A 144179-nucleotide genomic window follows, 5' to 3' on the forward strand; every position below is an offset into this window, starting at 1 on the left:
CACAGGGCTGGCCCGAGGGGCATAGGGTAAGGACTTGTTGAGGTAGGAAATCAGAAATCACTACGCGCCACATGTGAACCGCGTGGTAGCCAAACATTGCTAGATAAGCAGTAGCTTCATGCAATGGAACTAGCAGGTCATCGTTTAAACCAATCCCCTCAACCCATCAAATCTCTAAGTAGTGAGTTAATGGAAAGCAGGCTACGTACAGTACACAGTATTACTAACACAGAATAATTTCCTGATTTAAATCTTATGAACATCTATCCATCCATGCACACTTCACCATATGTATGTATGTAAGTACATTCCAGTCAAGGTATGAGGCGAGTGGACATGTCTGAAGTGAGGTAAATGATATGTAACGCTAAGCACAAATGTCCCATTGGAGCGTTATCATCTGTCTGTCATCCATGTGGGTGGGTTTGTGGGTAGCCTCGGCAAACAGGGCAGGCCATAGGAGAACACTGTAATCTGTGGCCAAGATTAAGCAGGTCCTATGTGCTTAATCCCTGAGCAGAGCACACTCTGATGAAACCCCAGCAGGCTAAATCAGGGCCAAATAATCCCACATCCCAATGAATGCATGTTTTAATTGAAAGGATTCTTTAGCTCCTGCTACTACTATACTACAGTATCAGCGGCTTGAGGCTGATAGATATAGAGAGAATATGAGCATAACATTAGAAAAGGCTATAGAGTACCACAGTATGAGTCATAATACCCATATAACCAAGAGGTCAAACAGGGAAATGGTTCCAATCATTTTTACACCATTCATTTTTCCCATTGGGGATCTTAGAAACACTTAAAATAAGGGCTGTGTTTCATGTAGGCTTACCCAGGCTTGACGTTTTTATAACCGTGTAAATCTCTCTAGGATAAGGTGACTTTTATCAATATATTCGACTGTATTTACCCCCCCAAAAAATAAATGCTAATTAGCTGCAAGGCTATCATAAAGAACTACAAATCCCATGATGATCTGGATGAGACTGCCCAATCAATACTAAAGCAAGAATCTCTGGATTAACTATCTAATGTTAGCTAAATGTAGTAATGAATAAATAGGCTATATTTTTTTAAATAGACAATTCTGAAAACTGTCTTGTGCAAGTTTTAAGTTGACACAATACCTGTTAGCAAAGGTATCAGCTAGAGATGGCATGAAGGAGCTTGCAGGGATTCAGTCTTGCATGATGTATACTTTGATGCTAATTAACATTTTTTCGAATCTGAGAGTAAATAGAGCCAAATATACTGATAAAAGTCACCTTCTCAGAGAGAGATTTACATGGTTTTCAAAATGTCACGCTAGAGTAAGCCTACACAAAACACAGCCCTTATTTTAAGTGTTTCTAAAATCCCCTATGTGAAAAATGAATGGTGGAAAAACGATTGGAACCATTTGACACCTCCACTGTAGGACTCTATGAACAAACACTTTAAAATTATTAGTTTGGTGCTGCAATGCAACAACTGGAACCAGCACGAACATAAATGCTACAGCTTTAAGAATGGCGTAATCTAAGAAAGGGAAAATTATATTTAATCCCAACTATCATCAGGATAGGCATACCTTTGGGTTGTTTTTATTACAGAATGTTCTCTGTCTTCAGTTCCCTTGTGAAAAGCAATGATTGGGCACATCTGTGATTCTTATTGTTTCAATTTAACCCTAATGAATGAATGTGTCATCCAACTAATACACCAACAGCTGTCCTATTCTGATCTTTCTCCAAAGTAACGAAGTGTTCTGCCAGCTAGCAGACAAAGCACCTGACCACTGTGCCCTGTGTGGGGTAAGAGGCCTGGCTGTCTCATACAAGGCACCATCAGTTTAGGAGGTGATTCTCAATTGAGGGCTTTGGCGCCACACGGTGGCCAGATACTCTAGTCCTTGTACATCTCTGAAGTTGCATGTCAGGGTTATGTTCAAATTGGGCTCACAATAATGAAACATTTTGCAACTGAACCAAAAAAATGGTGTTCTTATTGGATAAGTTCAGCTAGTAGCTCCCCACCGAACACGACACAGCTGTGCATGTGGGTTCCGCCTTTAAAATCAAATATATTCTGCCTGTGCAGATGGATGGAGTGGTTTGAGCGAGACAGAAGCATGCAGTGCCCACATCTGCCAATCCAAGTTCACCGTCTGGCTTGGGTCACTCTGTGCCACACCACGAGTGGAATCATCTGTTCTCTGTTCTCATTTGACGTGATGAAAAAGAAAGATCGGAAATGACCTCAACCCCAGCCAGGCACCCATGCCTCCCAAGCCTTTCAAAACTGTGTAAACAAAGCCCTAAAATAAAGGTCTATTTTTGTGTACTTCCTTTAAGGATAGTGGCGGCACTAGTTTGAGGCTGTCAACACAACAACCATCAGTACAAAATCTACACAGAACCTGTGTGACTGCCAGATTAATGAATTATATTTCATCACCACTCTTCCACTCTTATAGCCAGTGCATTTTAAATAGAGTCACATCATACTTAGTACAATCAAACGGTTGAGGGATTCAACAGAAAACACAACTGTGTTGATGTACCCCACTACTCCTCTTTAAATGGAGGTACTCAAAAGGAAAAGTACAACTCATTGATATTCATGATCTGTGATGCATAAGAGTATGAGCTGTGTAGAATATGTGGTTTAAAGACCATAGACAACAGCAGCCTACGGTCCCCAGGAGAGTGAAGGATTGTTGTATTGTATTGTTAATGCTTTTAGGCACAGGTCCAAATACGCTGTCACTACAAAATGAGATATCAAATGATAAAGGGTTTAAAATGTGAAGTTGAGGGATTAAATCAAACTAATCTCCTGATATTTTGGAGGGGGGGGGGGGGGTGAATATCCTGAATAGTTCAAATAGCCAACTGACGTCAATTAAATTTGGTACATTTTATATCACACTTAAAAAAAAATATATATTTTTTAATGAGAGTTAATCATGTTGCACATCTGGTCTATAGTATAAAAGACAAAGGGGAATCATTTAGAACAACCATAGCATTGAGGCATATACAGTGCATTCGGAAAGTATTCAGACCCCTTTCTCCACATTTTGTTACATTACAGCCTTATTCTAAAATTGATTCAATTGTTTTTTTCACCCTCATCAGTCTACACACTATAATGACAAATCAAAAACATGATTTTATTTTATATTTGCTCATTTATAAAAAAAAATAACATTTACATAAGCATTCAGACCCTTTACTCAGTACTTTGTTGAAGCAGCTTTGGCAGCGATTACAGCATTGAATCTTCTTGGATATGATGCAACAAGCTTGGCACACCTGTATTTGGGGAGTTTCTCCCATTCTTCTCTGCAGAGCCTCTCAAGCTCTATCAGGTTTGATGGGGAGCATTGCTGCACAACTATTTTCAGGTCTCTCCAGAGATGTTCGATGGGGTTCAAGTCTGGGCTCTGGCTGGGACACTCAAGGACATTCAGAGACTTGTTTTGGCTGTGTGCTTAGGGTTATTGTCCTGTTGGGAAGGTGAACCTTCACCCTGTCTGAGGTCCTGAGCTCTCTAGAGCAGGTTTTCATCAAGGATCTCTCTGTGCTTTGCTCTGTTCATCTTTGCCTCGATCCTGACTAGTCTCCCAGTCCCTGAAGCTGAAATACATCTCCAAGGCATGATGCTGCCACCACCATGCTTCACTGTAGGGATGGTGCCAGGTTTACCACAGACGTGACTCTTGGCATTCAGGCCAAAGAGTTCAACATTAGTTTCATCAGACCAGAGAATCTTGTTTCTCATGGTCTGAATCTTTACAGTAGGTGCCTTTTGGCAAACTCCAAGTGGGCTGTCATGTGCCTTTTACTGAGGAGTGGCTTCCGTCTGGCCACTCTACCATAAAGGCCTGCTTGGTGGAATGCTGCAGAGATGGTTGTCCTTCTGGAAGATTCTCCTTTCTCCACAGAGGAACTCAAGAGCTCTGTAGGTGTGACCATCGGTTTCTTGGTCACCTCCCTGACCAAGGCCCTTCTCCCTCGATTGCTCAGTTTGGCTGGGCGGCCATCTCTAGGAAGAGTCTTGGTGGTTCCAACTTCTTCCATTTAAGAATGATGGAGGCCACTGTGTTCTTGGGGACCTTCAATGCTAAAAAAATAAGGTACCATTCCCCAGATCTGTGTCTTGACACAATCCTGTGGGACCTTATATGGACAGGTGTGTGACTTTACGAATCATGTCCAATCAATTGAATTTACCACAGGTGGACTCCATTCAAGTGGAAACCGGATGCACCTGAGCTCAACTTCAAGTCTCATAGCAAAGGGTCTAAATAATTATGTAAATAAAATGTTGTTTGTTTTTAATACATTTGAAAAAATATCTAAAAACCAGTTTTCGCTTTGTCATTATGGGGTATTGTGTGTAGATTGCTGAGGATTTTTTAAATCCATTTTAGAATAAGGCTCTAACATAACAAAATGTGTAAAAAGTCAAGGGGTCTGAATACTTTCCGAAGGCACTATAGAAACTGACTGTAGTCAGTCTGTAATTCTTTTCTGGCACAAATAACAGAGAACTTAGAGTTATTTGCCTCCCCAACAGAGATACAAAGCGTAAGAAAGAATTATGAGATTCAAGGGAAATAAAATGTCTTAATTGTGTCCATTCCTGGAATTAAATCACTTTTCACACAGAAAATGGATTAGATTGAGATTAAGGTAATGGTAAATTAATCCTCTCCGATGCAGTAAAGTACACAATTGACATGTTGACATGTTGTAAATGCTGTAATGGACAAAGAGATTGTGACGTGAGTAGAGCATCATCATTATCCTCATAATCATCATCCTTATTATCATCCTCGTCACGGTGCTCCTGTTTGGCTCAGTTAGTAGAGCATGGCTCTTGCAATGTAAGGATTGTGGGGTCAATTCCTGCTGGGGCCTCTCCATACAAAAATGTATGCATGACTTGCTTAGGATGAAAGTGTCTGTGAAATGGCATATATTATTAATATATATATATATATATGATATCATATTGTTGATTTTAGTGGGAGAGGTGAGACATCACAGAAAATACAGTCTAGTTCATTGTCCAAAGATGGATCATTAAAAAATATAAGTGATATTGACCCTCCCCCAGAGTTAATTATGATTTTGTCCCTCCCCCATATTTAAATGATATGATAGTGGCCCTCCTCCAGAATTAAATGATTTGATATTGGCCCTCCTCCAGTGTTAAATGATATGATATTGGCCCTCCTCCAGAATTAAATGTTATGATATTGGCCCCCTACAGTGTTAGATGATATTGGCCCTCCTCCAGAGTTAATTGATATGATATTGGCCCTCCACCAGTGTTAAATGATATGATATTGGCCCTCTTCCAGTGTTAAATTATATGATATTGGCCCTCCTCCAGTGTTAAATGATATGATATTGGCCCTCCTCCAGTGTTAAATTATATGATATTCGCCCCCTCCAGTGTTAAATGATATGATATTGGCCCCCTCCAGTGTTAAATGATATGATATTGGCCCTCCTCCAGAATTAAATGATATGATATTGGCCCTCCTCCAGAGTTAATTGACATGATATTGGCCCTCCTCCAGTGTTAAATGATATGATATTGGCCCCCTCCAGTGTTAAATGATATGATAGTGGCCCTCCTCCAGAGTTAAATGATATGATATTGGCCCTCCTCCAGTGTTAAATGATATGATATTGGCCCTCCTCCAGAGTTAAATGATATGATATTGGCCCTCCTCCAGAGTTAAATGATATGATATTGGCCCTCCTCCAGAGTTAAATGATATGATATTGGCCCTCCTCCAGTGTTAAATGATATGATATTGGCCCTCCTCCAGAGTTAATTGATATGATATTGGCCCTCCTCCCGGAGTTAAATGACATTATAGTGGCCCTCCTCCAGAGTTAATTGATATGATATTGGCCCTCCTCCAGAGTTAAATGACATGATATTGGCCCTCCTCCAGAGTTAAATGAGTGAGGGACTTTGAGACTCATAAAATACTAAACGTTTTTATCTGCACTGCAACAAGAAGTGAAAATAGATGAGTGCTGCTGACAACAGCACTGCCAGTCATAACATGCCGTATACCGTAATTTAGCCATTCCTGACAATTGAATGACTGATTCTACCATCAACATTAACGAGATTAGAGGACTTTACCATTTGGAGGAAAGCGGGAGTGCAACAAAATGTGTGAACATGACTGTGACAATACTAAGCCTGCATTCTAATCAAAGTTTGTTTGGGTTGCATAATGTGTAGGCCTACAACATAGTAGACTTAATGTCACATTAACAGTGTCATATTTGGCAGGGTAGCTACAGTACAGTATATGGCTTTTTCTTGCCAATAAGAAAATGGGATTTTTCAGATGTATGTACTGAAGGTAAAGTATGCCTGGGCCTGTATTCATAAAGCCTCCCAGAGTGCTGATCTAGGATCAGTTTAGCCTTTTAGATCATACTAAATAATATCACATGGACAGAGGAGGAACTTATCCTAGATCTGTTCTACAGTCAGGAACCAAGATCGTCTCTCAGAGCTGAGGATTGACCTCCTGGGGAGCCGCCACTAGTTCAACAGGAAACACCATCCTAGGCCAAGAGGAGTTCGCTGTCAGAGCCCAAACGAGAAGCTAAATTATTTGGAAGAAGGGTCACTGTGATGGACATCCCTGCCTAGAGGGGGCGCTATTTCCCCCTGGACTCCCTGGAAAGCGCTAAGCAAAGGTTGGCGTACAACGTGTTCATGTGTCCTCCAGGGGACCACACATTTTCCTGCTAGTCATGGACACACGTTCAGGGGGAAGGAGTGGATGGTGGAAGAGCAGCTAGAGTTTCCCATGGAAAGTATCTGGCGATACACCATCATGCTGTTCACTGGGGGTGACGCTCTGAGGGAGGAGGACTCGAGGATAGAGCAGCTCTTGGAGAGAGAAGTCAGCTGGAAGCAGCTGGTGGAGAAATGCAATAACAGGTACCACGTGTTTGACAATGTGAGCGGGGACGATGATGGCACACAGGTCAGAAGGATGCTGGAAAGGATAGAGGTGGTGTCGGGAAACGACGGCAGATGCTTTGAAATCAATGAGAGTCTGGGAAAATGTTGAACACGAGGAGGGAGATTGAAAAAAAGGCAGATGACAGACTGAAGATGGCCTAAAGATGGACATAGACACTCAGAGCTCTTCTTCACTCAGCTGAGAAACTGTAATTTCAACCAAATATACAGTACAGCACATATTCATATTTGATCCATAACAAACCACTGTATTTTGGTTAGTTTTGGATGAGATCCTGTGTCTCTCTGTCTAACTCATAGAAGCAATCCACAGACTGACAGAGCTAAGGATTTTGCTATGTCGGTTCCAGCGATATTAGGATGAAACAGTCTGTGGTCACCAAGCGCAACATAACTTCAGTGTGTAACTTAGCTAGAAAGATATGTTGGCATTGAGTAATTGTCTCTGACCCCTCCCAGTTAGGGTGAGTGATGAGCTCTACAGCAGACTTGCACAACTCAATCGCTGGTTTTCTGCCCTCCCAAAAGATAGAATTTGTAGATAACTGGCCCTGAATCTGAGACTCACCCACAAACAGGGCCACGCCTGGCCTGCTGAGGAGTGACGGACTCCATCCAAGCTGGAGGGGTGCTCTCATTTTATCTATCAACATAGACAGGGTTCCTCTAGCTCCACAATGAGATAGGGTGCAGGCCAGGCAGCAGGCTGTTAGCCAGCCTGCCAGCTTAGTGGAGTCTGCCGCTAGCAGTCAGTGTAGTCAGCTCAGCTTTCCCGATTGAGACTCGATCTAGGTCGGGAAAAACAAAACATGGCGGTGTTCTCTTTAGCAATCTCACTGGAATAAAGACCTCCTCCATTCCTGTCATTATTGAAAGAGATTGTGATAATATCCCACATCTCAAAACAGGACTACTTAATGTTAGATCCCTCACTTCCATCGCAGTCGTAGTCAATGAACTAATCACTGATACAGTGCCTTGCGAAAGTATTCGGCCCCCTTGAACTTTGCGACCTTTTGCCACATTTCAGGCTTCAAACATAAAGATATAAAACTGTATTTTTTTGTGAAGAATCAACAACAAGTGGGACACAATCATGAAGTGGAACGACATTTATTGGATATTTCAAACTTTTTTAACATATCAAAAACTGAAATATTGGGCGTGCAAAATTATTCAGCCCCCTTAAGTTAATATTTTGTAGCGCCACCTTTTGCTGCGATTACAGCTGTAAGTCGCTTGGGGTATGTCTCTATCAGTTTTGCACATCGAGAGACTGAAATTTTTTCCCATTCCTCCTTGCAAAACAGCTCGAGCTCAGTGAGGTTGGATGGAGAGCATTTGTGAACAGCAGTTTTCAGTTCTTTCCACAGATTCTCGATTGGATTCAGGTCTGGACTTTGACTTGGCCATTCTAACACCTGGATATGTTTATTATTGAACCATTCCATTGTAGATTTTGCTTTATGTTTTGGATCATTGTCTTGTTGGAAGACAAATCTCCGTCCCAGTCTCAGGTCTTTTGCAGACTCAGGTTTTCTTCCAGAATGGTCTTGTATTTGGCTCCATCCATCTTCCCATCAATTTTAACCATCTTCCCTGTCCCTGCTGAAGAAAAGCAGGCCCAAACCATGATGCTGCCACCACCATGTTTGACAGTGGGTATGGTGTGTTCAGGGTGATGAGCTGTGTTGCTTTTACGCCAAACATAACGTTTTGCATTGTTGCCAAAAAGTTAAATTTTGGTTTCATCTGACCAGAGCACCTTCTTCCACATGTTTGGTGTGTCTCCCAGGTGGCTTGTGGCAAACTTTAAACGACACTTTTTATGGATATCTTTAAGAAATGTCTTTCTTCTTGCCACTCTTCCATAAAGGCCAGATTTGTGCAATATACGAATGATTGTTGTCCTATGGACAGAGTCTCCCACCTCAGCTGTAGATCTCTGCAGTTCATCCAGAGTGATCATGGGCCTCTTGGCTGCATCTCTGACCAGTCTTCTCCTTGTATGAGCTGAAAGTTTAGAGGGACGGCCAGGTCTTGGTAGATTTGGTCTGATACTCCTTCCATTTCAATATTATCGCTTGCACAGTGCTCCTTGGGATGTTTAAAGCTTGGGAAATATTTTTGTATCCAAATCCAGCTTTAAACTTCTTCACAACAGTATCTCGGACCTGCCTGGTGTGTTCCTTGTTCTTCATGATGCTCTCTGCGCTTTTAACAGACCTCTGAGACTATCACAGTGCAGGTGCATTTATACGGAGACTTGATTACACACAGGTGGATTGTATTTATCATCATTAGTCATTTAGGTCAACATTGGATCATTCAGAGATCATTCCTCACTGAACTTCTGGAGAGAGTTTGCTGCACTGAAAGTAAAGGGGCTGAATAATTTTGCACGCCCAATTTTTCAGTTTTTGATTTGTTAAAAAAGTTTGAAATATACAATAAATGTCGTTCCACTTCATGATTGTGTCCCACTTGTTGTTGATTCTTCACAAAAAAATACAGTTTTATATCTTTATGTTTGAAGCCTGAAATGTGGCAAAAGGTCGCAAAGTTCAAGGGGGCCGAATACTTTTGCAAGGCACTGTAATAACTCATAACCTTAATGTGATTGGCCTGACTGAAACATGGCTCAAGCCTGATGAATTTACTGTGTTAAATGAGGCCTCTTCTTCTGGTTACACTAGTGACCATATCCACCATACATCTCACAAAGGCGGAGGTGTTGCTAACATTTACGAAAGCAAATATCGATTCACAAAAGAAAAAAAAGACTGTTTTCATCGTTTGAGCTTCTAGTCATGAAATCTATGCAGCCTACTCAATCACTTTTTAAAGCTACTATTTACAGGCCTCCTGGGCCGTATATGGCGTTCCTCACTGAGTTCCCTGAATTCTTATCGGACCTCGTAGTCATGGCAGATAATATTCACATTTTTGGTGACTTCAATATTCACGTGGATAAATCCACAGAGTCAGTCCAAAAAGCTTTCAGAGCCATCATCAACTCAGTGGGTTTTGTCCAACATGTCTCCGGACCTACGCAGTCATACCACAGTCATACCCTGGTTCTAGTTTTGTCCCGTGGAATAAATATTGTGGATCTAAATGTTTTTCCTCATAATTCTGGACTATCGGACCACCATTTTAGTACATTTGAAATTACAACAAATAATCTGCTGAGACTCCAACCAAGGATCATCAAAAGATGCGCTATAAATTCTCAGACAACCCAAAGATTCCTAGATGCCCTTCCAGACTTCCTCCACCTACCAAAGGACATAGGAGTTGAAAAATCAGTTAACCACCTAAACGAGGATCTAAATTTAACCTTGCATAATACCCTAGACCCTCTAAAAACAAAAAAACATTTATCTCAAGAAAGTAGCTCCCTGGTATACCTGAGCCCTGAAGCAAGCTTCCAGAAAATTGAATGGAAATGGTGCTCCACCAAACTGGAAGTCTTCCAACTAGTTTGGAAAGACAGTACCGTGCAATATCAAAGAGCCCTCACTGCTGCTCGATCAGCCTACTTTTCCAACCTGATTGAGTAGAATAAAAAATAATCCAACATTTATTTTTTATATTGTCAAAAAAGAGGCGTTCCCCAAATGAGGATGAACAAATACATGAACTTCTTTGACAAAAAGATAATGATTATTAGAAAACAAATTACAGTCTCCTCTTGAGTCTGCACAGAACTGCAAGGACACTAACGTTTTTTTATCCTGTATCCCTCGACACATTCACGAAAATGGTCATCATGGCCTCTAAACCTTCCACCTGCCTACTGGACCCTATTCCAACTAAACGGCTAAAAGAGCAACTTCCTGTGTTTGGCCCTCTTATGTTGAACATAATAAACGGCTCCCTATCCTCTGAATGTGTTCTAATCTCCCTACAAGTGGCAGTAATAAAGCCTCTACTGAAAAAGCCAAACATTGACCCAGAAAATGTAAAAAAAAACTATTGGCCTATATCAAATCTCCCATTCCTCTCAACAAAATGTTTTTAAAAGCTTCTGAAGGTGGTACCTTTTAATGGCATCAGACCTTAGTGCCGCTTTTGACACCATCGATCACTATATGCTTTGGGAGAGATTGGAAACCCTAATTTGGTCTACACAGAAAAGTTTTTGCCTGGTTTAGATCTTATCTGTCGGAAAGTTATCAATGGATGGTTTTTCCTCTGACAAATTAAGGGTAAGTTTCAGTGTTCCTCAAGGTTCAGTTTTAGGACCACTATTGTTTTCTCTACTGTATATATTCTACCTCTTGGTGATGTCAGCCTCGAGTTTCTATGCTGCAATAGTCTATATGCCGGGGGGGCTAGGGCCAGTCTGTCCTATCTGGTGAAATTCTCATGTCTTATCTGGTGTCAAATCAAATCAAATGTTATTAGTTACATGCGCCGAATACAACAGGTTCACCTTACAGTGAAATGCTTACTTACAAGCCCCTAACCAACAGTGCAGTTTCAAAAAATACAGATAAGAATAAGAGATAAAAGTAACAAGTAATTAAAGAGCAGCAGTAAAAAATAACAATATATACAGGGGGGTGCTGGTACAGAGTCAATGTGCGGGGGCACAGGTTAGTTGAGGTAGTATGTACATGTAGGTAGAGTTAATTAAAGTGACTATGCATAGATGACAACAGAGAGTGGCAGTGGTGTGGAGAGGGGAGGGGCAATGCAAATAGTCTGGGTAGCCATTTGACAAGATGTTCAGGAGTCTTATGGCTTGGGGGTAGAATGTGTTTAGAAGCCTCTTGGACCTAGACTTGGCGCTCTGGTATCGCTTGCCGTGTGGTAGCAGAGAGAACAGTCTATGACTAGAGTGGCTGGAGCCTTTGACAATTTTTAGGGCCTTCCTCTGACACCGCCTTGTATAGAGGTCTTGGATGGCAGGAAGCTTGGCTCCAGTGATGTACTCTCTGTAAGCACCTTACAAGTCAGATGCCAAGCAGTTGCCATAATAAGCGGTGATGCAGCCAGTCAAGATACTCTCAATGGTGCAGCTGTAGAACTTTTTGCCAAATCTTTTCAGCCTCCTGAGGGGGAAGGGGAGTTGTCGTGCCCTCTTCACGACTGTGTTGGTGTGTTTGGACTATGTGATGTGTGAACACCAAGGAACTTGAATCGCTCGACCCGCTCCACTACAGCCCCGTCGATGTGAATAGGGGCGTGCTCAGCCCTCCATTTCCTGTAGTCCATTATCAGCTCCTTTGTCTTGCTGACGTTGAAGGAGAGGTTGTGGTCCTGGCACCACACTGCCAGGTCTCTGGTCTCTCTCGCAACATCGTCAGTGATCAGGCCTACCACGATCCTTTGTGTCATCGGCTAACTTAATGAAGATGTTTGAGTCGTGCGTGGCCACGCAGTTATGGGTGAACAGGGAGTGCAGCAGGAGACTAAGCAGGCACGCCTGAGGGGCACGTGTTGAGGTTCAGCATGGCTTTTGTGTTTTTGCCTACCCTCACCACCTGGGGGCGGCCCTTCGGAAAGTCCAGGGTCCAATTGCAGAGGGAGGAGTTTAATCCCAGGATCCTTAGCTTAATGATGAGCTGGGAGTGCACTATGGTGATGAACACTGAGCTGTAGTCAATGAATAGCATTCTCACATAGGTGTTCCTTTTGGCCAGGTGAGAAAGAGCAGTGTGGAGTGCAATAGAGATTGCTTTAACTGTGGATCCGTGACATACAGGTATTCATTTGGAATCATTCCTTTATCAATTATTTTATTTGCCAGAAAGGCCTGTCATTAATTAAATAAAACAAGAAGCCAAACTTTAAAGTACATAAAGACTGTTTTAAATGAAAATGTCCTTGGATGAATTGGTCAGTGTCAATGCAAGACAATGGGCACAGCATCAGTGGTGTGGTAACTATACAATAGCACTTAGCAGCTACAGTAATGATATATTTTACAGTGAAATGTATTATATGAAATATATCAGTCAATGTATGTTGGTACTGTAATCTGACATTTCCTGCATCAACCTTAGTGCCTCATAACAAATATAGCACTATTTATTCTCTGGTGTAGAGGGTGAATTAGCCTTTCCCACAATATTCAGGTGGTTGAGTCGCGCCATCACCTTGGCACCAAGTCTATTGGTCTGAGACTTCAGAAACATCTCCAGCTGCTGCTCTCTTGATTCCCTGTGGAAGTTATGAGTAAAAGTTTTACAAATATGAATAATCATACCTATTGTTCTTGGTTTTGAAATCTTCCATTACATAAAAAAGAGATATGTCTTAGATTAGAAAGAGAGTGAGAGAGAGAGAGAGAGGGGAAGAAATGTGTGTGTGTTTGTGCGTGCGTGAGTCTGTGTTAGTAGTTGATGTTGACACCAGATGCTGAGTGGAAGGGATAGGTGTTGTGTTGTTTTCACCTGGAGATGTTTGCTGTACTGAGAGGCATCATCTGGGGAGTTTTACAGGGACTCAGGGAACTAGTGGAGAAGAAGCACAATGAGCTGTTGTTATCTCCACCTTTATCTTACCTTCATCTAACATCCTCTTTTACAATCCCAACCTGGCCACAAGGGGACAGTAGTACAGCAACAGTGTTCTAATTCTGTGTCTCTTGACTATCTCTGCGTCATGCTGATGTAACGTCATTATTTTAGCCAAATTAGAAGAGATCATTTGATTATAATATGATTTTTGACAAATCGAATTACAAACAATTAGCATGCCACACCGTCAGTAGATGTACAGAGATAATGACAAAGCAAACATGAAGGAAGAAACAGAAAATGGAGTGCGTGACAAAAATGCTAATTCAAGTTATTGATTGATGACAATTGGCAAGGACTCAAGGGAAGACACAATGATTGAGTTGTAGGCTAAATTAAATGCCAGTATTCCTCATAGGGATTAGAGGTTAATTTAGTGGAAACACAGATGCATGATGCTCCTAGTCGTGCAGTGTGTGTGTGTGTGTGTGTGTGTGTGTGTGTGTGTGTGTGTGTGTGTGTGTGTGAACAGTATACCTGCTGTCATCTTTAAAGCTGTCGTCTTTCAGCTGTCTGGGAGTGGAAGGTACATTCTCTGGCAGGGGAAACTCAGCTCGGATCATCTCAGGCGTGAGAGATACTCCCGTGCTTTCAGATCTGGTAAAACACATCAGTCACACTAACCCTCTGAAATGGATTCCTGTTACTTTCAGTCCATCTGTCTGTCAGCGTGTGTTAGTGCTTACTGTCCATCCAGTAGCTCCTCTGTCATATCTTCTGGAAGGACATTCAGAGCTGTGGGCGCCAGGGTGGGCAGAACGTCACTGTTGAAGGGGTCAGACCTGGTGGAACACACGGTCAGGTGAGAGACTCGTAGATCATTAAAGGACTGGTACACAGAGTTGAGTCAGTCAATTATCTCAACTTTATACAGGAAACACAATTTCAGCCCATCTTGTACAGCTGAGTATAAACATACAGAATCACATTCTATTTATGTTTCCAATATCTTCACGTCAGGCAGCCCTATGGTTTGGTGTAGAGGCCTACCTTAACTGTATAGGCAACATTTCACTTGGACTTGTTTGGACACTACTTCAACAAAGCAGAGGATATAGCGCTGGCTCTTAGTAACCCTGGCATTGGAATGGATTCCAGAAAGGAGTCTGCACCATGGCCATAGATCTTACACAAGGGAACAGAGTACCGGTCCCCCCTCACCCTGTAAATATTAAGTAAATCACTGTGTTTCCATTCATCAGTCTGTCTGTGAGACTTGCACTGGTCTAGATCTGTAGTTAATGTGCTACAGTTTAGGATTAGCCATTCAAATGATCTGGAGGCAGAGATGAAGCCAGCAAGAACATCCTTGGAAGATGTTCCTATGCCGCTCTGTACCATCACTCATTCATATATCTTTATGTACATATTCTTTATCCCTTTACACTTGTGTGTATAAGGTAGTAGTTTTGGAATTGTTAGTTAGATTACTCGTTGGTTATTACTGCATTGTCGGAACTAGAAGCACAAGCATTTCGCTACACTCGCATTAACATCTGCTAACCATGTGTATGTGACAAATAAATGTGATTTGATTTGAAGAAGTGGACACACACAAACACACTGAGCCAGCTGGAGGAAGTTTGTGGATGGCCTAAACTCAGCAAAAAAAGAAATGTCCCCTTTTCAGGACCCTGTCTTTCAAAGATAATTCGTAAAAATGAAAATAACTTTACAGATCTTCATTGTAAAGGGTTTAAACACTGTTTCCCATGCTTGTTCAATGACCCATAAACAATTCAGGAACATGCACCTGTGGAACGGTCGTTAAGACACTAACAGCTTACAGACGGTAGGCAATTAAGGTCACAGTTATGAAAACTTAGGACGCTAAAGAGGCCTTTCTACTGACTGAAAAAAGAAAGATGCCCAGGGTCCCTGCTCATCTGTGTGAGCGTGCCTTAGGCATGCTGCAAGGAGGCATGAGGACTGTAGATATGGCCAGGGCAATAAATTGCCATGTCTGTACTGTGAGACGCCTAAGACAGCACTACAGGGAGAGGACGGACAGCTAATCGTCCTCGCAGTGGCAGACCACGATCGGTACATCCGAACATCACACCTGTGGGACAGGTACAGGATGGCAACAACAACCGCCCGAGTTACACTAGGAATGCACAATCCCTCCATCAGTGCTCAGACTGTCTGCAATAGGCTGAGAGAGGCTGGACTGAGGGCTTGTAAGCCTGCTGTAAGGCAGGTCTTCACCAGACATCACTGGCAACAACATTCCTATGGGCACAAACCCACAGTCGCTGACCAGACAGAACTGGCAAAAAGTGCTCTTCACTGACGAGTCGCGGTTTTGTCTCACCAGGGGTGATGGTTGGATTTGCATTTATTGTCAAAGGAATGAGTGTTACACTGAGGCCAGTACTCTGGAGCGGGATCGATTTGGAGGTGGAGGGTCTGTCATGGTCTGGGGCAGTGTTTCACAGCATCATCGGACTGAGCTTGTTGTCATTGCAGGCAATCTCAACACTGTGCATTACAGGGAAGACATCCTCCTCCCTCATGTGGTACCCTTCCTGAAGGCTCATCCTGACATGACCCTCCAGCATGACAATGTCACCAGCCATACTGCTCGTTCTGTGCGTGATTTCCTGCAAGACAGGAATGTCAGTGTTCTGCCATGACCAGCGAAGAGCCCGGATCTCAATCACATTGAACATGTCTGGGACCTGTTGGATCGGAGGGTGAGGGCTAGGGCCATTCCCCCCCAGAAATGTCCGGGAACTTACAGGTGCCTTGGTGGAAGAGTGGGGTAGCAAGAACTGGCAAATCTGGTGCAGTCCATGAGGAAATGCACTGCAGTACTTAATGCAGCTGGTGGCCACACCAGATACTGACTCCTACTTTTGATTTTGACCCCCCCTTTGTTCAGGGACACATTATTCAATTTCTGTTAGTCACATGTCTGTGGAACTTGTTCAGTTTATGTCTCAGTTGTTGAATCTTGTTATTTTCATACAAATATTTACACATGTTAAGTTTGCTGAAAATAAACGCAGTTGACAGTGAGAGGACATTTCTTTTTTTGCTGAGTTTATAACTTACAGTGTACTTCCCAAGGAGCAAAAGGGTTTTCCACGTTCGTCAAGTCAAATGCTCTGAGGAAGGGTAGGAGGTTTTTTAAGTGCTGTGTTGGTACAAGAACTTACTGGTTGCGTGCGGTGCCTTCATTGAAGTTATCTGTAATCAATGGACAATCTGAATATAATAGCAAACCACCCTAACTAACTATCTCCCCCAGGAGGCTGCTGAGGGGAGAACGGCTCATAATAATGGCCAGAACAGAGCAAATGGAATGGCATCAAACACCTGGAAACCATGGAAACCATGTGTTTGATGTTTTTGATACCATTCCACTGATTCTACTCCTGGAATTCCCACGAGCCCATTCTCCCCAATTAAGGTGCCACCAACCTCCTGTGCTATCTACCTAACCATAGCATCCCAGTACCATGACACCTTGGCTGGTCAAACAAGATGATCAAACAAGATAAGCTAATAAGAAAAGTGTTCAGTTGTGTGTGAAGAACAACAGCCTATACTTTGTACTGTTTGCTCAAGAACACATAGTATAGATGAGTTAGTACATCATGATTTGTTAAGTCACTTTAGCGGTCTCTCTGCGCAGCTGTATGTGTGGTGTGAATGGTAGACAGCCCTATAAAGCTGTGTAACTGGAGCCTTACACGCGCGGTGCCCAGCTACTGGTGAGTGTGGGAGTGTTGGACAGAGCGGCCAGGGCAGCCGATGGGAACTTCTTCCAGGTCATCACACCTCGGATCACATCCTGCAATTTGATCAGGATAAAGAACACAGTGTAATTGTTGTAAAAACGGCTTTGGCTTTAGTTTCAATTAGTACAAATGTCCATATTGTGGGAACATTCAAGGTATTCTATTCTATCATTTTTTTATTATATTTTAATTATATAGAAATGCAATGCTAGTACACAAAAATGTAAGATTTTTTAAAATGAATAACTCCTGTTGACATGAAAGAGACTTACTGTTCGGTCCAAAAATTTCTTCTGAGTGCTGGGGGTGTGCATTCCAAACATAGAGGGCTTTGGGATGGTGTACCGGGGCAGTGGACACAGGTGGAACTCCAGATCACACTCTAGGTAGAGGGGGTCTGCTTTGAAGGCATGGAGACCGGGGGCTGGGTTCTACAGAGCAGAACAAAGTCCAGCATGGAACATGAACAGTGTACAATTATTCACAATTATCGATATTCTCAGGCCCAGTCAATGATTCCACTATTGAGAAAAGGAACAGCTGTTGTGGGAATCATCAGGACAGAGATTCAAACAAAACATTTCCAACGGTGTGCATGATAGTAACACCAATCATTATTACTAGAGATATGACATAGATGTGGTCCATACTGTAGATATGTAAAATAGAACACAATTATATATATACAGCAGTGGCGCCTCCCACCAGCCTCCATTGATATACTGTAAATAAATAAATACATGTGTTCTATCATATTCTGTGATATTGCCTTACAAAGATTCTGAGGGGGTGGGCGTAGGGAGGCTTCAGCAGGGCGGTGGGGGCCGTGAAGCTCAGACTGGGACACTCGTCCTCTTGCTCCACATCCTCCTCGCCCTCTGGCTTGGCCACTGCACACCCCGAGGGAGAACGGATCACTCTGGGCAACAATTCATCCTGAAAGACAGGGACACAACCACACAAGCAACCAGTGCATTAGGAAACCGAAGGAAAGACTGAAACAGGAGAGACGACCTGAACATGTTCAATACCAAACATACATTTTTGTTTTCCGTTACAAAATGTTTTCCTACAGTGTTTCCTAATGAATATGATCCAGCAGAGAAAAAAAATGTAAAAGATGTATCAGTCTTGTATAACAGCCATGCTGTCAAGAGCAGAGATATACTATCAAAATCATATCAATGAGATGGGGCCAATCAGTTAGAAGCTCTAGTTCTGCAATTGCAAAAATCCTACTTGACGTTGTCCTAAAGTAAGATCAGATCTGACAGTTGTAAGATGTTTCTATAATAAGTCATGTTGTGGTAAAGAGTTTGCTATGGAGAGCTGTCCATAAATGAGTAAGTGCTTGTATGATGAGAGCTAAGTGGGGACCATGAGCTATGGAGAAGGGTGGTCAATGGTCGTCTTGTCATGGTCTTGTCAACCATGGGAAACTATAGGAACATTTTTTTTTTTTTTTTTTTAATGGTTGGATTCCATAAACAATGAGGTTATTGCTGTATCAGTTTGAGCGAATACAAACACGCTATTGGATGTCAGAGGAGCAGAGCAGATCCTAGTCTCTGACAGTGACACCATTAAGTAATCAATCGAACCATTCTCCGTTCTCAGGGTTATTGCTGTTCTATTACATTGTTTATGTTATATCACTTGTTTATCATCTCATAAAAGGCTTAAAAGATTGACTTTGATTTATTTGCTTTTGTATAAATGGATCTGTGTATTACACACCACCAATGTAAGTGTCCCATAGTGTTGCTGGTGAGTTGTCTCTTGGCTCACCTGTGCCCCAGTGCATAGCGTCCTGGGCTGGGTTGGGGGAATGTAGCTAGCGGCAGCCTCAAAGGCCGAAACAGGCTGGTACCCCATTAACTTGTAGTGCTGGGGAACCTTGAAAAACAACACACGTAATGGGACACAAGTGAGCATGTTACTGTACAATTTCCAAGCAAAATCCCTGTCGTCATCATCAGCTGTGACAGAAAGGCAAAAATGGCTAGTTGTTAGTGCTACAATGTAGAAGCAATATCAATGATTCTTTATTCAGGCAAAGACCTCTCACGTAAACGTACCTTCAGATTGAAGAATGGAGTGTGTCGTTTGACCAGGACCTCAATAGGCCTAACAGGGACGGCACCCAATGCATTGGGAGCCTGGGCATAAAGTACAAGGCCAACACTACGTTATGGTCATTTTCACTAAATCATTTCAATGAATACAAACTACTGGGCAAATCAAATCAGTGTCCCTCCTTTGCAAGTAGTCCACGCAAGAACAAGATGTCTTTTTATCAAAGCGCACTGCACTTACCAGTTCATCAGACTGGTTAGGAAGAGAGAAGATAGGGAATGTGAACGGAATCACGCTGTCTGGTGAGATCTTCGGGAGATGAAAGGTCTCCTCCTCAACTGAAACAGAAAAATGCATGCATCTTGCTCGCTTCCAACATCACAATGACTTGGGGGTAAAATAACTTTAAGATAGATTTTTATTTTGGCACAACAAATGCGTGTGCTGCATCGTTCAGATATGTATTTCGATCATATGCCTGTGTCAAATAGAGAACACGTTTGCCCTTTGGGGTCTCAACAGCGCAATACCTCTTACTCCTGTGGAAAGGCGCTTCAAGCTTCGAGTCAGCCTCCTCAACGAGACCAGTCTGTTGTTCGCACGACATTGAATCACCACCTGAAACACATGGTGCACTCACTTAGAAGTTGTGTTGTTTCGAAAGGTTATGCATGTTTATAAGTAAACCCTCTTCGTGCTGTATGACATCTGTTGCAGCACATCTTTCTTGCTCAAATAGAGAATGATATAAATACTAAAAAAAACAAAATATTTTTCAAGTATGTTTTGGGAGAAATATGATATTAAAGAGAACCAGGACTTGGACATTGTCAGCTTTCCCACTGCCTATGAGGTATTGTATAACATACTGGTTTTACAGTTTGGCATTTGGTTGAATTTATTCAAATGTAGGCCACATCATTAAATATAACTGACCTTAGGAATTCCCATCCCAGACATACTACAGGGAATGTCTATTCTTAGCTTCTTACTACTTTCATTAGACTGGACTGTGCCCCACTACAAAACTGCTACTACACCATCTTATGGCATGGCTTAAGATCGTTATCATAGAGAGTATACACACCGTCACACAGGGTTTTGGCTTGTGGTTTGTGAGTGAAAAACCATTGTGTTGAGTGGGCTGGAATGAGGCACTCTATGCCTACAGGGCCTAACCTAAGGCCAATAGAGTGAAAGAGAAAGGGTTAAGTACTGTACCTTGCGGGCTGCCTGCTGGAAGAGCCTCAGAGCTCTCTGCCTGATCTCCAGATGACTGCTGGAGTACATGCGAAAGGAAGGCGTGCCCACCGGTGCCTGGAAGGTACAAACAGAACAGACGTTTTGATTGTGAAAAAGAAAATGGAAACAAGCAGCTCTCATCCTCGGAGGGGGGGGAAAAGCTATATCCATTCCATTTGATGGCATTTTAAAGGCAAACAGGTCCGTTTTGACTTCAACATGCTTACCTGGCCTGTGTTACGCAGGACCCGTCTGGTAGAGAGCTTAGGTTGGCCTCTAGCAAAGTCCCTCTCCTTCCTCACCTCTCCTTTTCTAACCTGGAATTAAGACGGACGTTCAATTAAGACAGGGGTTCGTCATGTTTAGAATACGAGCAAGTGTGACTAACAGGGATCAGTCCCGGGAGAATGCATTAGCCCATTAAGCCAAACGCCTAGACATTTGCTCTTGGAGCCAATGCAACTCTTCAAGTCTCATCTAAGGTTACTGATCATCACACTAGAAAGGTCACTAAACGACCTCTGTTAATCAAATGTATGAAACACAGATCAGCAGAAGGCATAGGGAAGAGGTGTTAAAGGCTGTTTCGGTTTCTGGCCTAAGCTCCAGATTCCAGAGAAAACACTTGAAAGGAGTTTATCCAATCCCCAAGTGGAGTGGTTGGCCTCTCTAAAAAACAATGGTGGCCTGTAAAGAACACAGTAAATACAGCCAATAAACAGAGAGAGGGGAGAGGAAGTGCTGTTAAGTGTCCTTAGAGAGATCTGTCATCTGTTCCCCTTTAGAAGAAACAGCAATAGCAGCAGCTCCCTCTGACATTACAGCCTCATGTTGTATATCTAAGGAAAAGTTACTACTTATACATTTACTGGCTGTTCTCAATAAAACTCTAAATATAGTTGGTGTCCACATACTTTTGGTAATGTGTATCTAAAACATAGTAACAATATGGTATGCAAACCGGAGAAAAACTGGTTGCCCAAGTGATGAGAAAACAAAGCCAGAGCAGAGGAAAACATGAAACATGTCGGATATACAACATACAGCAACAGTGTATTATGATTATTATGACTATCATGATAAGTTACAAATCTTACCATATATTCATAATCTGCAACATCTCTCTCCTCCAAAACCTGCATTTTGGTCTGTGTCGAGACAGGGTCCTTCCCAAGGTGAACTTGCCTTAATCAAAAATAGATGTATCTACAGTACAGTTTGAGTGACCTATGACATTTAGTACATAATCATAGATACGGTAATCTACAGTCATGGCCAAAAGTTTTGAGAATGACACAAATAGTAATTTTCACAAAGTCTGCTGCCTCACTGTCTGTAGATATTTTTGTCAGACGTTACTATGGAATACTGAAGTATAATTACAAGCATTTCATAAGTGTCAAAGGCTTTTATTGACAATTACATGAAGTTGATGCAGAGTCGATATTTGCAGTGTTGACCCTTCTTTTTCAAGACCTCTGCAATCCGCCCTGGCATGCTGTCAATTAACTTCTGGGCCACATCCTGACTGATGGCAGCCCATTCTTGCATAATCAATGCTTGGAGTTTGTCAGAATTTGTGGGGTTTTGTTTGTCCACACGCCTCTTGAGGATTGACCACAAGTTCTCAATGGGATTAAGGTCTGGGGAGTTTCCAGGCCATGGACCCAAAATACCGATGTTTTGTTCCTCGGGCCACTTAGTTATCACTTTTGCCTTATGGCAAGGTGCTCCTTTGGTGTTCGTCACCAAACTGTTCCTGGATGGTTGGGAGAAGTTGCTCTTTGAGGATGTGTTGGTACCATTCTTTATTCATGGCTGTGTTCTTAGGCAAAATTGTGAGTGAGCCCACTCCCTTGGCTGAGAAGCAACCCCACGCATGAATGGTCTCAGGATGCTTTACTGTTGGCATGACACAGGACTGATGGTAGCACTCACCTTGTCTTCTCCGGACAAGCTTTTTTCTGGATGCCCCAAACAATCGGAAAGGGGATTCATCACAGAAAATGACTTTACCCTAGTCCTCAGCAGTCCAATCCCTGTACCTTTTGCAGAATATCAGTCTGTCCCTGATGTTTTTCCTGGAGAGAAGTGGCTTCTTTGCTGCCCTTCTTGACACCAGGCCATCCTCCACTGTGCGTGCAGATGCACTCACATCTACCTGCTGCCATTCCTGAGCAAGCTCTGTACATGTGGTGCACCGATCCCGCAGCTGAATCAACTTTAGGAGACGGTCCTGGCGCTTGCTGGAATTACTTGGGCGCCCTGAAGCCTTCTTCACAACAATTGAATCCCTCTCCTTGAAGTTCTTGATGATCCGATAAATGGTTGATTTAGGTGCAATCTTACTGGCAGCAATATCCTTGCCTGTGAAGCCCTTTTTGCGCAAAGCAATGATGACGGCACGTGTTTCGTTGCGGGTAACCATGGTTGACAGATGAAGAACAATGATTCCAAGCACCACCCTCCTTTTGAAGCTTCCAGTCTGTTATTTGAGCTCAATCAGCATGACAGAGTGATCTCCAGCCTTGTCCTCGTCAACACTCACACCTGTGTTAACGAGAGAATCACTGACATGATGTCAGCTGGTCCTTTTGTGGCAGGGCTGAAATGCAGTGGAAATGTTTTTGGGGGATTCAGTTCATTTGCATGGCAAAGAGGGACTTTGCAAATAATTGCAATTCATCTGACCACTCTTCATAACATTCTGGAGTATATGCAAATTGCCATCATACAAACTGAGAAAGCAGACTTTGTGAAAATTAATATTTGTGTCATTCTCAAAACCTTTGGCCATGACTGTACAGTGCATTCGGAAATTATTCAGACCCCTTGACTTTTGCACATTTTGTTATGTTACAACCTTATTCTAAAATTGAATAATGCATTTTTCCCTCATCAATCTACACACAATACCTAATAATGACAAATCGAAAAAAGGTTTGTAGAAAATGTAGCAAATTTATTAAAACATTTTTTTTTAAATACCTTATTTACATAAGTATTCAGACCCTTTGCTATGAGACTTGAAATTGAGCTCAGGTGCATCCTGTTTCCATTGATCATCCTTGAGATGTTTCTACAACTTGACTGGAGTCCCCCTGTGGCAAATTCAATTGATTGGACATGATTTCAAAAGGCACACACCTGTCTATATAAGGTCCCACAGTTGACAGTGCAAAAACCAAGCTATGAGGTCAAAGGAATTGTCCATAAAGCTCAGAGACAGGATTGTGTCAAGCCACAGATATGTGGAAGTGTACCAAAAAATGTCTGCAGCATTGAAGGTCCCCAAGAACACAGTGGCCTCCATCATTCTTAAATTGAAGAAGTTTGGAACCACCAAGACCCTTCCTAGAGCTGGCTTCCCGGACAAACTGAGCAATCGTGGAAGAAGGGCCTTGGTCAGGTAGATGACCAAGAACCTGATTGTCACTCTGAAAGATCTCAAGAATTCCTCTGTGGAGATGGGAGAACCTTCCAGAAGGACAACCATCTCTGCAGCACTCCACCAATCAGGCCTTCATGGTATAGTGGCCAGATTGAAGCCACTGCTCAGTAAAAGGCACATGACAGCCCACTTGGAGTTTGCCAAAAGGAACCTAAAGGACTTAGACCAAGAGAAACAAGATTCTCTGGTCTGATTAAACTAAGATTGAACTCTTCGGCCTGAATACCAAGTGTCACGTCTGGAAGAAATCTGGCACTGTCCCTACGGTGAGGCATAGTGGTAGCAGCATCAAGCTGTGGGGATGTTTTTCAGCAGCAGGGACTGGGAGACTAGTCAGGATCGAGTGAAATATGAACGGAGCAAAGTACAGACAGATCCTTGATGAAAACCTGCTCCAGAGCGCTCAGGACCTCAGACATTGGCGAAGGTTCACCTTCCAACAGGGCAACGACCCTAAGCACACAGCCAAGACAGTGCAGGAGTGGCTTCAGGACACGTCTCTGAATGTCCTTGAGTGGCCCAGCCAGAGTCCGGATTTGAACCTGATCTAATATCTCTGGAGAGACCTGAAAACAGCTGTGCTGCGACGCTCCCCATTCAACCTGACAGAGCTTGAGAGGATCTGCAGAGAAGAATGGGAGAAACTGTGAGGACAGACGCTTGGAGACGGGAAGCAAGTACAGGGAGTGAACATCTAATTAATAAACAGACATGAAACAAGGCAGGACAGCGTCTGGACATCAAAAACATAACATTAATGCTGACACGGGGAACAAACTGAGAAACAGACAAATATAGAGAGGGCAATAAACAAAGTGATGGAGTCCAGGTGAGTCCAATATTGCGTTGATACATGCAATGATAGTGACAGGTGTGCGTAATGATAGGCCACTTGGCGTCCTCGAGCGCCAGAAAGGGGGAGCGAAAGCAGGTTTGACAGTACTCTCCCCCCCCCCCCCCATAGTGGCGCCACCCGACTTCCCACCTGGGCGAACCTGACGAGTCCGCTGAAGAGTGGAAGTCTGAAGAGTCGGCTGGGGTGTGGGAGCCCGACGAGCCGGGTGAGACATGATGTGGGATAGAAGCCCGATGAGCCAACCAAGACAAGGGAACCTCTTGAGCCAGCTAAGGCGTGGAAGCCCAACAAGCCAACTGAGGCACCCCAGGCTCCTCCGGCAGCGGCACCCGGACCCGACATCACCAACAAAAACAAAAAACAAAAACTCCCTGATGCTTCAAATTTTGGTGTCAGCATTCTGTGAGGTCAGACGCTTGGAGATGAGAAGCAAGTACAGAGAGTGAACATTTAATTAATAAACAGACATGAAACAAGACAAGACAGTGTCTGGACATGAAAGTTATAACGACATTAATGCTGACAAGGGAACAAACTGAGGAACAGACAGATATAGAGGGGGCAATCAACAAAGTGAAGGAGTCCAGGTGAGTCCCATATTGCGCTGATGCACGTAATGATGACGTAACGTAATGATGTGTGTAATGATGGGCGCCTGACGCCCTCGAACACCAGACAGGGGGAGCACGCGTGACAGAAACTCTCCAAATACAGGTGTGCCAAGCTTGTAACATCATACCCGAGAAAAATTGAGACTGTAATCGCTGCCAAAGGTTCTTCAACAAAGTACTGAGTAAAGGGTCTGAATACTTATGTAAATGTGATATTTTTCAAACCTGTTTTTCAAACCTGTTTTTGCTTTGTCATTATGGGATATTGTGTGTAGATTGATGAAGAAAAAAAAAATTTCATCAATTTTAGAATAAGGCTGTAATGTAACAAAATGTGGAAAAAGTCAAGGGGTCTGAATACTTTCCGAATGCACTGTTTATGATTATTAACGTGTGTAAATTATGGTTCCTCACCATCTGAGATGATTGGCTCTCTCCTCCTGGATGTCCTGTTGAACCCTGGTCTCAAAGAACGCCTCCTTCATCTGTCTTGTCTGGAGGCCCAGCTTAGGTTGGGACATCATGGCTGAATTGTAAAAAAAAAATATATATATATATATATATATATATATATATATCTGTAACTTAGTAACAGCAAATACAGTCTGCAGCAGACCCAAATGGCAATGAATGAAGCATTCCAGAATTGAATCATCTGAGAGCTTTCAGTCACACTAGCAAACAAGCCATCTCCCCTCTATACATTAAGTGATTTTTGAATGACACTCTCTTATCTCTTAGAGAAAATCTAATGTATGTTGATTACTGGTGTGAAAGTTGATTACTGGTGTGAAAGTTGATTACTGGTGTAAAACTTGTCCAGGTACCTTCCCTCAGTTCTTTAGAGCTCAGTTTATCAGTCTGTTGTATCAGTATCTTGACCACTCCAGCAGGGGTGGACACATCAACTGCAGTCTTCAGGCTCAGCTTCACATCACTCTCTCTTCTCTCCCTTACGGTCTATTGAAATCATACAAAACCAATCACACACAAGATATGTTCATATTCATATTATTACCTCATTATCGACATCGTAGCATAGTCTGCTAAATGAACTGGAGTGAGTTTCTGGAAAGCCCTGTCGCTACCATTGTCCTTTATTTCTAGCATGACTTTTCATCTCTGTGCAGCTGGGTTGTCAAGATAAACAAGGTGTGATGTCAGCTAGAAGGTTTTCTGGGAAGGCACCCTTGGTACAGCTGGAGTTAAATGCTTTGCGGTACCTTTGACTTTTCAGGTGTCCGCATTGACCTCTGCTTGGTTTTGGTCAGAGGCTGTATCAAGGAGACAGGTGGAGGCCCTCGACTGTCAATAAACAAAACTTCTCTTGCGTGTCCCATGTCTTTCTCCTGTTGACTGAGTCAGAAACAACACCAATAAATGCATGTAGCACGTTTCCTGCAGTATAATGACCAAATTGCCCTCTAGTGGCCTCTTCTGTGGAATGTTACTAATATATGTTTTAATACTTTCATAATTAATAAACATTATTTAAAAACACCTGTTGAAAATCCGGTGTTTCTATGGCAAATGGTTTTGTTATATTTCAGTCTTCTGTGATGTTTATAAACTGTAATATTGGGATGCAAAGTCAAAATGTAATACACTTCAACTTTATAACATGGTACAGGTGTCTTCTTTTATTAAGCCCATAACCACTTGTGTGAGGTGTAAACTTCTGATTCACAGTAGATTTGTTTAAGACTACCAAGAAACACCCTGCGTGATTTAGCCCACTGCAGTAAAATGTCAATAATAGTTTGTTTCCATCACTCTAGGCCTAGGGTCCAAACCTAATGCTAACTGAGTAAAAGAGAGAGGGCTAAGTACTGTACCTTGGGGACTGCCTGCTGGAAAACCTCCAGAGCTCAACATAGCCATAGTTGACTAATAACTTACCAGGCTTTATCTGCCATTAATAACTTAATTGTGTACTTAGCTAATAATTGGACTTTGATACTGTACATGAGGCTGTTGGCATTATAAGAGTAGATAAATCCTATCAATATTTGCTGAACAAAATAAACAATAATCTTCCCATGGTATCAGTGTAAATGAAGGGGAGGGGACAGGTTAAGGAAGGATTTTGAAGCCTTGAGAGAATATAGACATGAATTGTACATGTGTGCCATTCGGAGAATGAATGGGCAAGACAAAAGATGGAAGTGCCTTTGAACGGTTATGGTAGTAGGTGTCACGCGCACCGGTTTGAGGGTGTCAAGAACTACAACAATGCTGGGTTTTCCAAGCGCAACAGTTTCCCGTGTGTATCAAGAATGGTCCACCACCCAAAGGACATCCTGCCAACTTCAAATCAAATCAAATTGACACAGCTGTGGGAAGCATTGGAGTCAACATGGGCCAGCATCCCTGTGGAACGCTTTCGACACCTTGTAGTCCATGCCACAACGAACTTATGCTTTCTGAGGATAAAAAAGGGGGTGCAACTCAATATTAGGAAGGTGCTCCTTCTAAATCTACAATCTGCCGATTCTTCCATTAACTCATTCAAATCTTATCTTCATAACTTTTCTTGCGGGTCCAGGGAGAAGTAAACATGGGAATATTTGATCTAAAGCACACACATTGAATGGATTGGATACCAATGCATTTTGATATGACTGCAGTTCCCTTGCTTGATAAATCATTAACTTCCCTTAGTCATAACACAGGGGAGTAAAACTCGTCCACTGTCAGTGATGGAGTGCACTCATTTTCTCATGGGAACTGAATCAAAAATGATATTTTATATACAGACACGAGAACAAGAACAACCTGTTTATCAGTATAAGTGACGGTGCGTGGTTTTGCGTCTGTAGCCCAGGACTAAACAAAGAATTTAGTCATGAACAGAAATCAATGGAAAAAAAGGATATCATCATGATTAGAATCGTGCAGAAGAACCATATACCTGTACGTGCATTTTCAATAAATGTAGATAAACATGATACATCATTATACCTTTTTGGGGGGGGAATTATTCAAGTATCTATCAACTGTAAAATTCCTAATGTGGTATATACACACTTAGAAATAGAGAAACATTTGAATGTCTGAAAATGGAACAGTATGCACTTGTATGGTTCTTCTCTGCAAGGGTTACGTTTTATCCCTCTAAATGTTTGTACAATTTCTAATTTCAAAGCTTGCAGACAGAGAGCTTCAATACAGTACACGTGCAGCACTTGGTCTCTCTCACAATAGCACTCGCTCTATGAAACGTATGTAAGCATTGTTTACAGAAGGATATTGTAACCACTTAACAATCACATGTTTTCCATTCATTATCAGTAAAGAAATATGTTTGGCTCAGTGCATCAATTGATGGAACTCACAATGACAGAAAATAATAAGCAATAACGTGATACAAACCAAGAAAACAGGAACTTTGCTGACCATATATCAAATATGTATATAATTGTAACTGTGACCTGGTAAAAATTGCATAATTCAATATAGTGTTTGATGAATTAACCTTTAACATTTAAGAATAGTTCTGGGATACCTGAGTGCCAGGCGGGGCGAGGAGGACCCGCTGAGGGTGCAGACGTAGGGTTTGGAGTTGAACTGGGAGATGACCACCTGTAGAGTGACCTGGGACGTGTCATACTGGAACGGCCTGAATGTGACGGTCACCTCCACCTTCCCATTGGCTGGAATCACTCCTAGAATCAAACACAAACAAAGGACTAGGTCTTGACAAACTCAGAATTTTACATGTGACCAATAATGCATTTCTGAAAGGAAAACAATACGTAGGCCTACCTAAACTCAACACTTCAATACCCTCAAACCATGGGAAACATAGAGAGACACTTTTTCAGATCTCTCTACCCAGTCTGAGTACTAGGCTATTTGCATAACCCCGGAGATCCAGCATCACTCATTGTCTGGAAAGCATCACCATCAATGCCAGAGACAAAACAGCACAGTTCCCTGTCCTGACTGCTTTGTGTCAAGGTGGCTCTGTTGCAGACTATCAGCATCTTTCCACAGTAATTCAAACACAAGACATGATGGTGGTGTTAAGGAATCACAGGTCGGCTGGGTAATGAGCTAATCATATTACGTGAGTTCATAGAGAGTCTAGGTGTCTGGGAGCCAGCAAAATTGTTTTTATGTGGTTCAAATTTTAAACTAATCACCTCAAGGAACTAACACAAAAACATAGCTGGAACCTTATTATTAAACCAGAAATTATCCTACCGTCAAATACTAAAAAATAAATTGATACATATCTGGCAAGGAGACTCATGGGCTTAATACATTAATCCCAGAATATATTCCAACTGTAGATAGAATAATACAGGGGTTATCCTCACTGTCTGTCTGACTGAGATGTTGTTTCTATCTTGTTCTATCATCTGTCATCAAGACTCTAACATAATGGTGTAATTAGGACTTTATTCAGTGGCCTAAGTGCTACCAAGTCTGTTGATTGGAGTTACCTGACAGGGGCTGGACAGAGAAGGCCTTGTGTGGCTGGATGATGTGCACCTGGAACTCAAAGTCAATGGGACAGCTGCAGCTCAGAGGGATCACATGGCTGACACTGGAAGGTCAAAGACGGGTCAAAGGTCAAAGATAACAAGCACAGATATCGCACAGTCCCAGAAAGAAAGGGACAACAGCCTACATGTTCATTGAGGCCTACAATGTAAAGCTAAATCAAATTCAGCCTGCCACTCAGTTCAAAAGACAATCATTTTCAACAAGAGATAAAAATGCCCTCCTAAAAATAATAATGGAAAGTACATTGCGTCACAATCGGTAAAATGTAAACAATTAATATATCTCTATGGCCCTACAAATATTTATATTTTGATATTTATGAAGTATTCTCTTTCCAAGCGTATTGTTTTCACTGAAGATTGTTGAATATGCAAGACAAATACTACTGACCCTAGCAAATATCCCAGCATGCGGCTTAGAGAACTACGATTAGCCATCTACCTGTGCAAATGGACTCTAATATATTGACTGCTCACCGCATCATTAGTGTCAACAGAGATTATTAAAAACAAACTTTTGTGATGCGTTACATGACCATAATAACACAATAAGTTGATTCCACAAACAGGCCTTTGTTGCCACTCATCATGTTTATCTGGCAGGCTAATTCAGAAACTGGTGCACTTAGCAAACACTTAGCAGACTAGGCTGTAGTTGTTGCCTATCCCTTACAGAAAAAAATACATTAATTTCACGTGAAGTGTTCCAATAACACATGTTATCATGTGATCTTATGCTAAATTAATGTGATAACATGTAACAACATTTAAAGCAACATGTGATAACATGAAACTGCACATGTGGAAACGTGATCATATGTGAAGTGTTCTAAAAACACATGATTTCACAGGTGATGTGTTTTTTCTGTAAGGGATATAAGTGGCCATGCAACTCACATAGAAAGTTTCATTGATGGGTTGAACGACTATTCAAAAGGCAAGGATGCACAGAGAGACACGAATGTCCACCTCACCTCACCTTTGGCCCAGTGGGACAGCTGGTATGGTGATGTGTGTTGGGATGTGCAAGTCATCGATGATGGGATAGGCATGGACTGGAACCTGTAAGTTCTCTTCCCCCTGGAGAGAGATTGAGAGAGAATAGCAATGCACAAACAGATCTGGGACCAGGCTTACCTTGCAGCAACTATGGAGAGAAATGTTGACAACAAACAACATGTGATGCATAAACACAGCAAATCCCTATTTTGAGTGACAGTTGAATAGATTAGAAGTAGAAGTTGAAGAGATCACTGTCAGACATGACAGCAAGCAAACTTGATTAGAAACTAACATAGCACTGGATTCCAACCTTGCAATGAATCCGAATACAGTCGTAGAAGTAGCGCCATTCGTCAGGACAGAAGTGTACCTTCACTGTGTAGGACAGTCCAGGGACAAGACGATGCTGCACAGATTATCAAAATGGAGGAATTAAGCATCAACACTGACACGCATACGAATCAAAGATTATAGACGGAATGCATAACTTGACATCAAATAGTAAGAAACAAATACCTTTTTTAAATATTTTGTTTTGAAATGCTTTGTTTGGGTGGGGATAATGTGAACGTTGATCACTTCAGATGATATGTTGATCAATTTCTGAGGAAGATTAAAACAAAGACTAATTACATGACGCCTAGGTATAATGTACTGGTAAATGAAGTACATATAACTGCACAATGGATCTAAAAGTCAGTGCTTTGTCTTTTGTTCTCTTGGAACAGTCAACACATTGCTGGAGCTCATTGCTTCACTCACCAGGCTCCTGTGATAGTCCTTCCCCAGTTTAAACCCACTGAAGTGAAGTGCTGAGGGTTCTGCTTCGATTGCACTGTTGCTCTTGAGTTTGGTATAGGTTTCTGGAAGGTATAAGTATAATATAAAAGAGATATATGTATTCACCATCTGCTTAGTCCCAGGTGGCTCAAATTGGTAGAGCATGGTGCTTGCAATGCCAGGGTTGTGGGTCTGATTCCCATGGGGGACCAGTACAAAGAAAATGTATGCACTCACTACTGTAAGTCGCTCTGGAAAAGAACATCTGCTAAATTACTCAAATGTAAAATATAAGAAGCCAAAACGCCTGAGGAGTCACACATTGTATAATGTAGTCAATGGTAACTCAGATAGCATCATGAGCATGCATATTATAGGACTAGCCCTAGTACTCTACTACCCTAAACATTTTCTTCTTGACTGAATATAGCCCGTTAAATATATGACTGAGCTGTATCAAATCGTTAAAGTGTGAGGGTCCTACGGGTCTCTAGTAGGTGATGAGGGACATTAGAGGGACTTCTTTTTCTGTCCTCCACCAGTCGGCACAGTGGAAGAGGGGTCTTCTTCCTTTGACTGTCTGTGAATGTCTCTGATGCAGTGTGTGCCACTTCCATCACTTCTCCATTAAAAACAGGGCTGAAGAAGATAGCAAACAATATCACAATTCATATCACATCAGATATGTAAATGCTTGCATTTCAAAGATGCAATGTTGTCCATGGGATAATGAGAAGAACCAAATGACACAAAGCTAGCAAGCCAACTTTGTGCATGTGCAGCTACAGTTGACACTGGAAAATAAGCAAACTACCTAGGGACGGGTTAGCAAGAGAAAGTGGAAGCTAGCACAGCAGAGAGGAGCAGCTAGCAAAGAGGAACAGCTAGCTAGCTTGTTATCAAACTTTATGACAACCGTGCGACTTTCAGGAGATATTAGTGTGTAAGCAAAAAAATATAGGTTCGATTTGGTAGCTCATAAACAACACACGTTTTTATTCGTTGCACGATGTCGGTGCTTTTCGAGGTTGAAAACGGCACGTACCTGTTGTTTCACCTACAGAACATCCACCAAACACTCTCGTCGCCATGGTAATGCCTCGGTGGGACGCGGTTAGGACTTGCAAAGAGTTTCTAAACCCAGAGGCGCAACATCACCAGACTTCTGGGAACGCTTGCAACAGTCCAAGCAGACAAGACCGGGGTTTGAGAAGTCGATGACAGAAGTGAAAAATTATTATTTAGTAATTAATTTATCTAATGGCACAACCTAGTGTAAGCCAATGTATTAAGTAGTTGAACATTGTATTACTACAATCTCGTGAAAGTGAAAACAAGCGCCTTTGATATGACGGCATGCACATGCGCAGTTCAGCGTGATACGCCCATTAGACCCAATGGTATTTCTGCGCATGAGTTTAGCGAGCCAATATCGCCATGACTTCGCCTACAAGCGTTCTCGGGGATTTCTATTGGAGAAGCAGTTTCTGCTTATCTTCATATAATATTGTCTTTGTTACTAGTCTATTATAAAAAGGTCCGTTGTAAGAACTGCACAAACAAAACATGCAGTTGGTTTGGACAAAGCCAGTGGATGCTGATTGATGGCTTGCTGCTTTGAATCGGACGATTATTTCAGAATTTTAAGTACCGAAAGTCAGCTTACAGTTCATTCAAGTCTATAATTAGGTTACAGTTTACTGGTAAATAATGCTTGTGACTGACAAAATGCATATTGTAATTATTGGAATCCTACTGGGCATGTACATGAAGGTAAGAATACAGGCGTGTGTTTGAAACAGCTGGGCATGTTTGGAAGAGGTACATACTTATACACTGACTGTACGAAATATTAGGAACACCTTCCTAATACTGAGTTGCAACCCATTTTGCCCTCAGAACAGCCTCAGTTCGTCAGGACATGGACTCTACAAGGTGTCGAAAGCGTTCCACAGGGATGCTGGCCCATGTTGAATCCAATGCTTCCCACAGCTGTGCCAAGATACCTGGATGTCTGGTCTGGACCATTCTTAATACACACGGGAAACTGTTGCGCGTGGAAACTCCCAGCAGTGCAGCAGTTCTTGACACACTCAAACTGGTGCACCTGGCACCTACTACCATACCCTGGTCAAAGGCACTTAAATATTTTGTCTTGCCCATTCACATTTGAATTGACACACACAATCCATGTCTCAAGGCTTCACATTCCTTCTTTAACCTGTTTCCTTACCTTTATATACTGATTTGAAGTGGATTTAACAAGTTACATCAATAATGGATCATAGCTTGGCCCTCTCCATATGTGTTGTGTTGAATTTCCCCCAAACATAACACCTTTTATTCAGGACAAAAAGTACATTGTTTTGCTAAATTCTTTGCTGTATTACTTTAGTGCCTTGTTGCAAACAGGATGCATATTTTGGAATATTTTTGTTCTGTACAGGCTTCCTTTTTTCACTCTGTCAATTAAGTTAGTATTGTGGAGTAACTACAATGTTGATCCATCCTCAGTTTCCTCCTACCACAGCTATTAACTGTTTTAAAGTCATCATTTGCCCCATGGCAAAATCCCTGAGTGGTTTCCTTCCACTCCAGCAACTGAGTTAGGAAGAACGCCTGTATCTTTGTAATCACTGGGTGTATTGATACACAATCCAAAGTGTAATTAATAACTTCACCATGCTCAAATGGATATTCAATATCTGCTTTTTAACATTTTTACCCATCTACCAATAGGCGCCCTTCTTTGCGAGGCATTGGAAAACCTCCATGGTTTTCTGGTTGAATCTGTGTTTGAAATCGACTGCTCGACTGAGGGACCTTACAGATAATTGTTTGTGTGGGGTACAGAGATGAGGTAGTCATAAAAAAACATTTAAAAAAAACATGCAACTTGTTAACATATGTTTACTCCTGAACTTATTTAGGCTTGCCATAACAATACTTATTGACTCAAGACATTTCAGCTTGTTATTAACTTGTAAACATAAAAAATAAAAATAAAAAACATAATTCCACTTAATTCCAGTGACAAAAAAAAAACTAAATTTAATCCATTCTAAATTCAGTCTAACAACAAAATGTGGAAAAAAGTCAAGGGGTGTGAATACCTTCTGAAGGCACTGTAGGCTATGGGGAGATGACACATGCACACATTCTTTTTCTTTTTAACTATGAAAGGTTCAAGCAGACCGTGAGCCGTACATCATTCTTATTAGAGAGGAGGAGAGGTGCCTTCATGAGTTGCGACTGCATAATGTGTCCAAAACTCCCCAACCAGGTGAGATGAGACCGTTTGTATTTTTTTCCCCTTAGAAATTCATACCCAGCATGGTTTGTCATGTTTTCCTAAGCTAAACAAATATAGGTTAACATGTTCCTTCTCTATTCCATAATAGTCAATGTTCTTAGATTAGTTTTTTTAATGGCATTACATGATATGCATACCACATTAGAGTAAAATCATTTCCAGTCCCACAGGTATCAAAATCTGAAACAGCACCACACATCAGCACATCACTGGGAACCAGGCCAGTTAGACAGTGGACTAGGTTTCCCTCTAGTGGCAGTAGAGTAGGTTACATCTCAACATACCGCATTATCATTGTGGTTACTTGCCCCCTTTGAGTCCAACGTTACTGTCATGATGGTGAGAACAGCTCATTATCAGAGATGTTTGTCTTGCTCCTCTTGTTATTACTGTACTATGGTCGGCAGGTAGCCTAAGAGTGTTGAGCAAGTAACTGAAAAGTCACTGGTTCGAATCCCCGAACCGACTAGGTGAAAAATCTGTCGACGTGTCCTTGAGCAAGGCACTTAACCCCAATTGCTCCTGTAAATCACTCTGGATATGAGCGTCTGCTAAATGACTAAAATGTAAATTATTCACAACGATCAAACAAGGACTGCCGCTGTACTGTTTGCCTTATAATGCATGACAACAACCCCCCCCCCCCCCCCAAAAAAAAACCAACAACATTTGACACACTTTGATGATTAAAATTTGAGAGAAAAAAGAAGACTGTACCTGATTTGTTTTTCTTATTCAGACTGCAAGGGTATGTGGGACCACTTGAATTGCTGGTCTCCTGCTTTTGTAGGGGAAACTGCATCACACAACTGTCCCGATTTCTTCAAATCAGAAGGTGAGAGACCCCCACCCCAACCCTGGCTGTTATGATGTGTTAGACCCCACCCCTGGCTGTTATGATGTGTTAGACCCCCACCCCACCCCTGGCTGTTATGATGTGTTAGACCCAAAACCCACCCCTGGCTGTTATGATGTGTTAGACCCCCACCCACCCCTGGCTGTTTTGATGTGTTAGACCCCCACCCTACCCCTGGCTGTTATGATGTGTTAGACCCCCACCCCACGCCCTGGCTGTTATGTGTTAGACCCCCACCCCTGTCTGTTATGATGTGTTAGACCCCCACCCCACCCCTGGCTGTTATGTTGTGTTAGACCCCCACCCCTGGCTGTTATGTGTTAGACCCCCACCCCACCCCTGGCTGTTATGATGTGTTAGACCCCCACCCCACCCCTGGCTGTTATGATGTGTTAGAGCCCCACCCCACGCCCTGGCTGTTATGATGTGTTAGACCCCCACCCCTGGCTGTTATGATGTGTTAGACCCCCACCCCAACCCTGGCTGTTATGATGTGTTAGACCCCCACCCCACGCCCTGGCTGTTATGATGTGTTAGACCCCCACCCCTGGCTGTTATGATGTGTTAGACCCCCACCCCACCCCTGGCTGTTATGTTGTGTTAGACCCCCACCCCACCCCTGGCTGTTATGTTGTGTTAGACCCCCACCCCTGGCTGTTATGTGTTAGACCCCCACCCCTGGCTGTTATGTGTTAGACCCCCACCCCTGGCTGTTATGTGTTAGACCCCCACCCCTGGCTGTTATGTGTTAGACCCCCACCCCAGGCTGTTATGTGTGTGTTCGTTAATGATCCATCAACAAGATAATTTGTTTCCATTCAATACAAAAATGTTTGTCCTTCTACCATAAATTGTTGATGGATGCTCATACAGGCGATAGACTAAAAGGACAGAGGAGTGGTATAGAGTTCATAAAAGGTCTGCTTGTGGAAACAGAGGCATCAAGAAGTGATTTTATGACAACCTTACGTAACACAAATGAAGCCTGCAATAACTACTGCCTGCACTAAAATACCTGAGAGATTGAACCTGCGTACTACGTAGGTCTTAGAAAATCTTAGGTATGTTCTATGGTCAATGTTTTTTACTCTGATGCCGACTATTTTCCTGGCCATAATTAGTTTATTTGAACAGTATAGTAAGTATTGATGAGGCTGTATGATTTTCCAGGTAAAGTGGACCGGAACTGCACAGACACGGGCTGGACGGACCCATTCCCTCCTTACGAGCATGCATGTTTCAACGAAACCTTCCACTTACTTGGAGAGGTGGGTGGGTACATGTGTACTTTTAGTATGTGCTAAATCAATGTTTCTTTAACTTGATGCAGGACAAGTACTTAAAAATAAGGGAAAGCCATTTAAGTGTTGAGCATTGATTTAAACAATACGGACAATTTATGTAAAACAATTCTTACCCCAGGTCTCTTTTTCCTCCCAGTCACATGACTCCCACATGTACTTCCCCTACGTGAAGACCATGTACACTGCAGGCTACGCTCTCTCTCTACTCTCTCTCACCATTGCCATCACCATCCTCTGTCTCTTTAGGTGAGAAACAGAGAATCAAGTCTAAGAACTGTTATGATGAAAATGTGATCATCCATTTGGGTACCCAGTAAACTACGCTGTAACCAACATGCGTATCTTAATATTGGGTCTCAGTGGGGGATTAAACATATTACAAAAACATGTTGGTCAAGGAGGACATTTCAAACTGCTTTTACACTTTTCCTGTTGTCTAGGAAACTGCACTGCACCAGAAACTACATCCACATCCAACTCTTTGTTTCCTTCATCCTGCGTGCTACCGTCATCTTCATCAAAGACTCTGTGCTCTTCACCGATGAAGACTTCTACCACTGTGATGACTACCCAGTACGTATCTACTGTACTTTGTAGTGACTGTCAATGCATGTGTGAATGGATGAACACATTGATAGAGAAATTAGTCATTTAGTGTGTGAAAGTGGAATAACTTACTTTTGTAACTCTTGAAAAAAAATCCTTGTTTTGATAAAAGTTATTCATCTTTCAACATGATATGAACATACTAAAATACCGCTCCTATATACACACAAAAGTATGTGGACAACCCTTCAAATGAGTGGATTCGGCTATTTCAGCCACACCCGTTGCTTATAGGTGTATAAAATCGAGCACACAGCCATGGAATCTCCATAGATAAACATTGACAGTAGAATAGTCTTACTGAAGAGCTCTGTGACTTTCAACGAGGCACCGTCCATCATAGGATACCACCTTTCCAACAAGTCAGTTCGTCAAATTTCCGCCCTGCTAGAGCTGTCCTCGGTTGCAACACTCACTACTTAGTTCCATACTGCCTCTGGAAGCAGCATCAGCACAATAACTGCTTGTCGGGAGCTTCATGAAATGGGTTTGCCATGTGCAATTGCAATGCGCAATGCCAAGCGTTGACTGGAGTGGTGTAAAGACCACCGCCATTAGACTCTGGAGCAGTGGAAATGCGTTCCTTGGGATGATGAAACACGCTTTACAATCTGGCAGTCCGAAGGATTAATCTGGGTTTGGCGGATGCCAGGAGAACGCTACCTGCCCCAATGCATAGTGCCAACTGTAAAGTTTGGTAGAGGACGAATAGTGGTCTGTTTTTCATGGTTCGGGCTAGGCCCCTTAGTTCCAGTGAAGGGAAATCTTAACGCTACAGCATACAATGACATTCTAGACAGTTCTGTACTTCCAACTTTGTGGAAACAGTTTGGGGAAGGCCCTTTCTTGTTTCAGCATGGCAATGCCCTCATGCACAAGCAAGGTCCATACAGAAATGGTTTGTCGAGATCGGTGTGGAAGAACTTGACTGGCCTGCACAGATCTCTGACCTCAACCCCATCGAACACCTTTGGGATGAATTGGAACGCCAACTGTGAGCCTGGCCTAATCGCTCAACATCAGTGCCCCACCTCACTAATGCTCTTGTGGCTGAATGAAAGCAAGTCCCCGCAGCAATGTTTCAACATCTAGTGGAAAGCCTTCCCAGAAGAGTGGAGACTGTTTTTGCAGCAATTGGGGGGGACCAACTCCACATGAATACCTATGATTTTGGAATGAGATGTTTGACTAACAGTTGTCCACATACTTTTGGTCATGTAGTGTATATATATTTTCTCATCATATCCTGTAGGTGGTGTGTAAGTTAGTGGTGATGTTCTCCAACTACTGCATCATGGCTAACTACAGCTGGCTGCTGGTGGAGGGACACTACCTCCACACCCTGGTCAGCGTCTCCTTCTTCTCCAAGAAGAAACACCTTTGGTGGTACATCATCCTGGGCTGGGGTACGGACACCTGTCCCCTCTACATTACAACAACACTACTGATACCATGTCATTGTCATCTAGCAATGTCATGTCATTTTGATCTGTTAAAAGACAGACTTGATAGTGAACTATTAACTGAAATGAGAGGGTTGGATTTAACTAAACCGTTTTTGTTTTGTTTTCCTACATAGGTTTGCCAATGATTGTCATTGTATCCTGGGGCTTGGCAAAATACTTCTATGAGGATGAAGGGTGAGATACAGATGAATGGGATGTCATATGTTTAAAATAGTCTATGACAATTGCATCATCATAGTTCACATACATGCATATGTTTCCCTTTCTCCTCAAGCTGCTGGGAGACAAGGGTACACGACTGGGTTTGGTGGATTCTCCGATTACCAGTCATACTCTTCATAATTGTAAGTGCATCAATCACTGGTGATAACTAATGATTAGGCCTATGCATTGTTCGAGATGGAATACCAGGGCACGTTCTCAGAGCATGCGCAGACCAGCTGGCAAGTGTCTTCACGGACCTCTCCTTGTCCTGGATTGTAATCCTAACATGTTTCAAGCTGACCACCATTGTACCTGTTCCCAGGAACTCCAAGGTAAACTGCCTAAATGACTATCACCCTGTAGCACATCACATCTGTAATTATGAAGTGCGTTGGAAGGCTGGTCATGTCACACATCAACACCATCATCCCAGACACCCTGGAACCACTCCAATTAGCGTACTGCCCCTACAGATCCACAGATGATGCCATCTCAATTGCATTTCACACTGTCCTTTCCCACCTGGACAAGAGAAGAAATAACTATGTGAGATTGCTGTTCATAAACTACAGCTCAGCATTCAACACCATATTCCCCTCCAAGATCGGGACCCTGGGACTGAACCTCTGCAACTGGATCCTGGACTTCCTGACAGGCCGGCCCCAGATGCTGAGGGTAGGCAACAACACCTCTGCCACGCTGACCCTCAACACGGAGGCCCCACAGGGGTGTGTGCTTAGTCCCCTCCTGTACTCCCTGTTCACCCACAATTCCAACACCAAGTTTGCTGACGACAACGGTGGTAGGCCTGAACACCGATGGTGATGAGACAGCCTACAAGGAGGAGGTAATAGACTTGGCAGTGTGGTGCCAGGACAACAGCCTCTCCCTCAATGTCAGTAAGACCAAGGAGCTGAGCGTGGACTGCAGGAGAGAGGGGAGAGAATATCCCAATCCACATTGACGGGGCGGTAGTGGAGCAGGTCGGGTGCCTCAAGTTCCTTGGCGTCCACATCACTAAGGTCTTAACATGGTGTAAACACACACCCACACAGTCATGAAGAGGGCACAACAATGTCTCTTCCCCCTTGGGCCAAAAAGATTTGGCATGGGCCCTCGAATTGGCAAAAAAGTTATACAGCTGCACCAGAGAGCATTTTGACTGGGTGCATGACCGCTTGGTATGGAAAATGCAATGCTCTCGACCGCAAAGCGCTACAGCGGGTGGTGTGGAAGGCTCAGTATAATACTGGGACCGAGCTCCCTGCCATTCAGGGGCCAGATTCACAAAACCTTCTTAATAACCTCTTTGGGATAGGGGGCAGTATTTTCACATCCGGATGAAAAGCGTGCCCAAAGTAAACTGCCTGCTACTCAGGCCCAGAAGCTAGGATATGCATGTCCCATTTGGATAGAGAACACTCTAAAGTTTCTAAAACTGTTCAAATAATGTCTGTGAGTATAACATAACTTATTTGGCAGGCGAAACCCCGAGGACAAACCATCCAGAAATGTTGTTTTGTTGAGTTCACTGTGGTTTCTATGGGTAACTAGATTTATGAGCCACCTGGTTGCAGTTCCTATGGCTTCCACTAGATGTCAACAGTCTTTAGAAATTGGTTGATGTTTTTCCTTTGAGAAATGAAGTACGGCTATTCAGAATGAGTGTCAAGCCAACCCTTTTATTTGGGGCACGCGACCTGGAGCTCGCTCCACTTTGATTTTATGCGCTATTGAAGACAGTATATTCCGTCTGAAATTTTATTGATTATTTACGTTTTAGGAATGTTGTTTGAAATGTTTGGACCAAGTTTACAGGTAACTTATTAGATAATTTGTAGTCATGGTGGGTGAGTTGGAACCGTTTTTTTTTTCTAAATCAAATGCCAAACAAATTGACATTTTGGGGATATAAAAAAGGAGTGTATCAAACAAAAGGACTATTTGTGATGTTTCTGGGACAAATTGGAGTGCCAACAGAAGAAGATCTTCAAAGGTAAAGCATGAGTTATATCGTTATTTCTGACTTTCGTGTCGCACCTGCTTGGTTGAAATATGATTTTTATGTGTTTGTATGGTGAGGTGCTAGTTTTCTTAATTTGGTTTGGGTTTTAACCTTATGGTCCACTTAGGCAGCACCCGCTGCTCATTGAGAAGAGTAAGAACGACACGTGCTTTCACGTCAGAGTCTCCAAGTCTCCAATAACACCAGAAAAGTCGCTAGTCAATTTTTTGAAAATGTGTCCTAGAGGGATCTGAATACTCGCTAAATATAGCGACAACGTTGCTAAGTTGGCAACACTGCTATCATGGACAACACCTTCTTCTTAGCAGCCGACTAGATGTCAGACCACTATTTCTTATGTTAGCGTGACTGACCCTTGCCATACCCTCGACGTCAGAGACAGACTCAGCCACTCTCACCCATCCTCTCTTTTTGGTCTCTGCAGTGACACCGCCGTTTGAGTGTACCCAACAGCAACCTTTTCTTGGCTGCTAATTCCTCCATCACTTCAAGCTCTTGTTTGATGAAGTTTTTATAGAGCTTTTTATTGAACAACCAAACCTTATTGAGGTTATCCATTTTTGTTTTTGATATAGCTTGTCTGATGGCTATAATGTGTGAAAATACATTTTTGTTTTTGTGCATATAGGGATCGCGAGCCAACAACAAAAAATAGACATAGCACAGATAAATAAATGTAATAAAATGTAAATATCAAAACTATTATAGTGCCCAAATCCTATCATCCATGTCACGTGCTTGAAACCAGTAAATAAGCCTGTCACTAATGTCAATGGACTAACCAAAAAAGTGTTAAACAAATCAAAATGTGAGATTCTTCAAGGTAAGCCACCCTTTGCCTTGATGACAGCTTTGCACACTCTTGGCATTCTCTCAACCAGCTTCATGAGTTAGTCACCTGGAATGCATTTCAATTAAGAGGTGTGCCTTGTTAAAAGTTAATTTGTGGAATTTCTTCACTTCTTAATGCGTTTGAACCAATCAGTTGTGTTGTGACATGGTAGGGGTGGTATACAGAAGATAGCCCTATTTGGTAAAAGACCAAGTCCATGTTATGACAAGAACAGCTCAAATAAACAAAGGCAAACGACATTCCATCATTACTTTAAGACATGAAGGTCAGTCAATGCAGAACATTTCAAGAACTTGCAGTCACGAAAACCATCAAGCTCTATGATGAAACTGGCTCTCATGAGGACCGCCACAGGAAAGGAAGACCCAGAGTTACCTCTGCTGCAGAGGATAAGTTCAGCAGAGTTAACGTCAACTCAGATTGCAGCCCAATAATGATTCCATGTGTTATTTCATAGTTTTGATGTCTTCACTATTATTCTACAATGTAGAAAACAGTAAAAAATAAAATAAAAACCCTTGAATGAGTAGGTGTCCAAACGTTTGACTGGTACTGTATATACACATACCAAGTGCACAAAACATTAGGAACACTTTCCTAATATTGAGTTGCACCCCCTTTTTTGCCCTTAGAACAGCCTCAATTTGTTGGGGCATGGACTACAAGGTATCAAAAGCGTTCCACAGAGATGCTGGCCCACGTTGACTCCAATGATTCCCACAGTTGTGTCAAGTTGTCTGGATGTCATAGCTTTCACCTGGTCAGTCTATGTCATGGAAAGGGCAGGTGTTCTTAATGTTTGGTACACAAGAAAAACCACACACACTGACAACACACACTCATATGCTGCCACTCTAATGCTTTATTTGACTTCTATTATGATCTATCCTGATGCCTAATCCAGCCTTCGTGTGTATATCTACCTCAAATACTGTACCTCATACCCCTGCACATTGATCTGGTACTCCCTGCTGCAGTGCATTCGGAAATTCAGACACCTTGACTTTTTCCACATTGTTATGTTACAGCCGTATTCTAAAATAGCTTGATGAGAATTTTTTTAAATTCAAATTTACACAAAATACTCCATAATGACAAAGCGAAAACAGGAATTTTTCAAAATCATTCAAAGTGAAACTAAAATACCTTATTTACTTAAGTATTCAGACCCTTTGCTATGAGACTCGAAATTGAGTCCTGTTGATCATTCTTGAGATGTTTTTAAAACTTGGAGTCCACCTGTGGTAAATTCAATTGATTGGACATTATTTGGAAAGGCACACACCTGTCTATATAAGGTCCCAAAATTGACAGTGCACATCAGAGCAAAAACCAAGCTATGAGGTCGAAGGAATTGTCCGTAATGCTCCGAGACAGGATTGTGTTGAGCCACAGATCTGGGGAAGGGTACCAAAACATGTCTGCAGCATTGAAGGTCCCCAAGAACACAGTGGCCTCCATCATTCTTAAATTGAAGATGTTTGGAACAACCAAGACTCTTCCTAGAGCTGGCTTCCCGGCCAAACTGAGCAATTGTGGAAGAAGGGCCTTGGTCAGGGAGGTGACCAAGAACCTGATTGTCACTGATAGAGCTCCACAGTTCCTCTGTGGAGATGGGAGAAACTTCCAGAAGGACAACCATCTCTGCAACACTCCACCAATCAGGCCTTAATGGTATAGTGGCCATAAGTAAAAAGCACATGACAACCCGCTTGGAGTTTGCCAAAAGGCACCTAAAGGACTCAAACCATGAGAAACAAGATTCTGATGAAACCAAGATTGTCCTCCTTGGCCTGAATGCCAATCGTCACATCTGAAGGAAACCTGGCAACATCTCTACAGTGAAGCATGGTGGTGGCAGCATCATGCTGTGGGGATGTTTTTCAGCGGCAGCGACTACGAGACAGTCAGGAACGAAGCAAAGCACAGAGAGATCCTTGATGACAACCTGCTCCAGAGCACTCAGGACTTCAAACATTGTCCTGTTGGAAGGTGAACCTTCGCCAACGACCCTAAGCACACAGCCAAGACAACGCAGGAGTATCTGCAGAGAAGAATGGGAGAAACTCCCCAAATATAGATGTGCCAAGCTTGTAGTGTCATACCCTAGAAGACTTGTGGCTGTAATTTCTGCCAAAAGGTGCTTCAACACAGTACTGAGTAACGGGTCTGAATAATTATGTAAATGTGATATGTATTTTTTTTTAAATACACTTTCTAAAAACCTGTTTTTGCTTTGTCATTATGGGGTGTAGATTAATGGGGGGGGGGGGGGGGGAAATACATCTATTTGAGTAAGGTATTTGTAATCTATTTGAGTAAGGCTGTAACAAACAAAATGTGGAAAAAGTCAAGGGTTCTGAATACTTTCCGAATGCATTTTAGCTTCATTCTTGTATTTTTTTTTACTGCATTGTTTGAAAGGGCTCGTAAGCAAGCATTGTCACTGTTAGTCTCCACCATTGTATCCGGCATATGTGACATACCATTTTTTTTTTTTTTTACTGATTATGTAAATATTACTTTTACTCCCTACGGTAATAATTTGTTGCCATTCCATTGCAGATTCATTTGGTATTTTTTCTGAGCATCTTAAGAATTCTGGTGGGAAAACTACAGATGCCAGACATGCATGGAAATTAATTCAGCCAATACAAGTGAGTTGTCAACATGACCATACTGTACCATTACCAAAGCATTAAGGATGTTTATTATGTAGGCTAAAATAATGACTTAATTGCTAACAGTGTTACAGAACCTGTGTTAACCTTCTGTAAGCGTTGCCCAGTCAAACCTGAATGACCAGCACAATGGAAAACTAATGGAATCTCTCAAAACATGTGTACAGTATTGATTTGTGTCTTGTATATTGTAAAATTGAATTTTTTCCTTGGATATTTTCAGGAGACTTACCAAATCAACTTTTCTTTTGGTGACCCTCTTTGGTGTGTACTACATCCTTTTTGCCTTCTTACCCATAAAAGTCAGTGGTTTAACATACAAAATATGGACCATTGTTGAGCTGGCTCTTGCATCAACACAGGTAATTTTCACTGACTTTTCTTTTTTTACTTTGCGGGAATACTAATTGAAGTCTAAATTCCCCTTGCTTCCTTTTCAGGGCTTTGGAGTTGCTGTTCTATACTGTTTTCTAAATGGGGAGGTAGGTTTTTTGCGCATTTCTCAAAATTATTATGTAAGTTGAAATAAGTGGTATAAATGGGCAATTGCTAATATTAGGCAGCAGCCATGATTAACTAGTGCTCGATGATACACTATCCCCATCCCCTCCAAACACAGGTACAGTACGAGGTACAGAGGAGATGGCGCAGGTGGAGGCTGAAGCAGCATCTACACGAGGAGCCCAGACAGCATGGTTCCATGAGCCAAAGTGTCTCTCCCCTTACCCAGGTCTCCTTGCTTCCATGTTCCGGACTAGCCAGCCTGGCCTTAGACAGACCCCCCCCCCCCCCCCCAGGCTTAAAGATCTAGGACATTTGGGTTCAGTGGAAATCCTAAGAAACAAGAACATATTCAAAAAGGGGAAGTAGGACTCAGCTCTTCATTATCATCATCATCATGTGAAAGAGGTCTGGTTATGACCAGCCTTTTGTCCAGAGAATTTATCGGCATGATTGAAAATTCTCACTTTTTATTATACTTGGAAGACAGATATTTTAAGAAACATAATTTACTGTTCTTTTGCACCAATGTACTCTTTTCATTTTTTTTTTTACATTTTCTGAAATAAATACCCAGATCAAGGGCTGCACATTTTCAACAGGATAAACTAATTGCTGGTGAGCGTTTGTTAGACCAGTCATCTTGGTTGTCTCTAAACACTTTACCCATCTAAAATCTCAGATTTGGTCCCTTTTCTTCTTGTTCATTGTAACCTATTATAAACTGTGTGGTTCGAGTACTGATCGGCTGACAGCCATGGTATATCAGATCTTATACCACGGATAAGACAAAGCATTTAGTTTTACTGTAATGTTTACATTGGTAACCAGTTTATAGTAGCAATAAGGCACCTCTGGGATTTGTGGTATATGACCAATATACCATGGCTAAGGGCTGTTCTTAGGCACAACGCAAAGCGGAGGCCATAATACCACACCCCCTCAGGCATTATTGCTTAATTATAAAATGGTTCTAAAAAAAAAAAAGTGCACGAATGTCCTAAAGAACCTCTACATTGGATACTTTGCTTTCATTTCTTCCACAAAGGCAATATATTCTTTTACGGCATCTTCTTTGGACTTTCCTATTGGATTGAAAATAGAAACAGGACACATTGAAGATTTGTGTCACATTCAAAACAGAGAGAGTGGAAAAGCAGAATACATTGTCCAAAAAAATACTTACCTTCCTGTGCTTTCCAACCATCCCATTTAGATTTTCCTTGGAAGTCAAATATTCCCGGACGCTCTGTGGACACAATGCATACATCTTAAAAGTTCTCTTACAACAAAAAAATATTGCTTTAACTGGCAGGTATTGGCAGTCTGATAGACACTTGCCCATCGGTCAGGAATATTTTTTGGTTACCCGAAGATTATGATCACTGAATAAAAATGTAAAAAGCAACAACTTCTCCAGTTCAGTTCATATAAAAAGGAAATCAGTCAATTGAAAATAAATGAATTAGGCCCTAATCTATAGATTTCACATGACTGGGAATACAAATCTGTTGGTTAGATACCTTTAAAAAAAAGTAGGGGCGTGGATCAGAAAACCAGTCAGTATCTGGTGTTACCATTTGCCTCATGCAGCCTGACATCTCCTTCCCATAGGGTTGATCAGGCAGTTGATTGTGGATGGTTGTCCGACTTGTCTTCAATGGCTGTGCAAAGTTCCTGTATTATGGGGGGAACTGGAACACGCTATCGCACACATCGATCCAGAGCATCCCAAACATGCTCAATGGGTGACATGTCAGGTGAGTATGCAGGCCATGGAAGAACTGGGACATTTTCAGCTTCCAGGAATTGTGTACAGATCCTTGCAACATGGGGCCGTGCATTATCATGCTGAAACAGGAGGTGATGACGGCGGACAAATGGCACGACAATGGCCCTCAGGATATCGTCTCGGTATCAGTGCATTCAAATTGCCATAGATAACATGCAATTGTGTTCGTTGTCCGTAGTTTATGCCTGCCCATAACATAATCCCACAATGTGGCACTCTACTCACAAAGTTGACGTCAGCAAACTGCTCACCAACACATGCTCTCTGCTTGGTACAGATGAAACCAGGATTCATACGTGAAGAGCACACTTCTCCAGTGTCCATCAAAGGTGAGCATTTGCCTACTGAAATCGGTTACGCGTCAAACAAGAGTTAGGTCAAGACCCTGGTGAGAACGACTGGCACACAGATGAGCTTCCCTGGGAAGGTTTCTGACAGTTTGTGCAGAAATTCTTCGGTTGTGCAAACCTACAGTTTCTTCAGCTGTCCAGGTGGCTCGTCTCAGACCATCCAGCTTGTGAAGAAGCCAGATGTGGAATACCTGGGCTGGCGTGGTTACACGTGGTCTGCGGTTGTGAGGCCAGTTGGACGTACTGCTAAATTCCCTAAAACAACGTTGGAGATGGCTTATGGTAGAGAAATGAAGATTAAATTCTCTGGCAACAGCTCTGGTGTACACTCCTGCAGTCATCATGCCAATTGCACATTCAGTAAAAACCTGGAGGAACAAAACTGCACATTTTAATGGCCCTTTGTCCCCAAGTCCAAGGTGCACCTGTGTAATGATCATGCTGTTTACTCAGCTTCTTGATATGCCACACCTGTCAGGTGGATGGATTATCTTGGCAAATGAGAAATGCTCACTAACAGGGATGGAAACACATTTGGGATAAATACACTTTGTGCATTTGGAACATTTCTCTGATCTTTTATTTCAGCCCAAAGACTGAACAGTAACTGGTGCAACTGTTCAGGTCACTTGCCACAGACAATAAGGCAACCCTTAATGTCAATCCCTAAATGGTTTGAAACTGTTTACTTACAGATAAAAGGCAGCTAAACAATTGTTAAGTCAATACATTCTGTAACTCTTGAGAAATGCATATAGAGGCAAAATTATACACCTTTTAGTAAGACACTTTAAAGGCTGATAACTGCTTAAAAGTAGGGTCAGAAGTTGGGGCACTGAGGCACTACTTTTATTGGTATTTCCTGCATCATCTAGTAGCTTTGCTGTAGGTAGGAAATCCTAGGAAATTCTGTAACTGACACAAGCTGTCTCCAATTAATCCCTATCCAGTTGTGTGTTTGGCATGGGCATGGCCTAAGTCAGAGGATTAAATCGCACAAAATCTATTATTTGGCAAGGAGTACTGTTTGTAGATCAGTGATTCTAAACCTCACTTTGCTCAAACTGATCCTCCCCAACGGACTCCAAAGTTGTCAATTAGGGGCCGTTTAATAAGGGGAGAGTCAATGAAACCAACCATGGAAGTACTATATGTTGTAGCAAACTTCGGCGGTAGCCCCAACCAAGACTTGAAGCTGTGATTGTCAAACCAACACATGAACCGTTACGCCAAGAAGTCCAAACCTCTTGGTGTACAGTTAAGGTGTTGGCTTGACAGTCGATGGATCCGGGTTCGAGTCCTGGTCAGGGCTACTCCCCGAATTCACTTCAATATACTTTCATGGTTGGTTTCATTGACTGTCCCCTTTAACTGCCCTTAAATAATACAACTTCTGAGTGCGTTGGAAAGGATCAGTTTGAGAAAAGTGAGGTGTACAAATCGTATTCCCTGCCAAATAATAGGCTGTGTGATTCAGCGCTAAGCCTCCCCTAGCTTTAGCGATCCCTGCGCTAACCAGACATGGATTGATTAAGTGGAGACCGCTTGTGTCAATTACAGAACATTTCCTACCTGCAGCAGCACTAGTGGTCAATGCTGGAAATATCAGTAAAAGCATAGTGCCTCAAAGTGCCACAAAACTCCTGGCCAAACTCACAACTTCTTATAAGTACAATGCATTCAGAAAGCATTCCGACCGCTTGACATTGTTACATTACAGCCTTATTCTATTCAGAGATGGTTGTCCTTCTGGAAGATTCTCCAATCTTCACAGAGGAACTCTGAAGCTCATTCAGTGACCATCGAGTTCTTGGTCACCTCAGTGTGCTTCGTCACTATCCTGTCTCCGAGCGCTACGGACAATTCCTACGACCTCATGGCTTTGTTTTTACTCTGACATGCACTGTCAACTGTGGGACCTTACATAGACAGGTGTGTGCCTTTCCAAACCATGTCCAATCAATTGAATTTAACACAGATGGACCCCAATCCGGTTGTAGAAACATCAAGGGTGATCAATGGAAACAGGATACAACTGAGCTCAATTTCAAGTCTCATAGCAATCAAATGTAATTATAAAGCCCTTTTTACATCAGCAGATGTCACAAAGTGCTATACAGACACCCAGCCTAAAACCTCAAACAATGCAGAAGCACAGTGGCAAGGAAAAACTCCCTAGAAAGAAGGAACCTAGGAAGGTACCTAGGCTCTGAGGGGTGGCCAGTCCTCTTCTGGCTGTGCCGGGTGGAGAGGCCATCTAAGGCCAGATTGTTCTTCAAGATGTTTAAACGTTCATAGATGAGGATTAAAGCAGGGTTAAATAATAATCACATTGGTTGTAGGCCAAGCATAGCCGAGCATTCAGAGGTCGAGACAGCAGGTGCGGTAGAGAAAGAGTCAAACAGCAGGTCCGGAACAAGGTAGCACATCTGGTGAACAGGTCAGGCTTCCCTAGCCATGGCAGAACCGTTCAAACTGGAGCAACAGCACAACCAGGTGGACTGGGGACAGCCAGGAGTCATCAGGCCAGGTAGTCCTGAGGCATGACCCTAGGGCTTAGGTCCTCCAGGGAGGGGATAGAGGGTGAGAGAGAGAGAATTAGAGGGAGCATACTTAAATTCACACAGGACACCAGATAAGACAGGAGAATTATAACAGACTGACCCTAGGCCTCTGGCACATAGACTATTGCAGCATAGATAATGGAGACAGACAGGGGTGGGTCGGAAAACACTGCGGCCCCGTCCGACGATACCCAGGGGGACAGGGTCAACAAGGCAGGATATAACCCCATTCACTTTGCCAAAGCACAGCCCACACACCACTACAGGCATATCAACAGACCACCAACTTACTACCCTGAGACAAGGGTGGGTGTAGCACACAAAGATCTCATCCACCGCACGAGCCAGAGGGGGCCCAAAACCGGACAGGAAGATCACGTCAGTGATTCAACCCACTCAAGTGACTCACCCCTCATAGGGACGGCATGGAAGAGCACTAGTAAGCCAGTGACTCAGCCCCCGTAATAGGGCCAGAGGCAGAGAATCCCAGTGGAGGGACAGCAAGGGCAGTTTGTCAATCCAGTGCCTTGCCGTTCACCTTCACACCCCTGGGGAAAGACTACACTCAATCATAGGACCTACTGAAGAGATGAGTCTTCAGTACGGACTTAAAGACAAGAGTATGCGTCTCTCACGTTGATAAGCAGATCATTCCATAACAATGGAGCTCTATAGGAGAAAGCCCTGCCTCCAGCTGTTTGCTTAGAAATTATAGGGATAATAAGGAGGCCTGCATCTTGTGACCGTGCATATGTACGGTAGGACCAAATCGGAGAGACCGGTAAGAGCAAGCCAATGTAATGCTTTGTAGGTTAGCAGTAAAACTGTGAAATAAGCCCTTGCCTTAACAGGAAGCCAATGTAGAGAGGCTAGCACTGGAGTAATATGAGCACATTTTTTGTTTCTAGTCAGAATTCTAGCAGCCGTGTTTAGCACTAACTGAAGTTTATTTAGTGCTTTATCCAGGTAGCCGGATAGTAGAGCATTGCAGTAGTCTAACCTAGAAGTGACAAAAGCATGGATTCGTTTTTCTGCATAATTTGACAAAAAGTACAATTTTTGCAATGTTACGAAGATAGAAAAAAAAGTGGTCCTTGAAATATTCTTGATATGTACGTCAAAAGAGATCCAGAGTAACACCGAGGTCCTTCAGTTTAATTTGAGACGACTGTACAACCATCAACATTAATTGTCAGATCCAACAGCAGATCTCTTCGTTTTTTGGGACCTAGGACTAGCATTTGTTTTGTCTTAGTTTAAAAGTTAAAAGAAATATCCCGCCCTCCACTTCCTTATGTCTAAACAGGCATCCAGGGTAGGCAATTTTGGGGATTCACTATGTTTCATCAAAATGGACAGCTGTGTGTCGTCCACATGGTAGTGAAAGTTGACAATGTGTTTCAGAAAGATATCACCAAGAGGTAGAATATATAGTGAAAACAATAGTGGTTCTAAAATAGAACCTTGAGGTTCACCGAAACTTACAATTGATTTGTCAGAGGACAAATCATCGACAGAGACGAACTGATATATTTCCAACAGATAAGATCCAAACCAGGCAAGAACATGTCAGTGTAGACCAATTAGCGTTTCTAATCTCTCCAAAATAATGTGGTGATCAATGGTGTCAAAAGCAGCACTAATATTTAGGAGCATGATGACCGAAGCAGAGCTTTGTTCTGATGCCATTTAAAAAAGGTAATTTAACATCTTCACAAGTGCAGTCTCAGTGCTATGATGGGGTCTAAAACCAGACTGAAGCATTTTGTATACATTATTTGTCTTCAGGAAGGCAGTGAGTTGCTGTGCAACAGCTTTTTCAAAAAAAATTTGAGGGGAATGGGAGATTCGATATAGGCCAATAGTTATTTACTTTTTCTGGGTCAAGGTTTGGCTTTTTCAGTAGAGGCTTTATTACTGCCACTTGTAGTGAGTTTGGAACACATTCAGAGGATAGGGAGCCGTTTATTATGTTTAACATAAGAGGGCCAAACACAGGAAGTTGCTCTTTTAGTCGTTTAGTTGGAATAGGGTCCAGTAGGCAGCTTGACAGTTTAGAGACCATAACTATTGTCTCCATTGATCCTAGGTCCTGGCAGTTCTGTGCAGACTCATGACAACTGAGCTTCGGAGAAATACTCTGATTCAAAGTGGAGTCCGTAATTTGCTTTGTAACGATCATTAACTTTTCATCGAAGTTCATTAATTTATCACTACTAAAATGAAAGCTATCCTCTCTTGTTGAATGCTGCTTTTTAGCTTTGCGACAGTATAACATTTGTTTGGGGGGGATTGTTCTTATTATCCTCAATTAGGTTGGAAAAATAGGATGATCGAGCAGCAGTGAGGGCTCTTTGATATTGCACGGTACTGCCTTTCCAAGCTAGTTGGAAGACTTCCAGTTTGGTGGAGCGCCATTTCCGTTCCAATTATCTGGAAGCTTGCTTCAGGGCTCAGGAATTTTCTGTATACCCAGGAGCAAATTTCTTGTGACAAATGTTTTTGGAATGAGCGGGGTATATGGTCACTAGTGTAACCAGGAGGAGAGGCCTCATTTAACACAGTAAATTAAATCAGGCTTTGAGACATGTTTCAGTCCGACCAATCACAACAAGATTATGATCAGTGATTAGTTCATTGACTATGACTGCCTTGGAAGTGAGGTGTCTAACATTAAGTAGTCCTGTTTTGAGATACTATCACAATCGCTTTCAATAATGACAGGAATGGAGGAGGTCTTTATTCCAATGAGATTGTTAAGGCGAACACCGCCATGTTTCGTTCAACCTAGATCGAGGCACAGACACGGGCTCAATGGGGATAGCTAAGCGGACTACACTGACTATGCTAGCGGCAGACTCCACTAAGTTGCCTGGCCGGCCTGCATGCACCCTGGCCTGCACGCTATCTCATTGTGGAGCTAGAGGAGTTAGAGTCCTGTCTAAGTTGAGGGATAAGATGAGAGCACCCCTCCAGCTTGGATGGAGTCTGTCACTCCTCAGCAGGCCAGGCTTGCTCCTGTTCGTGACGGAGTCCCAGAAAGAGGGCCAATTATCTACAAATTATATATTTTGGGAGGGGCAGAAAACAGTTTTCAACCAACGATTGAGTTGTGACTGTTGTAGAGCTCAACACTCCCGCTAAATGGGAAGGGGCCAGAGACAATTACTCAATGACTACAGTGACTATACTAGTGGCAGACTCCACTAAGCTGCCTGGCCGGCAGAAAAGATCAGCTCATGAAGCCATGTTGTGTTTATACTTTTTGTTCAGTATATTTACATGCAGAAGTGCCACATATTGCCTGCCTTTCACATACAGGGGAGGAATCTAAAAAACAAGTCCTGGAAATTCTTTGTATTTCGGTTGTTATCAGTAAATAAATTATCAAAGCAGGCTGACTGCCATACAGTTGTCTATCTTTCACAAAGATCAGTTTCAGGCTTACTGGAAATATTTGCAATTTGGTTCTTTTCAATTTTTAAAAATCACCTGCCCAAAGGGGCAGGACAACCGGTTGAAAGTTTCTGTTGGCCAAATTAGTGATACCAGTTGAGCATGCCGATAGCATTTCTTTCCAGAAGCCTTTAGAAAATTGTCTGGCTGCGGGGACATTTATACTACGATCTGTACTTAACAGATGCCGTTTCATCCTTTCCTACACTTAAATTGCCCTTGTTTAACGGTTGCATCTGAAGCTGTGCTTGCAACACAGTTATCCTCACCATAAGGCGATAGTTCTTCAGTATATTATGAGGACAGCGACTGCAATTAGATGACAGTGTTAATGTAACTACTTAGCTTTTTCGGCTGGTGGAGGTCCTGTAGAACCATGTAAAGATAAAGCGTCCGGGTGAAAAAGTTGAATGAAAAAAAACAAAGACATTGGTATATGTATTAAAAGAAAAAACCTTCAAGTTTGGCAGATAGTAGCAACAAACAGCACGGAGACAAGTCCGGAAGTTGAGGACAGAGCGATTGATTCGCGTGTCCCCACAGAGGATGAAAGGGTCTGAATACTTACGTCAATAAGGTATTCCTTTTTTTATGCCGGGGCGGCAGGGTAGCCTAGTGGTTGGAGCATTGGACTAGTAACCCGGAAGGTTGCAAGTTCAAATCCCCGAGCTGACAAGGTACAAATCTGTCGTTCTGCCCCTGAACAGGCAGTTAACCCACTGTTCCTAGGCCGTCATTGAAAATAAGAATTTGTTCTTAACTGACTTGCCTAGTTAAATAAAGGTCAAATAAAAATATACACACACATTTGCAAATTTAAAAAAAACTTTTTGCTTTGTCATTATGTGTTTTTGTGTGTAGATTGATAAGGAAAATGTTTGTTTTTTAAATCCATTTTAGAATAAGGCTGTCATGTAACAAAATGTGGAAAAGGTCAAGGGGTCTGAACACTTTCCGAACGCACTGTGTCATTTATATCTCGATGCTTAAAGTGGTACCAGAAAGATTAGGAAATAATCAGGGATTTGGCTTTATAAATGAGGTGCAGCCTGTAGGACAGGTTGAACAGATTGACTCACCCGTGTTGATGTTGCCAAGTGTCGCCTGCTTGTACAAACCATATATTACTGCTAGTTCAGCGTAGCTAGGTTGTACCGTCAGCCTCCTTACAGCATCGGCAGCCTTTTCAAATTCAGCCTTGGAAAAAAAATATTGATTAACTATTGTATTGCTATCCTTGTGGGGACCAAATAATTGATTCCCATCCAAAATCTCACTCCCCTAACCTTAATTAACCTATCCCTTAACCCTACAGCTAACCCCTAACATAACATTTAAAAATATATATATATATATTATTGTGGGGACCGAAAATATCTCCCCACTTGTTCATATGTTCCTTGTGGAGGACTTCTGGTACACACAAGGAGATATATATATATATATATATATATATATAAAAATAAATACATAAAACACACACACACACACACACACACACTGACAATATGTATATTATAACAATGACAACTGAGCTGATGCCAAAGAAGTCTTCCACACCACATTGTGCCATGTAATAAAAACATTTCTAACTGACTGAAAATAGGATGAATACCTTAACACCAAAAAATAATCTCACTATGACAAAGTCAATCCTATGTGCCACACACATCAGTGAAAATGCACGTCTACACTAAGCTACATGCAGTAGATTCATAACAGATCAACTGCAAAAAAATTACAAATATTTAAAAATAAATGCATAACAGATTCAGGTATTAACACCTGGAAGGTATCAGTAACATTTTGACAGATTACTTTGGGTTAGTTACTGCACATATTTATATATAAAAGTACGTTTCTGCTTACCATAGACATGTTGTTCAACAGAAAAAGCCCTAGCTACTCTTTGCATGTGGAAATGCTCACTTCCGTGATTCCGTCTTACCTTTAACCTTTGAGTAGGTTGCGACACCTCAAATCCCATTGGAATAGCGGAAGAAATGGGAGGTGACAAATGCAATAGCCCATAGCTACCACAAGAGGACAGCAGGTGTCCACAGTCAATCTCCAGGTCAGTAAGGATAGTGAGAGGCAATTAAATACATTCATGAACTTCTGCATAACAAATAATGGGTCAATTGTGGAAAATAGTATGTTTATTCTGCCGATAAGCACTATCAAAATACACGTCTTGGATTTTATTTCGTGAATAAACCTATGGAACTTATTGAATTTAGCAGAACCATACAAGTGATACAAGAAAATAATGTAAGTCAGAGAATATAAAATAGCTCTTCCAATTTTACATGTACCGTTGAGTCACCATGACAACAGGTTAGTTTGATTGTTCAATAAAATGTGTAAATTTTATACAATGACATCATATTTAAATTATACTTACATAACAGTGTAACTTCAACACAAACACAACATGAGCCATCCTCGACGGTTTGGTGCCAGCAACAATATGGGACTTGATAGTACCTTTATACAATCTTTGACAATATATTTTCACAATCTTTGGCACACATTTGATCTTTGAAAGACTCTGACCAGGTAAAGTCTAAACATTATAGTGCATTCAATGACACATAAAAACAATGCAAAAATAGTCTAAGGCAAAAAATAGAAAGGTCTATTTTCTTAACACATCTCCGAGTAGTAAGAAGTGATTACACAGCAGAAGCAGGCATGACACCCCCGAACAACCTATGACATTGCTGTGAGGTGCAACATTTTGTCTCTGACTGACCTTAGCGTCAGGGCAGGCATGTCAGACAGCTGAGCCAGATTCAACCGCGAGCAGGCCAGGCAGAGCTGAGGCATCTAACAGCACTGCAACTACAGTGTCGGATGCCCTAGGCTTCGCTCACGTTGAAGTGAAAGCCTGACAGTACAAATTTTGTATTTATTTTTTTCAACCTGATAGCCAGTCAGATACTGGGCCTCCGATGCTAAGAAACAAGTAGGAAGACAATGACAATGTCTGGCTTCCAATTTAGTTAAAAGGTAGTAGAGGCAGCCAATTTAAAGCAGCACTATAATAGTCATCTCCAAAATGCATCACTGTACATGTGCCGGAGGCTTAGTGAGCAATAGAACCATAGTTCATTTCTCTTGATAAATATAACAGGGTAAATGGTAGTGCTATAGATGACATGTCATCCAAACAAGTAGCATGTTCACTAGTAAAACAAAGGTCATTGAAATCCCTAAACTGCTTTTGATGCATAAGGCTGGTGATATTACATCCCTTAATATGACAGTCAGTACTTCTCTCCCATCTCTACTTGCCCGTGTGTGTATATGTGTGTCTTCCATGCTTCCTTCATTCAATCCTGCATGTAAGACTAAACCAAGCATCTCTCTCAAACATTACTGATGTCCTCCTGTGATGGCCCCTTACACTCGTCCTCAGGCAGTGTGAACCGGATGGCTCGGCTCTTCTCCCAACCCCTCCTGATACGACTCAGCCGGAGAGCCACGCATGGCAGGGACAGAGTCAGCCTCCCCAGCAGCACAGCCAGCGGCAGGACCAGCACCAGCAGGAAGGTGGGAGGGAGGTAGAAGCGATACTGCTCCAGGTCCAAGCCCCGGCCCCAGCCGTAGGTCAGCGTGTGGAAGGTGGCCATCAACAGGGCCATGTAGTCCAGTCTAGACTGGAGGGGAGAGAGACAGAGGACCATGATAATTAACTTATTTGAATTGAATCTGGGTGATAGCCACCTTCAGATGTACTCACTATAAGTTAATTTGGTTTGAAATCCAGCTTTATTTTATTCAAAATGTCAGGTTGTGAGATCTGGTGGTGATGGCCCATTTCACATTAAAACGTTAAAAAAATACACTTAAACTCTTGAACTTATTATAAACCCCCCAATACTCCATACATACCCAATCAAACCCCTTTATGAAAGACTACATGCAAATGAAGTTGGCCTACCCAGATGTACAGAACATCTGGGAGCGGATTGTTGACCTTTGAACCTTCTACAAAACCTTTTAATAACTCAACATCTTAGTGAGGTGAAAGGAAGTGGTGATTTGAGTGGTATATTATATGTGCTCATCGTGGAAGCACGAGTGTAGTAAAGAGGCCCAAGGGAACAGTATGACCTACAAGCTCAACATTTGTCCTTAATGAGCCCCTGTAGTCAGCGCGCGTGTGTGTGTGTCTGTGTCTGTGTGTGTGGTCCCTCTAATTATTAGCACAGAACAGGGCACTACAGAGAGCAGCTGAATTATAATTACTCTTGACAAGTGGGAAGGTTCAGTCGTGACTCACCCGTTTCATCCTCATCCCTAAATATACATGGAACAAAAATATAAAACGCAACATGTTGGTCCTGAGCTGAAATTTTAAAATCCATATACAAAAAAAGTGCATTTCTCTCAAATGTTGTGCACAAATGTGTTTACATGCCTGTTCGTGAGCATTTGTGCTTTGCCAAGATAATCCATCCACCTGACAGGTGTGGCAAATCAAGAAGCTGATTAAACAGCATGATCATCACACAGGTTCACCTTGTGCTGGGAACAATAAAAGGCCACTTTAAAACGTGCAGGTTTGTCACACAACACAGGGGGGTGCTGGGGAGTATATACAGTATATGTCCGTAATAAAGCCCTTTTGTGGAGAAAAATTAAATCTGATTGGCTGGGCCTGGCTCTCCAGTGGGTGTGCCTGGCAGCTAAGTGGGTGGGCCTATGCCCTCTAAGGCCAACACATGGCTGCACCGCTGCCCAGTCATGTGAAATCCATAGATTAGGGCCTAATGAATTTATTTCAATTGACTGATTTCCTTATAAGAACTAACTCTGTAAAATCTTTGAAATTGTTGCGTTTATATTTTTGTCCAGTATACATGTTTATTACATAAAATACTAAAATGTATTACATTTTTTTTTTTTTATTTTACCCCCTTTTTTCTCCCCAATTTCGTGGTATCCAATTGTTAGTAGCTACTATCTTGTCTCATCCGATACACAACCCAACCAAGCCGCACTGCTTCTTAACACAGTGCGCATCCAACCCGGAAGCCAGCCACACCAATGTGTCGGACGAAACACTGTGCACCTGGCAACCTTGGTTAGCGTGCACTGCACCCGGCCCGCCACAGGAGTCGCTGGTGCAGGATGAGACAAGGATATCCCTACCGGACAAACCCTCCCTCCCGGTCGCGGCCGGTTACGACAGAGCCTGGGCGTAAAATGTATAATTATTGGTAAAATGAGATACAAAGCTCGGTTAAGAGTCAGTGCAAGTTAACAGTTCCTATTACCAGCCTAACTCACTTAAAGCAATGTCCGTCTGTCGTCCGCACTACACTATGTGAGCTCGCTACACTATGTCTGGCTGGCTGCACGCTCAAGGGACTGCAGGACTGTAATCTTGATGGAGAATAATGCTCAAATGTTTTACTGCGGCTCCGGGCTGTAGGCAGACAGGCTAAGCAGAACCCAGGCCTTTTATCACACGGACTAGCAGCATGTGACTAATCTGGCGCTGACTGGATCAGCTTAGCATACATATGAAGGGAAGGTTCTAAACACTCTAAAGAAGGACAAATCCCTGGGAAATGGAACCATCCCCCTTTATGAATTCCGCGGCATGCGAGGAGAAGAGTTGACACACACAGGAGGTTGGCTTCCTACAGTAGGCTACAATGTTAATGTGTTTTGCAAGTCTTTGACTGCTTCATTGAACTACTGCTCATGCACACAGAAAAGGTGTCTGTGCAAATGGGCTGACCTGTACGAAGCTGAACTCCCTCCAGTTGAGCGAGTTGCCCACGGTGGGCAGTGAGGAGATAGCCAGCAGAGAGAGAAGGCCCAGAGCCAGGATGCCTATAGACAGATAGAGCTCCATCCTCCACACCTCCTCCTCTACCCACGAGTCCTCCTGGTCTACCTTCACCTGCACAGTAAACACACATTGTTGCTTACTGTGAGGTCAGGTGGTTACACTATGAATAAGCCACTACAAATGTTTTACCATATTGAAAACGTTCTAAATGCCAATGAGTTGTAATGTTTTTAATGCTTTAGTCCTATACATTTATAATTCAATACGAATTGATGAATAGTATGTAGGCTAAACTATTTATAAATAGTTTACTGATGCTTTTCTCACCTGTTTGAAGGCAGCTTTGAGCAGATTGTAGCGAGCAGACCTGCGCATGGGCAAACACAAGCTGTAGACTGCGTGCAGTGCCGCGCAGAGGAAGGCACAGAGGCCCAACTGCTTCCGCAGCAGCCCAACCAGTTGGGGAAACGCCTTTACTTGGTGCCCCACGACAGCTGCAGGAAGGCAGCCACGAGACCGGGCAGGTAGGAGCCAGGGTCACCGAGGCCACAGAGGGGAGAGTGTCACGTTTACCACCTCCACCGGAATTTTGTAGAATGTGCTCTTCCCCGCCGTGGCTACGGGTGGACGAGGTCACGAAGGAAGTTGTAGGCGTAGAAGAGGAGGAAGTGGCCGAGGGTGGAGAGATATGGGACGCGCCACGAGGGGAAGAGGTACAGGGGGGTGATTTGCAGTGACAGCAGTAGGGCCAAGAGCGCTGTATTCCAGATCTGCCGCAGTCTTGGCTTCATCCCTGTTGACATGGGCTGCCTCTCCTCTGCCCAGGAGATAGAGAAATCAGCACCTGGATAGTAAAGAGGCGAGTGTCAGAGAAGAGTGTCAGGGAAGGGAATCTTCACCAAGGAGAACCCAACTGAAGAGACACGATACTTTACCTATAGCCCACATCACATAGTTTAGCTACATTAACACCGTATGACCAACACCTGTGATAATATGGTTGCAACTCGAGAATGTGTGAAACATGTAACATTACATACTGTGGACATTGTCCAGTTTAGAGCAAAAAAACTATACAACAGTAGGGCTAGTAGGCAATATGGCCAAAATATTCTATCAAAGTATTTCAAAACAATTGGACGGTATTTTTAGTTTTTGAATAATAAAAAAGTCCTACATTTGCCTTATGAGTAGTGAGTGATCCTAGGGTGGCAACATATACATTCTATGTGACTTCTGATTGTTTTATACTGTTCAAGTCAACTTCAACCAAAACACATTTCAGCACTTATCATTTCTGCATTTCCTGCACTCAATAACAGTGGTGGAAAAAGTACCCAATAGTCATACTTGAGTAAAAGTAAAGATACGTTAATAGAAAATGACTCAAGTAAAAAGTGAAAGTCACCCAGTAAAATACTACTTGAGTAAAAGTATTTGGTTTTAAATATTTAAGTATAAAAAGTAAATGTAATTGATAAAATGTACTTACAGTTGAAGTCGGAAGATTACATACACTTAGGTTGGAGTCATTAAAAATAGTTTTTCAACCACTCCACAAATTTCTTGTTAATAAATTATAGTTTTGGCAAGTTGGTTAGGACATCTACTTTGTGCATGACACAAGTCATTTTTCCAACAATTGTTTAGAGACAGATTATTTCACTTATAACTCAGTGTATCACAATCCCAGTGGGTCAGAAGTTTCCATACACGAAGTTGACTGTGCCTTTAAACAGCTTGGAAAATTCCAGAAAATGATGTCATGGCTTTAGAAGCTTCTGATAGAATAATTGACATCATATGAGTCAATTGGAGGTGTACCTGTGGATGTATTTCAAGGCCTATCTTCAAACCCAGCACCTCTTTGCTTGACATCATGGGAAAATCTAAAGAAATTAGCCAAGACTTCAGAAAAAAAAATTGTAGACCTCCACAAGTCTGGTTCATCCTTGGGAGCAATTTCCAAACGCCTGAAGGTACCCCGTTCATCTGAACAAACAATAGTACTCAAGTATAAAAACCATGGGACCACGCAGCCGTCATACCGCTCAGGAAGAAGGCATGTTCTGTCTCCTAGAGATGAACGTACTTTGGTGTGAAAAGTACAACTCAATTCCAGAACAACAGCAAAGGACCTAGTGAAGATGCTGGAGGAAACGGGTACAAAAGTATCTATATCCACAGTAAAACGTGTCCTATATCGACATAACCTGAAAGGCCGCTTAGCAAGGAAGCAGCCACTGCTCCAAAACCGCCATAAAAAATCCAGACTACGGTTTGCAACTGCACATGGGTGCAAAGATCGTACTTTTTGGAGAAATGTCCTCTGGTCTGATGAAACAAAAATATAATTGGCTTGCAAGCCGAAGAACACAATCCAAACAGTGAAGCATGGGGGTGGCAGCATCATGTTGTGGGGGTGCTTTGCTGCAGGAGGGTCTGGTGCACTTCACAAAATAGATGGCATCATGAGGAGGGAAAATTAGGTGGTTATATTGAAGCAACATCTCAAGACATCAGTCAGGAAATTAAAGCTTGGTCGCAAATGCGTCTTCCAAATGTACAATGACCTCAAGCATACTTCCAAAGTTGTGGCAAAATGGCTTAAGGACAACAGCGTCAAATTATTGGAGTGGCCATCACAAAGCCCTGACCTCAATCCTATAGAACATTTCTGGGCAGAACTGAAAAAGTGTGTGCGAGCAAGGAGACCTCCAAACCTGACTCAGTTACACCAGCTCTGTCAGGAGGAATGGGACAAAATTCACCCAACTTATTGTGGGAAGCTTGTGGAAGGCTACCTGAAACATTTGACCCAAGTCAAACAATTTAAAGGCAATGATACTAAATACTAATTGAGTGAATGTAAACTTCTGACCCACTGGGAATGTGATGAAATAAATAACATCTGAAATAATTCTCTACTATTATTCTGACATTTCACATTCTTAAAATAAAAGTGGTGATCCTAACTGACCTAAGACAGGGAATTTTTACTCTGATTAAATGTCAGGAATTGTTAAACTGAGTTTCAATGTATTTGGCTAAGGTGTATGTAAACTTCCAACTTCAACTGTATGTATCAAAAGTATAAATAATTTGAAATTCCTTATATTAAGCAAACCAGATGGCACCATTTTCTTTTTTAAAATGTATTTATGGATAGCCAGGGGCACACTCCCAAGAGACCTAATTTACCAACAAAGCATTTTTATTTAGTGAGTCCTCCAGATCAGAGGCAGTAGACGACCAGGGATGTTCTCTTGACAGGTGCGTGAGTTGGCCCCTTTTCCTGTCCTGCTAAGCATTCAAAATGTAACAAGTAGTTTTAGGTGTCAGGGAAAATGTATGGAGCGAAAAGTACAGTATTTTCTTTAGGAGTGTAGTTTAGTAAAAGTTGTCAAAAATAGTAAAGTACAGATACCAACAACAAAAAACGACTTAAGAAGTATTTTTACACCACACCTCAATTGAGAATTTCCACACTGCCAAATAATCTTGGGACTTATTTTTAACCAAATGTTGCAATTGCGATTTGACTTGCGAATTAGAGCAAAACTGTTGGAATCATGGAAATGGAAGGACTATTCTAATTCTATAGTTAGAATATAATAGTGGGCACTTTGAATAGAACGTTGTTTGAGATGACAACAAATTAAAATGCCAGGGAGAAGTTATTGTGACAGGGTAGGAATGAAAGTTTTGTTAAGTATTTCCTAGGGGACCCGATAAACTTTGGCTACATTGCAAGTTCTCTCTTAGCTACTTCATGTAGCTAACATTCTTGCTTTGCATATTCCTCTTTGATTTAGAAGATACTATTGCACAAACAACATGCTGGTGTAGGTCTACACCATCACTGGTATTATCAGGCTGTATTAGCTAGCTACATTTGCTTTTACTCAGTACATGTATTAGCGGCTAACAATTAGTGTCTCACAAGATTTAGGGCAACTTCCTAAGAAAAAGACAAACTAGCTGTTTGCTGATGTAAGAAACACACACTAATAGTGTCATTATAGAACACCAGTGGATTTATATTAAGAAGCAAAGTGAAAACAGCATTGTTGTCATCAACATTGTTGCATGTGCTGAATTGACCATGCAGACTGAACGCAAGTGTCTCATGGTTGAGGAACATAAAATGCGCTTATTGCGTGGCTAGGGCTGTGTGAAAAGTGACACGGAGAGAGATGGCTCAAGTAGCATAGTAAACTATCAAAATTGGCGTATCACATTTAACAAACCAAACATTCAAATACCGGTAAAGTAAAAACCCAAACTGGTCCCTGCATCAATACCGGTGTATCAGAATGTAATTCAGAGTAGTAATGTCTGTCTTCTCTGGCACTGTTGTGTGTGCAGATCACCTAGGCTTTACCTGTCTGCTGCCGTCCCTTGGCCCCTTTTGCAAGCTCCAGGCCGAGATCACATTGAAACCCTTCACCACACTGCTCTCTGGGAAAATATTGGCCAGCTGCTCCGCATTTGACTGCTTATCACTGTTGATCTTAGTACCAGTACTAACATCCACCAGAGTCTTCCCCACTAGCGGCTCCCTCAGCCCAGCTAGGGTGGAGGAGTGCTCGGGGAAGAGGGCCATGAACACCAGGTCGGCCTGGGTGGCAGCCTGGTGCTGGGTGGTCACTTCAGCCTCCGCGGGAAAGAGGGAGGCACAGCGCTTGGGGTTGCGACTGCCCACCACTGCCCGGTACCCAGAGGCTACCAGCCTGGTGGCTAAGGACTGGAAGAAGTCACCTGTGCCCAGGATGCCAACCAAGGGGGTACCTGGATCGGACATGGAGGTTTTGAGATGTCTGGGGCTAGCACCACCAAGTAATAGAGGCCTCTCCATCTCCTCCTTGGGCATCCTGTCCTGAGCTGAAAAAAGCGAAAAGTCGCTAACATTGTAAAATGTCTATCAATAGACAATTATGTCTGTGCAGCATTCAATGTAAAGACTGTGTTATTGACACAAATTAACACTGATGTAACGTTACTACTTGATTCATCTTGCTAACTAACCTACTACTTACTACATGTTACTAAATTTACTAGTTAGACATCCTTCATTTGTGCACACCTCTTGCAGGTGTACTGGCTTTAATACTTAGACATTGAGGTATTGAAGCCATGGCTGCACATATTGATGCTCTACCTAGCTAACGCTACTCCTACTCAAAGGAGAGCTAACAGTTAACGTTAGCTAGCTGAGCAGGCTAACGTTACCTACCTGTCCTTGCTTGGTTGAACGCCTAGCTAACTTTTTGCCCAAAAATACAGGACATGGAAGTACCAACTCTTTTCGACAAAATTGGTCAACTTCTAAAAATGTATTGTGTATAATTTAACTAACTAGCTACACCAAAATAGGCCTACATAATGTAAGTAGACTAAAGGCAATTAACCAACGACGGTAGCGGTCCGTTCCATTTCATAAGATGGTTATGAAGACATTTCTGTCAGCCATCGCCATATATTGCTGCAGCATTTAAGGCCACTTTAAACTCTGACTTTAAACCCCGAGATCCGTTATGGCATCAGTGTTCGTGGTTAACTTTCATCTCAGCCGACAGCTCTATCTGGGCTCATGTTGGATGCCAGGCATGTCCGAACCATTTCCCCGCCTGACTTGCTCCCAAGCCCTGGCTGCTCTGCAGCATTACTGTAACCTTCCCGGCTCCATCGGTCAAGATGAGCGCGTAAAGCTGGGATTTCTGTGGAAAGCCTCAGCCTTGATCACAGAATCACACAAATATATGACCATCGGCAGCCTTTGACTCGTCCGACTGATTTGGAGTGTAATATCACACTAATCCATCTTGTAATCAATAAATCACAGAGCATTTAATGTGATTTATTGGAAATAAATGACTCTTTGATACAGGACCAATGTTTTTTCATGTAGATTGTATACATATTTCATATACATTAGCCTCTGTTTCAGTCTATTTTAACATGTAATATTTCCCTTCATGCCAACAACTGCAAGAATGCATTTGACTACCAGCAGCAGAGAACCATTGCCACATTCAGTTTATTTACAGTGAGGGGATAAATTATTTCTCTTCTACAACATGTTTTAAGTTTATAATGTAAAGACTTGATTTGTAACAGAACAAGGGACTACCGGTCACTCTGTGACCTTTAGGGTCAAAGGTCAACAGAGATCCAGCCAAGTCTAAAAACCTTCCTCCACGTCATCCACTGGCACCACGTCAACTATTGCCCAAATCTGTCTCCCAAACTGAGGACGTGTTGTCATTATGAGATGGGCAGTGAGCACTAATGCAGCCCAGGGGACCATGACTGTGAGTCAGTCTCACTGCATCAGATAACACAGACTGGGCTGGAGAACTGGGTCAGGCTAGAGTTGGAGCCTGGGAGCAGACATGTATAGCCAGCAGTAGCAACTTATGGTCAACGTATTGACAATGGAACACTTTGGTGCTTCAAAATTGTACACATACACAGAGAGCAGCGCAGATCAACATCAAATTCTGTGTTTAGCTGGGAGTTTGCTGATGATATTTCAATGGGCATTGCTCATTTGAATCACATGATTTCAAAAAGATCTACTGCATTGTACCCTATATCAGTCTGCATGTTCCTAACTAAGGTTGGATATACTGTACTGTGCTATGTGACATTTGATTGAGTCCTCTTCCTCCATTGGCCTCTGAAAACATAGCATCCTCCGAACAAGTTGCGTGATTAGGGAAATTGTACCCTATGACTCTACCACAGGGCAGCGGTCATTCATTGCAATGACCTCCATAGCATGGATAGTGGTGCGCCCTGTCTCCCTCTTTCCCTTGTTTTGTTATCTCCTGAAGGTGTATTGTTCAAGTCCCTGGGAAAGGTCACATCAGCAGCCATGTGAGTAATGAGGCAGTAAGCATTTATCCTTTGTTGACGGAAGCAAATGTGTTTATACTGAACTGGATGGAGCACAGAGAGAGTTCGGTTTCACTTGTGCTATACGAAACAGGTCCAACTTAATATAAAATTGATCCTCACACTCGTTTTTCTTCAAGATCTACACAATCAGATACAAGTTCATTGATTTGACTTGTATTCTTTTGTGAGTGGTGTATTTCTTTGATTGGTTGAAATGTAATGGATGCTATATATAGAAAACAGAGGGGAGTTTTGAGATCCATTATACACATTGTGGATTGTATAAGAACCAGTGTACCGGAGTTTCCTTTTCGAACACAACAGCTTGCCATTTCTTTGGCCACTCAGAAACTTAGTTGTGCAGTTACTCAGATGTGGGTAAACCATGTCCTGTTGGCCTTCTCTTTGAAGCAATGTTTCACCTTGACTTGAAATGACTTTGTGTGTATGTTCTCAGTGACCTGTTACTATATCATTTTGGATTATCGAGATTATAGAGATAATCAGACAGCTAAAGTGATAACATGAGATTGAATCTGTCTTTGAGATAGCCAGGCCTGTTGCTGATGAAATTATAGCTCAAGTCCACCCACATCCTAAGGGATATGTCTGGATCTGACAGTAGTGTGCCTGCAGCCAGCATCAGTTCATGTCCTGCACGTGTTGGTCTATTAACAATGGGACTCTGATAGTGTTGGGTTGAATCACCCTTTTCGTGTCTGATAGAGATGATTCTTTTTCACTTGCAACGGCGGGAAAGCAGGACATCAACTATGTGGGCGATGTAATCTTGATTACATCGCCCACATGTCCATCACCTTATTTGTGTTGGTTTAGCTACCAATGTCACAGCAATACATACATCTAAACTGGCTACTGTTTCACACATCCTTTTGGTATCCAATGGACTGATAGTGTGGGATTGCTAGGTTAAAATCTACTGTAGTTACAATAAATCAATAACAGGAATAATCAAACTTGGTCTCATTGGATTTTATTATAAGTTTATTTTAAGACCAAGTGGGGTATGCTTGAGTTTATTTTAAAAAGAAAAATGCTATGCTCCACTGCGTCCTTTTCTTCGGGCAAAATAGCTTATGGGAGAAAGAGAAAGTTTGTGACATCCCTTACCACAAAGATACTTTACTGTTGAAAAGGTGCACTTACAGTATATCAACCTCTGGAATTACATTTACTGAAATAGATTCTTTTGGATTGTTGTGTCAAAAAGGTGAGCTGGATTAAGTCATGTAGTACCTTAAAGGGCTTCAAAGGTCCAGTGAAAGAGTCAACCCATGTAGAAGGGAGTCCCAGGGGTGGACATGTGATCCCCAGCAGAGTCCCATCCTCCATCATCTGAACACAATTCAGGAGAGCCTTAATCAATTGTTAAACTAAACATAAATCATGTGCTACCAACATTTTTTTGATTGAAGCCTGAACCCAGTTGAGATTTAGAATAGTCAATGGTGAACATTATTTTGCTCACCAGCCCAATCAGGCTTGTTACAAGAGTAGAGAGAATATTTAGTGTTCAAAAGGGCATTTACCTTCCGGCACCAACATCGGTGAGAGAGGTCTGAGCATGTGAACCAGGGAAGCGTCTGATATTCCAGGCCCAGCTTTGGTAGTTGTACATGGATAACCTGGATATTTGCTCATTGGAGCACCTGTTACTAATGGAAATCAGCGTTATATAAGGTAAATGACAAGCTGAACTCTCTCTCTCTATCTCTCTGTGAAATGTGAGCTAGCTAAAGCATAATCACCTGCTCTCATTGAATATAGGTTAACTCCATGTTGGGCCATTTGGCAACCCTGTGGTGGAGGGAAAAAATCCGAAAGGCAGCGAGGAGGTGGAGTAAATAATAAACATGAGAATTGCTGATTGCAGATAAAATAGGACTTTGATTTACATGTAAAAAAGGGACAGTTTGGAGTGAGTAGCCTACCTCAAAACTCTGAAGAGACTCAGCTTCCACTGAACAGATGGGCTCCTCAACCACGATGGGCTCCACTGGAGGTGGAGGGAAGAAATCCTGGGACCTTTGACATCTCTGAGTTGTAGGCGGAGCGAAATAATCCAATAGGGAAGGAGGAGGAAGAGTAGTTCTGGCCTGTGGAACTGAAGTTTCCATGTCTGTCTTTCTTTTTTTATGTCGCTGTGTCAAACCCTTCAGTGGAATATGTTTCGGAGGTGGTTGGGCAAATTGGGAAAGGACATAAACAAATCAAATTGTGATCGTCACATACGCCAAACACAAGTGGAGACCTTACTGTGAAATGCATACTCACAAGCCCTTAACCAACAATGAAGTTTTAAATAAATAAGAGTCAAGAAAATACTTACTAAATAAGCAAAAGTTTTTTTTAAAGCATTTGTAAACGTGTGAATTTCTGATTGCAGTTAAAATAGGACCATTATTTACAAATTAAAAGGGACAGCTTGGAGTGAGTAGCCTACCTCAAATCTCTGAAGCGACTCAGCTTCCACTGGAGCGATCGGCAGCTCAAACATGACGTGCTTCATTGGTGGAGAGATGGGCAGCTCACCCATGATGGGTTTCACTGGTGGAGAGATGGGCAGCTCAACCACAACAGGCTTCACTGGAGGTGGAGGTAAGAAATCCAGGGACCTTTGACATCTCTGAGTTGTAGGTGGAGCGAAATAATCCAATAGGGAGGGAGGAGGAAGAGTAGTTCTGGCCTGTGGAACTGAAGTTTCCATGTCTGTCTTACTTTTTTTATGTCGCTGTGTCAGACCCTTCAGTGGCTTATTTTTCCGCAGTTGTAGGGCACCCTGGGAAAGAACATAAACTAATCAAGAGTCAAGAAAATATTTACTAATAAGCAACAAAAAAATGCATATGTAAAGGTGTTAATTTCTGATTGCAGTTAAAATAGGACCATTATTTACAAATGAAAAGGGACAGTTTGGAGTGAGTAGCCTACCTCAAAACTCTGAAGAGACTCAGCTTCCACTGAACAGATGGGCTCCTCAACCACGATGGGCTCCACTGGAGGTGGAGGGAAGAAATCCTGGGACCTTTGACATCTCTGAGTTGTAGGCGGAGCGAAATAATCCAATAGGGAAGGAGGAGGAAGAGTAGTTCTGGCCTGTGGAACTGAAGTTTCCATGTCTGTCTTACTTTTTTTATGTCGCTGTGTCAAACCCTTCAGTGGAATATGTTTCGGAGGTGGTTGGGCAAATTGGGAAAGGACATAAACAAATCAAATTGTGATCGTCACATACGCCAAACACAACAAGTGGAGACCTTACCGTGAAATGCATACTCACAAGCCCTTAAGCAACAATGAAGTTTTAAATAAATAAGAGTCAAGAAAATACTTACTAAATAAGCAAAAGTTTTTTTTAAAGCATTTGTAAACGTGTGAATTTCTGATTGCAGTTAAAATAGGACCATTATTTACAAATTAAAAGGGACAGCTTGGAGTGAGTAGCCTACCTCAAATCTCTGAAGCGACTCAGCTTCCACTGGCGCGATCGGCAGCTCAAACATGACGTGCTTCATTGGTGGAGAGATGGGCAGCTCACCCATGATGGGTTTCACTGGTGGAGAGATGGGCAGCTCAACCACAACAGGCTTCACTGGTGGAAAGATGGGCAGCTCATTCAAGATGGGATTCGCTGGTGGAGAGATGGGCTCCTCAACCACGATGGGCTCCACTGGAGGTGGAGGGAAGAAATCCTGGGACCTTTGACATCTCTGAGTTGTAGGCGGAGCGAAATAATCCAATAGGGAGGGAGGAGGAAGAGTAGTTCTGGCCTGTGGAACTGAAGTTTCCATGTCTGTCTTTCTTTTTTTATGTCGCTGTGTCAAACCCTTCAGTGGAATATGTTTCGGAGGTGGTTGGGCAAATTGGGAAAGGACATAAACAAATCAAATTGTGATCGTCACATACGCCAAACACAAGTGGAGACCTTACTGTGAAATGCATACTCACAAGCCCTTAACCAACAATGAAGTTTTAAATAAATAAGAGTCAAGAAAATACTTACTAAATAAGCAAAAGTTTTTTTTAAAGCATTTGTAAACGTGTGAATTTCTGATTGCAGTTAAAATAGGACCATTATTTACAAATTAAAAGGGACAGCTTGGAGTGAGTAGCCTACCTCAAATCTCTGAAGCGACTCAGCTTCCACTGGAGCGATCGGCAGCTCAAACATGACGTGCTTCATTGGTGGAGAGATGGGCAGCTCACCCATGATGGGTTTCACTGGTGGAGAGATGGGCAGCTCAACCACAACAGGCTTCACTGGAGGTGGAGGTAAGAAATCCAGGGACCTTTGACATCTCTGAGTTGTAGGTGGAGCGAAATAATCCAATAGGGAGGGAGGAGGAAGAGTAGTTCTGGCCTGTGGAACTGAAGTTTCCATGTCTGTCTTACTTTTTTTATGTCGCTGTGTCAGACCCTTCAGTGGCTTATTTTTCCGCAGTTGTAGGGCACCCTGGGAAAGAACATAAACTAATCAAGAGTCAAGAAAATATTTACTAATAAGCAACAAAAAAATGCATATGTAAAGGTGTTAATTTCTGATTGCAGTTAAAATAGGACCATTATTTACAAATGAAAAGGGACAGTTTGGAGTGAGTAGCCTACCTCAAAACTCTGAAGAGACTCAGCTTCCACTGAACAGATGGGCTCCTCAACCACGATGGGCTCCACTGGAGGTGGAGGGAAGAAATCCTGGGACCTTTGACATCTCTGAGTTGTAGGCGGAGCGAAATAATCCAATAGGGAAGGAGGAGGAAGAGTAGTTCTGGCCTGTGGAACTGAAGTTTCCATGTCTGTCTTACTTTTTTTATGTCGCTGTGTCAAACCCTTCAGTGGAATATGTTTCGGAGGTGGTTGGGCAAATTGGGAAAGGACATAAACAAATCAAATTGTGATCGTCACATACGCCAAACACAACAAGTGGAGACCTTACCGTGAAATGCATACTCACAAGCCCTTAAGCAACAATGAAGTTTTAAATAAATAAGAGTCAAGAAAATACTTACTAAATAAGCAAAAGTTTTTTTTAAAGCATTTGTAAACGTGTGAATTTCTGATTGCAGTTAAAATAGGACCATTATTTACAAATTAAAAGGGACAGCTTGGAGTGAGTAGCCTACCTCAAATCTCTGAAGCGACTCAGCTTCCACTGGCGCGATCGGCAGCTCAAACATGACGTGCTTCATTGGTGGAGAGATGGGCAGCTCACCCATGATGGGTTTCACTGGTGGAGAGATGGGCAGCTCAACCACAACAGGCTTCACTGGTGGAAAGATGGGCTCCTCAACCACGATGGGCTCCACTGGAGGTGGAGGGAAGAAATCCTGGGACCTTTGACATCTCTGAGTTGTAGGCGGAGCGAAATAATCCAATAGGGAGGGAGGAGGTAGAGTAGTTCTGGCCTGTGGAACTAAAGTTTCCATGTCTGTCTTACTTTTTTTATGTCGCTGTGTCAGACCCTTCAGTGGCTTATTTTTCCGCAGTTGTAGGGCACCCTGGGAAAGAACATAAACTAATCAAAATAAATCAAATTGTATTCGTCACATGCGCTGAATACACAAGTGTAGAGGTTACCGGGAAATGCATACTCACAAGCCCTTAACCAACAATGAAGTTTTAAGAAATTAAGAGTCAAGAAAATATTTACTAATAAGCAACAAAAAAATGCATATGTAAAGGTGTTAATTTCTGATTGCAGTTAAAATAGGACCATTATTTACAAATGAAAAGGGACAGCTTGGAGTGAGTAGCCTACCTCAAATCTCTGAAGCGACTCAGCTTCCACTGGCGCGATCGGCAGCTCAAACATGACGTGCTTCATTGGTGGAGAGATGGGCAGCTCACCCATGATGGGTTTCACTGGTGGAGAGATGGGCAGCTCAACCACAACAGGCTTCACTGGTGGAAAGATGGGCAGCTCATCCACGATGGGATTCGCTGGTGGAGAGATGGGCTCCTCAACCACGATGGGCTCCACTGGAGGTGGAGGGAAGAAATCCTGGGACCTTTGACATCTCTGAGTTGTAGGCGGAGCAAAATAATCCAATAGGGAGGGAGGAGGAAGAGTAGTTCTGGCCTGTGGAACTGAAGTTTCCATGTCTGTCTTTCTTTTTTTATGTCGCTGTGTCAAACCCTTCAGTGGAATATGTTTCGGAGGTGGTTGGGCAAATTGGGAAAGGACATAAACAAATCAAATTGTGATACGCCGAATACAACAAGTGGAGACCTTACCGTGAAATGCATACTGACAAGCCCTTAACCAACAATGAAGTTTTAAGAAATTAAGAGTCAAGAAAATATTTACTAATAAGCAACAAAAAAATGCATATGTAAAGGTGTTAATTTCTGATTGCAGTTAAAATAGGACCATTATTTACAAATGAAAAGGGACAGCTTGGAGTGAGTAGCCTACCTCAAATCTCTGAAGCGACTCAGCTTCCACTGGCGCGATCGGCAGCTCAAACATGACGTGCTTCATTGGTGGAGAGATGGGCAGCTCACCCATGATGGGTTTCACTGGTGGAGAGATGGGCAGCTCAACCACAACAGGCTTCACTGGTGGAAAGATGGGCAGCTCATCCAAGATGGGATTCACTGGTGGAGACATGGGCAGCTCAACCACGATGGGCTCCACTGGTGGAGCAATCGGCAGCTCAAACATGACGTGCTTCACTGGTGGAGAGATGGGCAGCTCAACCACAATGGGCTCCACTGGTGGAGAGATGGGCAGCTCAACCGCAATGGGCTTCACTGGTGGAGAGTTGGGCAGCTCCATCACGATGGGATTCACTGGTGGAGAGATGGGCAGCTCAACCACAATGGGCTTCACTGGTGGAGAGAGGGGCAGCTCAACCATGATGGGTTTCACTGGTGGAGACATGGGCAGCTCAACCATGAGGGGATTCACTGGAGGAGACATGGGCAGCTCAACCATGAGGGGTTTCACTGGTGGAGACATGGGCAGCTCAACCATGATGGGTTTCACTGGTGGAGAGATGGGCAGCTCAACCATGATGGGTTTCACTGGTGGAGACATGGGCAGCTCAACCATGATGGGTTTCACTGGTGGAAAGATGGGCAGCTCATCCAAGATGGGATTCGCTGGTGGAGAGATGGGCTCCTCAACCACGATGGGCTCCACTGGAGGTGGAGGTAAGAAATCCAGGGCCCTTTGACATCTCTGAGTTGTAGGTGGAGCAAAATAATCCAATAGGGAGGGAGGAGGAAGAGTAGTTCTGGCCTGTGGAACTGAAGTTTCCATGTCTTTCTGTATTTTTTTATGTCGCTGTGTCAGACCCTTTAGTGGCTTATTTTTCCGCTGTGGTGGGTCAAGCTGGGAATGGACATAAACAAATCAAATCAAATTGTATTTTTCACATGCGCCGAATACAGCAGTTGTAGACCTTACTGTGAAATGCTTATTCACAAGCCCTTAACCAACAATGAAGTTTCAAGAAAATAAGAGTTGAGAAAATATTTAATAAATAAGCAAAAAAAACTGTAAAGCCCACATAAACGTGTGTCACCCCCTGATCTGTTTCACTTGTACTTGTGCTTGTCTCCACCACCCTCCAGGTGTCGCCCATCTTCCCTATTATCCCCTGAGTATTTATACATGTGTTCTCTGTCTGTTTGTTGCCAGTTCGTCTTATTCGTTCAAGCTAACCAGCGGTTTCCTGTCAGCTCCTATCGTCTCCCAGATTATATTTTCTCGTTCTCCTGGTTTTTGACCTTGGTCTGTCCTGACCCTGAGCCTGGCTGCCGCCCTGTTCCCTTGCTCCACCTCTGGATTACTGAAATCTGCCTGTCCCTGACTCTGAGTCCGCCTGCCATCCTGTACCTTTGCCGTACCCTAGATTTTCGACCCCTGTCTGCCTTGACCTGTCTTTGGCTGCCCAGGTTGCCACAATAAACATTGTTACTTCGACAGTCTGCATCTGGGTCTTACCTTGGTTCCTGATAACGTGGGGGTTGCTGATTGCAGTTAAAATAGGACCATGATTTACAAATTGAAATGGAGATTTTGATGTGAGTAGCCTACCTCAAATCTCTGAAGAGACTCAGCTACCACTGGAGAGATGGGCAGCTCAAACATGACGTGCTTCACTGGTGGAGAGATGGGCCGTTCAACCACGATGGGCTTCACTGGTGGAGAGATGGGCAGGTCCACCACGATAGGTTTCACTGGTGGAGAGACGGGCAGCTCAACCACGATGGGCTTCACTGGTGAAGAGATGGGAGGCTCAACCACGATGGGCTTCACTGGTGGAGAGATGGCCTCCTCAACCATGACGGGCTTCACTGGTGGAGAGATTGGCTGCTCAACCACGATGGGCTTCACTGGTGAAGAGATGGGAGGCTCAACCACGATGGGCTTCACTGGTGGAGAGATGGGCTGCTCAACCATGATGGGTTTCACTGGTGGAGAGATGGGCAGCTCAACCACAATGGCCTTCACTGGTGGAGAAATGGGCAGCTCAACCACAATGGGCTTCACTGGGTTAGAGATCGGCGGCTCAACCACGATGGGCTTCGCTGGTGTAGAGATGGGAAGCTCGACCACGATGGGTTTCACTGGTGTAGAGATGGGCTATATATAGTGGTATAGAACAGAAGGTTAGTTCAGAAACAACACAAATCAATTACAATGTAATTGACGCATGGCCTAAAACATACCTGTTTGCTTACTTATGAAAATGCAAACCATAATAATCATCCTCTCCCTCATCATACATCCTAACTCATGCTGTCTCCTCCAAAGGAGAAACGTACCTGTGCCCTACTCTGTATGCACAACAGGGTAACACAGAACCACATGAAGAACATAGATTGGTACTCCTGACACTTCTGCCATGCAACCTCAATCATCTTCTCAAGAGTCCCAACACTACAGGAGAGGAAACACACCAGGTTGTTTAGAATGGGTGGAAGGAGGTTTCACACCGTGGATACGAAACTGTCTTTAGATTTCAGATCTGAACACAATCTAGGTACTCTGGGTAATCCAATATCTCAATCAACTTCAGTGTAATCATAGCACTCCAAATTCTAACATGAATGTATCTTGTGGACAGTGTAGCTGTGCAGATGTCATTGCTGTGTTAACGAACAAAGTACTTACTTTGCAATAGAACCAGGGAATGCTGTGAGGACTCCAGGCTGCTCCTGTGGGCTCTGCTGAGGGAGATCAGAGGACGTAGGGAGGGGGAGATGGGCAGGAGCATCAACAATCTGAGAAGAACCAGCCTCTTTTACCCAGTTGGCCCCTTGACCAGGTTGATCCTGGTGGTTGTAATAGCCGTTCTCATTCTCATACTTGCACGCATACTCATAGATGTACTCATGGTTTTTTAGGGTCCACCTCTCTGTAAAAAGAGTAAGAGCAGAAGCTTGATCCTCTCATTTACATAAAGGAATGGTAATACAATTATTCAACCAAGTCCTAACAGAGGTGTGAAATGCTTACCCCAATGGCCATATTTTTCATTCCAGTGGAAATATCCATAATCATCGCCCTTGTAAAACCCATCCGCATCAGCCTTAACAACATAATCAACATGGAGACAGTCAAATGAGAACAACTTTAAAGAGTAAAACCTGTTATCAAAGCACAATAGCTCTAAAGTACAGTTTCAATTGAGTCCCTGTTAATGTTCTCAGAATGTAATGGGGAAAACATTATGCTGAGACCTTTTAAAGCTAGAATCCTTAATTGAAACAATAACAAAACGGAGATGCCGCCCTCTGTTTTGGTAAAAAAAACTGAGGGATGGACCTGGAGAAATGTAACCACTCTCAAATTCAGACGGAGCTGGCCATCCATGATATCAACATTACAGTTTAAACCATATTTTAAGGTTATACAGTGTTTTTCCCCCATTACATTTACATTGTTTACACACATTGGATTAAAACAAACTTATATTTTGGGTTCTGATGGGGTACGTATGACAATTGAATTAAGATCATGAGGCATGTATAAGTTATATTACATAAGAATCAAATGGGTTTATGTAATTAATGAATCAATAACTAAGGATTCTAGCTTTAAGGAACCAACCAGCTGATGTTGAGAATATTTTGAGAAACTCCTGATCCCAATGTTTGGTTACTCACAACCAAACAGGGACCAAACTGGAAAATGTCCAGGCCTAGGCCTATGTCCCTGGAATGTTCTGACTGTAACATCATACTACTGACATTCCATGGACCTAAAGGAAACGTTTTGAATGTTGCCAGAACTTTAGAGCCCTGAATGCTGATTGGCTGACAGCCGTGGTATATCAGACCATATACTGCAGGAATGACAAATCATGTATTTTACTGCTCTAATTACATTGGTAACCAGTTTATAATATCAATAAGGCACCTCAGGGGGTTTGTGTTATATGGCCAATATACCATGGCCTGTATCTAGGCACTCCATGTTGCATCATGTTAAGAGTAGCCTTTAGCAGTGGTATATTGGAAATATACCACACACCCTCAGGGCTTATTGCTTAAGTAACCCGCTGGGCACAGACATCATTTCAACATATAGTTTTGAATTAATTTTGGTTAAGTTATCAACTAAGGTGAATTCAACGTGAAATCAACAACAACAAAAATCACTGGGTACTTGCTAACTCTGGTCTACGGTGATAGTGTGGAGGTACGCACACTACCGCCCTGGACTAGAGCTAATAGGCTACTTGCTACCGACCTGATCCAGAGTGAAGTGTTTGATTACTCACATTATATGGATCCATAGTTGCGGGTTAGTCAATCTTCAACACAGACGCACTGCACCATCCAACATCTCCGGTACAGTTTCCGGTAAGGTCTCCAACATTCGGAACAAGACACCTTATCGGTTTCAGAGAGTGATCCAAGTAGTAGTCTCTAGAAACAAGTCGTTGCTACTAATAAACGAACATTGATTGCTCGGGGTTATTTACAGTCTAGAAAACGTCACAGTACTCATCGTCAGATTGGAACTCACAGAGATTCTTGGAACTCATTATGTAAATGTGGTAACACAACTTTGAGTCATAATGCAAGTAATCACACTGCACGCGACCACTATTGACATGGGACGGGTTGTTCATTTGAGTCAAATATTTGGCCACTTCCTTGTGTTTGTTTATAATTGAAAAACAATAAACAATTTATAGTAAAGTTTTGGTCACTCACATTTGTATCGATGGATTGTTTCTAAATTTCCCGCAAATATTCCAATAGTAGCCTAGGCCTAGCCAACAAGACAAACAAAGGGGTTCAAGGGAACACTCACAGCAACACATTAATTTACTATTCTGTTATTAAGTATATGGGAACGTGCATATAAAATATTTAGTTTGTCTGCATTACCAGTATCTATTGGTAGCCAATAATGACAGACTCAATAACAAGGAATACATTTGAGCTTTGCTGTTAGCTGACTGCTTAGCTGCTGAGACAGGGTGTGAGATGTTAAACCCCAGCTCTGGAACAAAAGGATTAAACGATTTGTTTCAGAAATGAAACCGTCACATTGTTGGAATTTGAAGACAGAATACAAGAATGTGTGAATGTAAATGTAGGTTGACATGGATAGTGTGGAGTATGCCATTTGTTACAAAGGGGATGTGACGAACTAATATTTAATAAAACAAATATTAGAGAGGCCTACAGCAAAATTACTAAGTTGTTAAGTTCCTTTAAAGGCGCTAGGCTAAATGTTTTGATTCGTGTTGATTTTCAGCATCCCAATGATTGGGAGTGGTGCTGAAAGGACAGCTCCTGCCCCGTTTCAGCAAATAATGGCTGTTCTGTTCTCTTTAATTATATGGGGACATGTTCTGTACAACCACATGGTTTGCGTGTTTCAAAATATAAATGGTGGGATCAAAGTGTTTAATGCTTTCTAATTCCATATCCTCCTTGCTGTACTATGAGGATTTGTAATTCATACATAAAGATTGCCCGATTATTGTTTCGATCTTAATCCAAATTGCAAAAGGCTTTACTCCTCATGTGTTACGTCAGCGACCCCGGTAGGACTGGAATAGAATAGAGGCGCTCCAAATCAGTGCTGAGAGAACCAGCGAGCGCCCATCCATGCCAAGATTCATACCCTTCGTCTGTCTGCTCTGGCACGAGTGCCTAAGGCTTATGGACAAAACAAAATAGAATAGTTGCATTGAGGAAGAAAATATATTTGGTGTCAGTTTTTTTTCCTTCTAATTACGCACGCAAACATTCCACTATTACTCCTCCAAGCTCAGCAGACTTTCTATCGCTTGCTTCTCGGATATTCCAGAGGAAGCGACTTGTGGCCGCTGTGATTGGCATCGTCATGGTGTTGGCCCTTATCATAGTAATACCGCTGCTTGTGCAAAGTACCAAGACTTCGGCTCACTATGAGATGATGGGCACCTGTCGAATGATCTGTGATCCATACAGTTCGAAACCCGTCAGCGCCACCGCCATGGAGCTCATGCAGGACATGAATGCCATCCCGCCGCCGCCAATGGCGCAAGGCTCCAAAGGTGAATTAGGGCGACCTGGGAAACCGGGACCAAGAGGTCCACCGGGAGAACCAGGACCTCCCGGCCCAAGAGGACCACCCGGAGACAGGGGTGATTCCGGGAAAGCTGTTTACCCCGCGGTAACGACTGCAAAGACCGAAACGGACACGGACGAGGTTAACACTGCACTCAGTGAAACAAAGGTTGCGTTCTATGTCGGGTTGAAGAACCCACACGAAGGATATGAGGTGCTTAAATTCGACGATGTTGTCACAAACTTGGGAAATCAATACGACCCAACCAATGGCAAGTTCACTTGCCAAGTGTCCGGAATTTATTTTTTCACATACCACGTGTTAATGCGAGGAGGCGACGGGACAAGCATGTGGGCAGACTTGTGCAAAAACGGACAGGTAAACATTATTTAATTCAAATAGCATTTACGAAAATATTGTATTCTCATTCATTTGAAAACAATTCATGTCTAGAACATACTATAAATGCATGGAATAGAATAGGAGCGCTCCAAATCAGTGCTGAGAACCAGCGAGCGCTCCATACCAAAGGGTATGGAGAAAAATGTATACTACACGCACAAATTGTATGCACTCACTTTATATAATTTTGGCTAGTGCACTTCTCGGCTTTATGGTAGGACATTTAGGACATATGCTTAGTAATGGTAAACTCAGTTAAATCGGGTAGGCTATACATTATATCACCACAGTAAAGAAATGCTTGATCGTTTAGCTGCTTAAGCCCTCGTTCCCCCTTCTGTGGTGTCCAAAGTGACATAATATAACCTATTCTACAAAGTGCTAGTGGAGGAATTTGTCTGACCATAACTGACGAAATGCCCAAAGTTGTGTCCAAAGTGGTATAATATGATGTAATCTACAAAGTGGTAGTGGAGGAATTTGTCTGACCATAAGAGACGAAATCAAAATAACCATAAAATATCAAGTTCGTGAGGATTATACTTATTTTGTGTGTCCCTTCCATACCTTTACATTACACAGGTTCGGGCAAGTGCTATTGCACAGGACGCAGACCAGAACTACGATTACGCAGGTAACAGCGTGGTTCTACACCTGGACTCCGGGGATGAGATTTATGTCAAACTGGACGGTGGCAAAGCACACGGAGGCAACAACAATAAGTACAGCACCTTCTCTGGATTCATTTTGTATCCAGATTAAATAGCCTGACAAGTTTGAGGCTACCCATGACTCTTCCTCCGAATGAGGTCCAAACAGAACTTCATCTGTAATTTCGCTCTCTCATTTCCTTTGAAGAGCGAGATGCTTGTAATGGTCTTCTAACCACCAATAATATATAGGATAAATAGGCGATATAGCAGTTGAGGTCGTTTGATTGAATGTGGTAAGATTACTTGATTCAGCAGTTTGTTTTACTCAATAGGATCACCTTATGCGGAGAAATAGCCTATATGTAGCTAAGGTCAAATGCACAGAGATAGAATCATATAACCCATGTGTTTGGTACATCCAGAGTTGTGTTTTATTTTATGCCACTAGGTCAACAGTGCATTATATTTTTTCCTGATGTACCAATAAATGTTATTTTACAGTTTGTCTCATTGGATGTTTTTAAAAAAAATATGACAATGACAGTGTGAGTTACAATAATTAGGGACTGCATACATTTTTGTACTGGTCCGCCGTGGGAAATGAACCCACAACCATGGCGTTACAAGCACTATGTTCTACCTACTGAACAACACGGGGACCACAGCATGGATGAGTCTTATGGAGCAACGCTGCAGGTTAAAGTGACAACCTGCCATCCAATACTCGCACTAGTGAAGGTGCTCCTCACTTATACATTCTATCATCCGTCAAGACTGAAATGTGTGATTTTCCTTCAAACATTTCATGTTTTCCTTTATGCTTCACTTCAAAAGAAGTGCACAGCTTTAGGGTTCGTTTATGGCGAGGATCTTTATTTGCTCAATCTCCACAAGATTAGTGGAGAAAGAAGGCAGTGGTGTAAAGTACTTAAGTAAAAAATACTTTAAAGTAATACCTAAGTAGTTTTGGAGGTATCTGTACTTTACCATTTACATTTTGGGCAACTTTTACTTCATTTACATTCCTAAAGAAAATAAGGTAGTTTTTACTCCCTACATTTTCCATGACATCCAAAAGTACTCATTACATTTTGAAAGGAAAATTGTCCAACACACACTTATCAAGACAACATCCCTGGTAATCCCTACTGCCTCTGATCTGGCGGACTTACTAAACACAAATGCATCTTTTGTAAATTATGTCTGAGTGTTGGGGTGTGCAACTGGCTATCCTTACAGTTTAAAAACAAGAAAATGGTGTCGTTTGCTTTGTTTAATATACAGTTGAAGTTGGAAGTTTACATACACCTTAGCCAAATACATTTAAACTCAGTTTTTCCACAATTCCTGACATTTAATCCTAGTAAATCCCTGTCTTAGGTCAGTTAGGATCACCACTTTATTTTAAGAAGGTGAAATGTCAGAATAATAGTAGAGAGAATGATTTATTTCAGCTTTTATTTATTTCATCACATTCCCAGTGGGTCAGAAGTTTACATACACTGAATTAGTATTTGGTAGCATTGCCTTTAAATTGTTTAACTTGGGTCAAACGTTTCGGGTAGCCTTCTACAAGCTTCCCACAATAAGTTGGTTGAATTTTGGCCCATTCCTCCTGACTGAGCTGGTGTAACTGAGTCGGGTTTGTAGGCCTCCACATGCTTTTTTATGTTCTATAGAATTGAGGTCAGGGCTTTGTGATGGCCATTCCAATACCTTGACTTTGTTGTCCTTAAGCCATTTTGCCACAACTTTGGAAGTATGCTTGGGGTCATTGTCCAATTGGAAGACCCATTTGCGACCAAGCTTTAAGTTCCTGACTGATGTCTTGAGATGTTGCTTCAATATATCCACATAATTTTCCTGCCTCATGATGCCATCTATTTTGTGAAGTGCACCCGTCCCTCCTGCAGCAAAGCACCCTCACAACATGATGCTCTTACCCCCGTGCTTCACGGTTGGGATGGTGTTCTTCGGATTGCGTGGGTGGTGTTCTTCAGAAACACTTTTAGACTTTTACTCAAGAAGTATTTTACTGGATGACTTCCACTTCTACTTGAGTCACTTTCTATTAAGGTGGCATCTATACTTATACTCAAATATGATAACTGGGTACTTTTTCCACCCCTGAAAGAAGGTGATAATAATCTGTCCATTCTACTACCTGAGGCCGCAGGTTTGTTTAGATTTTGTTTGTAGCTTAGCGTTGGGGTTAGGAATGTGGTAAAGGGTTAAGGTTAGTGTAAAGTTAAGGGTTATTGGCACTCATAAATTGACTTGCAGAGGCTCACTTGAAAAAAATTATACGGTTTACTATAGAATACTACATTACTTACTATAGAATTATATAGTACAATACTGTAGAAAACAATATTACACACTGTAGTATCCCTCGATTATGTGTAATACTTACTATAGAATGTTGTAGTATACTGTAGAATACTATAGCAAATACTACAACATTATCCACAAAAAAACACTGTAGTAAATACTACAGTAATGATGTCAGCAAAAACACATAAAAAAAAAACTATAGTAAATACTACAGTATTTAATTAGCATTTACCCTGAACATTCCCCTCACCCATTATGCAATTTGTGCAAGTAAGAAACCTACACGCCAAGTAAAGACCATATATTGTGTTCCCTACCAGTTATAGAAAAGAGCAGAAGCTTTGCACTATCTGTTCAGATGGGAGTCCTACCTAGTTAACTGTAAATAGTACAGCATACTACAGTAAATATTAAAGTCAGTACTACAGTAAATACTACAGTATGTTTTTACAGACTTGAGTGAATACTACAGTAACATCTGCAAAAACACTAAAGTGAATACTATAATATTTATACCATAACAACTGTAGTATATTTTCTATATTGGGGCATAGGGGCTTTTTCACACATAAATTAAAACATTACAAACCCATGAGTCACATATGCCTGTTTTCTCTCATCTGATGTTTTTCTCTGTTCTGATGTGGCCTCCCTACTGGTCCAAGTGAGGGTGTTACAGTACAATATACATGATACAGTCTACACTGAGTGTACAAAACATTAAGAACACCTGCTCTTTCCATGACATAGACTGACTAGTTAAATCCAGGTGAAAGCTATGATCCCTTATTGATATCACTTGTTTAATTCACTTCAATCAGTGTAGATGAAGGGAAGGAGATGAAAGCCTTGAGACAATCGAAACATGGATTGTGTATGTGTGCCAATCAGAGGGTGAATGGGAAAAACAAAATAATTTAGTGGTTTGAACTGGGTATGGTAGTAGATAGCAGGCACACCAGTTTGAGTTTGAGTGTGTCAAGAACTGCAATGCTGCTGGTTTATCATGCTCAACATTTTCCCGTGTGTATCAAGAATGGTCCACCACCCGAAGGACATCCAGCCAACTTGACAAAACTGGGGGAAGCATAGGAAGCAGTGGAGTCAACATGGGCCGGCATCCCATGTTTTACTTTGCTTTATCTTGGCCAGGTCGCAGTTGCAAATGAGAACTTGTTCTCAACTAGCCTACCTGGTTAAATATAGGTGAAAAAAATGAGAAAAAAAAATCCTTGTGGAATGCTTTCAATACCTTGTAGAGACCATGCCCAGACAAATTGAGGCTGTTGTTTTGAGGGCAAAACAGTGTGCAACTCAATATTAGGAAGGTGTTCCTAATGTTTTGTACACTCAGTGTACATGAGATTACGACTAGGGTTTTGCTGGTGCTGTGAAAACGTGTACATGGAGTAACGTACACAAATGGACAGCTGAAGCTCTTAACTTCTCAGATATATGTTGTCATCTGTAGGAACTGAATACGATTACGGTACTCATGAGACCTCTACTGGGGGGCTTATTACTTTTAGGTGACTGCTGTGGTCCATCTGTATTCCCAGACGCTGTTGCAGTACTGTCCTCTTATTCCCTTTCTACAACGGCCCCCATATGTCTCAGGGGCTGTCAGTGGCTAAAGAGGATGATAGATGGATGTGTGTTTAAAGAGGAGGAAAGAGAGTGAGAGAGAGAGAGAGAGAGAGAGAGAAAGAGACTAATGAAGGTAAATTTGCACCGAACAAGGTGTGTCTTTTCAATTTAATACGATGAGTTCATTTTGACGTATCATCAAATCAAACCAAGTTTATTGGTCGCGTACACAGCTTAGCAGATGGTATTGCGGATGCAGCAATATGCTTGTGTTACTAGCTCCTAACAGTGCAGTAAAATGTCAAACAAGCCCGCAAATAATCAAAAGACTTCAAACAAGAAGTCAACAAATGTCCGAAAACCCAAATGACTCTGTATCAGTCATCCAAATTCAATCTATCATGGGAGGTGAATGATGGTGGATGTGTGTAGACCTGGGTTGTGTTCAGCAGGGCACACCATAGCAAAACAAAAAGGAGAATTTCTTATGGGTCAAGTTCCGATGGTACCATAACATTTTCTTCCAGCTGAACATACCCATGGATAGGAATTGACTGAAAAGTCATTAAGAGTCCTTGGAGGAACCATGTCTAGCCAACAGCATACTTCGTTCCTAAGAGGTTGACTGTGTTGTGTCTCTTAAGTGATGATTTTACCAGCTTTCCACCTGGAGGCAGGCAGATTAAACAGCTGTCTATCAATTAAACAGCAATCATGCAAAACAAATATTAGCCAGTCTGGTTCAACATGACTCTGGCTAAGTTGTTGACATATTTCACTGTGTTCAAGATGACTAAATTCATACCCTACTATTTCCCCCAAAATAACCACCCTGATAAAAGCCATTCTGGCATGCTTTCATCAAATACACTCAATAGTCGATATTGAAAACTTTTGTCCATTTCCTTTTTGCATGTAGACTATAATGTATCCACCTTTCATGTATCCTACTCATTACCAATGGCGTCAAAGTGCTACCAACACATATTACACACAGAACATCCCCTGGAGAGTGTTGTGGTGTGTGGTGATGATACGTCTCATCACCCCGCCTCATCACTTCTTAATTAAGGGAGGAAGTGGAGCTGCCTGCATCGACTCACCCGAAGACATCACCATGCACACAGGCACATTTCAAGACTCAATCGAATCTAATAGGTGCGTAGTATGTAGCTATACAGACCCCTTCCGGCAGAGCTGTGGGCTAGACATTCCTATGTAAACGTTCTGGTGTAATGTCATGGACAGAGATACACTGAGAGCCTGACGGTTTGCAGAAACACTCACTCAAGTATGGTGGAAGCCAGGGGGCAGGCAGCTGACAAGGTGACAAAGAAATGCTAATGGCACAAGAGGCCACAGGGAGTTCTATTTCGGAACTCTTCAAAAAGTGCTGTTGTTGATTCATAATTTGCCACAGGGAGGTGTCCTCATTTTGCATATCAATAAAGTTTTCAAGAAGAAAAACACAAACGGCCTGACAGATTTGAGATCAGTGATACTGGTCTGTCTTCTGTTGTTAAAGCATAAACAGTTAGAGGCATGAGATTGAGGGAAAAACAACAGTCTGGAGAGAATATTAGGTTCAGGGAGTGATTGATGATAATGTGGAATATCTCCAGACCAAAATAATTTGATATATGTAAATATTCAGGTAACAGATAAATTACTTAAGTGTTGTTAGTATGCTAATCCGGGTTAAGAACCTGGGTCAAAGGCATTTTTTCAAGGCCACTTTACCTCACTGAGCCTAAGCCCAGCCGATAGGCAATAGATCAACTTACCAAATACTCAAACAAACTGGCCAAGAGAGAGGTAACCCACTGGGCACAGACGTTAATGAAACGTCTATTCCACGTTGGTTCAAAGTAATTCTGTTGAAATGACATGGAAACAACGTTGATTCAACCAGCATGTGCCCAGTGGGAATTGACTTGGCCAGAACCCTACACCTTGATATCGCAGGGAAAATCCAGCTGAAAAAGCCACCTATGCTGTGAACACTCATATACATTCCCTCTATAAAACCTTACGATGACCTTGTCTCGACTGCAGTCGCACACTAAAAACAAAACATGAGGGAGAAATGTTCTCCCTCACTCCAATTGAGACATCAACAACAGCAAGGAGGTGTCACTTGCCACAAGATGGAGGGCCAGAATGATCCTTCCTGGATGAGGGTGAAAGATTGGAGGGTGACAGGCAGTCTGGTAAAGCTCCTTGATAGATGAAAGGACGAGTCTGGCTCTTTGCTCTGATGTGATTCGGTCTGACAGGCTTGAGTTGCAGGCAGTGTTGTCCTGTCCCGGGAATGATCGCTTCTGCCCCGAGCCCGCTGCTCTGCCTCGTGAGTGAGACAGTCTGACCATGACTCTGGTCTCTGCTCCTGCTTTGAAAATTGAGAAATGCATTTTGAATCATGTAAATACAGTACTAGGTATCACGTGCATACACAAAACACAGCAAAGTACTTAAAGGAAAATACCACTCAAAAACTATTGGTATTTGTTTTATTGGTCCGCTGTTGATACAATCCCAACATGTTTTGCATGTCAGCAGTCAAGACTTCAACATGTTGAACTTTCAAAACACAGAAAGGGTCACAGAACGATGATCATGTTGATGACGATACTGTGACATTTTATGTATTTTGATAGTTCTATATCTTGAAAACTTGATTGCAAAATGTTTTTGGTATATTGTCCCAAATACTAAAAGATAGTTTTTGAGTGGTATTTTCCTTTAACTTCTGTTTTGAAGAAGCCACTAAGAGGAAAGTTCAATTTCCCATGAATCAGTCTGTCATTGTTTTCAGATAAGTGTCAATGTCAGTTTCTTTAAACGCCTCTCAGTTTGAGTCAATGCATAGTAGGATGGCAGGGTGACATCCAGACGGGTCCCCTCCAGGCGGGTCACATGAGGTGCCTGTGGAAATTATAGGCATACCCATGACAAATGGTGTTGGATAATTAAAAGCTGATCATTATACCTTCTACAGAACATCTCACATTAAACTATGCTGCATGAACGCAAGGGTTGATTTAATCAAGAGAGACACAGACACACCGAGGCAGAGAATGTTTTTCCAATTTTCACCTCAGGAGAAAGGAGACAACAAATGCATCACCTACACCAAGATCAAGCTTGGGATTATTTCTGATTGAGGGATTCAAATAGAGTCTGTTTGGTTTAGTCTCTGGGCAGAAATCATTCAGATTCACTGTCACATATCTCTACAATAAATTCTACAAATCCAAGACATCAGTTTGTCTCTCCTTCTGACTTGTATTTCCTTTTCAAAGTCAACGGAGATAAGTATTGATCGAAAAATCAGCCAATCACTGGGGAGTTTAGTGTCTGTCTTAATCTCTCGTTTTAGAATTGTTTAATCGTACATCCAAACATATTGTGTGACCTCTACTGGTTCCAATGGGAGGACTCAGATCTTAACAGTAGCCAGGGTAGTTGCAATTCAAACGATGCATTTCTCATTGCGCTGTGGTTTTCAAGTCTCACTCGGACGTGTGTTCTGTTTGAGAGACTTGAAAGGACGGGACCTTAAAGACAGTGCTACTGGTTGCAAATTACGACTCGGAAGACAGACCTGGGATCCCATGCATTGCACACTAATGAAAGACCTGTTTCGTTGCTACAACGCAACACAGATGCCGTAACAAGTTGCTGTGCAGTCCTTTTGAACTCAGCAACACGATGTGCCATGACATCACAGAGTCTTCAAATGCCTATCAACACTGAGAGCTTGTTGAATTTAACACTTTTCAGTGGTTATATCATCCTCACTTGCAACTGTTAAATTAACACTTTTCACAGTTTCCCGGTTCTCTCTACAGGGTTACATTTAAAGCTTGGAATCAAATGATCTGTCCCCAGATGAAGTTCTATTCACTTTCTGTAAATCCAGAACAATCACACACCCCCTTTAGCATTCTGGACACTTATCAGCCACCACTGTCACACCTTGTCCCGGCACCTCATTTTCTCCTAACAGGGTCTGACTCTGGAGATCCAAAGCCTCCGGCTGAATTATGTCCCTCAATCTGCATTGTGCTGCCTGTTGGAGCCAGAGATCAGATGATTCATTGGGTAGGGAATGGGCCACATGGCGTATAGCTGTCAAAAACACATCTCTGTTAGGCTGGACCCTGTGCATGATGAGGAGCTTAGAGGGATGAGGTGATCCATCATGACAACCCCCCCCCCCCCCCCCCCCCCCTCGGGGTACAAGGGAAGGATTGCTCGTACCTCTCAGAACTGGGGGTTCCCATCACTCACTCTGCACTCTCCACCACCTCTACACGCTTCCCTCTCTCATCCCTTTCTCTTTATCCCCCTGCATCCCTCCTCTATCCCTCCTCCCCCCCCCCCCCCGGTTACCAATGGGTTACCAATGGGGGCTCTCACTGACTCCTCTCAGAATCTCAGTTTAGGTAGTTGTCATCATGCCTTCTGCATTGCCTTCAACCACCTCTACACACCTCCCTCTCTCATCCTTTTCTCTTCCTCCTCAGGCACTCTGATCATCATCACTTGTGTATGACACATAATCGTTCAGCTTCTGCCAGTCTTCAACTCTTTGACATTGAGTTTTCCGGCTTTTGAGATGATCGTGCTTGCGTGGCCCATTCGTCATTCTATTGTATTTGTTTCTCACATTTTTACTCCTGATTAAGGTGAAAAAAAGTATTCTGATAATCAAACAGGGGTTTGAGTAAAAATGCATCAAATGTTTGGTAAAAGGAGAAAAGGATGATGAAACTAGAAGACATTAGCCAAAACCCCAAAGCAAACACTGAAGTCTTACAACACCATCAACTCAATCAGATCAGGGTTAGGGTTGCAAAAATGTCTGTTTTCCCCAAAACCCTGGATGGAAGATTCCTGATTTCCTGTGGTAATCTTCCAAACAGGATTTCTGGAAAACCTTGGAATCTTGGGAAAGTTCCAGAATTGTGCAACCCTAATCAGGATACAATATGCCTATCAGAAAAACAAGTAAAACAAATCCCAAACACTTATCAGGGAAACTAAGACAAAGACACTTCCACTTCCTTTGTTTTAAAGCTCACCTCAACACAAATTGCATTTAGCCGCCCTTTAACATTGAAATTGACATGGCTTGTATACAAATGAGATAGTTGCTCCTCCAGGGGCATTGAGAAAGGTTAGTGGCTCCACAATGCTGAATGGGAGATGAGGTCCCACATCCACAGGCTACTAATGAGCCTCAACAGCTGAAGAACAAAATATGTTTGATTGGTAAGAGCAAATTAAACCTCCCTGTCGGGGATTTGACATTCAAATCGTGACTTCACCAACATAAAGGATTATCTTGAAGGGAATACTTCCTGTTGATCAGATACATTCAATGTTGAAATTGCAGATTGTGCTTTTAATTGCAGCGTTGATGAATGAAGAAAAGGACTCAGAAAAGAACAAGGTTTGGTCAAATTACTGCAATATTGGTCTGTGCAGGACTCCTCACTATGATGAGGGCATTGTGTTTGAAGAGGGTCCAATTCCTTAATCAATCAAAGCATGGCAACTAATGCAACATACTGTATTTTCTTCTTTCGTGGCCATCAATCAAAATATGACAAGTACGTCCACAGACGTCATATCTAACAATGAGAATATAGTCACATTTTGAAACGACATCACAAAACACAAGAATCCCACAACAAAAACTAATCAAAACAGTGTGCTGGCCCTCATTTTGACTACTCATAATTATGGCTTTCGACTGTTATCACTTCTTGTTTGTGTTTTGCTGTGGGTTGAGGGGACGGAGGAGGGCCACGGTGTCACATCTATGACTTCTCTCTAAAGTTCACCAATCCTTACTGTGGGCAAAGTGTTTAAATTGTTAGAATAAAGAACACGTGGAAGAAATTAAGAAAGAGGAGAGGAGTTGAAGAGGGTATAGTAGAGACTTGGATCATTTCCTAGCTCTGCTTCACAGGTCTACCAGCTGTGCCCCCCTCTCCCCCTCCTCCTCTGGGCCCTGAGACGTTTGCCAACCCCATCTCACCCCTCTCATCCCCCACCCATTCCCCCATCTTTCTAGACAGCCCTTATATAAATCCATTAATATTCTCTGGTTTACATAAAACACTATTTCTGTTTGTTTGTTTGTTTCGGGGGCGGGTCAAAAGGGTTGACAGCTCATTCTAATCAAAATAACATTTTTATCTCAATATCAAATAATTTCTGGGTACCTTACTGTGATTGTTTTCAATTAAAAACAAACAAAAATAGCTTCTTAACAAAAGGCAATTTCTCAAGCAAGAATTTAGCTAAGACTGTCTGGGAGTGATTTGAGTGGGGCGGGGAATGCAGAAAGTTATCTGTTATTGGCAGAGAGGTTTGGAACTTACTTTCCTATTGGTCTATTAATTACACTGAACAACAATATAAACACAACATGCATCAATTTCAACTATTTTACTGAGGTACAGCTCATATAAGGAAATCAGTCCATTGAAATAAATTCATTAAGCCCTAATATATGGATTTAACATGACTGGGAATACAGATATTCATCTGTTCATCACAGATACCTTAAAAAAAAAGGTAGTGGCGTGGATCAGAAACCCAGTCAGTATCTGGTGTGATCATCATTTGCCTCATGCAGCACAACAGATCTCCTAAAATCAAATAAAATTGTATTGGTCACATACACATATTTAGCAGATGTTATTGCAGGTGTATCAAAACGCTTGTGTTCCTAGCTCCAACAGTGCGCTAGTATCTGACAGTGCAGTAGTATCAAAAAACGATTCACAAAGGTACACACAAATCTAAAAGTAAAAAAAGAAATATATAAATATTAGATTGGGCAATGTCGGAGTGGCATTGACTAAAATAGAGTTGATCAGGGTGTTGATTGTGGCCTGTGGAACGTTGTCCCACTCCTCTTCAATGGCTGTGTGAAGATGCTGGATACTAGAGGGAACTGGAACAAGCTCTCATACATGTAGCATCCCAAACATACTCAATTGGTAACCTGTCTGGTGAGTATGCAGGCCATTGAAGAACTGGGACATTTTTCATGTGGGCCGTGCATTATCACGCTGAAACATGAGGTGATGGCGGGCGGATGAATGGCACGACAGTGGGTCTCAGGATCTCGTCACGGTATCTCTGTGCATTCAAATTGCAATCGACAAAATGCAAGTGTGTTCGTTGTCCATAGCTTATGCCTGCCCATACCATCACAACAACGCCACCATGGGGCTCTCTGTTCACAATATTAACATCAGAAAACCACTCGCCCACATGACGACAGCCTGGTACAGTTGAAACACTTCTCCAGCGTGTCAGTGGCCATCACAGGTGAGGATTTGCCCACTGAAGTTGGTTACGACGCTGAACTGCAGTCAGGTCAAGACCCTGGTGAGGACAATGAGCACACGTTTGAGCTTCCCTGAGATGGTTTCTGACCGTTTGTGCAGAAATTCTTCGGTTGTGCAAACACACAGTTTCATCAGCTGTCCGGGTGGCTGGTCTCAGACCATCCTGCAGCTGATGAAGCCAGATGTGGAGGTCCTGGACTGGCGTGGTTACACATGGTCTGTAGTTGTGAGGACGGTTGGACGTCCTGCCAAATTTTCTAAAGCAGTGGTTCCCGAATTTATAGTCCCGTACTCCTTCAAACATTCAACCTCCAGTTGCGTACCCCCACTAGCACCAGGGTCAGCGTACTCTCAAATGTAGTTTTTTTGCCATCATTGTAAGCCTGTCACACACTCTATACGATACATTTATTAAACATAAGAATGAGTGTGAGTTTTAGTCACAACCCGGCTCGTGGGAAGTGACAAATAGCTCTTATAGGACCAGGGCACAAATAATGATATAATAATAATCTATAATTTGTCTCTTTATTTAACCATCTTACATATAAAACCTTATTTGTTAATCAAAAATTGTGAATAACTCACCACAGGTTAATGAGACGGGTATGCTTGAAAGGATGCACATAACTCTGCAATGTTGGGTTGTATTGGAGAGAGTCTCAGTCTTAAATCATTTTCCACACACAGTCTGTGCCTGTATTTCATGCTAGTGAGGGCCGAGAATCCACTCTCACATCAGTACATGGTTGCAAAGGGCATCAGTGTCTTAACAACGCAATTTGCCAAGGCAGGATACTCTGAGCGCAGCCCTATCCAGAAATCTGGCAGTGGCTTCTGATTAAATTCAATTTTCACAGAACCGATTGTTGCAATTTCGATGAGGCTCTCTTGTTCAGATATCGGTAAGTGGACTGGAGGCAGGGCATGAAAGGGATAACAAATCCAGTTGTTTGTGTCATGCGTTTCGGAAAAGTACCTGCGTAATTGCGTACCCAAGTCACCAAGGTGCTTCGCTATATCACATCTGACATTGCCCGTAAGCTTGAGTTCATTTGCACACAAAATAAATCACACAATGATGGAAATACTTGTGTGTTGTCCATGTTAATGTAGACAGAGAAGAGTTCCAACTTCTTAATCATAGCTTAAATGTTGTCCCGCACATTGATAGTTGCGGAGAGTCCCTGTAATCCTAGATTCAGATAATTCAGGCGAGAAAAAAACACCCAGATAGGCCAGTCGTGTGAGAAATGTGTCACTGTGCAAGCGGTCAGACAAGTGAAAATTATGGTCAGTAAAGAAAACTTTAAGCTTGTTTCTCAATTCAAAGAAACGTGTCAATACTTTGCCCCTTGATAACCAGAGCACTTCTGTATGTTGTAAAAGTGTTACATGGTCGATGCACAAAATACACAAGTGTTCAGGGGCCTAGCTTTAACAAAGTTAACCATTTTCACTGTAGTGTCCAAACGTCTTTTAAGCTGTCAGGCATTCCCTTGGCAGCAAGAGCCTCTAGGTGGATGCTGCAGTGTACCAAAATGGCGTCGGGAGCAACTGCTTGCACGTGCGTTACGGCTCCACTATGTCTCTCTGTCATGGCTTTTGCACCATCAGTACAGATACCAACATGAGCAGCAACTCCGTTTGGCTACACACGTAGTTAGTGGAATTCCCATGAGAGAGTAACGGTTAATGTGATTGGATGTTAATTATTTGAGTAGGCTACCAGTATTTGACATTGTGTTGTTATTTCGCTGAACACTAGATGGTTAAATTTTATTTTTGGCTACTTAAGCGACAAAAAACCTCACCCAAATGTATAGCCCTATTGGAAAATATAAATGGACTGTTTGAAAATGTGAAGACATGTTTGTTTTTTTTCAATTGAATTTGTACAATTTTTTACAATCGCTAACATCCTTTTGTCCAATATGTAGTCCCATTTTCAAAACTCTAAACACAATTAGCACAACATCCGTCTGTTGTGGATTATACCATTAACACAAGTCATGTTGTTTTCACAGAATATGCAGTCAATTAATACATTTCTAAAATGCTTACATTTTCTTTACATACAAGCTTACCCAATACCAAAATCGTAGATCTTTCTTGTCTTATTTACAAATGCTTGCACACAGCATGCCAGAAATGAAGACCTAATGTTCAAAACCTTAAATATGGTATAAAACCTCTACTTCTGCAACAACAGCAGCTCAAAAGCTATATTGAAACAGCTGATAAGCATTATTGAATGTACAGATCATTAAAACATTGAGAAATAGCTGATTTACTGTAAGATGTGTAAAATAGACCAACCACAGCTGATTCCAATCTCAACATAACCAGGTGTTGAAGGTCTTTCAATGACGTGGACATACACAGTAAAAATGGGACTCTTTGGATTGATTTTGTTCAATGTGGATATAGAACAACACAGAGGAGCAGAAAAAAAATGTCTGGACAAGGGAGAGGAATAGTTGCACCAGGGAGAGGAGTAGCTGGATCAGGCAGAGGAGTAGTTGGACCAGGGAGAGGATTAGCTGGACCAGGGAGAGGAGTAGTTGGACCAGGGAGAGGAGTAATTGGACCAGGGAGAGGAGTAGTTGGACCAGGCAGAGGGATAGCTGGACCAGGGAGAGGATTAGTTGGACCAGGGAGAGGAGTTGTTGGACCAGGGAGAGGAGTAATTGGACCAGGGAGAGGAATAGTTGGACCAGGGAGAGGAGTAGTTAGACCAAGCAGAGGAGTAGTTGGACCAGGGAGAGGAGTAGTTGGACCAGGGAGAGGAATAGTTGGACCAGGGAGAGGAGTAGTTGGACCAAGCAAAGGGGTAGTTGTTCCAGGAGAGGAGTAAGAATGTGAGTAGCTGGACAAGGCACAGGAGTAGTTGGACCAGGCAGAGGAATAGCTGGACCAGGGAAAGGAGTAGTTGGACCAGGGAGAGGAATAGTTGGACCAGGGAGAGGAGTAGTTGGACAAAAGCAGAGGAGTAGTTGGACCAGGAGAGGAGTAAGAATGCGAGTAGCTGGACCAGGCAGAGGAGTAGTTGGACCAGTCAGAGGAGTAGCTGGACCAGGGGGAGAAGCAGTTGGACCAGGCAGAGGAGTCGCTGGACCAGGGAGAGGAGTAGTTGGACCAGACAGAGGAGTAGTTGGACCAGGCAGAGGAGTAGTTGAACCAGGGTGAGGAGTAGCTGGACCAGGCAGAGGAGTAGTTGGACCAGACAGAGGAATAGCTGGACCAGGGAGAGGAGTTGTTGGACCAGGGAGAGGAGTAATTGGACCAGGGAGAGGAATAGTTGGACCAGGGAGAGGAGTAGTTAGACCAAGCAGAGGAGTAGTTGGACCAGGGAGAGGAATAGTTGGACCAGGGAGAGGAGTAGTTGGACCAAGCAAAGGGGTAGTTGTTCCAGGAGAGGAGTAAGAATGTGAGTAGCTGGACAAGGCAGAGGAGTAGTTGGACCAGGCAGAGGAATAGCTGGACCAGGGAGAGGAGTAGTTGGACCAGGGAGAGGAATAGTTGGACCAGGGAGAGGAGTAGTTGGACCAAGCAGAGGAGTAGTTGGACCAGGAGATAAGTAAGAATGCGAGTAGCTGGACCAGGCAGAGGAGTAGTTGGACCAGTCAGAGGAGTAGCTGGACCAGGGGGAGGAGCAGTTGGACCAGGCAGAGGAGTCGCTGGACCAGGGAGAGGAGTAGTTGGACCAGACAGAGGAGTAGTTGGACCAGGCAGAGGAGTAGTTGAACCAGGCAGAGGAGTAGCTGGACCAGGCAGAGGAGTAGTTGGACCAGACAGAGGAATAGCTGGACCAGGGAGAGGAGTTGTTGGACCAGGGAGAGGAGTAATTGGACCAGGGAGAGGAATAGTTGGACCAGGGAGAGGAGTAGTTAGACCAAGCAGAGGAGTAGTTGGACCAGGGAGAGGAATAGTTGGACCAGGGAGAGGAGTAGTTGGACCAAGCAAAGGGGTAGTTGTTCCAGGAGAGGAGTAAGAATGTGAGTAGCTGGACAGGGCAGAGGAGTAGTTGGACCAGGCAGAGGAGTAGCTGGACCAGGGAGAGGAATAGTTGGACCAGGGAGAGGAGTAGTTAGACAAAGCAAAGGGGTAGTTGTTCCAGGAGAGGAGTAAGAATGTGAGTAGCTGGACAAGGCACAGGAGTAGTTGGACCAGGCAGAGGAATAGCTGGACGAGGGAGAGGAGTAGTTGGACCAGGGAGAGGAATAGTTGGACCAGGGAGAGGAGCAGTTGGACCAAGCAGAGGAGTAGTTGGACCAGGAGAGGAGTAAGAATGTGAGTAGCTGGACCAGGCAGAGGAGTAGTTGGACCAGTCAGAGGAGTAGCTGGACCAGGGGGAGGAGCAGTTGGACCAGGCAGAGGAGTCGCTGGACCAGGGAGAGGAGTAGTTGGACCAGACAGAGGAGTAGTTGGACCAGGCAGAGGAGTAGTTGAACCAGGGTGAGGAGTAGCTGGACCAGGCAGAGGAGTAGTTGGACCAGACAGAAGAATAGCTGGACCAGGGAGAGGAGTTGTTGGACCAGGGAGAGGAGTAATTGGACCAGGGAGAGGAATAGTTGGACCAGGGAGAGGAGTAGTTAGACCAAGCAGAGGAGTAGTTGGACCAGGGAGAGGAATAGTTGGACCAGGGAGAGGAGTTGTTGGACCAAGCAAAGGGGTAGTTGTTCCAGGAGAGGAGTAAGAATGTGAGTAGCTGGACAAGGCAGAGGAGTAGTTGGACCAGGCAGAGGAATAGCTGGACCAGGGAGAGGAGTAGTTGGACCAGGGAGAGGAATAGTTGGACCAGGGAGAGGAGTAGTTGGACCAAGCAGAGGAGTAGTTGGACCAGGAGAGGAGTAAGAATGCGAGTAGCTGGACCAGGCAGAGGAGTAGTTGGACCAGTCAGAGGAGTAGCTGGACCATGGGGAGAAGCAGTTGGACCAGGCAGAGGAGTCGCTGGACCAGGGAGAGGAGTAGTTGGACCAGACAGAGGAGTAGTTGGACCAGGCAGAGGAGTAGTTGAACCAGGGTGAGGAGTAGCTGGACCAGGCAGAGGAGTAGTTGGACCAGACAGAGGAATAGCTGGACCAGGGAGAGGAGTTGTTGGACCAGGGAGAGGAGTAATTGGACCAGGGAGAGGAATAGTTGGACCAGGGAGAGGAGTAGTTAGACCAAGCAGAGGAGTAGTTGGACCAGGGAGAGGAATAGTTGGACCAGGGAGAGGAGTAGTTGGACCAAGCAAAGGGGTAGTTGTTCCAGGAGAGGAGTAAGAATGTGAGTAGCTGGACAAGGCAGAGGAGTAGTTGGACCAGGCAGAGGAGTAGCTGGACCAGGGAGAGGAGTAGTTGGACCAGGGAGAGGAATAGTTGGACCAGGGAGAGGAGTAGTTAGACAAAGCAAAGGGGTAGTTGTTCCAGGAGAGGAGTAAGAATGTGAGTAGCTGGACAAGGCACAGGAGTAGTTGGACCAGGCAGAGGAATAGCTGGACCAGGGAGAGGAGTAGTTGGACCAGGGAGAGGAATAGTTGGACCAGGGAGAGGAGTAGTTGGACCAAGCAGAGGAGTAGTTGGACCAGGAGAGGAGTAAGAATGTGAGTAGCTGGACCAGGCAGAGGAGTAGTTGGACCAGTCAGAGGAGTAGCTGGACCAGGGGGAGGAGCAGTTGGACCAGGCAGAGGAGTCGCTGGACCAGGGAGAGGAGTAGTTGGACCAGACAGAGGAGTAGTTGGACCAGGCAGAGGAGTAGTTGAACCAGGGTGAGGAGTAGCTGGACCAGGCAGAGGAGTAGTTGGACCAGACAGAGGAATAGCTGGACCAGGGAGAGGAGTTGTTGGACCAGGGAGAGGAGTAATTGGACCAGGGAGAGGAATAGTTGGACCAGGGAGAGGAGTAGTTAGACCAAGCAGAGGGGTAGTTGGACCAGGGAGAGGAATAGTTGGACCAGGGAGAGGAGTAGTTGGACCAAGCAAAGGGGTAGTTGTTCCAGGAGAGGAGTAAGAATGTGAGTAGCTGGACAAGGCAGAGGAGTAGTTGGACCAGGCAGAGGAGTAGCTGGACCAGGGAGAGGAGTAGTTGGACCAGGGAGAGGAATAGTTGGACCAGGGAGAGGAGTAGTTAGACCAAGCAAAGGGGTAGTTGTTCCAGGAGAGGAGTAAGAATGTGAGTAGCTGGACAAGGCACAGGAGTAGTTGGACCAGGCAGAGGAATAGCTGGACCAGGGAGAGGAGTAGTTGGACCAGGGAGAGGAATAGTTGGACCAGGGAGAGGAGTAGTTGGACCAAGCAGAGGAGTAGTTGGACCAGGAGAGGAGTAAGAATGTGAGTAGCTGGACCAGGCAGAGGAGTAGTTGGACCAGTCAGAGGAGTAGCTGGACCAGGGGGAGGAGCAGTTGGACCAGGCAGAGGAGTCGCTGGACCAGGGAGAGGAGTAGTTGGACCAGACAGAGGAGTAGTTGGACCAGGCAGAGGAGTAGTTGGACCAGGCAGAGGAGTAGTTGGACCAGGCAGAGGAGTAGCTGGACCAGGCAGATGAGTAGTTAGACCAGGCAGAGGAGTAGTTGGACCAGGAGGAGGAGTAGTTGGACCAGGGAGAGGAGTAGTTGGACCAGGGAGAGGAGTAGCTGGACCAGGGAGAGGAGTAGCTGGACCAGGGAGAGGAGTAGTTGGACCAGGCAGAGGAGTAGCTGGACCAGGCAGAGGAGTAGTTGGACTTGGACAAGGGAGAAGGAGAGGTAGGGTGAGAGGAGTAAAAATGTGTGGTGGTGTTCAAAGGAGAGTAAGAGGTGTTGTCACTGATGAAATAAGAGCCACCATCATAGACCATGTGATAAACCATGGTATATCACTGAGAAAGAGTCCAGCCTAATCTCGACGGTTAAACGTGGCTTCCATTATCTGGAATTTTCAACAAACCAACAGGTATGTAATGCATTTCACAAGGGCTTCTTCTATCATTACTGTTGCTATGTCTCACAGTAACTGTAGGTCACCAGTCCCAATGCAAATACTGTACATATGTTGTATTTTTGTTCCTCTAAATGACGCAACGTCTTCCTACCTCTGCGGGAAGAGGAAAGCGAAGTGAAGACCAAGAGCATGCCATTGTAGGATTGGACATTGCTGACAATGCAAAATTGTAGAGGACAACCTGGTATTTCACAACGTGGAAAGCATCAGCCTGACTACCATTGGCTCGGACTCTGACCAATCACAGAGTTCGAATGAAACAGTAGTACACAGTTCCTTTTGAAAGGGACAGTGAGCGGGTCAAGACACTCCGGCACCAATACATCCAGGTATGGTGTCTATCCAAGATGTCTTGTTCTATAGTGAGTTTTACACTATGCTACTCTACATGTAAACATGAGTTACAGTACATACAGTAGGACATACTGAAAAGCATTTACACATACTGTGTTTGATTTCATTCAGAGAGTCATGGAGTTGGAGGCTAATCAGACCCCACATTAAATAATTTATGTAGACGAGGCTTGGTTTAACCTGGCAAAAACACGTCGGCGGGGAAGAAACATCATCGGGAAAAGGGCCACCGTTGATGTGCCGGGTCAGAGAGGAGCAAATATCACAATGTGTGCTGCAGTCTGGAGTGCTGGTTTGGTCCTGCAGAAATGCCAGTTTGGTTCCTACAACACTGAGCGCCTTTTGTTTTTAGATGACCTCCACCAACAACTGGTGCCAGAAGCAGAAAGGGAACAGGAGGGAGGAAACATTAGGACATTTGTGATTGCATGGGACAATGTAGCATTCCACCATTCACATGCAATCACAAACTTGTTTGCATCCCATCTAAGAATGGTTTCCCTTTTCCTCCTCCCTACCATGTATGTTGGATGTGCTGTTGAACCAAAGGCCATGTATGTTGGATGTGCTGTTGAACCAAAGGCCATGTATGTTGGATGTGTTGTTGAACCAAAGGCCATGTATGTTGGATGTGCTGTTGAACCAAAGGCCATGTATGTTGGATGTGTTGTTGAACCAAAGGCCATGTATGTTGGATGTGTTGTTGAACCAAAGGCCATGTATGTTGGATGTGTTGTTGAACCAAAGGCCATGTATGTTGGATGTGTTGTTGAACCAAAGGCTATGTGTGTTGGATGTGCTGTTGAACCAAAGGCCATGTATGTTGGATGTGCTGTTGAAGCAAAGGCCATGTATGTTGGATGTGTTGTTGAACAAAAGGCCATGAATGTTGGATGTGCTGTTGAACCAAAGGCCATGTATGTTGGATGTGTTGTTGAACCAAAGGCCATGTATGTTGGATGTGTTGTTGAACCAAAGGCCATGTATGTTGGATGTGCTGTTTAACCAAAGGCCATGTATGTTGGATGTGTTGTTGAACCAAAGGCCATGTATGTTGGATGTGTTGTTGAACCAAAGGCCATGTATGTTGGATGTGCTGTTGAACCAAAGGCCATGTATGTTGGATGTGTTGTTGAACCAAAGGCCATGTATGTTGGATGTGCTGTTGAACCAAAGGCCATGTATGTTGGATGTGCTGTTGAACCAAAGGCCATGTATGTTGGATGTGTTGTTGAACCAAAGGCCATGTATGTTGGATGTGTTGTTGAACCAAAGGCCATGTATGTTGGATGTGCTGTTGAACCAAAGGCCATGTATGTTGGATGTGTTGTTGAACCAAAGGCCATGTATGTTGGATGTGTTGTTGAACCAAAGGCCATGTATGTTGGATGTGTTGTTGAACCAAAGGCCATGTATGTTGGATGTGTTGTTGATCACCGGCAGCAATTTCATGTTGCTAATAAAGCTTTTACTGCAGCAATTCTGTCACTTACTATTTTATCTACTGTACATTCTATAAAGTAAAGATGACTCATTCACTTTTATAAAGTATGTTGCCAAAAATGCACACATTCGACACTCAAACAAAGAATGTAGAGTGGTTTACATTAAAAGGAAACTGAATTATAAAAAACAATGGATGTCATATTGTCTATTGTCTGCAGGCAGAACTGAAACATGAAAGTAATGCAGTTTTTGAAATGCCATCAACTGTTAGTATTTTGAAAGTCTTTGTGCTATGATTTGTTCCTCTTGGATAGAAAACATGTGCTAGTGTTTTGACAGAATTATTAGATATTGAGTCAGGTTTGCCTAGTTTTGATAGAGTTAGCGTATGTAGAGAAAGTTTTTTTTTTTGCATTTTGAAATGCAGAGTTGGTATTTAATGAACAAAATGTGGTTTTGAGCAGAATATTTACTATTTGGCTAATTGTGTGATGTAGGTGTGTTGCTGTGTTAAGAGTTGAGAAAAAGTATCTTAAGTGTAGGTAAACGCTTGTTAGCAATTGTAAAAAACTGTAAATGTGAATCACATTTTAATTTGGCGAACCCCCGACGGCATTGCGCGCTACACTGGGGGTGTGCGTACTCAAGTTTGGTAATACCTGCTCTAAAGCAGTGTTGGAGGCAGCTTATGGTAGATTGCACATTTTAGAGTGGCCTTTTCTTGTCCCCAACACAATATGCCACACCTGTAAGGTGGCAAAGGAGAAATGCTCACTAACAGGATGTAAACACATTTTTGAGAGATATTGTCTTTTTGTGCCTATGGACCACTTCTGGAATCTTTTATTTCAGCTCATGAAACATGGACCAACACATTACATGTGCGTTTATATTTTTGGTCAGTATAATTTACCACATGGTGATGTCACCATGGAAGGCAAAACTCCCTCCTACCGATCACTAACCAATCACTGCTTTACTGTAGTATAGGCCTATAAATAGGTCAAAGGTCAGATTACCTATTTTGAACAATGGATGCCAACAATGGACAGAGAGCAAGAGGAGTAGGAGGGAGAGGAAGAGGAAGAAGAGGACGAGGGCAAAGAAGAGAAGGAAGGATAGCCATCTCTGATGAGATTTGGGCAACACTTGTTGATCATGTGATCAACCACGTTTTGACCATGAGAGAGGCTGGACTCTTGAGTTGATTTACAGTGGCGTCCATAATTCGAACCTTCAGAAATGAGAACAGGTATGCAACTATCTAATGACTATTTTAGCATTACAGTAATGTACTGTAAAATACGTATGACTGCATAGTATTGCATAAACATTTATAACTCTAAGCCATCCATTTACTGCACTGCATTGAATGAATAAGGTTGGTTATCATGCTGTACTACATTTTTTTGTACATTGTTTACAGTTCCTATGCTGAACACATACTGTGTTTGAATTCTGTACAGAGTGGAAAGGCAAAGACATCATGGAGGACGAGGACGCTTGTTTACAGATGTTCAAGAGACTGCAATTATAAATATGGTTTTGGCCAACAATGCAATTAGGATTCGAGGAATAAGAGAGCATATCTTGAATAATGACACCATATTTAACAACCTCAATGCTGTAAGCCTGTCGACCATACAACGCATCCTCCAACGGCACCGAGTGACGATGAAACAACTTTACAAGGTGCCATTTGAGAGAAACTCTGACAGAGTCAAGAATATGCAACATGACTTTGTAGAGGTATGTATGCAACACTACTTCCAGTACTTCAGATATACCATATTTACCCATTTGTATATCCTTTTGTCTGTTACAGAGAGTATTGGAGCTGGATACCCATGTAATTCGCCATTCATTTATTCATGTGGATGAGGTTGGCTTCAACCTCACCAAAACCAGGCACCTCGGAAGAAATGTAATAGGACAGAGGGCAATTACCAATGTCCCTGGACAGCGTGGGGGTAATATAACTATGTGTGCTGCCATCACTCAAAACTGGGTCTTCCATCACAATGCCACACTGGGTCCGTACAACACCGGCCATATGCTCACTTTTCTGGATGCAAGTTACACAATGCTTGTCCTTGATCCAGATCAGGAGCCTGAGCCCCCCCCCCCAATTCCTGGACTGCCCCCCTCTAAAAAATATACTTTTGGTTTACACATGTTTATGGTTTTTGTTGTAAGCTACTGTATACAACAGTAATGTTTGGCCTAATAAATATTTTCTGTTTCTACATTGCATTGGTGTTTACAGTGTACTTGTTACCCCTCTCAGCAGATGACTTTCACTGTAGAACATTGTATTGAAATGTAGATATAAGCCTATGAAAGACCAAAGAGCTTTAGATTTAGAACAACAGTGTTTACATGGTATATCCAGAAATGTACTATTATGAAAGCAGTGTTTGCCATTTGATGCAAATGCTTCATTCTGACATGTGTTTATGGCATTTTGAATGCAGTGTTACATTTTGAAGGAGATGTGAGGCATTTTGCATTTTGTGTGTGCAGTTTTGGGAATTGTGTGTAGAGTTTTGAAAAAAAGGAGACAGTTTTGAAAACGTGTGTAAGCAGTTGGAAAAAATGAATGATTTTGTCATACCCTACACTGGGTGCTGCACATACTCAGAGAGGCTGAAGAATAAGAAAGGTACTGTGTTAAATGAAAGACATGACCCAAGTCGCGTAGCAGAGTGTCACAGTGATGACTGCTGTGGTAGTCACAACAGCAGCCTACTGTCAACAAGGTCAAAACCTGCCATGAAAGGTGTCTGAAAAGCACAACAACTGTGACCTTGTGTTCAGTGGTGAAAGGCACAGAAACTACGACCTCCAGTTTCCTTCCTCTGAACGACTTCAAGTTTGGGAGACGTCAGTTGAAAATGATTGAAGATTGAAAGTGTCCTTTCTTTTCCCCCGCAAAGGTATGCAATAAAACAAGCGCTATAAAAAAAAACCCTGATGAAGACATTTGTCATTACGTATTATATGAAAGTATATAATGTAGTGAATACAATACGTTTAGTGTGCATCCATCTTCCCACTCCCTTCCATTGCTCTGTCAGACCGACCCTGACAAACTCCACAAGCTCTCCTTCGTGTGTTTGTGTGGGTTTGTGTGTGTGTATGTGAAAAAAAAAAAAAGAGAGAGAGAGAGAGAGAGAGAGAGCGCAAGTGAGAGAGCAGAATGATAATTACTGTTTAGTATGCAAACATCTCCTCTACCTCTCTGGCATATAAATGTCTGAGGGCTGAGATGTGGGATTGTGGGCATACTTCTTGCATTTCAAGAGTGTGGTGAGACTTTCAGTGGTGGATGATGATAGTGGGATGTGCAAAAACCTTGGCTGAGACAACCTTGGCTGAGAGAGGTTTTGAATAGGATTTTCTTTTCATTCTGTATGTTTGTGCAGACATCTTCAACAAAAAATCCAGACAGATCATTTAAATGCAATCTGATAGAGATATGACCCAAATGATGGTGATGGTGTGCGTCATAGGTGGCTGGTGGTACCTTAATTGGGGAGGATGGGCTAATAGTAATGGGTGGAACGGAATAGGTGGAATGGTATTGCACTTCCCATGTGTTTGATACCATTCCATTCCATTCACTCGTTTTCAGCCATTATTAGGAGCTGTCCTCCCCTCAACAGCCTCCTGTGCCGTGCATGTTCATTGCATTTCTCCAGTAGCCCTGTATGTTCAAATCAAGGCTCTACAGTCGTCCTGTGTATTGACACAATGTACATTTACTCAACATTGGTATGGCATGAAATAGAAATAAAAGTAATCCTTGAAAAGAGCAACAGAGGAAGACAGTGGTTGTGGGGCAGTGAGAGGGTGTCATTCACATGTCATCTTCTCTTTGGAATATCTCTGTAAATGATTGATTATGGAAAAAGTTGTGCACTGCATAGGGAATATTTGCCATTTGGGATGCTGTGATGTCTTTATTCATAACCTAATTATCAATGCTGCTCTGCAGACTAGTAGGTTCGTAATTACAGTAGGAGGGGATTGAAAGCCTGTCATGGGGCACGCTTGCTCATCAATAGGAAGAATTTAGTGCCATTTTGAAATGTTTGTCTCACACGCTGAAACATTATACTTTATGTACAGAAATTGTATTTTATGTACAGCAACATACAGCTATGCTTAATAATGCTTACTCCTTTGATGGTTTACATGCTTGTTTGCATCTTACGTTTGGTTGTGGTATATGGCTATGTTACCACTGCACATTCAACTGAGAGCATGCTGCAGAACTGATTTAGCTTATTAGCGATTGTCTGCCATCTACTGGACATGATAAGAAGAATCCCTGTTTGAATTTCTGAAGCGGTTTGCTTTCTCGCATCCTTACTTCCTCCCTCCGTTCCATCCCTCCTTTATTCCTTCCTTCTGTTCATAAGACAAAACAATGACAAGAATGACCACAAGATGTCACCCAAGTTTGTAATATTAATGTAATTGGTAAATTGCGAAGACTTGCATGAAGCTGTTTAGGCCAAAAACAGTGACGACTATAAAGACGATGATGACGCATATATAATAATAATAATAATATTTTCCAAGTATAGTCCAAAAGTCCAACTTGACAGTTGATAAGAGAAACTATTTGCACAAGGAAAGATATAAATCTTGAAATGTATATCATTCACATCCATATATTCTAACTAAACAAAAATAACTTAAACTTAAAAAAACATATATTAAAATGTAAAGGGAAAAAGTAGGCTTAGGTCTGCACATTTCCTAGTAACGTATTTCAACATACAGTATATGATTTACACCTTATTAAACGGTGACACTGTTTATGGGTTTTATATTGGCACCATCATTACTATGAATAGCTGAACGTGACTTGAATGGTGTCACTGGGAACGAGGGAAGCCCATTTCTTGAAGTGGCCACTTGAGGACAGCACAATTCCGGAGTCGTATCTAAATGTCTCGCACTGTATCAAGCCCTGTAGCCTATCAGAGAAATGGAAGAGCACTTTTCAACACCCAGTTCGAATCTCTAGAATAGAAGAAACAACGTGTAACCGATCTGAAACTTGATAATTGTCTACATGAAATACGCCTAGGCCTATATGGGTCTTTAAGCTGCATATGAGTAAGCCTAGCAGATGAAGCGTATCCTTAAGAGGTGACTTTATTTCATTATTACAAGGAGCATACAATTGAATCAATTACAATGCATGTACTATTTTGGTAATACAATGGTTGTATATTGACGAATGTAAATATTGTTCAAAGCTAGCCTAGATGTAGGCAACACGCAATTGCAATGGACCGGGTTCTGAACAGCTAATTTAGGCCTTCTGTATATGAGGCAACGGTCGTGAATAATTACAATTCACAATGGCTATTTAGCTCAATAGCATATTGATAATTTATTATGGCTAGTTTCTTATATTGAAGTACACTAGCTTTTGAGATAAGCATTTCAGTTTTAAAATGTGGATTATCAATCTACCCAATAGTTTTTAATCTAAAATATGTAAGCTATAGCTAATGTATTATAAGAAAACACAATATCATATAATATTATATGACATAAGATTAGATCAGATGAAATGTAATGTAATACTAACATATTATAATGTTATATAATAAACTATAAAATAATACAATATCACATTAGTTTGTGGGGCGGCAGGGTAGCCTAGTGGTTAGAGCGTTGGACTAGTAACCGGAAGGTTGCGAGTTCAAACCCCCGAGCTGACAAGGTACAAATCTGTCGTTCTGCCCCTGAACAGGCACTGAACCCACTGTTCCCAGGCCGTCATTGAAAATAAGAATTTGTTCTTAACTGACTTGCCTGGTTAAATAAAGGTAAAATAAAAAAAATAAAAATAAATAAAAAATATTCCTTGAATGCAAAGTTATTCAACAAATAAAGTTGATTTTACAGTTATTTCACAGTAGGCCGATTGCTTTATGATGTCTTGTATATTTCTCTGTAATAAAAAGATAAGCATTGCAAATGCTTGAGCGGCTAACCATGGTCAACCTTTCTCACCGGAAAAGAATTCAAGACGCAAAGAGACAGTACCGTTATTCATTCGCTTTATGATAGTTAGGCTTTTTTTTTTACAAAGTTTGATACTTTTATATTTTGTTCAAATGAAAGAATGCTTTTGATTCCATTGTTCTCTGTCCTTCTACTACAGATAAACCTTCGTTTTAGGAAATATTACAAACTGATATTGCTGTTGCCAGTAGCCTGGGTTTGTGATTATTACTCGGTAGACATATCATTGTCAAAATACGGCCAAATGTAATTTAACAGACAACATCCTTCATCATAAGGTAGCGATGCATTCGGGAACATGTTTTGTTTGTTTATTCGACTAATTTAAGGGATATACATTAAGTGGGAGTGTTTTGTGATTCCACAAATAACCGAATGAAACCAATGCTTTTCAACTGTCTTTGTAACTTCATCCGATAGCCCAAATCACTGATCAATCCCCTCAACGATCATTGGATTTTACAAGTGCTGTGCGCTGGCCTGCGTGCTCCAGTTCTGACTGCTTTGGGACAAGGTGCAGGTTGACCTTTTGTTGCCTAATTGTTATTGTGTAACTGACTCCAACCCATTTACATTCAATTGTACGACACCACAAGTTATCTTAGACTGGGATGCAAGAGACACATGTGTATTGAGGTCATATCCTTGAACGTTTCTATCCATATGGGCTGTCTTTGTCCTGATGGTAATTTACGCATCCAGCCAGGTGTTTCAGTCCACCATACACCTACCTAAGTCCCACAACCAAAAAAGCAAATGTATTCTTCCAGTCTGTTGTCTTTCTGCCAAATAGTAAAGCTATCGAAAATGTATGAAAGCAATTCGATCATGGCCTAAAAAAATAAATAGAAAGTGTGGGAGCATTCGTTTAGAAATTGTCTGGGGGCTTTTCAGCTAACGTTAGTGAAGGCAGAAGTGTGTGTGTGCGTTACTGTGTGTGTGTGCGTAACTGTGTGTGTGTGTGTGTGTGTGTGTGTGTGTGTGTGTGTGTGTGTGTGTGTGTGTGTTGCACCCTAGCCCACTATATTCAATAATACGAGCTTCAGGCCGTCAGTGCATTTATCATCCTATTACTGCAACAAATCCAGGTCCAGTACATGAAAGGCTAAATGAATTACCAACGTTAAGCCGTCAATAAAGTCATTTCTGTAAATGGTGTCTCAGAAGACTCGCCGCATTATTCAACTGGCTTTATCAGCACCTAGGAAATTACGCGGGGTGCTCTTGAGCGCATAATATTGCCCTGCTTACTTTGATTAAGCGCCTTGCCAGGGAATAGTGACAGTGCTTTTGACCGGCTTTTATTCACTCTGCTGTGATGAACGCCAAGCTGATCAGGCGGAATGAAGAGTAATTAAAAGCTATAAATTATATTTTGCAGCCCCTCTCAAGGCGTCTCTTTGCGGGCAAGATAAGAGCCGGAGTCCTCATTTACCGCCTGAAAAGGGACTGCGTCTCCACAATGGCTACTTGGCTAAATAGCATATTGATAGTGTCCCAATTATAATTTAATTAACTACCCACACTAACACTATAGCTTATGGGATAAAGATTTCAATACTAGCATGTTGAATGTGAATCAGTCCTATAGTTTCGAGCAGAATGTATTATTTCGTGACTAATTACTCTTATTTATGTGTCATTTAAAAAAGTATTGTATCCCTAAGCATGGACAAAAGTTGTCACACAACAAAGAAGCTCGAGCGTCTACCTTGTTGCAAAAAAAAACGAGGTTCTCAATTAACAAACATAAGAGGCCTATGGTGTCTCCAATGTGTGTTTGTTTCGTTTTGTTTTGTTTGCTACTATATCTATGTTTCAATCTGGGATTGTAATGTTGGATTTGTAGTGATTTTTAATTAGACTCTACCCTCACCCATCTGCACCTGTGGTGTAGCCTATAGAAAATAGTGACACAGATATGGGCCTATAGCAATGCAAATTGTATGCCCGTTTAAACTAAATAAAATGAGAGTGAACATAAACCATTTTCAATTTTACGATACAGGCCACCTTGGAATGGGTTCATGAATGATTAGCCTGATTTGAGATATGTTGCATCACTTCATCTCCATTAGGCCTAATACTTCTTATTATAGGTCTGATACAAAGGCTCAAACAAACCACCTCCATCACGTCCTACCACCTCCATCAACTAACGTAACTTAAATTGTCCCCCTGATTCTTTATAGAAATGTAAATATAGCCTATACCTACAAGCACGTAACCGGCCAAAGTCAGGCTATGCACAGGTGAGGATGATTACAAGCGTTTATCAAGTGAGTTATCCATTTGGAAAGCAGAAACTACGCATGCGTAATTATACAACTATCATAGGGATTTTGTAGCCTAGATAAGATAGTCATTTAAGACACGGGTCGCCAATTTGACACACCTATTATATTAGATACAAAATAGGAAAAGCATAAACTAGAGTGGGAAAAATGTCATACTGCATGTCAATTGTATAGGCTACGGTTCCTGCCAAATGTGGAGGAAGGAGACTTAAGAAAAGCCTACACATATCACCTTTCGGTGGTAGGCAATCAAGTCGATAGACAAATTAACGGGAACTATTGGTGGCCTAAATGTATTGGTAGCCTATAACATTTCTGTACCAGCCCAATGACCCTACCAGGTTTTCCTCTATCGGTGATGAGCATAGTAATTTGGTATGAAAGAAGAGCGCACCTCTGAGACCCCTTGTTTGGTGCCTAAAAGCCATCTATTATTTATTTGCTGAGATTCGTAAAATTCAATTGGACGTCGTCACTTCTGACAGCGCGGATCTGCACAAGTGATTGGTCTATTGCACGTGTGTTGGCACTCACGTGCTTCCGGTTGGTGTGGGGGAAAAAAGTGTGTGAGAGGGATAACGGGTTTTAGGAGAGTTTAGAAAGATCGCGCTGACATACATTAGAGAATGCTAGGGACGACGCTGCTGCGCGCGATGTGTAGTCAGTCGTGGTAGCGCAGGGCTATTGTGACACTTGGATCGCTTTCGTAGACAACATGTCGACAGTGTAGAACATTGTCACATTTATCAAAAGTATTTTATATAGGCTTCCTTCATAATATAGTCAGATATCTTTTTTTGTTTGCTATTATTCGGATACGGTATTGAGCAACAAGTGGAGTTTGGCGTGGAGAGTTTGCGCTCCAGCCAAAAGTGTACCAGTTATGGAAGAGCGAATTGATCAAAACAGCCGTGATTCGACTGAGGGCGAGAGCGTGTCCCTCTCCCCGAATCTACCATCTCCTCCCATTTTGCCCCACCAGGCAGCACAGCAAGTACATAGAACCACAAACTTTTTTATTGACAATATTCTGCGGCCAGACTTCGGCTGCAAGAAGGAGCTTGGGAGTCGGGAGCGGGCGCAGACCTCCGGCAGAGAAAACGTCAACCCTTTGGTCATCAGGCCATCTCACGCGAGCAGCCTTTGCCAGGATTCCAACTGCAGTAGTGACAGTACTTCTTCTTCGTCGTCCTCGCCGTCCTCGAAACAGAGCTCGACAAAACAAGGTGAAGGGAATGGGACTACCACAACGAGATATGGAGACACCGCGTCAATAGTGGTTGTGAATGCCAGTAATGGAGGATCTCCACCCGCTAAAGAATCTACGCCGATGTTATGGCCTGCGTGGGTTTACTGCACGAGATATTCGGATCGACCATCATCTGGTATGGCGCTAGTTTCCGAATCATTTTACCCCTGCAGATCTGAAATGTGAAAGTCCGTTATTTTGGTTGTGTTGGGAGTAGGCCTAGTTTATAGGTCAATGTGAACATCGTAAACTCTGTCTCTCTCTCTCTGTCTCTCTCTCTCTGCCTCTCTCTCTCTCTTTCGCTCTCTCTGTCTCCGTGTCTCCCCCCCCCCCTCTCTCTCTTTCTCTCTCGCTTTGCTCCATTGTACAATTAATTCAATTCGTGAGCGTTACGCACGATAGACAACAATAAAATAAAAAGCTAATCATAACAACAGCCAAAAAACAAATCATGATAGGCCTGGATTATCATAGTAGGCTAGACTAGACATATTCCTATAGTACTTGCCATAATCTCTCTAACAAAAACACACACACACACACACACAAACACAATTGCCACTTTGTTTTGGTGAGAGCATTTCAAACCAAACGATTAATAAGACCTGGCAGAACATGTTAGGAAGACCAACTGATCTGCAACTTGATTCTCCTCCCTCATTTGAATTATTCTCCTCAAAACAAAGCAATGCCGAAAACCGGTCCTCCGTTTTATCACATTGTTTATGTAAAACTCATTGAAAAGTGTTGCATGGACAAGACAAACTTGAAAGGAGTGGTCACCGAAACGTCCACTTTACCTGTGGTCGTTTTGTTTTACTATCTTGTTTTACTTCACACCACATGCCTATTCTGACTGTTAGCTGTTAGGCAAGCCTTCACTGTGGGCCGTCTCCAAATCGCCAAAATTGCAAAATACCCCCCCCCCCCCCCCCCCCCCCCCAAAAAAGATAGATTAATCAAATAGTTTAGTCTATATTATCTACATAAGTCAACCATTACGTCCTTCGATTAGACTACAATAGCTGACTTTCTTTTCACCCGACGAACATATTGACGGGCCTATGGTGTAAATCAGTGGTTTGTAGACTGCCTTGTCTATATGTTTGGCGGTTTATTATCCACAATCTTTCTGAACTTGACATGGGATTCAGAATTCAGGAAATATGTATCGATTGACTAAAGTGATTTATTGACTCATTAAGCTATAAGATTTAGGCCTAGGCTATATGACTCTGGGGGAAAAAACACTAGGCCGATTGGTTTCGATATCTTTCGGGAATTATATTTGGTCTGGTCTGTAGGCTTACGAAAATGGATTTAACCGACAGACTATATAATTGTTTTAGCTAATCAAATAGCCTATGTTATATTTTAGGCAAGTAGGCCCTGGCCTAGCCTGTGTATGTTATTGCTATTGTAGGCCTAATACTGTTATTGTATTCAGAAAGTAGCCTATATCTGCAGGTAAACGTGACCCCAAATTACGAAATAAATATGACATAGGGCATAACGCGCATGAAAATGTCCAATAAAAATATCCCGCCAATTAAAAAGTACAATGCTATATAGCCTATGTTTATGCACAATGCATTGTGTTTATGATAGCAGGAGAAGCATATAGTTGAGTTTCACACAATACAGTATCGAACTGAATTAAACCGTATGCTACAATGCACTGACTGAATTGGGATCCGCAGCTTGATTTTGCAATATACGACCTAGTTGTGTTTTTTTCCCCTATATAGATATTTTTTTCCCCCTGAAATGACAGCCTACATTTTGTTGTGTCGTCTGCGTTTTTGGAGAAGTCAATCGAATGGATGAATAGTAGGCCTATATTAGCTATGCGCTAGGCCTATATAGCGGTTAGGTAACACGTTTGCAAAAAGTGTGTCGTAAAAAGATAAACGATGAGGCTATTTCCATGTATCTTCTTTATCGCAATATTAGCACTGTGAATATGCTACATTATGAACCTCTCAAATGTAATGATGTGCACGCTACATGGCTGTGGATAGAATAGACAAGTATCTCAATACAGACTTGCAAGACAGTAGCCTAACGTTCCAGTGCAATGGCGTTTTAGATATACCTATTGCAATGTAGGTCTAACCATAGCCTAGTGAAATAGTAAATGACCAAATATGTTTGCCTTAAGTTTGTTTACTTTTACATTTTATGGCACCGAGTTTTTATTCCACACATTGATGGAATGAGCGGAGGAATAGTGTCTGAGCTGAGGTATAAGGCCTACTTGTGCTAAGGACTGTGTGTTCTCGTGCTTGCACCGGTCTGCAGGGTAGGCCTGCAGAAAAAAGGGCATGCCAATCAACAATAGTCTGTTAGAAAGTATAGGCGTGTAGGTTGATATTATATTGTTATTATTGATATTACCCAATCTGTCTGAGGAAACTATGAAATTCGTAGACCACATATAGCCTAGGCCTAAACATGTGCGCAAAATAGACACGCGATCGAGGATAACGGTCATTCACACCACTAGGCCTACGTTTAATTGTTTTGACATTGCTTATATGTTTTTGGTTCTGTATTATGTAATTGGAAGATATGTGTTACTGCATTTCTTATATTATGAATATTCAAATGAATGAATTATGTAAATACAACTGTTCATCATTTAGTCTTGCACCTTGCGCCTGGGGCAAAATGGTCGCAATGACTGCAAACACACATTTAGCAATGAACAATACTTATTACATTGAAATACTCCATTGTTTTAGTCATGTGTAAATGTATGTTTTTTGGGCCTAGGACTAACTGATATTTACGTGTTCGTTTCACTGTTGTTTCTACATCAGGCCCAAGGACACGGAAATTGAAAAAGAAGAAAAATGAGAAAGAAGACAAGCGACCCAGAACCGCGTTTACGGCTGAACAGCTGCAGAGACTTAAGTCCGAGTTTCAGGCAAATCGCTACATAACAGAACAACGGAGACAGTCACTGGCCACAGAACTGAATCTCAATGAATCCCAAATAAAAATTTGGTTTCAGAATAAGAGAGCAAAAATCAAAAAGGGGAACGGCTACAAGAACGGCCTGGCTCTCCAACTCATGGCCCAAGGACTGTACAACCATTCCACAACCACGGTCCAAGAGGAGAAGGATGATAGCGAGTAAATTCCCCCCTCGTGCAGGGCAAAATAGAGGCTGAACTGAAGCAGAGTGCTTGAACTCTTTTGTGAACTGAAAAAGAAAGAGGTAAATACGATTTGACTGGGACAGATTCTATTTAAAACCGATTTCTGTTTATGATACAGTATATGGACATCATTATATAAAATACGAACATTATTAAAGTTTATATATAGCCAAAACAATATGACGTTGTATATATTTAATTTCAGGTAAGGTTATGTCTGTATCAATCCCTACTTGCTGGAGATTTAAAGTTTTCTTTTTCTTATGATGTTGTTGGCCATTGTTTTAGTATAAGTGTCTGACTCCTAGATTTTTTTGTGTGATTTCTGTCGCCCCTCTCCCCAATCTCTCACAATTCTGCAGATTGCGTTTCTGAACCGACGCGCCAAGCCAAAGATTTTAATATGTTCAGAGAATATGTAGTCTGAAATAAATAAAAAAAATGTAGAATGTTCTACAGTTTCATTCTTCATTGAAATTCTATACATAAAAGCGTAGTTTGTAAATCGTTGAAAACTAAGGCCCAGGACTAACACTATGTCGTTTAAATAATGCACTAAGAGACAATGACCTAATATGAGGTATTTTGTTGAGCTTTAATTATTTCCTGTAATGCAAAACAAACCTACCTTTTTTTAATTTTGTTCTAAGACATTCTTCATCCTTTTAAGTGAGTTAATTTAGATAATGTTGACATGCATATATTTCCCACGAGCTATGCCATTTGCTATACAAACATTGCTTGTTAATAAATAGGCCAGAAGGTCCAGGCGTGTAGCCTAGCCTACCATAATGCCTACACACTCACGGAAACCATTTAATGTAACCTATAGGCAGGCCTATATCCGTCAAGGTCACAGTGCACGCATGGAAGTTTTTTTTTTTTTTTACTTTTCGTTTATTTGGGGATAACACAGTAATAGTAGTATTACGATTAGTAGGCATATTATTATTGTTCTTTCTTTAATAATATTGTATTACTATGAGTACACGTATTATCTCGGCCCTTATCATTGGGATATACTGTATGTCTACATTTAGGCTAGTATTATAGAACATGGTGATGAAGTTTCTAAAAGGCAGTGGTGGAAAAAGTACCCACATGTAATAAAATGCCTTTCTACAAAAGTAAATGTAATTGCTAAAATATACTTAAGTAAAAGTATAAATCATTTAAAATTCCTTATACCAGACAAACCAGACGGCACACTTTTCCTTTTTTTTTCTTTCATTCACGGATAGCTAGGGCCACACTCCAACACATTTACAAACGAAACATTTGTGTTTAGTGAGTCCTCCAGATCAGCGGCAGTAGGGATTACCAGGGATGCTCTCTTGATAAGTGAGTGAATTTGACCGTTTTCCTGTCCTGCAAGGCATTGAAAATGTACTTTTGGGTGTCAAAGAAAATGTATGGCGTAAAAAGTACGTTATTTTCTTTCGGAATGTAGTGAAGTAAAAGTCAAAGTAGTCAAAAATATAAATAGTAAAGTACACAGATACAAAAGAAACTACTTGAGTAGTACTTTAAAGTAGTTTTACTTAAGTACTTTACCACTGGTGGCTGGTGTCTTCTCCAAGAAACTGCGTGTCTCAATTCAGAACGTCATCATCTCTGTGCAGGCTATGTTGTGCTTTAAATAGAACTTCCAGTCTCCTCATGAAATATATAAGGATAATAAAGTCGACACGCTTAGGGATGTTTAACGTAAAGGCTTGACTACATGACCACAAAGGTATTAAAAGCTTTTAGAGATAAACATGCATGTAACAGAATATTAAGCTCCACTGAAGTGAAGAGTGAACACGTTGCAAGAATTCACCACATGAGTTAAAATGCTTCAGAAATAAAATCTAAAGCTATATGCAACGGATGAACAGATACACACACACACACACACACACACACACACACACACACACACACACACACACACACACACACACACACACACACACACACACACACACTGTATTGTATGATTGCATTGTATAGGATACTGTCTCATAACTTGGCCTTGTGTTAGAGACATTTTATTATGGCAACCATCAAGATGACGTTCCAGCCAAAACAACATCAATTCTGCTCTTGTTAAGTCAGCGCCCCCTCCCTTACACACACACACACACACACACACACACACACACACACACACACACACACACACACACACACACACACACACACACACACACACACACACACACACACACACACACACACACACACACACACACACACACTGTATTGTATGATTGCATTGTATAGGATACTTATACACACACACACACAAGTCTCATAACTTGGCCTTATGAAAAATAGATTTGATGTATATTTATTTATTTCCTGTTACTGGGGTACTTTCTCGAACAACAGTTAGGTTGTCCTTTTGTCTAGCTCCCTGCCACCGTCACCGGACATCTTCACACATGGTAGCTATTTTTCCAGAATGGATATCGTTTCACTTATTAAACTATTCTCGGCATTTACAAGATTCGATTAAACACCCGGGCGGTATGGAGGACCGCCAACATAGGCAGAAGATCTAAGAATGGGACATTTTATTGGTCAGAGGAAAAGCAGATCTTTAAAGAGCATATTTATGGAATAAAAAAAATAAAAATCAGATTCCAACTGTATAGTTGCCGCCTTTTCCGTGCACTATCAGTTTCAAAGGCCAAATTCATTAGTCTTTCTTCGTAAAGAGACGTATTTCCATTCAATCGAGTTGCTATATAGGCTACTCTTCCCCTACCCTAGCCTACGTGATTATTTTGGACTAAGTTCCCATTCCGCCTGTAACCTCCGTTTATGTCTGATAAGCCTCCCGGTGCACCCTGCGACGTGACACGTGTTGTTTTCAATGCCGGTATATTGCTCATTGGGATAGCTTAAATGTCCGGACGAGGCAGCACCGGCCTTTGTGTCTGTGTCTCAAAGCCCATGGGCAAGCCATAGGTCAGACCGGGCAGTCAAAACAAGTCATTTCTATTTATAGCACAACCTATAGGCTACATCAGGCCTACCAGTCGTCAATTTCAATTCGAAGACAGCGATACTTTTTCTTGGTTAACTTTCTATGTTAAAACGTTGACATTTTAACTCGGTGTAATGATTCTCAAATAGGTTACTGCGTTTATCAGACATACGCCTAACAAAAACATTTTGTTAACTCTCCCAGGTTAGCACTAAAGGACACACTTTCACAAAACGAGATATTAGTAGATGTTTAGCAAAAATGTAATAGAACAAGGTAAGAAAAAGGTTGACTAAAAAGCTTGTGCAGTCCAATCCAAGACCGGGGGGAGGGGGGGGGGGACCCAAGACGAAGCAATTACACACTCATGGCAGGAGCATAGGAAACACACAAAGGTAAATATGAAAAACACATTCATAAAAAAATAGCCAGATTCCTCAGTGAAGAGGTCCCCTATTAACAATCTGAATTGCCCGTAAGGAACCAATATAGGTTATGAAAGTGAGGGGCGAAGAAACTAAACGCCATGAGCTTCTAAACGATAGTTGTAGTACGAACAATGCCAATATCATCTTGCGACTTTCGTTGAAATAGAGTCCAGTTCAGCCTACTACATGGACAGAAGAAGTAGGCCTAGTAGCTAAACCCATATAACACACTTTTATATAGCCTTCGTTTGAACTTGTTCACTTAATAGGCTACGTAATACGACTGAGCTGGAAGATTGTCCACTTTTATCGAATATTAGGGTATTGTTTTAGTTCTCCAAAATACCTTCAACTTAGTTATCAATTGATCGACACTATGCTTTGCAGGTGTATATAGGATTTAGGTGCTTTAAGCATAATCTTCTTTAAAATCTCCCCTGTGCGACAAAATACGCCAGGATATTGCTATTCCCTGCAAATATGTAGCCTAGCCTGTAGCCAACATTGCCTTTATCTTTATATCCCATGAAAATTGTTAATTAATTAAATCAATTTTCTAAGTTACATGTACCTTCAACAACAAGCCTACACGGGGACCTATATTGTCTAGATAACTCACAGTTTCTCAAAATAAGTGTAGGCATATGCTATTAAATATGGAAAAAACACATATTTTTTGCATTACCCCAAAACAACCTTATCTTACTACTTGACAACGGACGTGGTTCGCAGCATAGTGCAGGTAGGAGTAAAAACAACGACAAAGTTTAAATTCATATAATGTGACATGGATTATTTGTTCGTAATTTCCTCTCCGTTCAAGATGAAATGCGTCTACCTTTTGAGCGCTATTTTTTACATTGATACATTAGTTCCAATTTGTAAAAAAATGTTGTTTATTTTTTTTATACTTGCTTACTCACTTAATTATTAAGGATGACTGCGTATTGCAGCAACCCTGGCACAAGTGCAACACAATAGAAATGGTAAACTATGACAAAAACAAACCTTGAATGTCATACCAATTGATCTTCTATAGGCCTATAGTCTATTGATTACTGGGCATACTCCTGAAAGTGCAATTGCATTCTTTCATTTGATCATTAATTCACAATACACATTTTCCAACTTCATTTGGCTGCGTCCAACTCACACAATACAGCCTATTCAATTGGAATACATGGTCATGTACCTAGTTTATTTCCTTGGTCCTAATATAAGCCTATCTGTTTGTTACGTAACCAGAAATGAGTTCGGATTTAATTAAGAGTTGCCCACTTCTCTGGAGAGGACAGCAGCCCAACCATTTAACCGCCCCTGGGCTTCTCGTCTGTTTTGTTTTTAATTAATGTTGTTCGAACTGCTCTGGGTTTCGACGTTCAATTAACTCCACGAGTTTTAATAAACACACACGCACACCACTCATGCATCATTTATTTGAATAACTTCTGTTTACATTGGACTTATATTATGGGTGGAGTAGCCTGGCTATTAATGAAAAATGTACAGCATTAATTAATTTCAGACTTTTAATGGACATTTCCAGCCACAATACGCTTATTAATGTAGCCTAGTTATCGCGTATCCCGCTTGTTTTTCCCCCCCCAGAATACAGAAATATGGAAGACATTTCAGTTCAATGCATTATGACATCTTAATAAGACAGATGTCTATCGGTAGAGGGACAAATACGGCACATATACGCATAATACATTTTCATCCAGCTCACTGTTTGGTGCAGACAAATATAATGGTAAGGTCATATTCAACAGCTCTTTCAAGTATACTCGATGACACCCTTTCTCTGTGGTTGTTTCTGCTTTTTATTTTTGGTCAAATTTTCTTCCGCTATTGTAGGCCTATTAATTATTGTTCTGCCTCGAATTTCACACTTTTGTGCTTGATCTCAATAGTCTTTGTCTATGCGTTAGCTAATGCTATCCTTTTTTTGTTTGTTTGCATTTGCAATTTCAAGAAGAATATAGGCCCAATATCAATGAAAAAAAAAAACCGTTATAGACTAATGTAATATACATAGCCTAATATTCAAATGTATCATTGAACGTCCACTCAAAGTGCGGTGAAGTTCCCAGCAGGATCAGTAGGCCTACGGGAGCTGCGCTGCTGACAGGTAGTCATTTGACTTGACATTACATTACATGATGTGACATGCTTGCCTCTTCATCATCAATAGATCTGACAACACAGTAAGTTGCAGTAAGTTGCAGTAAGTTGGGGGGGGGGGGGGGGGGGGGGGGGGATCACTGAAGATAAAATATATTGATTATTTGACGTGCTATGTGTGCAAACCCGGATAAGAATATGCGAAGAGATGCAATCTACATTGAGAAAAGGTGCAATCTGCATTGCCCTAGAATAGCACGGAGTGACGCATAGGGGGAAGTTATTCAGGCAATTAAAAATGACAAGGATACTTTCCCCACCTAATCATTTAGCAGATGCATGAGGTTTATGTATAAAACAATGGAACCCTGGGATCCAGTGCATACTTAGCATAGTCTGCCTTACAGCTACAATATGCACTTAATTTATATGCAAATTAAAGCAATAAAAGAAGACGGTGGAAATTACTCCATCTGAAGGGGGGGCTGTAAAAATAATATTTTCCAGGTAGAGTGTACTGGATGCTGAGTGTACTAGCTGGATACAGGCATAATAAAAAAGGAAACAAACATCGTTTTGTTATTTACAATGTTGAGAGAATAGATTGGGAATAGAGTTGGGGTCTTTTGAGGTTGCAGGCTGCATCACCAAGGAGAATTGCAGTTTCGCATGGTGTCCCTTTGGTGTCTCCTCCCTGACCAGCAAAGTCACGCTAGGGCAATCAAAGTGATGCGGAGACATCAAGTGACCCTCAATAGGGCTAAAGTATGCAAATGCTCTGGCAAAGTGAGCTTTAATCCTGTTAGAGTACAATGTGGATGGAGGCTCAGGGGTCCAGGGCCCGTCTTGTTTTGATTCCTCATCTTCCCTGACCCTGTGTTTACTGTTAGCGACTTATTTCAAATCCATAATAGGGCCTCGGACAGATGCAGATAAACACACATGGACAGACAGACAGAGACAGAAACGTGGCATCAGACACACAGAAATCCAGTCACATACACAGCAAAACACACACCCACACCTATATGCACATGCCCGCACAGCTCAATAATGCATGCGCGTACGCAGAGACACACACACGCACACACGCACACACGCACGCACGCACGCACGCACACACATACACACGCACACACACGCACGCACACACGCACGCACGCACACACGCACGCACGCACGCATGCAAGCAGTTGAAAAGAGCTCCTTAGATCACTACCCTGTGACCATCCCACTGCTAAGTACAGAACCTTAGAGTAATCCCCTTCCAGCTGCTGCCTCCTGAATTATGGGGGATTCCTCTTTAGGGGGAGGGGGAGGGCTTAGGGAGACACAGGACAACAGTTTCAACACCCTCTCTTCTCTCCCACCCATTGGGAAGTCATTATTTGTTCTGCATCCAGAGATGAACCACTATCAGGACTGAAAACTAAACTGATAACCAATAAAGCAATGATATGTGCACAGGAAATCATGTTTGGTGGTCAAATGGAAACATGAAAGAAAAATCTGTCTACAAGTGGAAACAAAGAAGATTCAGAAAAGTTTCTGGGCTCAAAGTGGATGTAACCGATTCTCACTCTTAGAAATTTAAGAGGGTTGTGGCGGTGAGTGTCAGTGAAGGGGTTGAAACCCTTCGGCCCCCAGGATTGTAGTCAGAGAGAGAGAGAGAGAGAGATAAAGAAAGGCGAGAGAGAAAGAGTGAGGGAAAACGAGAGCGAGAGGGAGAGAGAAAGAGACACATACAGAGGCAGACAGAGAGAGAAAGAGGGAGAGAGAGAAAGGGAGAGAGGGACAGAAACAGAGAGACAGAGAGAGAGGACAGACACACAGAGAGAGAGAGAGCGAGAGAGATCGGAGAGAGAGAGAGAGAGAGAGAGAGAGTGCGAGAGGCTGGAGGGGGCTCTGAGGAGCATGCATGTGCCATGCTCTCCATGGCAGAGAGGACAGGGGGAAGACGGGAAGATGACTCATTGCATTTTCTGGCCTGTCAATTGCACCGCTCTATCTTTGGGAGCAACACAACAAAGGTGGCATTGACAGAGAACCTCCCACGGCGCAGCTGAGATGGTCTGGGGGCCACTGGGCAGAAACAGCCGTAAATATCCGACAGATAAGTACAAATTACATGGCGGATATAGGCAGCGCCACTTGTTTGTTCTGCAAGTCAAATTCTCTGCTGCCTGTGTCATCGGCAGCAGAAACACAGACTTGCACATGTCAGCTTATGTGTGAGGGAAGGCAAACTCTCAGCTTTGGAGAGAAGCCTATGGCGATAGTCTGGTCATGTCTTATTGTGAAAGGGGATGAGTCCGGTTCTGTGCAGAAAATAACCACCAACGGCCAAAGAGTCATTCCCCATTTGCTGGTGGGTGAGAGTATATTTATATTGAGTAAACAAGTACAGTATGTTTTCTACAAATTCAACAAGTAAGCTAAATTAAATACAATTAAAAATTAAAAGGACAACATTAAAACTGACCTTGTCTGCTGTTTTATTGATAAACTAATTGAAATAATGCAACTACCCAAAGTAATATCAAGTGCTCTTATTTTCCCACTGAGTGATGAAAAGGCTTTGTTTTGTCACTGTCCATCTCCAAGAATATGACGCGGCGTCCTCGATAACCCCAGCATCCATAACCTTCCCTTGCTCTCTCTGAGGCGTACTTGCCACTCGTAAGGAAAAGGAAGAGGTGTAAAGGTTGTAATTTGTTACATTGAGCGTGCTCTTTTGTAGACAGGATACTTTTGGACAGCTAAATATCTTAAATTAATAAGGAAGCAAATTGAAATTGTAGTATGTCCCACCACAGCTATGTGACAGTCACAAAATGTTTTCTTCCACCTAAGTCGAGGCTAGAAGAAAATCCAAAGAGTATTTAAGGTTTCATCTTTTTCTTAAGAGGGACTTGGATGTTTATGGTGTAGCTTATGCACTCTATTGTTATGTCAAAACACGGTCACGGCTACGGTCTGATATCTATACAATATAAATCATCATCTGAAATAAGATGTTATAGTATGCGCACAATGTAAAACATGATCATTTACCAGATGGCCTTATCCAGAGCAATTAGAATGAAGTGCTTTGCTCATGGGTACATGGACAGATTTTTTCACCTAGTCAACTCCAGGGGTTGAACCAGCAATCTTTCTGTTACTGGCCCAACACTCTTAACCACTAGGCTACCTGCCACTGCTATAAAAGGCAGACATTTCTGGGTTAAGAAAATATTAGTAAAATCGGTCACTTCGATCCATTCAATTCTGTCCAGTTAAAGTGAATTTTTCATAACTTTATTTACAAGTAGACTATTAAAGTCATGATTTAAACTGTGGAATTGTACGTTATGTACATTATCATTGTGTAATATAGCTGTACAAAACAGTAAACAAAACATCTTTCTGTACAAAACATTTGAAACTTTCAATTCACATGTAGAAATGATAGCTCTGGATTTAACATGCTGTATTTGTAAATACATAATAAATATGTAATGTATATAGACATTATTCAATTTAGATCTCACAAAATCTTAGGAGACGTTTAGAAACTCGTCGAAAAAGGCATTCTAAGTTACAAAAAAAGATCACAGGAAAATGCAGCACTTGATGAGTTCATGTTGCCTCTCATCCTTCGAAAATGGCTGCATTACTCCAGAGGTGACACATTTATATTCCTTACAGGAAAAAACTCCACACTTTGAAGGCTGGTGGGAATATGTTAACTTCATCCACAATGACATCTGTGGTGCACATTTCACATTGTCCAGACTCACCATGACATTCTCTTTAAATGAAGGTCCTGTATTATGTACACAGAAAGATAAAGAGTAGGATCTTTGATTGTCATGGAGGCCTATTGTACGGGTGGTCACCAGCACCTTCATCTAACATGCCTTGGACATATGGAATCACTTCACCATCCCGTGAAGTGAAAGTGGAGAGATGGAGGGATGGTGGAGGAGAGGCTAGGGGGATAGTGGTGTGGGCGGGCAGCTTGGCTGGCCACGTTTTCACCCCTGCCTCCTCACTTCAAAAGCAGGGGCTGTTGGGTAGAAAACTCCCTCGCTCCGTCTTTCATCGCCCCGGCTCGGAGGTGCCGAGAGGTGACGCGGGAGGCGATTAGTCATATACAATTTACATACGCTTGTCATGGCTCTTGTTACAGACTAGTGATGTCATCGCTAAATTGGCCATCTGTGACCAAACAGTATGGGGGAGTAATTCTGTATGTATAGATGCAGTACATTAGCTCCTCATATGATGTACGTATCGACGCAGCAAACTAGCTCCTCACATGATGTAGTATAGACACAGCAAACTAGCTCCTCACATGATGTACATATAGGCACAGAAAACTAGCTTCTCACATTATGTATTTATAGACACAGCAAACTAGCTCCTCACATGATGTACATATAGGCACAGAAAACTAGCTCCTCACATTATGTATGAATAGACACAGCAAATTAGCTCCTCACATGATGTACATATAGACACAGCAAACTACCTCCTCACATGATGTACATATAGACACAGCAAACTAGCTCCTCACATGATGTAAATATAGACACAGCAAACTAGCTTCTCACATTATGTATTTATAGACACAGCAAACTAGCTCCTCACATGATGTACGTTAGCAAAAATAATGCCTAAGTCCTGACATTAAATGAAAGGGAACAATATCTACTTTGTGTTGTAGATTACTTTTGGAAAAATATTCAAAAATATGCAAAAAATTTGCTCACTCCGTCTTGCACTTTTCAAATGGATGCAGTTTGTTCTGTTTTCAAGCTATGCGAAAATAATTCCTCTGCCCCCCCCCCCCCCCCCCCACATAACAATAAAATAAAATCCATCAATGCTAATTCAAATTTACATGTCAATAACTCTAGACAAATGTCAATGTCTTTTGAAGAAAAACAATAACATGTGTTGCTCTTATGATAACTCATACATATGTATGTTATTGGCAGCAGTTTATTCTTTGTCTAAATGAGATGAAGAGACAGCAATAAAGGGATACTGTATATTGGTATACAGTATATTGTACACTGTGTATTGGTCATAGAGATTGATAGACAAGGGACAATGAAAGAAGAGGTATGTTATTTGTGTAGGAGGATGTGTGTGAACTGTATGTTTATATGCGTACCTGTATTTATTTAACTAGGCCGGTCAGTTAATTAAAGAACAAATTCTTACTTTCAATGACAGCCTAGGAACCGTGGGTTAACTGCCTGTTCAGGGGCAGAACGACAGATTTGTCCCTTGTCAGCTCAGGGATTTGAACTTGCAACCTTTCGGTTACTCATCCAACACTCTAACCACTGCAGCCCATTCATATGTGTGACAATGTGTGAGACAATGTGTGTGACAATATTTATCCATTCATATGTGTATCTGCATGTGTATCTCCTATGTCCTTCTATGTGCTTTCCATGGCTGCTGGGCCACGCTGGAAGCCTCATGATAATCTGTTATGGCACCCATCCATTCTGCTGGTGTGTGATTTACTGCCATGTGTCATCCACAGCCTGTCACCCAGGGAAGTTAAATGACCTGAAAATAACATTAATATGTACTAGAGATAGATGGAGTGCTGGACTGAAGGGGTGGTCTCTGGCATTGGCTTTCACCCGTGGAAACATTACCTCAAATACGACCCGCAACACTGATTAGGGTCAAGAACCGGCATTCAGTTTTACAGTCGAATGCTGTGGAAGAGTCAAGTGTTCTGCTGGTATGGTTAAGACTCTGTTAGAGACAGTGCAAGCTGGCTGCTAAACTCTCATTGGTGCAGATCCTCTTGTGTCGATCTGATTGGTCACAGAGCGATGAAGGGAAAGTCTCTCAACCAATTGAATTTGTTCCTCCAAAGAGTAGTCGTTCATGAATCTGTACAGTTTACTGAATTAGCGTGAATATTCATCTTCAAATCCGGACCCTTATCCAGTTGCTATCTAGTAAAACAATCATTTGTTTTAATCAAGAATGATCAGAGCAAACGTCACTTTAAATTCCCACAATGTCACAACATTTGGCCCACATCTATCATTAGAACTCCAGCTGTCAATCTGGGTGCATGGCCGATGTATCCTCCAATCAGCTCTGTTTGCAAAATAATGCCACGCCTCCATCTCAAGAAGTGAGTGCCTGTAGGCAAAAGACAACATTGTGATGCTTTCAAAAATAGTAAAACATCTACAGTTGGGAATGGATTTTTTCAGAAGCTTTGAGGATGAAAGAAGCAATTATACAATATTTATCCATAAAATTAGTTACGGCCTACCTATAATCTATATGCTTTTAATGCTTTCAAGCGTAAAACATGGTCTTCAGATCAAATCCCATATATTTCTAATTATAGTACTAGATACTAGTAATAATAATAATAATCAGTGATGTAAAGTCCTGAAGTAAAAATACTTTAAAGTACTACTTAAGTAGTGTTTTGGGGAATCTGTACTTTACCATTTCTATTTTTGACAACTTTTACTTTTACTTCATTACATGCCTAAAGAAAATAATGTACTTTTTACATCATACATCAGCAGCACAGGAAAATGGTCAAATTCACACACTTATCAAGAAAACATCCTTGGCCATCTCTACTGCCTGTGATCTGACGGACTCACTAAACATAAATGCTTTGTTTGTAAAGGATGTCTGAATGTCGGAGTGTGCCTCTGGCTTTCCGTAAATAAAAAATAAAAAACAGGAAAATGTTTGTTGATATACAGAATTTGAAATGATTTATACTTTTACTTTTGATACTTAAGTATATTTTGGCAATTATATTTGCTTTTGTATATTTAAGTATATTTAAGTATATTTAAAAACATGTACTTTTAGATGTTTACTCAAGTAGTATTTTACTGGATGACTTTCACTTTCACTACATTTACTCAAGTATGACAATTGGGTACTTTATACACCATTGATAATAATCCTAGAATTAGCCCCTTCGGGAGCCCAGAAGGCAACACATACTACGCACGTCACGGACAGCAGTTCTAACACACTAACCAATTCAACTGTGCAAACACTGTTCATCCCAGATGCACTGGCTTGAAGTTCACGTCACCACTGTGAGACATGTCTGGAACTGAGTAGCATGTAGACCGTGAATTACTGTTTTAGCACACACACCCAGCGCCATGTGTGGTCTGTGGAATGCCATCTAAAGCCTGTGTGTTTGCGTGTTGTGGACTCGCACACACGGTGTGTCTGCGCGTGCATGTCCACTACGCATTACAAGACAGCTGTGACAATGGACTGTCATACTCAAAGCATACGTTTATGCAAATGGTAAGCAAGCATAGCGGTAAGTAAGCATAACACAGTGCAGACACATTTCTGTTTGAATGTGTGTGCAGTGATGGTTATCCAACTATCCATACTTGTCTGTGCCAGTCAAACAGGTCGCTGTGAGCGTGGACACCTGGGCACTCGGCCTTAAAAGCACATGCGGTGCAATTACAGTCAAGGACCATGAAAGAATTGGCACCTGAAAGTTGAATGAACTTACCATGGACTATTGAGTGGTGCAGTCACACTTGGTAAGGTGTGAAACTATCTGCCGTGTGTTGGTGAAGACGTTCATGAGGAGGAGTTTGAGACTTTCTTTATTATGGCCGCTAGAAGGATTTAGCAAACACTTGTATAGTCGATTTCACCCTCTGCTTGCAAATAGGAGGAACTGGCATTGAACACCTAGAACCTTAAAGTTGCTCTGGAAAAGAGTGTTTCAAAAAACGATCTGAATTGTTTATATATTCTTGCTTTACTACCTTCTAACTCAAATAAAAAGGTGTCCATGTTAGCTACCTGATCCTATGTGTACTACATGGTTGATTTGAAAAGAGTAAACTAGTATGTAATTTCGACAGTAGAAATCTTACTCTAAACTATCATGTTCCTGGTCATACAGTCATCAACAAATAGAAGATCATTTTTTGGACATCAGTACACAGTTGTTTTTGTATTATTCCCATTGCATCTGTACAGATGTAGGTTCTTAATTTGATCACTCTTTTGTTGATGAGAATTTTCCTTCAAAGCAGGGGATGTAAACTTGTAGTGCATTAGATTTTTTTTATTTTTATTCTAAAGGTTGTAATTTCCATTTGAAAATATCAGACTTGATTTACCCCATAAAAAATGTCCATGAATTATAATCCACATAATAAATAACATTTCCTGTTGCTGCAGGGTTATTTTCCTGCTATAACAAATTGACTCAGATTAAGATGCTACATCTGTACATTAAACACAACCCTCCAGATTTTATACAAAGCAGATGGGTCATAAGAAAAACAAACGCCAGAAGAGGACACGAGGAAAGACAGAGGGTAAAATCATATATTTCCTTCAAATGGGGGTGAGATGAACCACAGATGTTTGTGGATGAGATGAGCTGACTCACACAGCTGGTGAGAGAACGCTCTTGTCATTGCGTGGACAACCTCCTCGAGTCTCATGCCGGTACCACGAATCATCGAATCTGTGCTTTCAGACATCAAATGAAATCACATATTAGAAATAAAAGGGGTTGTCGAAGGTTGAATCCAGAAACACTTGGGAAACATCCTGGCTTCCCAATTCCCCTACCGGCCTTGACGAACTTCAGAGCACCGTGACATTGCTCCATCAATCTGTGTTTAAGACTAGCACAGCCGGCCTTGCTAGGGCTCTCTCTCTCTTTCTGTCTCTCTGTCTCCCTCTCTCTATGGCTCCTCTTATCTGACACCTGCAGTTAAATGAACACCAGAGCAGAACTGACCATGACTGCCTAATAAGAGGCAGAACAAACACAGCCATTGAGAGAATTCATCCCAATTCAAGGGGCCATCAGAGTGGAAAAGAGGTTCAAATGCCCCCAATTCAGAGCTGCAGAAAAAAACCCACCAAAAAAAAAAGAAGGGTATGTATTAGAACAAAATACATTCTGGTAAAGCTCCATATAAGTAATACATGGGAGGCCAGATCTTTTGAATTTCCCCAGTTTTTGCTTTAAGTGCAACCATGTAAAAAATACATACATGCAAAAATATGAATGTGACTGTTTACTCATTTCTGTACCCTTGATCTGAACAAGGCCATACCTTGGGGTGTGGCTGCAGACCCCAGACTAGACCACAGCCCAGTCTACTGGGACAAGCCACCTAGGTCTTTGTTCTGCCCGACCCAACCGCCAGTCACCAGCTTGGGGGATGAAGACATGGTGGGCTACCCTCCTGTCCCCTAGCCCTCCAGCCCCTCCTCACCCCTCTAGCCCCTTCAACCCTCAGCACCCAGACCTCTTTCTGCCCCCCAGCCCCTCCTCATCCCTCTGGCCCCTTCAACCTTCAGCACCCAGACCTCTTCCTGCCCTCCAGCCCCTCAACCCTCCAGCCAATTCAACCCTCAGCACCTGGACCTCTTCCTGCCCTCCAGCCCCTCCTCATCCCTCTGGCCCCTTCAACCCTCAGCACCCAGAGCTATTCCTGCCCTCCAGCTCCTCAACCCTCCAGCCAATTCAACCCTCAGCACCCGGACCTCTTCCTGCTCTCCAGCCCCTCCTCATCCCTCTAGCCCCTTCAACCCTCAGCACCCAGACCTCTTCCTGCCCCCCAGCCCCTCCTCATCCCTCTAGCCCCTTCAACCTTCAGCACCCAGACCTCTTCCTGCCCTCCAGCCCCTCAACCCTCCAGCCAATTCAACCCTCAGCACCTGGACCTCTTCCTGCCCTCCAGACCCTCCTCATCCCTCTAGCCCCTTCAACCCTCAGCACCTAGAGCGATCCCTGCCCTCCAGCCCCTCCTCATCCTTCTAGCCCCTTCAACCCTCAGCACCCAGACCTCTTCCTGCCCTCCAGACCCTCCTCATCCCTCTAGCCCCTTCAACCCTCAGCACCCAGACCTCTTCCTGCCCTCTAGCCCCTCCTCATCCTTCTAGCCCCTTCAACCCTCAGCACCCAGACCTCTTCCTGCCCTCCAGCCCCTCCTCATCCCTCTAGCCCCTTCAACCCTCAGCACCAGACCTCTTCCTGCCCTCCAGCCCCTCCTCATCCTTCTAGCCCCTTCAACCCTCAGCACCCAGACCTCTTCCTGCCCTCCAGCTCCTCCTCATCCCTCTAGCCCCTTCAACCCTCAGCACCAGACCTCTTCCTGCCCTCCAGCCCCTCCTCATCCTTCTAGCCCCTTCAACCCTCAGCACCCATACCTCTTCCTGCCCTCCAGCCCCTCCTCATCCCTCTGCCCCCTTCAACCCTCAGCACCCAGACCTCTTCCTGCCCTCCAGCCCCTCAACCCTCCAGCCAATTCAACCCTCAGCACCTGGACCTCTTCCTGCCCTCCAGACCCTCCTCATCCCTCTAGCCCCTTCAACCCTCAGCACCTAGAGCGATCCCTGCCCTCCAGCCCCTCCTCATCCTTCTAGCCCCTTCAACCCTCAGCACCCAGACCTCTTCCTGCCCTCCAGACCCTCCTCATCCCTCTAGCCCCTTCAACCCTCAGCACCCAGACCTCTTCCTGCCCTCTAGCCCCTCCTCATCCCTCTACCCCCTTCAACCCTCAGCACCCAGACCTCTTCCTGCCCTCCAGCCCCTCCTCATCCCTCTAGCCCCTTCAACCCTCAGCACCCAGAGCTATTCCTGCCCTCCAGCCCCTCCTCATCCCTCTAGCCCCTTCAACCCTCAGCACCCAGACCTCTTCCTGCCCTCCAGACCCTCCTCATCCCTCTAGCCCCTTCAACCCTCAGCACCCAGAGCTATTCCTGCTCTCCAGCCCCTCCTCATCCCTCTAGCCCCTTCAACCCTCAGCACCCAGAGCTATTCCAGTGGATCCCCAGATGCTATAGCGGATTGAACCGGGAGTCCGGACAGGCTGAGTTAGCTTAAAGACATATAGTCAGCTGGGAAACGTTCCACTATAGGAAAGAGATGATGACCGACAGAGGGGAATCACTAGCGAAACTAATGCTGAGCCGCATACTAGGATTGCGTGTGCTTTATTGTATACATTGACATACAACACCCACAGGCGATGAAACATGTATGTACCATACTATCTACAACATTCAGTACTTTATTCAATCTTACTGTAGTACCGCTGTGACAAAGTCTGTGAACAATTCTGTCAAGATTGTATTTTTCCGACATGTTGTTGACATGCACATTTGCATTTAAGTGCTTGTATATTGTGAAACATTGGAATTTTAGGAAATGACCAATTTGATCAATGTCCTTAGGATACTTTGCGGGAAGTGTTTTTCTCTGGAAGTGTGTTGGGGATTATAAAAATGCCATGCTTCATAAATAACAATTTATCACAAAATTTACACTCAAAACAATCTGTGTCTGGTAGGGCTATTTTGAACAATACATGAAGGGAAAAGGGAGAGACAGCCAGCATGTTAGGATGTCTTCTTTCATCTCCCCTCACTAAAGCAGCAGTGCACAAGAAACAGGAAGTACCATAGTTGCAGCAACACCTGCAAGCCAGCGATCAGGTCCCACTGGGCACTGATGTCAGTTCAACATCTAATTTGGATTTCAATTTGGTTGAGCTGTCAACTGACATGAATTCAATGTGAAATCAATAAAAATCACCACCTCACTGGATTTAGGTTAAAAGTTGTGTGCAAAAAATACGAAATGCCCCTACATTGATCACTTTTTGCAAATTCAATTCGTTTTTCCACATTGATTCAACGTCATCAAATGGATTTTTTGGGTTGATGTGATGTGGAAACATCATTGATTCAACCAGTTTTTCCCTGTGAAAATAAAAATAGGGTATAAAGATAGGCATCTGTCCTGGAAAACTATGAACAAATACGGTTGAGTGAACATTTGGTATTGTAGAGCAACTACTCTGCACGCGCCAGTGAATAGTGAAAGAATAGTCCCATGGAACACGGCTGAAAGCTACATGCCTTCAGATGGACACCTGTTCACAGTAGCTTCAGATGGACACCTGTTCATTGTACCTTCAGAAGGCCACCAGTTCACAGTACTTTCAGATGGGAACCTGTTCACAGTACCTTCAGATGGACACCTGTTCACAGTACCTTCAGATGGACACCTGTTCACAGTACCTTCAGATGGACACCTGTTCACAGTACCTTCAGATGGACACCTGTTCACAGTACCTTCAGATGGACACCTGTTCACAGTACCTTCAGATGGACACCTGTTCACAGTACCTTCAGATGGACACCTGTTCACAGTACCTTCAGATGCCATCACAAAGCAGTACATAAGATATCACAAACCGACAGTTCATTTGTATAGATCAGCCTGCTGTGCTAGTTTAATATATTATTGGGCTCCAACTGTGTGAGGAGAGATGGAAAAGATGGCGACAATTTATTTACAAGCAATGTGTTTCCAAGGAATTGGTCAGAAAGCAAATTACTTTGGGCTGTAAGAGGTTTCTCCCGTCCGTCTTCAAGGCTTTCATTGGACGAGAACTGACGAGAGCTTGACAGGGCCTATCAGCTGTAGATGATCATTGGCATGTGAAGGCCAGATAAGTCAAGTTCAGCAGAGAGTCAGCCAAGTGTCTTCAGACTTTGCGAAGAACGGATTGTATCCAGCTCTGTGTGAGTTAGTTTAAACTTTTGAATCTGAATGTCTGTAATCAGCTGTCCAAAAAATACACCATCGATCAAGACATAAGCTCCTTTTGTACCAAACTATGAATGTATGATAATGGAGGGCATTCTGGGTTATATTTGCAGTGTGAAAGGGGGCAATCTGACCTAAGAATGTTTTTGGGAGCAAGATTACATGTTTGGTCATTTTGTTGGTCTCTGTTGTCCCCTGTAAGGGTCAGCTCAGCTACCATGTTACGGGTTCAATCAGTAAGTTAGCCATGAGACACATATTTCAGTTTCCTTCATAGCATCCTTAGACTTCCAGTAGTGTAAAAGCCTTCTGAGTCATGGTCCTAGAGTGATGCATTATGCAGAGTGACAGTGTGTGGAGCTTACAGGAGTTTTTTGTAATTACCTGTCAACTTGTTTTGTTAAGTATGCACATCCTGTGTGAGCGCCGAGGAGACAGCCCCAAAAATGATCGCTCGAGGGGGGCAAACAAATCAGTGTCGCACAAAGGTAAAAAGCCATGCACAAACAAGTGTGTAACTTTTGGCTCTTGCTTTTGTTGTTCGAGTTAAAACAGCCTCCATCGTCAACAAATGGAAATGAGTCAATTATTTAAGAGAGTGGCTAAGAGAAATGATTAAAATAAAGGTCCAATGCATTTTTTAACTCAATATCAAGTCATTTATGGGTAACAATTAAGTACCCCACTGTGATTGTTTTACATTAAAATGGTAAAAAAGCATAGAACATTTTCTCAAGCAAGAATTTAGCTAGGACTCTCTGGGAGTGGTTCAGTGTGGGGAGGAGAAAACTGAAAATGAGCTGTTATTGGCAGAGAGGTTTGGAACTATCTTTCTCATTGGTCTATTGACTCATTTACTGCCTGGTGTTGTCACCAGGCAGGCCAAAACTCCATCTCACCAAAACCGGCTTAAATTTCAGGCGGCCTTTTCAAACAGCTCTTACACTAAAAGGGCTTTATAACTGTTTGCACAATTTCACAGTAATATTCCAACTTCATAGTGTGGAAATAAATATAAAACACATAAAAATCCAGTTTTTGACTGCACCGGGCCTTTAAACCTGCAGTCCCTATAACCCTTTTAATCAATTGTCCATATTATAGTGCTCTTATGCAAACTCCCATATCTGCTATGTGGTGGAGAAAGCTAACTAATTGTTTTTCCATTACTACTGATACACATTTAGCCAACAGGTCGATGCTGTTCTCATTCTATCCCCCCAGCTTAATGTAATTAACTACAAATGTGCACCACTGGAGTTTGGAGAGTCCCGTGGTGAGGTTGTTTTAAAAGCCAGGGTTCCCTGAGGAGAACTAAAGAAGCTCCCTGAAGCTGTTTACTTATCCAGACGTACACACACACACGCACGCATACACTCACACGCGCACACACACACACACGCACACACACAGACACGCACGCATACACTCACACTCACACGCGCACACACACACACACACACACACACACACACACACACACACACACACACACACACACACACACACACACACACACACACACACACACACACACACACACACAGTTATCCTCTGCTGCTTACAAAGTACTTTTAAATAGGGCTAAGAAGCCTCCCTGTGGTCTTAAAAACAATTATCTCCATCCCTAATTAGGAAGATTGTTTTAATACAACTGTTTTAACAATGTGATTACATAATTGTGTGATTAAAATTATAGTTGTAATGAACTTGTTGAACATTGCTGCTATTTTATTGTATTGTAATTTTGCCTTATTCGGTTCAAAGAACATTAAATAGCCAATGAAAAAAATAAGAAAATCATTTATTTAAAATTCAGAATCTATCTTGATCTTTCTTCTTTTCACAAACGCTGAATTATAGAAAAACATTTGACTGTTATCCAACAGATTAAAACAGATACAGACACAAACAACACAAACAAACAGTTATCCAAAAGATACAAATTGTTATCCTACAGATACAAACTGTTATCCTTCAGATACAAACTGTTATCCTACAGATATAAACTGTTATCCTACAGATATAAACTGTTATCCTACAGATATAAACTGTTATCCTACAGATATATCTAGAAGAAAAAGAAACGCACACCTATTAAGACGAGGTGCTAGCTAGCGGAGTGGAAACTTGAAAATAAAATAAAAGAGAGCCGCACACTCTTGGAGCTCAGATGCAAAAATGTAATACCAACGTTTCGACAGCCAAGCTGTCTTCTTCAGGGTATAATCACAAACACTGCGGGATGACTCGTTTATATAGTGTCAAAAGACACAGGTGTCTGTCATCATTGCCAGGAGTGGCCTAATATCATTGGTTAATAATCAACTATTAAAATGTCATACAAAGAACAGCATACAAACAAATGGATAGCATAAGATCATAGATTAATTTGACTATACAAGTTTACACACAATTACAATGGCAAAGTCACAATAATCACAAGAATGGCTTCAGATCAAAGTCTATGTTGAGACCGAAGGGCGCAAGGGTCTTTAAATTAAAGATCCAGGCAGCCTCTCGTTTTAACAATAAATTATCAAGGTCACCCCCTCTCCTAGGGAGGGTGACATGTTCGATGCCAATGTAACGCAGAGACGAAATCGAGTGGCCTGCCTTCAAGAAGTGGGCCGCAACTGGATAAGTAAAGTTTTTACACCTAATGGTGCTACGATGCTCTGAGATACGTACTTTTAATTCACGCTTTGTTTTACCTACATAATTTTTATCCTACAGATAAAAACTGTTTTCCTACAGATACAAACTGTTATCCTACAGATATAAACTGATATCCTACAGATATAAACTGTTTTCCTACAGATATAAACTGTTATCCTACAGATATAAACTGTTATCCTACAGATACAAACTGTTATCCTTCAGATACAAACTGTTATCCTACAGATATAAACTGATATCCTACAGATATAAACTGTTATCCTACAGATACAAACTGTTATCCTTCAGATACAAACTGTTATCCTACAGATATAAACTGATATCCTACAGATATAAACTGTTATCCTACATATACAAACTGTTATCCTACTGATATAAACTGTTATTCTACAGATATAAACTGTTATCCTACATATACAAACTGTTATCCTAAAGATATAAACGGTTATCCTACAGATATAAACTGTTATCCTACAGATATAAACCGTTATCCAACAGATATAAACTGTTTTCCTACAGATATAAACTGTTATCCAACAGATACAAACTGTTATCCTACAGATATAAACTGTTATCCTACATGTACAAACTGTTATCCTACATATACAAACTGTTATCAACCGTTATCCTACAGATATAAACTGTTTTCCTACAGATATAAACTGTTATCCAACAGATACAAACTGTTATCCTACAGATATAAACTGTTATCCTACAGATATATATGGTTATCCTACAGATATAAACTGTTATCCTACATGTACAAACTGTTATCTTACATATATATACAAACTGTTATCCAACAGATACAAACTGTTATCCTATAGATATCAACTGTTATCCTACAGATATAAACTGTTATCCTACAGATACAAACTGTTATCCTACAGATACAAACTGTTATCCTACAGATATAAACTGTTATCCTACATGTACAAACTGTTATCCTACATAAACAAACTGTTATCAACCGTTATCCTACAGATATAAACTGTTTTCCTACAGATACAAACTGTTATCCAACAGATACAAACTGTTATCCTACAGATATAAACTGTTATCCTACAGATATATACGGTTATCCTACAGATATAAACTGTTATCCTACATGTACAAACTGTTATCTTACATATACAAACTGTTATCCAACAGATACAAACTGTTATCCTATAGATATCAACTGTTATCCTACAGATATAAACTGTTATCCTACAGATACAAACTGTTATCCTACAGATACAAACTGTTATCCTACAGATCTAAACTGTTTTCTACAAATACAAACTGTTATCCTACATATACAAACTGTTATTCTACATATATAAACTGTTATCTACAGATATTATCTGTTATCCTACATATACAAACTGTTATCCTACATATACAAACTGTTATCCTACAGATACAAACTGTTGTCCTACAGATATAAACTGTTATCCTACAGATACAAACTGTTATCCTACACATACAAACTGTTATCCTACATATACAAACTGTTATCCTACAGATATAAACTGTTAGCCTACAGATACAAACTGTTATCCTACAGATATAAACTGTTTTCCTACAGATATAAACTGTTATCCTACAGATATAAACTGTTATCCTACATATACAAACTGTTAGCCTACAGATACAAACTGTTATCCTACATATATAAACTGTTATCCTACATATACAAACTGTTATCCTACATATATAAACTGTTATCCTACAGATACAGACTGTTATCCTACAGATACAAACTGTTATCCTACATATATAAACTGTTATCCTACAGAGATAAACTGTTATCCTACATATACAAACTGTTATCCTACAGATACAAACTGTTTTCCTACAGATATAAACTGTTATCCTACAGATATAAACTGTTATCCTATAGATACAAACTGTTATCCTGCACATACAAACTGTTATCCAACAGATACAAACTGTTATCCTTCATATACAAACTGTTATCCTACATATACAAACTGTTATCCTACTGATATAAACTGTTATTCTACAGATATAAACTGTTATCCTACATATACAAACTGTTATCCTACAGATATAAACGGTTATCCTACAGATATAAACTGTTATCCTACAGATATAAACCGTTGTCCTACAGATATAAACTGTTTTCCTACAGAGATAAACTGTTATCCTACATATACAAACTGTTATCCTACATATACAAACTGTTATCCAACAGATGTAAACTGTTATCCTATAGATACAAACTGTTATCCTACACATACAAACTGTTATCCAACAGATACAAACGGTTATCCAACAGATACAAACTGTTATCCTACATATACAAACTGTTTTCCTACTGATATAAACTGTTATTCTACAGATATAAACTGTTATCCTACATATACAAACTGTTATCCTACAGATATAAACGGTTATCCTACAGATATAAACTGTTATCCTACAGATATAAACCGTTATCCTACAGATATAAACTATTTTCCTACAGATATAAACTGTTATCCAACAGATACAAACTGTTATCCTACAGATATAAACTGTTATCCTACATGTACAAACTGTTATCCTACATAAACAAACTGTTATCAACCGTTATCCTACAGAGATAAACTGTTTTCCTACAGATATAAACTGTTATCCAACAGATACAAACTGTTATCCTACAGATATAAACTGTTATCCTACAGATATATATGGTTATCCTACAGATATAAACTGTTATCCTACATGTACAAACTGTTATCTTACATATACAAACTGTTATCCAACAGATACAAACTGTTATCCTATAGATATCAACTGTTATCCTACAGATATAAACTGTTATCCTACAGATACAAACTGTTATCCTACAGATACAAACTGTTATCCTACAGATCTAAACTGTTTTCTACACATACAAACTGTTATCCTACATATACAAACTGTTATTCTACATATATAAACTGTTATCTACAGATATTATCTGTTATCCTACATATACAAACTGTTATCCTACATATACAAACTGTTATCCTACAGATACAAACTGTTGTCCTACAGATATAAACTGTTATCCTACAGATACAAACTGTTATCCTACACATACAAACTGTTATCCTACATATACAAACTGTTATCCTACAGATATAAACTGTTAGCCTACAGATACAAACTGTTATCCTACAGATATAAACTGTTTTCCTACAGATATAAACTGTTATCCTACAGATATAAACTGTTATCCTACATATACAAACTGTTAGCCTACAGATACAAACTGTTATCCTACATATATAAACTGTTATCCTACATATACAAACTGTTATCCTACAGATATAAACTGTTATCCTACAGATACAGACTGTTATCCTACATATACAAACTGTTATCCTACATATATAAACTGTTATCCTACAGAGATAAACTGTTATCCTACATATACAAACTGTTATCCTACAGATACAAACTGTTTTCCTACAGATATAAACTGTTATCCTACAGATATAAACTGTTATCCTATAGATACAAACTGTTATCCTGCACATACAAACTGTTATCCAACAGATACAAACTGTTATCCTTCATATACAAACTGTTATCCTACATATACAAACTGTTATCCTACTGATATAAACTGTTATTCTACAGATATAAACTGTTATCCTACATATACAAACTGTTATCCTACAGATATAAACGGTTATCCTACAGATATAAACTGTTATCCTACAGATATAAACCGTTGTCCTACAGATATAAACTGTTTTCCTACAGAGATAAACTGTTATCCTACATATACAAACTGTTATCCTACATATACAAACTGTTATCCAACAGATGTAAACTGTTATCCTATAGATACAAACTGTTATCCTACACATACAAACTGTTATCCAACAGATACAAACTGTTATCCAACAGATACAAACTGTTATCCTACATATACAAACTGTTTTCCTACTGATATAAACTGTTATTCTACAGATATAAACTGTTATCCTACATATACAAACTGTTATCCTACAGATATAAACGGTTATCCTACAGATATAAACTGTTATCCTACAGATATAAACCGTTATCCTACAGATATAAACTATTTTCCTACAGATATAAACTGTTATCCAACAGATACAAACTGTTATCCTACAGATATAAACTGTTATCCTACATGTACAAACTGTTATCCTACATAAACAAACTGTTATCAACCGTTATCCTACAGATATAAACTGTTTTCCTACAGATATAAACTGTTATCCAACAGATACAAACTGTTATCCTACAGATATAAACTGTTATCCTACAGATATATATGGTTATCCTACAGATATAAACTGTTATCCTACATGTACAAACTGTTATCTTACATATACAAACTGTTATCCAACAGATACAAACTGTTATCCTATAGATATCAACTGTTATCCTACAGATATAAACTGTTATCCTACAGATACAAACTGTTATCCTACAGATACAAACTGTTATCCTACAGATCTAAACTGTTTTCTACACATACAAACTGTTATCCAACAGATATAAACTGTTATCCTACATATACAAACTGTTATTCTACATATATAAACTGTTATCTACAGATATTATCTGTTATCCTACATATACAAACTGTTATCCTACATATACAAACTGTTATCCTACAGATACAAACTGTTGTCCTACAGATATAAACTGTTATCCTACAGATACAAACTGTTATCCTACACATACAAACTGTTATCCTACATATACAAACTGTTATCCTACAGATATAAACTGTTAGCCTACAGATACAAACTGTTATCCTACAGATATAAACTGTTTTCCTACAGATATAAACTGTTATCCTACAGATATAAACTGTTATCCTACATATACAAACTGTTAGCCTACAGATACAAACTGTTATCCTACATATATAAACTGTTATCCTACATATACAAACTGTTATCCTACAGATATAAACTGTTATCCTACAGATACAGACTGTTATCCTACAGATACAAACTGTTATCCTACATATATAAACTGTTATCCTACAGAGATAAACTGTTATCCTACATATACAAACTGTTATCCTACAGATACAAACTGTTATCCTACAGATATAAACTGTTTTCCTACAGATATAAACTGTTATCCTACAGATATAAACTGTTATCCTATAGATACAAACTGTTATCCTGCACATACAAACTGTTATCCAACAGATACAAACTGTTATCCTTCATATACAAACTGTTATCCTACATATACAAACTGTTATCCTACTGATATAAACTGTTATTCTACAGATATAAACTGTTATCCTACATATACAAACTGTTATCCTACAGATATAAACGGTTATCCTACAGATATAAACTGTTATCCTACAGATATAAACCGTTGTCCTACAGATATAAACTGTTTTCCTACAGAGATAAACTGTTATCCTACATATACAAACTGTTATCCTACATATACAAACTGTTATCCAACAGATGTAAACTGTTATCCTATAGATACAAACTGTTATCCTACACATACAAACTGTTATCCAACAGATACAAACTGTTATCCAACAGATACAAACTGTTATCCTACATATACAAACTGTTTTCCTACTGATATAAACTGTTATTCTACAGATATAAACTGTTATCCTACATATACAAACTGTTATCCTACAGATATAAACGGTTATCCTACAGATATAAACTGTTATCCTACAGATATAAACCGTTATCCTACAGATATAAACTATTTTCCTACAGATATAAACTGTTATCCAACAGATACAAACTGTTATCCTACAGATATAAACTGTTATCCTACATGTACAACCTGTTATCCTACATAAACAAACTGTTATCAACCGTTATCCTACAGATATAAACTGTTTTCCTACAGATATAAACTGTTATCCAACATATACAAACTGTTATCCTACAGATACAAACTGTTATCCTACAGATATAAACTGTTATCCTACAGATACAAACAGATACCATTTTCCATTGGAACTATGCCAAACTTATCACCTGAAGTAATTATATTAATGGAATTCAGTTTATATTAATGTAAGTCACATGTCTTTGATATGCTTATTGGAACAATATTTTGGAATCTGTGTATTTGTGTGCATTGTGAATGTGTGTGTGTGTGTGTGTGTGCATGCTTGTGTGTGTGCGTGCAAGCACACTCATCGGTGGAGCTTAGGGACGCAGGAAAACTCCATTATCCTCTAAAAGCAGGGCCAGCCAACCTTAAACAGAGACATGCTTTATGCCTGGGCAGCTCGACAAAATGACAGATCCTAAAATGGAGCAGCAAACAGAATCGTCCTCATCCTCTGAGATGCAAGGAACACTGCAGACTTGCTTGTGAATATTTCTTAAAGTCATCTCTGCAGAATAAACAGATCTCTTTTTTCAGTTTGGAATAAACGCCAAAAACTAAACACACACACACAAACACACACATTTAATGGTGATTCCCCAGCTGTAGTGGTGGTGTCTGAAAGCACAGATGTTCCCGTGCCTCTCACAGACATGGAGGCGTTGCTTGATCTCCCAGCCAGATGTGAACACATCCCTGCCACTTCAGGACAGGAAGTTTACCCAGTCAACAAGACTGCCCATACAATAACACAGCCTTGGTATATGGGCATATGATTTAAAGCTGTATTTTCTATGGACAATGGTAAAGTGCTTTGCCTTTTGGGGAATGGCATTTGAAATGGAACAATTGAAATGCAGATTGGATGAATGTTAATTAAATAATGAATAGTGTTTTTTTTTATCAAACAGAGCAAGATAATCACTGATAGTATCAGGATTTAATCAATTAAACTGTACATAGTGTCTGTCTGTCTTATTGGTGTATAATCTACATCAGACAGACTATAAGCACTGGGCAATTGAAATAACTAAAGCAATTGAGTTTTCAATTAAAACAAAGTGTTTTATTGATTTCAGAGAGATAAGACAAAATGTGATTGGAAAATGTTTATGTATTTCCTTCCTTGCAAAGATAACTTTGTGGAGAAGCCCATCAACAATCTTCATTTCAATAAGATGTAATTACATTGAATGATTTAGTAAATTCTTTCAATTGCATAAGAACTTCTCTTGGCTCTAGTCTGATATTGGTTGGTTTGTTGTGATTGTAATCAGCCTGTATGTTAAAGATTACAATGTACTTAGTGTGTCTGTGTTTCCAAAGATATCCACAATACATCCCAGTCTCTTGTGTTTAGCCAGTTGTGGTAGTACATGTTCACACTGCGTCTGTTTGGTATGTGCCTATGTCTGTCTTCCTGTCTGTGGAAAATGTGCATCTGTGAGTGCACTTGTGTGCCCCTGCCTCTACAGCCTTGTATGTGTGTGGCTCCGGTCATGTGGGCGCTTCGGCCCCTCGGCCCCAGCTATGTGCCTACGCATGTGTGTTTGTGTGTGTTCATCGATAGCATGGGGGATACATCTGCGTTAACTTAACCCATTGGGAGAGGCTCCCAGCAGGTAGCTAGCTGTATGTCAGCTTGGGTCGTCACAAATCATCTGGACAGGCAGAAGCGTGAAATCTTTCCAGGCCAGGACAGATGACTTCTCTTGAACCCTCGCTGCCCTACCCTGGCCCTGTGCACTCTGCACGCAGATCCATGGCCAGACCACGGCCAATCCTCAGTCCTGGCAGGCGTACCAAATTGCAACCGGTTCCCTATTATAGTGCACTACTTTTGTCACTAAATAGGGAATAGGGTGCAATTTGAGACGCAGCCCTGCACTTGCTTTGACACAGCAGAATGGCAGCAATGAGGATCAGAGGTTTCAGGTGCAGCACGCAGACCACTTTGCCCTTGTGCCCTGAGACAGGAAACCGTATCCCGCAAACTTGCTGCACCCCATGCAAACAACAACCCCAATAGCAGCCCATGTCCAATCCACTCAGTCTCAAACAAACAGTCCCCTCATCCGGGTGAGGACCAAACCATCTCCTGATCATCACCCTCTGCTCCTCCCCTTGGACTAAAGAGAGAGAGACACAGAGAGAGAGAGAGAGAAAGAGAGAGAGAGAGAGACAGAGAGAGAGAGAGAGAGAGAGAGATCACAGAGAGATGAAACATGGAACATATGTCTAAAATATATAAACACCTACATTTCTCAACACATTTACATATTGGTGACCATTTGTATTGCTCCTACTCAGGTAGATAAAGCAGAAGTGAAACATGTTCCTATTTCATAATATACATGCTTCCCATATTGTAGAAACAATTTTGTCAGCTATACATTTGTTTGAAATAAAACACTTGAAGCAAAGTGTAGGCAAACATCTTTCAATTCAGCGGTGCCTTGTTTCTTAAGCGTGTGTCCTGTTTCTTTAGAGCCCGGTTTCTTACACATCAGCTGATTGAAATAGTGTTATCTTTTTGTAGTGAGGTGGATGACAGAAACCCTAATGGAAGGCAGGTGTGCTCATGTGTTTGCATTAAGTCCTCAAGTGGGAAAGTGGGTGCAAAGTCAAACCACATGGAGGGGCCAAGCTAGCAGGGAGGTGTGACTGGGCAGCCATGTTGGATCTCCATGAACAAATGTTGCTGCTCCACAGCAGGCCCTGTGGCTTCATAGGAAATACATAGTTGCTAGTTGCTAGTTGCTAGTAGTTGTAGCACTTGAATGACGAGAGAGGCTATGGTAAATATTAATACAGTCAGTATGTTTCTTGTGGAGATTTATTTTCTGGACAATTTCACCCGGACTGTGTATGCAGAAACACACTAGTGTGACAAGTACAAAACCTTTCATCTAAAATGATAAAAGTGTGTAAGCCGTTCTTAAATAGCTGAAATCCACAACAATGAAACTGCCATGGCCATTTGTGATTTTACAACAACAAAGACATCACTTCAAACAATGAACACTGTTTCATTCCCTCGGACATCAAATCACATCATTGCACGCGTGATCCAACTCTGGATGCTCCTCTGCTCCATTTCAGAAACAAAAACAATACAACATGTGCCTCTTTCACCTTATGCAGATTTCATCTTTAAAGGATAGCTACAAGGTGCATAGTAGACTGATACATTGTAATGTTTAGTAATCCTCTAATACTTCTAATTCTTGGATAAAGAGTACTTGCTGATTATTCTGACCTGATGTTAGGTGACATGTCACAGCAATGTAGTTTACAACAGTAAATAGTGTATAATTCCTCCTTTACTCATCTGACCATTGAGATTGGCAACCAGTGAAGGATTTCACGTCTTGCCAGTGGCAGTGCATCCTCTTCGGCAAATGGGCTTGAACATTTTACATACACCGAAACTGTCCAGAATAGGAATCGGACACGCAGGATTGTAGGCTCGTTAACAAATCTACGTCTCTAATGGCTTAACGGGCAGACAGTCTCTAATGGCTTAACGGGCAGAACAGTCATGGCTGTCGGCCTGGGCCATACAACATCCAAGCTGGAACACGGCATTGATGATGTCAGGGGGAGCGTACAGTACACACACACACCCACGCGAATTCACACGGAAGCACTCACACACACACGTGTGCACTCAGGCATGCATGCACACACAAACACACGCAGGCACACAGTAGGCCTATGTCGAAATCAAATCAAATGAAATTGAATTTGTCACATGAATACAACAGGTGTAGACCATACAGTGAAATGCTTACTTACAAGAACTTAACCAACAATGCTTTAAGAAGTTTTAACCCCACAAAAATAAAATAAGTGTTAAGTAAAAAATAGATAAAATAAATAAAAGTAACAAATAATTCTACCGCAGCAGTAAAATAACAAGCGAGGCTATATACAGGTGTAATGGTACAGAGTCAATGTGCGGGGGCACCCGTTAGTCGAGGTAATTGAGGTAGTATGTCCATGTAGGTAGAGTTAAAGTGACTATGCATAGATTACAAAGAGAGAATAGCAGCAGCGTAAAAGAGGGGTCTGGGTAGCCCTTTAATTAGCTGTTCAGGAGTTTCATGGCTTGGGGGTAGAAGCCTTTTGGACCTAAATTTGGCGCTCCGGTACTACTTGCCGTGTGGTAGCAGAGAGAACAATCTATGACTAGGGTGGCTGCAGTCTTTGACAATTTTTAGGGCCTTCCTCTGTCAACGCCTGGTATAGAGGTCTTGGATGGCAGGAAGCTTGGCCCCAGTGATGTACTGGGCCATATGCACTACCCTCTGTAGTGCCTTGGGTCGGAAACCGAGCAGTTGATTTACCAGGGAGTGATGCAACCAGTCAGGATGCTCATTGTGAATAGCATTCATTTGGGGTCATTCACAATGAAAATTATTAACTAAGGGAGGTGTTCCTCATCCTTTATCATCCTTTTATTGATCCTTTATCAATCCAAACATACATGATCAACTCTTCCGAGAGGAGAGAAAACTGAGAGAAGCTGTGAGACTGTGAGGCCTACATGTGCTGCAGAAGCCTGGGGAACGG

The 144179-nt window shown here is 41.9% G+C and overlaps 6 protein-coding genes and 1 pseudogene across 7 annotated transcripts; 3 read left to right on the forward strand and 4 right to left on the reverse strand.

The window, feature by feature from the left end:
• Positions 1-12756: 12756 nt before the first annotated feature.
• Positions 12757-33195, reverse strand: cfap221 (cilia and flagella associated protein 221). The gene is made up of 25 exons (XM_021608724.3): positions 32877-33195; positions 32316-32470; positions 31814-31914; positions 31568-31654; positions 31362-31457; positions 31029-31129; positions 29987-30090; positions 29044-29203; positions 26762-26894; positions 26366-26498; positions 25953-26064; positions 21718-21805; positions 20848-20937; positions 20600-20695; positions 19909-19996; positions 19619-19716; positions 19381-19461; positions 19091-19198; positions 18077-18238; positions 17575-17733; positions 17255-17355; positions 14243-14338; positions 14034-14153; positions 13431-13490; positions 12757-13197 (listed from the first exon to the last, which is right to left on the reverse strand). The coding sequence occupies exons 2-25, from the start codon at positions 32446-32448 to the stop codon at positions 13062-13064; spliced, it is 2643 nt and encodes an 880-aa protein (XP_021464399.2). The 5' UTR covers positions 32449-32470; positions 32877-33195; the 3' UTR covers positions 12757-13061.
• A 3953-nt stretch (positions 33196-37148) lies between these two features.
• Positions 37149-39875, forward strand: LOC110528807 (secretin receptor). The gene is made up of 6 exons (XM_090242206.1): positions 37149-37268; positions 37441-37550; positions 37745-37877; positions 39163-39316; positions 39490-39550; positions 39651-39875. Exons 1-6 carry the CDS (start codon positions 37149-37151, stop codon positions 39748-39750), a joined length of 678 nt encoding a protein of 225 aa, XP_090098332.1. The 3' UTR covers positions 39751-39875.
• Positions 39876-46094: 6219 nt separating this feature from the next.
• Positions 46095-55762, reverse strand: LOC110527451 (acyl-CoA-binding protein). Its single transcript, XM_021608726.3, has 4 exons — positions 55673-55762; positions 54883-55000; positions 46828-46890; positions 46095-46726 (listed from the first exon to the last, which is right to left on the reverse strand). Exons 1-4 carry the CDS (start codon positions 55679-55681, stop codon positions 46653-46655), a joined length of 264 nt encoding a protein of 87 aa, XP_021464401.2. The 5' UTR covers positions 55682-55762; the 3' UTR covers positions 46095-46652.
• Positions 55763-57084: 1322 nt separating this feature from the next.
• Positions 57085-64485, reverse strand: LOC110528808 (metalloreductase STEAP3-like; annotated as a pseudogene).
• Positions 59940-73919, reverse strand: LOC110527101 (uncharacterized). 2 transcript variants are annotated; one of them, XM_090240341.1, is made up of 13 exons: positions 72946-73919; positions 72289-72666; positions 71654-72028; positions 71139-71360; positions 70651-70986; positions 69983-70360; positions 69468-69689; positions 68980-69315; positions 68468-68689; positions 68285-68333; positions 68066-68191; positions 67773-67871; positions 59940-60456 (listed from the first exon to the last, which is right to left on the reverse strand). In XM_090240341.1, exons 1-12 carry the CDS (start codon positions 73792-73794, stop codon positions 67804-67806), a joined length of 3561 nt encoding a protein of 1186 aa, XP_090096467.1. In that variant the 5' UTR covers positions 73795-73919; the 3' UTR covers positions 59940-60456; positions 67773-67803. The 2 variants fall into 2 exon arrangements, with proteins under 2 accessions (XP_090096467.1, XP_090096466.1); XM_090240340.1 differs by lacking the exon at positions 59940-60456 and adding an exon at positions 67503-67609.
• A 4660-nt stretch (positions 73920-78579) lies between these two features.
• LOC110527452 (complement C1q-like protein 2) lies at positions 78580-80611 on the forward strand. Its single transcript, XM_021608728.3, has 2 exons — positions 78580-79434; positions 80041-80611. Exons 1-2 carry the CDS (start codon positions 78850-78852, stop codon positions 80218-80220), a joined length of 765 nt encoding a protein of 254 aa, XP_021464403.1. The 5' UTR covers positions 78580-78849; the 3' UTR covers positions 80221-80611.
• A 28638-nt stretch (positions 80612-109249) lies between these two features.
• Positions 109250-113380, forward strand: LOC110527453 (homeobox protein engrailed-1-B). Its single transcript, XM_021608730.3, has 2 exons — positions 109250-109899; positions 112586-113380. Exons 1-2 carry the CDS (start codon positions 109398-109400, stop codon positions 112903-112905), a joined length of 822 nt encoding a protein of 273 aa, XP_021464405.1. The 5' UTR covers positions 109250-109397; the 3' UTR covers positions 112906-113380.
• Positions 113381-144179: the final 30799 nt, after the last annotated feature.

Source organism: Oncorhynchus mykiss, chromosome 7 (genome assembly GCF_057628025.1).
Source record: "Oncorhynchus mykiss isolate SJ-2025 chromosome 7, ASM5762802v1, whole genome shotgun sequence".
NCBI lineage: Eukaryota > Metazoa > Chordata > Actinopteri > Salmoniformes > Salmonidae > Oncorhynchus > Oncorhynchus mykiss.

Excerpts from the sequence above, each read along its gene's own strand:
- cfap221 (XM_021608724.3), bottom strand. The coding sequence starts at position 32,448 with ATGGAAGTGGCACACACTGCATCAGAGACATTCACAGACAGTCAAAGG. Across the intron at positions 19,997-20,599 it reads TCCAGCAGGCAGCCCGCAAG|GTGGTGATTCAATGTCGTGC; the intron begins GTACAGTACTTA and ends CATGTGTTTCAG. Across the intron at positions 19,717-19,908 it reads CCTTTCCACAGGAGTAAGAG|TTGAGGAGGAGACCTTTCAT; the intron begins GTATTGCGCTGT and ends TTTCTGTTTCAG.
- LOC110527452 (XM_021608728.3), top strand. The coding sequence starts at position 78,850 with ATGGTGTTGGCCCTTATCATAGTAATACCGCTGCTTGTGCAAAGTACC. Across the intron at positions 79,435-80,040 it reads ACTTGTGCAAAAACGGACAG|GTTCGGGCAAGTGCTATTGC; the intron begins GTAAACATTATT and ends TACATTACACAG.
- LOC110527453 (XM_021608730.3), top strand. The coding sequence starts at position 109,398 with ATGGAAGAGCGAATTGATCAAAACAGCCGTGATTCGACTGAGGGCGAG. Across the intron at positions 109,900-112,585 it reads TTCGGATCGACCATCATCTG|GCCCAAGGACACGGAAATTG; the intron begins GTATGGCGCTAG and ends TTTCTACATCAG.
- LOC110527101 (XM_090240341.1), bottom strand. The coding sequence starts at position 73,794 with ATGGAAACTTCAGTTCCACAGGCCAGAACTACTCTTCCTCCTCCCTCC. Across the intron at positions 72,667-72,945 it reads AGTCGCTTCAGAGATTTGAG|GGTTTGACACAGCGACATAA; the intron begins GTAGGCTACTCA and ends ATTCCACTGAAG. Across the intron at positions 69,690-69,982 it reads AGTCGCTTCAGAGATTTGAG|GGTTTGACACAGCGACATAA; the intron begins GTAGGCTACTCA and ends ATTCCACTGAAG.
- LOC110527451 (XM_021608726.3), bottom strand. Across the intron at positions 46,891-54,882 it reads ACTTGGCAACATCAACACGG|AGCGTCCGGGAATATTTGAC; the intron begins GTGAGTCAATCT and ends TTGTGTCCACAG. Across the intron at positions 46,727-46,827 it reads TGGTTGGAAAGCACAGGAAG|GAAAGTCCAAAGAAGATGCC; the intron begins GTAAGTATTTTT and ends TCAATCCAATAG.
- LOC110528807 (XM_090242206.1), top strand. The coding sequence starts at position 37,149 with ATGAGGCTGTATGATTTTCCAGGTAAAGTGGACCGGAACTGCACAGAC. Across the intron at positions 37,878-39,162 it reads ACCACTGTGATGACTACCCA|GTGGTGTGTAAGTTAGTGGT; the intron begins GTACGTATCTAC and ends CATATCCTGTAG. Across the intron at positions 39,551-39,650 it reads TACTTCTATGAGGATGAAGG|CTGCTGGGAGACAAGGGTAC; the intron begins GTGAGATACAGA and ends TTTCTCCTCAAG.